Below are 144179 nucleotides of genomic sequence, written 5' to 3' on the forward strand. Positions count from 1 at the left end.
ACACACAGTCTCACAGGCTCCCGCCACCGGGAACCCACCTCCTCCAGCCACCTGGCCTGCCCTCCGCACCCCCAGCCTTGAGCTCCCTGCTCGGGAGCGCTCTGTGGTCCGGCACTCCGAAGTTTAGGAAGGGGGTCTGAAGGGAAGAAAGGCGGCGCTGTGTGCACATACCAGAGAGAAGCCAAACAGTGTAATTTTTGTTTTGTTTTTTTTTTTGAGGCATAATTTAGTCGTCTTACCAAAGTGTCTTTCACTCTGTAGCGAGCCAGGGTTAACAGAAAACTCAGCACCAAAGGATGGCAGGGAACCCCCCCACCCTCCGAGGTCCCCATTTCTGCCCTCCCCCCGCACCTCAGATACCCTCGCAATGATCCCACTCAGCACACCTCATTCTCACATATGTTCTTAACACACACGTACACGCACTCACACAGACTCACACACGGAAAGAGCGAGACCCGAAGCCCACTAAAGCGTGCTGGGGGAAAGATTTGAGTACATCCTCCTCCCCCCTGACGCTGAGACCGCAGTCCCTGCCTTCCCGGCAGGGGCTCCCCCAGCTTCGTCACTGGGTCCCGCCCAGGGTGACGGCGGCGTCCACCAGTCCCCCCCAAGGTCCCCTTCGGGTGGTGACACGTCCCGGGTCAGTCGCTGTGTTTCTGCTTGCTGTCCATGTTGCCGTAGGCAGAGCCCTTGTCAATTTCCGTGACGCCGATCATCCATCGGACCCCCATGGAAGCTGCGGAAACAGGAAGGGCAAGTCAGAGGCCTGTGGGGACTCCGGTGGGCCCTGCCTGACGGAATAAAGGGGGGAGCTCTGAATCTCAGGCATCAGCTGAGAGCTGGGTGATCTGGGGTGCTTTTCACCATCCCTGCCTCACAGTTACCCTTGAGCATGGGGCCGGGGTTCTAACTGGACTGAGAGACGTTAGAACAGAGCCAGGCTGTTGTGTGTGGTGAGTTTTGATCCTTGGACAGTGGAGGTGAGCAGGCTGTGGAGAGCTGCATCTTCCGGTGCCCATCCCCAGGACAAACGGTTCTTCGGTGGATGCAATGCAGCAACTTAAGTCACCCCTAAGCAAAGCGCAGGGAAGCGCATTCTTGGACAATGCAGGGGCTCAAACAGCTATTTCAACACCGCTTCTGGTGCGAGTTTCAGAGCAGCGGGCAAGCCGCGTCCCTGCCTGCCTTTTCTCCGACAGCAGGATTTGGGCCCAAAGAGATAAGAAGTGTAGGATGCACGCAAGAGCCCGGTTTAACCACCAAGAGGCTAGAAAACAGGATACGGAGGCAGGAGCTGCGGTTTACGCGCTCCCTCCAGAGAGGACAGACGTGGTGAGCTCCTTGGGTGCGGGGACCACGTCTACCTCAATCCCCTTAATGAGCCCGGCACCCATCACAGCCTGACCGCACAGCCCGTTGCAGTATGCGTGAAAAAGTGAATAGAGGGGGAGTGGCTGAAACCTCCCAAGTCGTGATGCATGGGTTTCCAGGGCCTCAGCATCCTGTGAACTTTCAGACCAGAGACCCGACGGGGACAGGGGTCCACCCGGCCCATGAGGCTCACGGAGCCTGTGGGTCCATTATAATGGGCTGCCTTCAGCCTGGGGCCAGCTCTGAACATCAGCCCCCCGCCCCAGTATTAGAACTTTGTGCTGCAGAGTTGATGGCGTTGTGGAGCGAACCTGACTCCAGCGGTGAAAAGGCTTTGTGAGAGGACCAAGACGCAGTGATTCAGGGAAGGGGGAGGAAAGGCACGGGCTCAGAGGTGATGAGGTCCTGGGGAGAGTAGTCAGTTCCTCCAAAGCTGGAGGCGCTCTGTGTCTCCAGCCGTCACCTGCGGGGAGCCCCAGCCTCCTCCAGAGGGCGCTGCCTTCCTGCTACTGCTGCGCAAGGCGGGATCCATACCCTCCGGCGGGGCCTGGAGACCACAGCGCCCCCTGGGCATATGGCCAGCCAGGCCAGACCCGGCCTGTGTAGCGGGAACTGGCCGCCCCCGGCATAAAAAAGCAGCAATATCCAGGGAAGCATGGGCCGTGGAGAAACGGCGGTCCTTTGAAACGACGCCCGGGTCCAAGCCCGTAGCAATGAGCCACAGGGCTGAGCTGACCACCATCTCCACGCGGTAGCCAGCCAAGGAGAAGCACCCAGGCTGACCTCCCCCAAAAAGGTCCAGACCTGCTCTGAATGGCAAAGAGCCTCTGTCGCTTCCTGCTGGGACCCAGGAAATGGTTTTCTTGCAGGTGAGGAGGAAGCGATTGTGACAAGAGCCCTCTGCAGAGGCCGGGAGCTCATCCCTGGAGGGGCTGGCTCCCTGTGTGCACAGGGCCCCCTGCACACACTGGGAGGGGGCGAGGCGGTCCCCCAGCCCCGGGATTCAGGACTCCGATCGGGGTGCTCCCCTCTTCCAGGGCCTCGTCCTCCCCCGCGCCCAGAGGCTCCCACCCGGCCCTGGCCCCAGCCCCCAGCAGCCCGGACTCACCCACGAAGAAGACGAGAACAAAGCTGGCGAGCGTCAGGGAGGAGCCGCTGCTGACCATGTTGACAACGAAGCGAAAGAAGGGGTAGAGGAGCATCGAGGCCCAGAAGAGCCAGTTGACAAGCGTCCAGGGCCGCCGCGGGGGCACCATGGGCGTCTCGGGGAAGGTGCCCGTGCGGGAGTACTCCTCCTGGAAGGCGTCCTGCGGGCACAGGGCCGCTGACCACCTGCCACCCGGCCACCCCAACCCAGGCCCACTGGGTCCCACCCTCCCCAGCCCAGGCAAGGGCACGGGAGTCTCCCCAGCTCGACCCAAATACCCTAACAGCATCCCGGGGCCGACAGGGCACTCGCCTAGCAAAGTGCATCAGTGGTCCAGATGGCCAGCTCACCCATCATGGCCCAGTTCCCCCGGCAGTCGAGTTTTCTGGAGAAACGAGCTTCTGTGCACCTGAACCCTCTACCTTAAGTGCTGAATTTTGATGCTAAACCAAAATTAAATGCTAAACTTTTATCCACTTGAGAAAGAGATGTCTAGTCGACCATACTTATCTTCTTCCCCAACCAAGATGTACTGGACGATGCCATGTTCCGACCTCCCAAAGTCGTGATTAGAATGAATCCTCAGATGGGCCGCTTTGGAAGGAGAACCTCTGGCCCTTCTTGGGCAGTTCAGGGGCTCTGCATGGCAGCTCCCGCCCACCCACCCCCAAACTCCTGCCCCTCCTCAACTTCCCTCCTGGGTCTCCTGGAGGTTGGGGGGAAGTCAGGAGGGTCTCAAGAAAAGCACATGATCAAGCAATTGTAAACAGACTGGACCGTGTGTGGAGTGTTCCACCCTCCAGAGGTAAAGAAGGGCTTCCCCGGTGGCACAGCGGATAGGGGCCTCCCTGCCAACGCAGGGGACATGGATTTGACCCCCGGCCTGGGAAGATGCCACAGGCCACGGAGCAACCAAGCCCGTGTGCAGCTACTCCTGAAGCCTGTGCTCCCTAAGGCCGCTGCCTCACAGGAGAAGCCACCACGGTGAGAAGCCCACGCATCACAACGAAGAGCAGCTTTCCGGCTTGCGGCAGCAAGAGAGGCGTGTGCAGCAGCGCAGCAACAAACCGAAAACAAAAGGAGGTGAGGGAGCCACAGGCAGCCGCTGGGCGGAGGACTTCCTCGGAAGTGACAGTGACATGCGGATGCCCTGCAGGATGGTGCCTAACTTGCCAGGGCCTCCGGTTCCACTTCCTGCCAGAACTTGGGTGATTTTTCTCATCCCAGCGAAGCCTGGTAACAAGGGTGCGGTGGACTGGAAGTCTGCGCCTGCCTCCCTGACTTCCTGCGCTGAAGTCTTAACCCCAAAGATGAAGGTATGAGAAGGAGGGGCCTTGCAGGGTGTTACAGGTCATGAGACTGGAGTCCCCATGAATGCGATTAGTGCCCTTATGAAAGAGACCCCCAGAGAGCCGTCTCGCCCCTCGACCGGAAGGACATAGCAACGTGGGCTGGGACCAGAATCCGCTCACACTGGCACCCTCATCCTGAACTCCTCAACATCCAACCTCCAGAACTGTGGGGAAGACGTTTCCACTGTTTATAAGCCACCCAGCCTGTGGCACTTTGTTTTAGAAGCCTGACTGGACTAAGACAGGAGATGATACTTCTGTGCCTTAAAAAAAAAAAAGCAAAAGCTTTATTGGGGTGTATTTACAGATCATAAAATTCACCCTTTTAAAAAATGGGCGAGTTTTCTTTTCTTGAACTTTTTCCTTCAATAGCCTTGATAGTGCTTTTCTATTGTAATAATGTTGGGCTTCCCTGGTGGCACTAATGGTAAAGAACTCACCTGTCCATGCAGGGGATTTAAGAGTGTTGGGTAAGATCCCTGGGTCAGGAAGATCCCCTGGAGAAGGGCATGGCAACCCACTCTTGCTTGGAGAATCTCATGGACACATGAGCCTGGCAAGCCACAGTCCCTTGGGTGGCCAAGAGTCGGACACGACTGAGCAACTTAGCATGCACCGTAACGTTACAGTGGGGAACTGGGGATGCTTTTTCTTTCTCATTTCCGGTAAGACATCTGCTAAGCCAAGATTTTTTTCCTGTGTACCTCTAACAGGAGGAGAAGGCACTCCCTTTTCTAGGAGTCAGCAGGATTCAGAATTCATATTCAGAGTTTTTTCCTCTGGTTCGATTAGAAAACCAAACCTCACCCAAGACCCCCACTGTTCCCCAGTGTCCCTGTGACTCCCGCCAGCCTCCCAGGCTGTGTCCCTGTGACCGTGTCCTGTAGGATGTGGATGCCTGGCTTGGGGCCAGACGTCAGCTCCGCTGCCCTCTCTGGGCTGCGTTATTTCTTTGCTAAAAGTCCACCCAGCAGGGAGGAGACCGTTAACGGTGCCTCCATTTTTGGTCTCCGCGTCTTATCCTGTGGCACGTTATACACCAGAAGTGGGAACTGATTCCTAGAAAGAAACGTCAACCCCAAAGTCTGTAGGAGCAGCAGAGCCTGCTGGCGGAGGACAAGTGCCCCGAGGCTACACTGAGAGCAGCTGCCACCAACGCCCCGGCCAGGAGGGCATGGAGGCTGGGCGCCCACGTACGGCTGGACGAAGCGGGCCTTGCCAGCGTTCAGTCGGCAAAAGAAATTTTCTCTTATGACCTTGGGGTAGAAAGGGAAGAAAAGGAGAGGAAAAAGAGTGGGACACAGAGAGCCGGGGGTAGGCAGGGGGAGGCTTCTGGGAACAGCTCCCCCAGGCGCCAGCCAGGGCTCAGGCCGGGGAAAGTGGCGTTTGCAGAGGATGGTGCTGTGGGGCCAGGCCTGCCACCCTTCCAAGGAGTGATGCCCTCTGTGAAAGTGGAAGACCCAGCGGCAGCTTGAAAACCACGTAGTTCCAATGCCCAAAAGCTGGTGCTCCAAATACAGCCCCTCCCGCCAGCTCCCTGCCCTGTGCCCCCAGCTCTGCACCGACTCAGACCACCCTTGGCCTCGGGGACCCAGGGAACACCCACAGAGCCCCTCACAACGCTGCTTCCTTCACCAGTGCCTTAATTGGCACCCCACGACTGTTAGTCGCTAGGCGCTCAGTCATGTCCGACCCTTTGCATCCCCAGAGACTCTAGCCCACCGGGCTCCTCTGTCCATGGGGTCTCCCAGGCAAGAATACTGGAGTGGGTTCCCTTCTTTAGGGGATCTTCCTGACCCAGGGATCGAACCCATGGCTCCTGCGTTGCAGGCAAATTCTTTACCACTGAGCCACCTGGGAAATACCATAATGGCAAATTGCTAATCCTTTCCACAAATGTCAAACTTCCCAGAGAAGCACTTTCAATTAGAGATGAAAAGTTACAAACCACACAATTGAGAAACCATGAAGGCTCGGGGAGCGAAGGGTCTAGGGTCATGGGTAAATGGCGGAGTTCACTTGGGAGCCAGCCGTGGGTCGCCAAGGAGAGTACACGAGGGTGGTTAATGCTTCTCAAAGCTGGTACCACCCCCAACCCCCCAGCCGGGGTGGGGTGTCCCAAATGCTGACATGTAAGGCATGTTGTACGTTTTCTAACTGTGAGATTTGTCCCACTTAAAGGATGGCCCTGTTTTCAGAGCTGAGACCCTTCCTGTTTTAGAGAGTGTTGAAATGGCAGAAGCAGCTTCCTTTTTATTGACGTCCCTGCTGGAACAAAGTGTTGGCCGAGAGTCCGTGGCTGCCCACCCCCTTCATTTTTTGTTAAGTCTGAGAGCTGCACCCCTAAAACCCCAAGCCTGGAGTCAACAGAATCGTCTTTCGACACCGTCCGCTGGAAACGTGATGGTAAAAAGAAGCCCCCCACCCCTTGGCCCCACGTGGTGGGCCACCGGGATTTAAGCATGTCAAGCCCCAGACCCACGCAGGCTCCTGAGAAAACGGGGCTGACGCGGAAACCACAGAAGTTCGATCACGTTTCCTCCTGGAGGCACCACTGACCACCTCTCACTGGTCAGTGGTCAGCCCTCAAGGGAAAAGGGCAGCCTCAAAGGTCTGCTCAGCGCCCCGCAGATGGGCTGTGCTCCCAGCCCTTTGTGGGAGCAGGCCCCGGCCCCTCAGCCTCCAGCTCTGATGAATGAGCTGGAAGATGCCTGCTGTTCCCTTCTATCTGGACCTTAGTTTCCTCATCACAAGCTCGAGAGCTCTGACCTAGATGCTCCTTTCGAGAACTTCCAAACTGAGCACCGTCCCTTCATGCTGAAACAGTTTAGAGGGAAATCCAAGACCATGAGAAGAAAAGGGGGCCTCCAAGGAAAGCCCAGTGGACTTGCTTTGCACAAAGACAGGCTCGCGCCTGAATGTCTGTTGCCGGTGGAGAAACACCTGCTTTGCTTTGATGGGGTTTGGGGGCCATGTTTGTAGGTTTGTGTGTGTGGCTCTTTATGAAAGGATTCAGCTCTGAGGCCTTTTCTTAGCACATTTTTCAGGTTTTTTCTACTGCTAAATGACACCACCCTTATGGCAGAAAGTGAAGAACAACTTAAGAGCCTCTTGATGAAAGTGAAAGAGGAGAGTGAAAAAGTTGGCTTAAAGCTCAACATTCAGAAAACTAAGATCATGGCATCCAGTCCCATCACTTCACGGCAAATAGATGGGGAAACAGTGGCTGACTTTATTTTGGAGGGCTCCAAAATCACTGCAGATGGTGATTGCAGCCATGAAATTAACAGACGCTTACTCCTTGGAAGGACAGTTATGACCAACCTAGAAGGAATATTCAAAAGCAGAGATATTACTTTGCCAACGAAGGTCCATCTAGTCAAAGCTATGGTTTTTCCAGTGGTCATGTATGGATATGAGAGTTGGACTATAAAGAAAGCTGAGCGTCGAAGAATTGATGCTTTTGAACTGTGGTGTTGGAGAACTCTTGAGAGTCCCTTGGACTGCAAGGAGATCCAACCAGTCCATCCTAAAGGAGATCAGTCCTGAATATTCATTGGAAGGACTGATGCTGACGCTGAAACTCCAATACTTTGGCCACCTGATGCAAAGAGCTGACTCATTGGAAAAGACCCTGATGCTGGGAAAGATTGAGGGCAGGAGGAGAAGGGGATGACAGAGGATGAGATGGTTGGATGGCATCACTGACTCAATGGACATGAGTCTGAGTGAACTCCGGGAGTTGGTGACGGACGGGAGGCCTGGCATGCTGTGGTTCATGGGGTCGCAAAGAGTCGGACACAACTGAGCGACTAAACTGAACTGAACTGAACTGAACTGACTAAAGCAGAAAACTGCACCAGGAAAATGCTGCCTCATGCAGGAGACCCGAGGGACGGAGCTTCTGCTGTCCTGTCTTTCTCAGTCTGAGCGCAGGCCTGGCGCCAGCACATCGGGAATGCAGCATCTCGCTGCTGACAAGCATCAGGCAGTGCGTTTCCACCCTCGGGCCCTCAGCCCATCGACATCGACAGCAGTGTCCCAGAAACACACATTTCTGGTTCCCCCTCAAACCCCCTAAGACCCCGAGGCTGAGGCCCAGGAGCCTGCAATTCTGTGCTCTGGGGGCAGGCCAACCAGTCTCTCCTGAGCATTCTTGAGAGGAGAACAGACAGGTCTGCTGTAAATGCCCCCGAAGGGAGGCTAAAGGCAGCTCAGAGAGAGGGCTCTACAGTCATTGCTGGAAAAGCTCGTCCTTAGGAACACAGACGCGACTTCCTGCCATGAGAATATAGCGCCAGGATCTGGATTCCAAAAACCAAGCACATTTCTAAGAGCATCTCTTTCATCTGATGGTGGAGATTTGGGAGTCTTTTAGACAGAAATCCTAACACAGTCTCAAAGGTAGGATTAAAATTCTTGTTCAGTGAAGTGCAGGTCCCCTTAAAGTTCTGTGTGACCATCTTCTCTTAAGCCGTGGGGTGGAAAAAACGGGAACGTTAGCCAGCCCGTATTCATGGACTTCGGTGAAAGGAAATCAGAGGCCTATAGAATGTATCTGATTCTAGATAATGAACTGGTTTGGGTTCCAAATGGATTACAGATTCAAAAAGATGTTTTCCTGTGCCTGAAAGTGCTTGCCTCACCAGGTGGAGGCTAACCTTCTCCTGCATAAGAGCGAGCAGTCAGTGCAGTAATGATTAAGCTTCCCTCTGCCCTGTGCGTGTCTGTGGTGGGGGGAACCACTGAAAGATAAGGCCTTGCTAAGAGGACAGAAAGAGCATGGGGGGGATCGGAGATGCTGTGGGGGGGCGGGGGGACAGGTGTCCGGGGGCTAGGCAGGGGTGCTGGGGTGGGCATGGCACAGATCAAACCTGGCCCGGCTGAACCTTGTGGGCCTTCGTCCTGCTTATGCTGGTGATGTTTTGGGACCAGACATGCTACCTAACTGCGGACTCAGCCATCGCTGCCGTAGAGAACCCCCGTACCCTCAAGAATATTCTGCCTTGGGACCAGTGGCGGGAAAATGGACAAGGGTTCCTGGGACCCTTTTTTTTTTGTCCACTACACCCATAACATAGTTCCATTCTTCCTGTGAAGCCCCCTTTAAAAGTATTTTGCAAGTTCTTTTCCCTGTTGCCTGAGCTTCCCTGGTAGCTCAGATGGTAAAATTGCATACTTGCAACGCTGGAGACCCGGGTTCGATCCCTGGGTTGGGAAGATCCCCTGGAGAAGGAAATGGCCACCCACTCCAGTAGTCTTGCCTGGAGAATCCCACGGATGGAGGAACCTCATAGTCTACAGTCCATGGGGTCCCAAAGAGTCCGACACGACTGAGCAGCTTCACTTTCGCTTTTTCGCTTTCCCTTGTTGCCAAGTAGAGCGTTATAGCCCCTATTGACTATTATTATCTGGGGTGGTTGTTTTCCGGGGCATGAGGTCTCCCCCATGAGAAAGGTTCAGCCGCCTCTATAAACTCCCAAAGGCGCCAGCACCCACAGCTGCCGCTTGGAAGGGAGCTTTGGACGGCGCGGAGCCGGCCCCCAGCACTGACCTTCTCTTGGTAGAGTCTGTGCAGCCAGGCCGCACACTTGTCCTCCTCCTCTGGGACTTCTTCTAGAGGAATCCGCCTGCAAGGCAGAGAGTGGCTAGCAAGGGGGAGGCCCACGCCAAGTGCCCCGAACACCGGTTCAAACTAACAATATTCAAACTAACATAACTAAAGGTGTTAGTTCAAACTAACACCTTTCAGCTTCTATTTCGGCAGCCTGGATAGCGTGGAAGTGAGGGGGTAATGCAATTGATCAAAGGAGGGGAAACCCAAACCCTCCTCGGACTGGAGAAATTTAGGCCCGATGCAGTCACGGCCCACCAGGGAATGGGCCAGGGCCCATTCAACAACTCAGAGCCGTCCAGGTGGACGCCTGCCTCTCCACGCTCCCTAGCCTGGACTATAACACATAAGTGAGATGCCGCTAAAGTGGTCTCCATTTGCTTCTAAGCCTCTTTGTAAGTTCTAGAATGCTTGTATCTGTGCCCATTTCTATGGAGCAGATACACCCTCCAAGAAAAGGGTTCAATAAAATAAACTCTCGCACTCAGTTTCAACAAATGGACTGTAAAATACTATCTCTCATTTGTTCAAACCCAAGCTCTTTGATGAGAGAGAGAGAGTCAGAGAGTGGCTGGGGAGAAGAGAGGTTTAACCTAATTATTTACAACAGAGCATGAGTCTCTCGACATAAACAGGACTGTGAACACATTCGGTTCAATGCCAACTGCAGGCATGAAATTATTAGCACACTCTCCTGGGAGAGGGTCTGCGGGTCGTTTGTGACTTATTTGCTTTGGGATGGGCATTCCATTTTCTGGAAAGGAGATGGAGCCAACTTACCTAACGTATAAATCTGCGTGATATTTCTTGCCATTGAGGACTCCCAGCAGTGTTGGATTTTCATTGTTTCTGAAATTGAGTGTACAGTCATATACAGCTGAAACTATAAAAAATAAAACAAATACAAAGCAGTATATAGCGTGTGAACCCAATTCCGTTTTGTAATATACATACTGGAAAACAAGAATCAAATTGCTGGCTGATTATCTGGGAATGAAGGGACTATGGTTTCTTCTTCACACTTTTCTATATTGTCCAAACACTCTACATTGAACACACATCACATGCCACCATCAGAAAAGCACACTATAACTTACTAATAGAAAACACTTATTATTGAGGTCATATCAATTTAAAGCAATGCTACAATGACCCATCTAGCTGTGCTACAACAGGTATGTAAACAAATATTAATAGTTAAAGCAATCCAAAGAATACTATCTAAGGAAGTCTCTGAGTCGTGGCAATGTAACCATTCTATGGGCATCCTTCCCCTAGAAAAATATGAAAATGAGAATAAGATACTGGAGACTTCCTAAGGAACTGAAATATGGTGTAGTCAGTTGACACACAGCTGGGAAACAAACAAGACTGTGATTTTAATGTCTACCCAATAGTGAGCAGACGTACTGTCAACATACTGAAAGGGGACAACAGAGATGGTTGGATGGCATCAGGGACTCAGTGCACGTGAGTGTGAGCCAACTCCAGGCGATGGTGAAGGACAGGGAAGCCTGGCCTGCTGCCGTCCATGGGGTAGTAAAGAGACGGACACACGTTAAGGGACTGAAAGCGGAACAACAAATATGGAAGTTATGTCGACACCCACCGCTGCAGCCCCAGGGCCTGGCCCAGGCTTCATGAATGCTTCTTGGACGGGAGGATGCCCGAAGGAACAGTGAGGGGGAGAGGACGGCGGAAACACGGGGTGCAAACAGATGGCCCTTCCTACACAGCCGGTAAGACAGGACTGGACAGTGAAGAGAGCAGGAGTTTTGCAGTCAGCCTGGGTGTGAGCCCCAGGACCACCTGTTCCCAGCTGTGGGATCTCCTTCTGGACAGTCCACTAGGCCTTCTGAGCCTCGTTCTCCTGGAGAATGGAGGTGACTCAGGACGATGAAAGTCAGCGCCTCCCAAAGGGCCCAGCGCCCTGTGCTCGGTAGACTAGCGAGAGCCCTGCACACACCACTACCACCAACAGAACCAGCGGCTGATGGGCGGGTACAAAGTCACGTGGTCTGTCTGTTTGCTCAATTGGCTGCCCGACCACCACGTGGGGCCACAGCGGGGCGCTCCGGCAGCTGGACCACTTCCTCGCCAAGGGCCCTCCTGCTGACCTGAAGGGGTGCAGGCAGGCAGCTCCCCACCCCCCACCCCCAACCCAAGCAACAAGACCACTCCCCTGTCCTCCCTGGCGGGGAGAGGCGGTCCCCACCACCCCCAACCCAGGAAGAGAAAGGCTGGTGGAGAGTAACCTCAGCTGAGTACATCGCCCAGCCATTGTAAGCACAGAATGAATGACACAGAACAAAAACCCTTCAGGCTGCAGAGCCCCAGGGTGTGAGGGTTCATGCTGGGTCAAGGGTTTCAAAACACACCTCCTTTCTTCAGGCCGCTCTGACATAGGAGCCTGACGCTTGCCACAGAGGTGGGGTCCCTTCGATTAATCAAGGATGGGGGACAGCCCGCAGGGAGTTCCCCAGAGAACAGCCTAAATCTGCAGGGTTCCCTCCTTTTCCAGAAAAGAAACCCTAGGTCTTAAAGTGACAGAACCGGGCCAGGCACTAGACGCACGTGACTGCAGAGCCCAGGAGAAGGAGGCTCAGGCCCCACCCGCCAGGCCGCCCCAGTAAGACCCTGGCTCACCGTGTAAGGGTGGAGCCGCTTGGGATAAGTTCCCTCATCCTTCAGCCCCAACTTCCCCATCTGCGAATTGGAAGTCAAAATATATTTCCTCTGCTGCATCCGGCAGGCACACACTCTGGCCACGCTGTGTGTGTGAGATGCTTGTGCTGCTGGGGTGTCAGAAGTGCCCTGCTATCACCCATCGTCACTATTACTATCCAGGGAATTGGGGCAGCCTCTGGGCAGCCTGGCCCCTTCCACCTGTAGGCAAAGCTCAGGGAGTCTCACAAGTCATCCCAGACGGGGAAAATCAGAACTGGAAGCTCAACACCCCCACCTGGAAGAGACAGCGAGGGGTGAAGTGGGCAGCAGAGGGCTCCGAGTCAGAGCTAACGTTCAATGAGATGTTTACGACATGCCAGCCCTGATGCTGAGTCACCCATGTGTATTCTCTCGTTTAAGACTGCTCGTAACCCTAAGAAGTTTTACAGAAGAGCAAACGGAGGATCCGAGGGGTGGGGTGACCTGCCCCCCGGGTCCACGGCTGGTGAGGGGAGGAGCCAGCCCCATCCCCAGGCCTCCTGACCCTGCTGGAGGGAGCAGGTGCCAGGAGGTGTGTCTGCGAGATGGAGCAGCCCTGGGCATTCCTGTGCTGGTTGCTGGACTTCACCAGGGAGCGGCAGGGAGCTAGCTGACAGGGAGTGATACCAGAGCAAACCAAGTGTGCAGGCAGACAGCTGGGGCCCCTGAGGCCCGGCTCCCAGAGGGAAGGGGAGATGGGCCACCCCCAGCAGGTCCTCGGTGCTGGGAGCTACTGAGTCCCGGACCAGCGGTCCCTTCCTCTCCCCAGAGTGATGGCAGGCTGCCTGGGTGATGTGAGGATTAGAGGCGGTGATGCAGGTAGCACGGGGCCAGTGAGGAGCAATGTGGGGACCTCGGGTAGGAGGGAACCGAGGGAAGGATCAGCGGAGGGGCGCTGGGTCGCCGGAGAGTCAGAGATCTTTAGGAGCCGCACGTGTTGCAGTCAGCGCTGCCATTGTTCCCTCCGCGGGACAGGTCAGCGTGGTCACCGAGCTCCCGGGGCCCCCCTGCCCCCAGGCATGGGGACGGCAGAGAAGTACCGCACACCGTCCACACCTACACCCCCGACCCCCATCCCCGATGCAGGCCTGGGAGGAGGTGCGGGCTTCGGCCTCACCAGGTGATGTGGCTGGGATTCAGGGGGTGCAGAGACGGTGCAGTGGGGCACCGGGGTGGGGTGGGGTGGGGGTTGGGGGCCTGGGGTGAAGCGGGGGAAGGAGATCCCCCAGCTCCTGCCTCCCGAGAGATGAGGGACAAGGCAGTGGGGCCTCCGGAGCAGCCGCAGGGCAGGAAAGGGTAAAGACTCACGTCTCCAAACCCCAGGGGAGGAGGGTTCAACGGGAGACCAGAGACTGCAGCAAGTTGGCTCTGTGGCTGCTCGTGCCTCGTCCTCACCTACAGCCATCCAGGGCTCGGGCGACAAGGCCACAGGGATCATTGTTGGCGGGCGGGGGGCAGGCAGCTGGTGCCACAGACGGGCCAGAAATGCCACACAAAGCAGAACCACCCCAGAAACCTGGGCTGACCTGGCACGGGACCCCCGGGGAACCCAGCGCCGCCCGCAGCCTGCAGCACCGGTGCCGAGCAGTAGAGAGCAGGGTTGGCCTGGCGTGCACGCGTGTGCACGTGGTGCGTGGTGTCTCGGCACATGGTGGGTGTTCACAGCGGTGTGTGTGCAGTCGTGAAGGGCTGTGGCCGTTCATCTGACGCTGGGAGCCTGGACCCAGGCTAACCGGGGGTGACCTGCCAGCCTCCGTCCCTGGCTCCCCTCTGGGTGCTGGGGGTCCCTTTCCCTGGCTGCAGGGGGCCCCGCGGGGTCGTCCTTACCTACATTTCTCAAACTCCTCACGGTCACCGCGAAGCCTTTGGTGCGAGGCAGCAGGTGGTGCTTGAGGCTGGGCAGCCCCTTGGCCTGGGCCACCTGCATGCTGATCTGGCGTTTCTTCTCCGTGAACCGTGTGCCCTCACAGTGAATCAGGAACTGAAGGGGACAGGATGGCGGTCACACACGTACCTGCGGCCGCTCAGATAGCTGTGAGGTCACATGCTCAGCCCCGCGGTCACACGCTCAGCTCCAATGTCACACACTCAGCCCCGAGGTCACAGACTCAGCCCCGAGGTCACAGACTCAGCCCCTAGGTCACACGCTCAGCCCCAAGGTCATACACACGTCTGTATGGCCGCTCAGATAGCTGTGAGGTCACATGCTCAGCTCCAGTGTCACGAGCTTAGCCCCGAGGTCACACGCTCAGCCCCGAGGTCACATACTCAGCCCCAGGGTCACATGCTCAGCCCCAGGGTCACACGCTCAGCCCCGAGGTCACATACACATCTGTACAGCTGCTCAGATAGCTATGAGGTCACACGCTCAGCTCCAGGATCACACACTCAGCCCTGAGGTCACAGGCTCAGCCCCGAGGTCACACGCTCAGCCCTGAGGTCACACGCTCAGCCCTGAGGTCACATCCTCAGCCCTGAGGTCACATGCTCAGCCCCAAGGTCACACACACAGCCACAGCCACTCAGATAGCTGTGAGGTCACACGCACAGCCCCAAGGTCACACGCACAGCCCTGAGGTCACAGGCTCAGCCCCGAGGTCACATGTTCAGCCCCAAGGTCACACACACAGCCACAGCCACTCAGATAGCTGTGAGGTCACACGCACAGCCCTGAGGTCACACGCACAGCCCCGAGGTCACACGTTCAGCCCCGAGGTCACATGCACCATCCCCCAGCACACGCCACAATCACACGCAGCCCCACAGGAACCTGAGGAAGTGACAGCTGAGCCTGCCTCCTCTCACGGCATGACCTTTGGCCCCCACATCTACGGTGTTCAAGAGTCTGTGAGGTTCGGAGAGCAAGGGTTTGTGCTTGAGGAGGCTCGGGAAGCAGAGGGGTAAGTGTGTGTGAGTGTGACCAGGGCCCCCGAGTGTGTGTGAGTGTGACTGGGGTACCCTGAGTGTGTGTTTGTGACTGAAGCACCTTGAGTGTGTGTGAGACCGGGGCCCCCTCAAGTGTGTATGTGAGACCAAGGCCCCCGAGTATGTGTGAGTGTGATTGGGGCACCCTAAGTGTGTGTGACCAAGGCCTCTGAGGGTGTGTGAGTGTGACTGGGGCACCCCGAGTGTGTGTGTGACCAGGGCACCCCAAGTGTGTGTGTGACCAAGGCCCCGAGTGTGTGTGTGACCAAGGTCCCCGAGGGTGTGTGAGTGTGACTGGGGCACCCCAAGTGTGTGTGTGAGACCAAGGCCCCCGAGGGTGTGTGTGACTGGGGCACCCCGAGTGTGTGTGACCAAGGCCCCTGAGTGTGTGTAAGTGTGACCAGGGCACCTCAAGTGTGTGTGTGACCACGGTCCCCGAGGGTGTGAGAGTGTGACCAGGGCACCCCAAGTGTGTGTGTGACCAAGGCCCCGAGTGTGTGTGTGACCAAGACCCCCAAGGGTGTGTGAGTGTGACCAGGGCACCCCAAGTGTGTGTGTGACCAAGGCCCTGAGTGTGTGTGTGACCAAGGCCCCCGAGGGTGTGTGTGACCAGGGCACCCCAAGTGTGTGTGTGACCAAGGCCCCCAAGGGTGTGTGAGTGTGACTGGGGCACCCTGAGTGTGTGTGACCAAGGCCCCTGAGTGTGTGTAAGTGTGACCAGGGCACCCCAAGTGTGTGTGTGACCAAGGCCCCCGAGGGTGTGTATGTGACCGGGGCACCTCGAGTGTGTGTGAGTGTGACCAATCACCCCGAGAGTGTGTGAGTGTGGTCAGGCACCCTGAGAGTGTGAGTGTGACCAGGGCCCCTGAGCATGTGTGAGTGTGACCTGGGTGCCCAGAGAGTGTGTGACCAATTGCCCTGTGTGTGACCAAGGCCTCCCAAGTGTGTGTGAACATGACTAATCTCCCCGAGAGTGTGACAGTGTGATCAGGCACCCCAAGAGTGTGAGTGTGACCAGGGCCCCCGAGTGTGTGTGAACATGACCTGGGCACCCTGAGTGTGTTTGAGTGTGACCTAGGCACCCTGAGTGTGTGTGACTGTGACCTGGACACCCTGAGCCTGTGTTTGATGATCGCCCCGAGTGTGTGTGAGTGTGACTGGATGCCAAGAGCATGTGTGATGTGATCAGGCATCGTGAGTGTGAGTGAGTGTGACTGCTCCAAGAGTGCGTGAGTGTATTCAGGACACCCCGAGTGTGTGTTAGTGTGACCAGGGCCTCTAAGTGTGTGTGAGGGTGACCTAGACACCCCGAGTATGTGTGAGTGTGACCTGGGCACCTGAGTGTGTGTGTAATGATCAGCCCAAGTGGGTGTGAGTGTGACTGGATGCCCCGAGTGTGTGTGAGTGTGATCAGGCACCCTGAATGTGAGTGAGTGTGACTGATTGCCTCAAGAGCACGAGTGTATTCGGGGCACCCCAAGTGTGTGTGTGACCTGGGTGCCCCGAGTATGTGAGAATGTGACCTGGGCACCCCAGGCATGTGTGTGACAATCACCTGAGTGTGTGTGAGTGTGACCGGGGCTCCCCGGGCTTGTGTGAGTGTGATGAGGGCTCCCCAGGCGTGTGTGTGACAATCGCCCTGAGTGTGTGTGAATGTGACCTAGGCGCCCTGAGTGTGTGTGTGCCAGGGCACCCTGGGCATGTGTGTGACGATCGCGCGAGTCTGTGTGAGTGTAACCGGGGCTCCTGGACGTGTGTGTGACGATCGCCCCGAGTGTGTATGAGTGTGACCTAGGTGCCCTGAGTGTGTATGTGACGATCACCCTGAGTGTGTGTGTGAGTGCTGGGGCACCCCGGGTGTGTGTGTGACGATCGCCTGCGCGTGTGTGAGTGGGACTAGGCACCCTGAGTGTGTATGTGACGATCACTCTGAGTGTGTGTGTGTGCCAGGGCACCCCGGGTGTGTGTCTCACGATTGCCTGAGCGTGTGCGAGTGTGACCGGATGCCCCACGGGCCGCGCACGTACAAAGTACTTCTCGGGGTAGTCCCGCAGGTGCAGGAGGCTCTCGGAGACGGTCTTGCGGTCCTGCTCCCACTTGCGTGTGCAGAAGACCATCTCGGTGAAGTGCCACATCCAGCCGATGATGGGGACGTAGGCCAGCTCCTTCTTGGCCAGGACCTTGGAGCCCTGAAACAGAGGTGGGCAGGCCGGGGCGTCCGTGAAAGGGGGCATGAGGCCCTCCCCTGGGACCGCCAGGGAGCTCCCTAGAACTAAGAGTGACTGTGCATTCCGGGCCCACAGAGACAGCTCCCCAGGACACGGAGGCCGGGGGGCCACTGACCTGGAGCCGCCCGCCCGCCTGCCAGTCAGCCGGAGGTCGAGGCCATGCCAGCCTTGTCCCGCGAGTGAGGGGTAAAGGGCCAGGCTCTGGGGGTGCGGACAGGCTCTCTGTGGGGAGGACAGGCTCTCTGGTGGGGAGGACAGGCTCTCTGGTGGGTGGAGAGGCTCTCCATGGGGAGGGGAGGCTCTCTATGGGGAGGACAGTTTCTGTATGGGGAGGGGAGGCTCTCTATGGGAGGGGAGGCTCTCTATGGGGAGGACAGTTTCTGTATGGGGAGGGGGAGGCTCTCCATGGGGAGGGGGAGGCTCTCCTGGGAGGACAGGCTCTCTATGGGGAGGGGAGGCTCTCCAGAGGACGGACTGGCTCTCCGGGGGAGGACAGGCTTTCTATGGGGAGGGGAGGCTCTCTATGGGGAGGGGAGGCTCTCTATGGGGAGGACAGTTTCTGTATGGGGAGGGGAGGCTCTCTATGGGGAGGACAGGCTCTCTATGGGGAGGACAGTTTCTGTATGGGGAGGGGGAGGCTCTCTATGGGGAGGGGAGGCTCTCCTGGGAGGACAGGCTCTCTATGGGGAGGGGAGGCTCTCCAGAGGGCAGACTGGCTCTCCGGGGGAGGACAGGCTCTCTGGGGGCGGCCAGGCTCTCCATGTGGAGGACAGGCTCTCGGGGGCAGGGGGAGGCACCCGGAGTGGGCGGGAACCCCTGGGGCCGCGGGGTGCTCTGTCATCTTTCACCAGCTCACGCAGGTGCCCACCCCTAGGCGTGCTCCGCCTCGCACTCCTCCCCACTCCTCAGCGCCCTTGCTGGCTCTGAGGGTGGGGGGACACCACTCTCCTTACAGACCAGGGACAACGGCCCAGCGGGGTTTCTGGGTCGGACGCTAGGAAACCAGGAGGGGAACTCAGATCCGTAGGGGCACTGGGCACGCTCCACCTGTGCCCTGGCCAGAGCCTCGCCAAGGCTGCCGGTGTGCAGGGATCCGGTGGGGTGGAAGAGGCAGGGGAGACGCAAGACCAGCTTTGGATCTGATAGACTGCATTCTACGTTTTTTGCCTCTAAGGTTGGAATTAACCAAGATGCTCCTAGAAACAGCAGCTATCCACCAACGGCAGAGATGACAGAGGGAGAGATATGGACCGGTGGTGGCCTTAGCTGTGACAGGTGTCTGGCTCTGCCCCTCCTATGAGACCCGGAATAAAGAACGATACTCCACCACAATACTCCAAAATGATGCCCCACTCTCTTTTCCTCAACACTCCCATGACAGCTGCAAAGCTCAGCAGAGAGGCAATCCCCCGACCCACCCACAAGGGCCAGAAGAGAGATGTAAACAGCCACCTCTCCTTGACCTTAGAAAAACAGCAAATATTCTAAAGGACATCAGTCCTGAATAATCATTGGAAGGACTGCTGCTGAAAGTTGAAGCTGCAATACTTTGGTCACCTGATGCAAAGAACTGAGTCATTGGAAAAGACCCTGATGCTGGGAAAGATTGAGGGCGGAGATTGGGAGGAAGAGGGGACGACAGAGGATGCCATGGTTGGATGGCATCACCGACTCAATGGACATGAGTTTGAATAAGCTCCAGGAGCTGGTGATAGACAGGGAGGCCTGGCGTGCTGCAGTCCATGGGGTCGCAGAATCAGACACGACTGAATGACTGAACGGAACTGAATTTCCCCTTTGGGAGAAGAAAAAGCAAAGCTATCTTTCAGGTGGAGCCTTGCTACATTTTAACTTTGTTTTTGGTTTTCCCACACATAAATTTCCACACCTGCAAATCCCCTCGAAAAGAACCAAGCCTGAGGAATTCTCTGGCGGTCCAGGGGTTAGGACCCCAAGCTCCAAATGCAAGGGGCAAGGGTTCGACCCCTGGCTGGGTTACCAAGATCCTGCATGCCAATCAGAGCAGCCAAAACAAGCAAAAAATGGAAGAAAGGAAAGAACCACGCCATAGAATCTGAGGGCTTGCCCCAGAGGACCAGAGGCAGGTCCCCGTAGGTGGGAGCACTCGCTGACAGAGGGCTGAGGGCTCACGGGGTGCCGGTACACAGGTCACACTCTCTCCAGGTCACCACGCCCCTCAGGGAAACCAGCTAAAGCCCAGCCCTTGTGTCCACGGGTGGGTCTCAGGCCATGGGAGGCCCCCTCCCATCAGCACAAGTGTTCTCACGGCCCCTGCGCACAGCCTACAGGATGAAAACAAAACATCCTCACAATGAACTGAACGTACCTTCTTGGCAGGTCAGGATTATTTAGAAAATTACATATTCCTGAACTCTTTCCAAAAATAACCTGTGGCGACTTGAAGGACTTAACAAACTAATCTATTCTAGAACCAAGAGTGTGTGTGCGGGCTTAGTTGCTTCAGTCGTGTCTGACTCTTTGCCCCCCCACGGACTGGAGCCGCCATGGTTCTCTGTCCATGGGATTCTCCAGGTAAGAATACTGGAGTGGGGTGCCATGGCCTCCTCCAGGGCATCTTCCCGACCCAGGGGCTGAACCTGTGGCTCCTACATTGCAGGCGGATTCTTTACCACTGAGCCATGGGGGAAGCCCGCAGCCAAGAGAGGGATTATATACTCCAGCCATGAGGTCTGGAGAAAGATCCTGTGTAGTCGATCACAGCTGTCTGCTGGGGACGGGTACCCTCGGGGGAATTTCCTTTTAGTAGAAATTAACCATACCTCAATCTTTAAAAATTAAAGACTTCTATGAATCATGTTGTATATGATATATCATATCAAACAAAGGTAGCCAGTGGGCCAAATCTACTCTGCCACCTGGTTTTATAAATAAAGTTTTATTGGGACACGGCTGCTCTCACATACACGTTGCCTACTGCTAGGAACGTGGCTGCTTCCATGCTCCAGCAGAGCTGCAAAGTCATGACGGAGGCTGCATGGCCATGAAGCCTAAAATAGTCAGCTTGAATAATTACACACTCAGTTCAACAACACTCTTGATTTATAGCTGATAAAAAAAATTTGTTTTCTATGAATATTTAATGGCTGGGAAAATGAAGACTAACTTTTTTTTTTAAAAATGTAGACTCAAACCTGAGTTAATAGTCTATTTGGAAAATGGTAAAAGCAGAGAAAAATAATAGTAACTATTGCTGGATAGTGAGACTAGAAGTGATTTTTAAATTTTGTTAGATTTTGCTGCTTCTCAATCAGAAAACTACTTTGCAGGGTCCCCTAACAACGCCCTCTTTAGGAAATGGTTGACATCAGCACATCTTTAGCCATTTGCTTCTGGAGCATGAGGCTCCGGATCAAAAACAGTCTGGTTATTTTTCATGAGAAATGGAACAGAGGAGCCATTTCCAGTTTTATGCTGAATTAGTCCATCTTTGGTGATGGACAGGGAGGCCTGGCGTGCTGCGATTCATGGGGTCACAGAGAGTCGGACACGACTGAGCGACTGAACTGAACTGAGTCCATCTTTCAGCCTTAAAACTCTGGATGCTATCGTTAGGCTTAGGCCTTGATGTGGATCACGTTTACTTGGTGGGCCTCAACTTCCCTGGCTGTATTAAGAGCAAAGTCATGCTTAACTGAAAGCATGGCTGTAAAGATCTAATGTCACATGGAAACACATAGAAAAAGCTCCTCACTGAGAACAGGACACATGGGTGTTCAATAACGTGTAGCTATCATCGTCACCACCAAGCAGGCACTGCGGCTGAATGTCCCTTTTAACTCAACCCATTTCTTAAGCCAGGTTTGGAATGCAGTAATAACAATAATTATACTCAGTAGAGCACTCACCAATAGGCCCTGGGCCAGGAGATTCACAGGAGCCAACTCATTTATGACCAAAAGACTTGAAACATATACTATTTAAATATGCTTACAGTCTTCCAGGACACTTGATAACGCTACCAGTTACATGACTCCCCCAGGCCAAGCAAAGGTTTCTATGCCTTTAAGAAAGAAGGTATGAGAAAATATGTATCCGACTTTGACTTATTAAAGAAAAGCCAGAGGATTTTGTTTAATAAAAAAGAAAATTTGGAGTGTCTAACTCAGGACTATACTTCAAAAATAAAGGGCATGCTACCACTTCCAGGAATACATTTGGTTATGAGCCCAAGAAAAAAAAAAAGAAAAAGGGCTTCCCAGGTGGCTCAGGTGGTAAAGAGTCCACCTGCAATGCAGGAGACGTGGGTTCGATTCCTGGGTCAGGAAGATCCCCTGGAGAAGGGAATGGCAACCCACTCCAGTATTCTTGCCTGGAGAATCCCATGGACAGAGGAGCCTGGAGGGCTACAGTCCATGGGGTTGCACACAGTCAGACAGGACTGAGCGACTACACTATTTTTTTATGAGCTCAAGATGCATTGGCACTGCCCAGGGACTCCTTCCCGTGGCAACGATTCTCTCAGTGCACGGGATTGGAAGGGATTTCGCCTCGCCCCAATTCTCTCGGGGTCCTTATCTGTGTCATCCGGACCCTAGCCAGCCTGGCCCAGCTGGAGAACAGGCAGAGGCAGAAGGTGGCCCCCTGCATCCTTCCAGAGCTGCTGCTGCCCAGAAGCAACGCAGACAAAGCTTCGGATTAACCAATTAACCAGGTGGGAGCAGGAGGGGAGGAGCCTCCCACAGACCCACCTGCGGGCACCCAAACCCACGCTAACAGGGCTGACACAGCCACGGCGGCGAGGGGAGCCCCTCGAGAGGGAAACAACACTTCTCCACATCGAGAAACTTCTAACCCTCTCTGGAGCCAAGCAGAGCCGGACCAGTGTCCATGAAGAAGCCGGGATGAAGGCAAATGCAAAGTGACCTGTGGTTCGTAACAGTGATGGGAGACTGCAGCTGCACAGGGCCAGGGCCAGGAGAGCTGGTTACATCCCGCTCAGAGGACACTCCGTCCCTCCCGCGTCCTCCACACCTTACCCTACTTCCATAAGGAAACTTTCAATGAAGGGAAACGGATCCGGGTCAAAGACATGAGTAATGACGGTGTGCCTACTTGGTGCTACATGCTTGATGAGGGATTTGGCACACAAGAGTGTGGTAGTGAGTGTGCTCAGTCTGAGTCTTTGCAACCCTGAGGACTGGAGCCCGCCAGGCTCCTCTGTCCATGGGATTCTCTAGGCAAGAACACTGGAGCGGGTTGCCATTTCCTCCTCCAGGGGATCGTCCCAACCCAGGGATCAAACCCGCATCTCTGTGTCTCCTGCACTGGCAGGCAGATTCTTAACCACTGAGCCACCTGGGAAGCCATTTAAAAATATATATATATATATTACATATATTCATGAAACTCTTAAATAGCATGAAATGAGAAGGGTTCACCGAGGTTCAGAAAAGTCAGATAACCTCCAAGGTCCTGGAGCTAGTAAATGTAGGAACCAGAGTGCCAGTGACGTGGGCAGGTTTTGCTTACACGTCTGCCTCTGCCCTGCCACCCTTATCAGAGAACTGGAGCACGCAGACGGAAACGGAAGTGTCTGTTCTGGACACCTGGGCCCACATTCATTTCTTAGGGTGTCTCCTTTCTTGCTTAGTTTTACACGTTTGAAAAATAAAACACAGGAAACCTACAATTTGGGGGAATGTGATCATTGATGGGAGGTTTATAGGAAGTAACATTCATGTAGCCTTTCTGAACAAATTGGCATCGACATTCTTCTTTCAGAAATCCATGGTTAAAAAAGTGGTCCTTTTGGAATCAAACCCCAAGAAATGTAGGTTTTCAGATGCATGTGATCTGGTACAGGAAAAACCACGTTTCCCATCAGTGATCAGAAGCATCCTGGCAAATTAAACCAGAATACTGGTTTAATTCAGTCTGGGTTCAGTTCTTGATTTTCTTGGATTTTATGGTATCTCTTTTCTGACTTGGATTAATAGGTTATGAGAGGTGGACTATAAAGAAAGCTGAGCGCCAAAGAATTGATGCTGTTGAACTGTGGTGTTGGAGAAGACTCTTGAGAGTCCCTTGGACTGCAAGGAGATCCAACCAGTCCATCCTAAAGCAGATCAGTCCTGGGTGTCCATTGGAAGGACTGATGCTGAAGCTGAAACTCCAATACTTTGGCCACCTGATGTGAAGAGCTGACTCATTAGAAAAGACCCTGATGCTGGGAAAGATTGAGGTCAGGAGGAGAAGGGGGCAACAGAGGATGAGATGGTTGGATGGCATCACCAACTCAATGGACATGAGTTTGCATAAACTCCGAGAGTTGGTGATGGACAGGGAGGCCTGGCGTGCTGCAGTCCATGGGGTCACAAAGAGTTGGACATGACTGAGCGACTGAACTGAACTGAATAGGTTCAAAATCACCCCTCAGTGACCTTGAGCAGGCAGAAGGAATGCTGATCTGGACCCTTGGCCACAGCGGGAAGAGTCGGTCAGCAGAGCCTGGGACCACGGCAGCTGGCCACACCCTCCCCAGGGTCTCCCTCCAGCTACCTCCACCCCCTGCCTCTTGTTTCTCCCTTTACCTCCATCTCTCATCTCCTTCTAAAACCAGCTGCCTCCTTCAAGGCCTGGGCCCGGGGTCATCACCTTCTGGGACGTTTCTCCATCCCTGGGCACAGCAGTCCGTGTGCTGGTACTGCCGAAATGTTATTTTCCAGTTGTTAAAACACTGAAGTCCTTCCCCACGGGTTGGTAAACAGAGCTGCCCCCCAACTAGCCCCTCATATTCCACCTTTACCACCGTGACCCAGCTCCTCCTCAGGACCTCTGTTTCCAAGCAAACAAAGGGATGACACTCAGAATGACCCCCTGAAGCCACTGGATGGCTGAGTGGTCAGATATCACACACGCACAGGGCACCCCACGTGGACATGATCCCCCTCATTACGGTTCAATGGCTGTGTCGCATGGTCTTATATGACACCTCATTGCCTCTCTGTAGGATCTGAAGTCACTGAGAGCTTTCCACGCATCCTTGACCCGCCATCCTACCCAGCACAGTGACTTCCGCAGAAAACCTACACAATCCGCTTGTTGGGTAAACGTTTGGAAGACGCATCAGTTGCCCTCATTGTCATCTGCATCCTTGTGTCTGGAAGGCGCTGGGGAGCTTCGAGAGGGCCCGCTGCTTAGGAATCAGAGTTCCCTTCTCCTTCTGCTCCTCCTGCACGTAGACACGCGGCAGGAATTCCATCTGTTTTCAGGTGGAGCTGTAATAGACCATGTTAGAGGAGCCTGGCGGGCTGCAGTCCATGGGGTCACAAAAGAGGCGGACGAGACTCAGAGACTGAACGATAGCAACGGAAACGTGAGGCTGGAGGCTGCAAGGGGTGGCAGGTGGCCTCTACGAAGGCCCCTCTGATCCTTGTCTCCGGGTACTCCTGGGTACCTCCTCGCAGCCCCGCCTGCTTCCTGGAGGGAGCAGGGCTCGTGAGCTCCCCTATCGGGCAGAAGTTTGTGTTACAAGAAGGCTGTGGCTTCTCCCTCACCTGGGTGTTTTCTCCCACCCAGCTCGCATTGCTCCCCTGGGGATCAGGGGTGCCTGAGCAGAGACCCAGGCGGGAGGGTCACCCTGGCCACAAACGGGGCGAACTTGGACGCGGGTCCCTGCACAGCAAGCCTTCAGATGCAACCACCACCCAGCCCTGGAGGGACTCTGCCACGACCCCCACGGAGCTGAGCCAGGGTTTCGGGCCACTCAAATCGTGCCACTACATTCGGGGCTTGTCACCTGCTGTAGATAACTAACACGCAAGGCTTCTTTAAAGACCCGAACACAACATCCCAGTTGGCCTCTAGGGTAACCGCCAAGCCACGGTGACCCCAGCAGATAAAAATGGACACGAACGGCTGCCTTTACGGAGAGCTTCCCAGGCCCTGGAGCTGCTCAAAGACCCGACAAACACCATCTTAGGCAACCTTCAGGGCCACTGTGAAGGAGCCGGTGCGTATTTTTACTGCAGCAGAAAGATAAGTAAACAGACCCGAAGCTTCAGAAATCATGACTCTTGCGTCGCACACTCTGGCCTGTCCACACACCACACTCACTCAGGGGGGAACAAGTCAGAGAATCCCTTAAAGACCATGACCAGGGTCCATGCCAGCCCTCCAGCTCTAAGGGAACCAGAGTCGCAGGGACAGGACCCCAGAATGACCAAATGGGGGAAAAGGTCATAAAAGACTGGAAGGCCTCTCCTGTTTTCTCTTGTTTTGAAAGAATCCCAGTGCTTTCTCCCCAAATCCAATTTCACATTTACTAACCCTCCTCTCAAGAATTTCAGGACTCCTCAGGTGGCGCTATTGGTGAAGAACCCGCCTGCCAGTGCAGAAGATGCAAGAAACGTGGGTTTGATCCCTGGGTTGGGAAGATCCCCTGGAGGAGGAAATGGCAACCCACTCCAGTATTCTTGCCTGAAGAATCCCGTGGACAGAGAAGCCCGGTGGGCTACAGTCCAAAGGGTCACAGAGTCAGACACGACCGAAACGACTGAGGCTGCATGCAAGAATTTCTTTGAATTTCACTCGCTTCAATTTCAACTCACTTCCTCTTGGGCTGTTACATGTGAAGATGAAAAATGCCTCATCAGGAACCTTCCTTATTAGGTCCCTTCTCTTGCAAAATGCAAACTTCTTGGACTCCAGAAGGATCTCAACACCATGTGATACTTAAAAAAAAGGAGATGACTCAGGTGAGTGTTTCCGAAGGTCAATTAAGACAGAAGCACTGCTGCACGATCCATATGACAAGATGCTGCCTGGTTCCTGTCAAGGGGAGAAGGAGTGAACGGGCCTCTTTGGAAAGGAGCCAGGCAGCTCCTCCTCCAGCCTCGCGCCCTCCAGGCAGACCTCAGCTGCTCTGGGAGACACAAATGGATGGTAACTGTTCCCTGCTTGGGAGAGAGAACGTCCCCCATCCCCGCCCTCGCCCTTGGGGGAGAACAGTCTGCCAACTTCCACGTGAGCTGGCCCAGCCCCACAAGGTCATGGGCATCCTGTCTCATCCCCTCGCAGCACCTCTGCCAGCATGTGGCTTCATCAGCATTTGTACAGACGGCCGTGATGGCCACAGCACCTGCTATTTCCCCAGTGCTGGGTGGCCGGGAGACGTGGTCACTTGCTGCTTCCCTCCTCAACCCTCCACTTCTGGTGCCAACTCCAGGTCCCCAGAGAACATCTCAGCAAGAACCCAGACAACCTGCCGGCCCCCAGAGCAGGGTTACCTGGGCTCCCGTGAGGACAGAAACTGCATCGTCCCAGCTAAGGTCCTGAGACCTGCCTACCCCACTCTGGGTGGGACTCCTAAAACTCCTGAACAGTCTCCAGACCAAGGGAAGAGGCTCGTGCCCTTGCACACAATGCTAGGTTTCTAAGAGAGAAACGCAATCCGATTGCAGCGGTATTCGTTCAGGAAGTCAGGGCTGGAGATGAGTGGTCCCCGTGTCGTGGGCTGGATGGTCACTCTGCTGGGTAAACTTTCTGTAGCCTCTGCACCCTAGGGTGCTGAGCTGTGCTGATCAGGATTTCAGAGTCTCTGCTAGAAAAATGCTCAAGGGCGCTGATAGTCACCACTCCACGAAAGCCTCCCCTTCTCAATCCTGGGCCTCCTGTAGTCCCCGGTCCGCTCTCCATGGGTAACTTCCCCTCCAAGCACCCCATGGGGCCCACCCTCTTCTCTGTGTGGCACCCCTCCCCGTGGCTGCTGATCTTGTTTCCCTGAGCATCTCAGTGTTCCTGCTTCCTTAGTCCTGCCCCATCCCCGACCCCGTGAAGGTACTGAGGGTTTTCTCTCCTCAGAAGGAGCCCTGAACTGACCAGGAGTTGGAGGTGGGGGAGGAGACAAGACTGGAAACGTTCCCTCCCCGGGCTGCCCTGGTCGTTTTCCGACACAGAGGGGACCGCCCACCACCACCAGCCACCCCTCACCGCCCACCAGCTTTTCCTCTCAATACCATCCAAGAGGAAAGAGAAGCAACTGAGAAGTCAAGAGTCACTAATTCCATCCTGGGGCAAATTCTTTATCCAAACTGAGGCCCTGGCTGTCTATGTATAAAAAGTAAATGAAAAACAGGAATGATACCATGTGGACTGGAAACAGCACAAATCCAGCGAAAGACACATAGGAGAAGCCCAAGGTCCTAAAGCCACCAGGGGGACCACAGGTACGGGAAAGCGCCTCTAAATCCAACAGCTTGCTGTTGCCTTAAATTACACATCTCACATCCTAAGCATGGGCACACCCAGGCCACCTGCGAAGCCCAGAAAATCAGCAGCTGCCCCCAAACTTCACTTGAAGAACCGGTGTCCCGGGAAGCCTAGCTTGAAGGCTTGCACCACCAGTTCCAGTCAGGATGCGAAGACACCCCGGACCCTCTCCTGTAAGGGAGGAGGGTCTGTGTCCATAATGGGGCTCGGATTAGGGTGGCTTTCCTCTCCTCTCAGAGAGAATAAAGCCACAGAACTGTCGCTAAGAGCTCTGCCTGAGGCCCCCACAGCAGAAAAACGTGGATACTCGAATCTCTGGTTTTGTTCCTGAAAACAAAATGCACACACACGCACACACACACACACACACACAGGTCTGCACAGACATCATGTCAGAACAAACAGGAAAACAGGAGAAAGCTGCTGGCAAGCAGGCCTGTCCATCCCTAGAAATCCCTTCAGCACACTCACCCCCAGGCAATCCAGTTCTCTAGAAGTCTTCAGGTAGCAGCAGAGACTCAACACTGTTTCCATCTCTTGAAAAACTGCTAACGGCTTTAGTTTAACGGCATGACAACCATTATTTGTCCCAAAGAAATTATTGGAACCTGTTTCCAAGTATATTTCTTTCTCTCTCCTTTTGCCCAATGTTTTGTCTTTTTTTAAGAAAATGAATATGTCCCTAAAAAATAAAATAAATATTAAAAAATATTTTATTTAAAAAATAAATAAGGTTACTGAGTCCCTGTTAGCCAAGGGTCTTCCCAACAGGCAGAGACCAACAAGACCCAAGGTTCCAAAGTGACTCTGGACCCACAGGCCGCCGGGGACTGGACACACCGAGGCTGTCCCTGGGGGATCCGATTCTTGGTCTGCTCCACTCTGCGTGGGCTTCAGACTCCTACATTCTCTGCACTGCGGTTTTGTCTACACGGGTCACCAAAAACAAGTGCGCTGTGCACAGCCCCCCTGAGTCTGTGGGGGCTGCTCCGGGTGCCACACGGGCCCCCAAGTTCTGCTGTGAGCCTCTCCCAGCCCCAGGCAGTACCTGCCGCCCTTCCTGTAGGGACACCTGAGCCCGAGGGCCTGGTACCTGCTCGGAGCTCAACCATCACTCCTCACTGCATTCACCATGATAGGGGTCAATGGAGAGGCCCAGTCTCAAAGGCAGGCAAGAGGTCAAACGAGTTGGAGAAAAGCAGGCTTTCGTATTCATTCAGAATGCTGAAGGTCACATGCCCTGGCCCTGGCATTTAGCTTTCTCAGGCCCATGAAGGTGGGCATTTCAGAGGCAAATGCTGCCCGTGACTCAGGGAGTCGGCAGAGCACAGAGATTAAGAAAACGAAGCTGTCGCAGGGCTCAGGGCCCCCTGCGGTCTCCCGCAAATTCCCACTGGCGATTTCGGGTACGGTATGTCTATGCTTCAATGCTACTCTCTCGATTTGTCCCCCCCTCCTTCTCACACTGTGCCTACAGTCTGTTCTCTGTGTCTCTATTCCTGCCCGCAAATAGGTTCGTCCGTACCATCTTTCTAGATTCCATATATATGCGTTAATATACCATATTCATTTTTCTCTTTCTGACTTACTTCACTCTGTATCCTAGGCTGGGGAGCGAGGTTCAAGAGGGAGGAGATGTGTGTATACCCGTGGCTGATTCATGTTGATGTGCGGCAGAAACCAACATAATATTGTAATTATCCCCTAATTAAAAATAAATAAATTGAAATAAATAAAAGGGGGAAAAAAAGAATATGAAGTGGACGAGATCAAATTCAAATCGACTTAACAGTTGTGTGATCTGGAGCAGGGTATTGAAGTGTAGATTTTACACAAGGGCAGGTTCCTGACTCCCAAATGTTTCCGCAAAGATTAAATGCACACCGTCACTGATGAATAAATATGATCCTTGCTCACAGCAGACGATCATCTTGATTCTGAGCAAGAAGGAAGATCAGTCAGTTAAGAACATTTCAACAAGCCGATTAATGCTGCTGCAAGCGCTGAATGACCGAGAGCCAAAGGGCCAGTTATGGTGTTGGACAAAAGAGGTGTGCGGGTCTGACTTACCCCTAAGACCCCAAAGCGCTCAGCCAGGCTCCAGCCGCAGAGGAAGTCGATTTCAAACTTGTGGTTCAGTATGACAATGGCGTTTTCCTTCCCGTACTTGGGGTAGGCTCGGGGGTCCGTGTAGATGACGCACTCTGTACCCGACCACCACTCCAGCAGCATCACCAGCTCTAAAACAGAGAGACAGACAGGCCTTTATTTCATGCATCTCTGCGACCAGGGCTCTGGGCCCCTGAGACAGGTTGGCACAGCAAGGCTCTGCCTTCTTAGCTGGCAGGGAAAGCAACTTCGAGGGGTCAAGTGCAAGATTGTTTCAGCCAAGATCCCAATCCTTGAAAGGGTTTAGAAAGAGAAGGCAAATAAATAAATAAACAGAAGAGAAAACTCCACAAGTCTCCAGGGGAGGAGAGGAAGCTTTGAGAAGGCAAATGACTTGCATTCCTTGATTAAGTACCTTGGGGAAAAGTAAATCTGAAAGCCTGAATCTATGCCCTGGTGTTTACAGAGCTCTGAAAGGCAGCAGGAGGCGAGACACAGAATTATTAACATCCTGTGAAATGACTAATTGGGGCACTTATAAACTCCATCAAAGGACACTAAATACCCAAATTTCTCTCCCATAAACGATGCTGGAGTGTACCACGCATGATGAAGCCCTGCGGGGAAATACCAGCACCTGAAGGGCTAGGATGAATTAGGGTCATTCCCTTGTGGGCCTCAGTGAAACTATGAAAACATTTATAAATGGAAAAGTCCTTTTTCGGGCAATAATGACCAACTTGCCATTTTTTTCTTCAGTGATACCTCTAAATCAGGTGACCAGCTCCCAACCTGGTGCCCTGAGGACAAGCCTTTAGAGTAGAAATTGTTGAGAAGAACAGCGGAACCTTGGCAATTCAAACTGCAGCTATAGAGCAGCTTTGCACTGGAATGTTACAGTGCAGTGTGTTCAGCAGGTGAGTAGGTGGATGGATGAGGGAGCCCTCTGGGAAGGGTGGGTTTAGTCGCTCAGCTGACTGCTGAGTTCGTATCATAGTGATACGAACACTGTTATAATAAAGGGTTCTGTGTGCATGCTTAGTCTCCAAGTCATGTCACATTCTTTGTGATCCCATGGACTGTAGCCTGCCAGGCTCCTCTCAGTTCAGTTCAGTTCAGTCGCTCAGTGTCCGACTTTTTGCGACCCCATGAACTGCAGCACGCCAGGCCTCCCTCTCCATCACCAACGCCCAGAGTTCACTCAAACTCATGTCCATTGAGTCAGTGATGCCCTCCAGCCATCTCATCCTCTGTTGTCCCCTTCTCCTCCCGCCTGCAATCTTTCTCAGCATCAGGGTCTTTTCAAATGAGTCAGTTCTTTGCATCAGGTGGCCAAAGTATTAGAGCATCAGCTTCAGCATCAATCCTTCCAGTGAACTCCCAGGACTGATCTCCTTTAGGATGGACTGGTTGGATCTCCTTGGAGAAGGGAACGGGAAACCACTTCAGTATTCTTGCCTTGAGAACCCCATGAACAGATTCCACTCTCCATGGGATTTTTCATCAAGAATAGCAGAATGGGTTGCGATTTCCTCCTCCAGGGGACCTTCCCAGTCCAGGGACTGAACCCGCATCTCTTGTGTCTGCTGTGTTGCAGCTGGATTCTTGTACCTGCTGAGCCACGGGGGAAGCTCTGTGAAGGACATGCCCCTTTTTACCACCACTTAGAGAGGCACACATCAGGCACTCACTCATTCATCACCTGCCCCAACACACGCACACATGCATGCCCACAGACAAAGCCCAGCCAAGCGTCGCGTATGAAAGGCTGGACTTGCTGCCCTTGGAAGTCTCTCTCTCCTTGAGGCTGGAGACTGGCGATGTGGTACTGGAGCCAGAACTCTCTGGAAGGCGCTACAGTTTAGTTTCTAAGCCCGAGCCCTCTGGGGCTTTGGACAGGTGAACCCCGAAGCACCCCAGCCTCCTAATCTTGGAAGGGGTGGCCTCAGGGGCTTTTGCGAGAAGCGATGGGCATCACATACAACAGGCGTTCTGTGCAGAGCATGGGCCGAGCCCCCAGCAGACCCAGGCTTCACTGCCCACCCCCGTCTGGAACAAACCAGAACACACCCCCAGTGGACACCATAGAGTCTGCCTGTTCCTGGAGCTGAGAAAATGCCGAGCCCCCAGGCGGCTGTCCTCCGGGGGCAGCAAGCCCGGGGGAGCCATCGGGGGAGGGGGGGCAGGTCCAACCCCTCCCGGTACTGGTCATAGGGCCTGGACAAGCCCAAGGCAGAGCCACATCCAAGATGCAGCCAGGTCAAGTGGGACGGCTCCCGGGACGCATCCAGCCGTCACCTCCTGAAGGCCTCTCTGGGCCCTGCTGCTCCCAGTCCAGGGTAGGCCGGGCCTGCTTCCACTTGCCCCAGCCCCTTTCAGGGCACTCACCGCAGCCTGCGACACGGTACAATGACCCCCTCCCTCACTTACAGGCCACAGGCCCCGTGAGGCACAGACCCTAACCTCAGCGTTTCGCCCCAGGACCCAGCACGGTGCCGTCTCATGTGTGCTTCCAGCAAACACCGTCTGGTGGCCGGACATGTGTAGGCAGGATGTGCCGGGGAACTGGAGGTGTGACCGCACGCCTCGGTGGTTCCCAGGGTCCCACCTTCAAAACTTGCGGCTTGGACAGCAGACAGCCTCACACCAAGAGGCAGCGAGACTGGGAAGGCAGAGGCGCTGCATGGGACGGATGCTGTGCGTGGATCTGGGGGCCAGGATCCCATGCCGGGGGTGCCACTCGACGGCTGTAAGACTTCCCAGTCTGTTTCACAACGTCCCCGAAGCCTCAGCATCTTCGTGAATCCAGACGGGAAAAGCTGCTGGAGGTGTGATGGTTCTGACAGCAGCTTCTGTGGTCAAGGTGCCCAGTGTGATTCTGCACACACAGGGGACGGTGAGCAGCCAGCTCCCGTGACTTACACACACGGCCCCTGGACAGCAGGCATGGTCCCGTGACCACCGAGGGGGAGCGGGAAGGAGTGGAGAGGGGGACAGAGCCACAGCGGCTTCTGCACCAGGGTGGGCGGTCGTGATTGATGGTTGCGCCACAGAGGCCCCGAGGCGTCACCGGAGCATTTCTTTATGGAGGTCGCAGCAGCACCGAATCTGCTTTCTGAAAAGAGCACTCGGGCTCGAGTGGGAGCAGAGGAGAAGCAGGGGGGCCCGTGAGGGGTGGCTGCAGAGACCCAGGGAGAGGCGATGACAGCCGGGCCAGGTGGGGACCAGGGGAGGCCGGGTTCCCCCCTCGCCTCGACAGGCTGGAGTTACTCAACTCAACACTGAAATCTCACCGGGTAAAAGAGTCTTCCTTTTTCCTCCTAAGGGGTTTCATTTTTTTTTTTTTTAATTAACAAGAAATGTATTTATAGTCATAATGAAAAATAATTCAATTAATCCAGAAGAATTTAGAGGAAACTGTGCCATTCCCCTTGAGGGCCCTAAGGCATGTCTATCCAAATCCCCTTTCTGGTTTGTTTCCAGTTGTAGCTCAGCTGGTAAAGAATCTGCCTGCAGTGTGGGAGACCTGGGTTCGATCCCTGGGTTGGGAAGATCCCCTGGAGAAGGGAAAGGCTCCCCACTCCAGTACTCTGGCCTGGAGGATTCCGTGGACTGTGTAGTCGCTGGGGTCGCAAAGAGTCGGACACGACTGAGCGGCTTTCACTCTCACTTCAAAGGCCCACTTGGGAAGGTCTCAGGAGGCAGGGTGGGCTCCGCAGGCCATGCGCGTGGTGGCTGACTGCTGATTCACCTCCCGGGGAGAAGCAGCAGCCGCACAGCAACAGCTCCCTCCTCTCCATCCCCTCGGCTCCTGACTCCCTGGCCCGGGTGGGTCTGCTCCTGCTGGGGGGCTCGGCTTCTGCCCCCACACCGCCCACGTCATCTGCCCCTGCCCCACGCCAGGTGAAGTAACCCACTGCAGTCTCGGCTTCTGCCCCCACGCCACCCACGTCACCTGCCCCTGCCCCACGCCAGGTGAAGTAAGAACCCACTGCGGTCTCACTCTGGCCTCGGAGGGGGAGCCTGACCTCTGAGTCCCCTCCGTCCACATCCATCGCCCCTTCCCGAGGGCCAGCCCTGGGCCTTCTAGCTCCAGCGTGAGCTGCACAGACCACAACCCTCCAGGGCCGGTCGGCCCCCACATGTGACTAAGGACCACTCCCTTCTGGGCATGGGTATCTGCCAGCAGCTCTGCCTCTCTGGTTGAACGCTGGGCAATTCCTCACCAACAACCACAGTCCTGCTCCCTTCCTCAGAGTTAAACACAAGGAATAGCTTGGGAGGTGGCCCGTCCTTAGGGGGTTACACGCGCATGTGTGCGCACACACACAGTTTTTCCCCCTTGAATGGGTTCAAACTTTATTGACCTTTGTAAACACACACATGCAATTATTTTCTCCAAACAGTGTATTTGGGGTTATTTCCATGTTAATACAGATAGATACACAGAGGTATCAGCAATTACGGACTGGGCTCTGGATGTGGGCTGGGCCATGTTCCAAGGCCATGTGCAACTGCATTAAATCCTCACGTTTAGTGGTAAAGAACCTGCCTGCCAATGTAAGAGATGCAGGTTCAACCCCTGGGTCAGGAGGAGGGCCTGGCCACCAACTCCCGTGTTCTGGCCTGGAGAATCCCATGGACAGAGGAGCCTGGTGGGGCTACAGTCCGTGGGCTCGCAAAGAGTCGGACTGTCCCCATTTTAAAGATGAAGAACAGGGGCACAGGAATAACTCATCCTTTGTTCAATTCAGGAAATTGCCATTTTCCAGGTCAAAACTAGTCAGAATGGCAGTTCCACTTGGGATAACCAGCTGCCTGGCAGCTCCTGCTTCAGACATATTATGATTTATTCAGCCATTCCACCGTCGATTAGCATCCCTCCCCAACCCTGTTTCTTATTGTTACAAATATTGTAGTAAACATCCTTGAAAATGCGTGTTTTTTAGAAAATTGTGTACGGATTTCTCCAACATAGGTACACCAACAAGTAGAATTATGGACTGAAGAGTATATGCGTGCTCAGTTGCTAGGTCTGACTCTTTGCGACCCCATGGACCCCTCCTCTGTCCGTGGGGTTTCCTGGACAAGAACACTGGAGTGGGTTTCCCCTTCCTCCTCTGGGGCGGTGAACAGTGGGGGAATCTTCCCGACCCAGGGATTGAACTTGTGTCTCCTGCAGTGGCAGGAGGGTTCTTTACTACTGAGCCAGACGTAAAAGGAAAGCTATAAACAGAAATGTCAGTATTTGTTTAAAGCAGAAGCCGGAGTGGATGCCGGGAGACAGGAAGGGAGAATCCGCCCCACACAGATGTGAGATCCTTGGTCAAGCGGGTGGCCCGCTGGCCCAGGGCCCCATCACCAGAATCGGCTCCTGCACCCTCTGGCCCTGAAAGGAGCCAACACTTAATATCATCATGGTCCTTCCGCCCACTGCGATCTCAGCCTGCGTATTGATTCCTGGGCCTCGTAGGAGCGAGGGGACACCCCAGTCACCCCATTCTCCCCAGAGGTGTGGACTGGGCCCACAGGGCCCCCCGGGGGGGGTGGTGGTCAACACTGGCAACAGACAAGACGGGCAGCTGAGGTTTCTTCAGTATAACACAGCAATTTTGAAGCTTCCTGTCCCATTTAAAAATGTTCACTTTGCTCAATTTTGCACTTTATTATTATCTTTTTTTTTTTTGGTGGCCACGTCCCAAGGGCAGGGTGGCCAGACACTCTGGAGAAGGCCCACACAGGCGTCTTCCAGGAGCTCGGGCACCTCTGGATCCTGCGACTCAGGGCCACACCCGGCCCTGGCCAGTCATTGCTGCCTGCTTGGCAAACTCCGCATGGAGCCGGGTGGGGCCGGCTCTGAGCTCTTCGAGGTAATGGCCAGGGCGGGGCGGGAGGGAGAGGAAGTGACCATCACTGCAAATCTCAACCTGCCGCCTCGGATTTCAGAGGCGGATCGGGGTGGGGGGGCCAGACTCTGGCCGCAAGGGCACATCAACTGAGGAACACATCTGTGCTGTGTAGCTCGATCACAAATAAGAGAGTGCGGCAGGGGGAGAAGCACCTGGTTCATATTTGCAAAGAAGGAGGAAAACGGTAACAACCAACATCCCCTGAGTCAGCGCACACGTCACTGTTCCCATTTCACAGCTGAGGACATGGAAACACTGAGGCTGAGCAGCTGGGCCAGCTCCCAGCGCCAGGAGGTCAGCGCGCTGGGCCTCGAACCCAGACAGGGAGACCTACGAGAGTCCGTGAGGACACTAAAGCCATGAGTATCAGGTGACGGGAAGAGAAAGCGCGTTTAGGGAGGGAAGAGATCAGAGTTTAGAGGAGAAAACACACCTCTGGCCTTGGGCAGCCCTTCTCTGTGAGATGAAAACGCCCACCTCAAGGCTGCCAGGAAGGGTGCATGTGCTCAAGTGATGACAGCATTTCACACTCGCCTGCCCTGGAAACAGGGTTTTTCTCCTCCTGAAAGCTATGACCACCAAGGATAACCCAGCGATGATGGCAAAAGAAATGATGAATGGACAGAGGGGACAGCCAGGAAAAATAAGCAGCAGGTGACCCCCCTGCCTTCAGCCCTGATGTTGGGCGTCCCAGTCCAGATGCTGGGCAGCTGTAAGACCCGGCTCCTACTGTGCCGGATCCCAGGGGTCCACATGCACCCAGGAACCCCAGCAATCCTCCAAACCCACAGCCGAGCCCTTCTGCAAGCCCAGGCGGTTGTGGGGGACTCCCTCCTTCCCCACCAAACCTCTCCCCGTGTGCCCATTTGCACCTGCCATGAATGACATTTCACTCCTCTCTGCAGCCCTTTCTGGAAGCAGTGTCGAGAACACTAGTAAGACAGGGAGGCAAAGTTCCTGCAGAAAAGACCTCGAAATCCAGACTGTTGATCAGAGTTCACTGTTCAAACACCAGCAGCCAGAACTCCCCATGTCGGGGATGCGGGGAGATGTCATCAAGATTGAGGAAGATGGTATTTTTATAATTAACTTCATCCAATCTTAATAATTATACAATCACATACATAATTTATATGTAATCTATAAACTAAATGTATATAATTATGCACTTATAATGTTTTTTTTAATAATTTGGCTGATAATAATTTAGGTGAAAAATGAAACCTCTCAGCCACAGGATTTTCCAAAATGCAAAATGGAAGAAGTTTCTGGGGTGTGATGTGAGACCGCTGCCTGTCGCAGACTTGCTTATATTTTAGTTTGATCTGTGCTCTGTGCCAAGTCGCTTCAGTCGTGTCTGACTTTGCAACCCCACGGACTGTAACCCACCAGGCTCCTCTGTCCATGGAATTCTCCAGGGAAGAATACTGGAGCGAGTTGCTAAACCCTCCTCCAGGGGAGCTTCCCCACCCAGGGACCGAACCCACATCTCTTGCATCCCCTGCTTTGGCAGGCAGGCCCTTTACCACTAGAGCTACTTGGGATGCCCCTGATTCGAACTATTTCTAGTTAATCCCCCAGCATATACTTTTTTGCCATAACCAGATTTCAGTACTTTCTTTCCGTGACACCGAACTGGGGGCCCAGTTGTATCTGCAACATTTCCATCCACACCCCAGTCACCCGGGCACTGCTTTTTCCACTTAAGTGCCCAGGTCACTAAATGAAGCTGAGGCACAAAGCCCATAAACAGATACACAGTGTATCTGTGCTACTAACATTTCATAGGATGATTAGAAAAACAATGTCTAAAAAAGCTCCTTAGAATGAGGGGAAGGTTGGGAAGCCCTGCAGGACGTCTCTGATAGAGATGGCAACACCAGAAGCCACTTCTCCTGGACCACATGGCATCTCCATTGCGTCCTCCCAGCCCCGGACCACACGGCATCTCCATCACGTCCTCCCAGCCCCAGACCACACCGCATCTCCATCACGTTCTCCCAGCCCCGGACCACACCACATCTCCATCACGTTCTCCCAGCCCCGGACCACACCGCATCTCCATCACGTCCTCCCAGCCCCGGACCACACAGCATCTCCATCGCGTCCTCCCAGCCCTGGACCACACCGCATCTCCATCACGTTCTCCCAGCCCCGGACCACACAGCATCTCCATCACGTCCTCCCAGCCCCGGACCACACAGCATCTGCATTGTGTCCTCCCAGCTCAGACCACACGGCATCTCCATCGCGTCCTCCCAGCCCAGGACCACACCGCATCTCCATCACGACCTCCCAGTCCCAGACTGCACCGCATCTCCATCACATCCTCCCAGCCCTGGACCACACGGCATCTCCATCACATCCTCCCAGCCCTGGACCACACAGCATCTCCATCACATCCTCCCAGCCCTGGACCACACCACATATCCATCACGACCTCCCAGCCCTGGGAACATGGGTGTTTCTGTGCAGGATTTGCTCCTGGCTTCCCTGGTGGCTCAGACGGTAAAGAATCTGTCTGCAATGCAAGAGACCAAGGTTCAATCCCTGGGTCAGGAAGATCCGCTGGAACAGGGTATGGCAACCCACTCCAGGATTCTTGTCTGGGAAAAACCCCATGGATCTCATCTAGCCTGTGCCCAACGCCAGCTTAACACGCTCATTGAGTCCTCACTATCCATAGAGGAAGTGAGACTCCTTCACCAGCCTCTACTGCTTGGTCCACCCTCTTTCTTCTGCATCCCTTGAGCTAAGGCCAAGTTGAACTCCACACTGTTCCTAGAATCACCTAGAACTCACCGTACTTACCATAGGCCTCTTGTCCAAGTTGTTCTCTTGGCCAGAAAAGCCTTTCCCTTCCATAGAATCCCCAAACCTTCTCCAAGTTCCAAGCTTCAGCTCAAACGAATATCTTGTCCATGAACTTGGGACCACCCCCACCTTCTATGAGAAGTAATCTGTCTCTCTTCTAAATTCCCCTTAGGGACACTGTGTCGATGATCCTCTGAAGTCAGGCAGCCCTGATCTGAATCCCTGCTCCGTCATTTACTACCACCACCCCCCGCACCACCGACACGGGCATATTACTGAATCTCTCTAGCTTTTAGGTTTAGATGTGAAAAAGGAATAATAAAACACCAGTTACAAAACTGTTATGAACACTGAATAAGACTAACACTTGGGACTTCCCTGGTGGCCCAGTGATTAAGAATCCACCTTTCAGTGCGGGGGATGTGGGTTTGATCCCTCAGGAGGGAACTAAGACCCCACATGCCGCAGAGCAGCTAAGCCTCTGCGCTGCAAGCACTGAACCGGAGCACCTCAACCAGAGCCCTCGTGCTGCAGCTAAGACCTCCCTAAGGCCTCCCTCCCCTGACACAGCCACAAATAAATAAATAGTTTTAAAAAAGACTAATGTTTGACTTAAGGCTGAGCACCGAAGAACTGATGCTTTCATACAGTGGGGCTGGAGAAGACTCTTGAAGACCCTTGACTACAAGGAGATCAAACCAGTCAATCTTCAAGGAAATCAACCCTGAATATTCACTGGAAGGGCTGATGCTGAAGTTGAAACTCCAATACTTTGGCCAAGAACTGACGCGAAGAACTGACTCATTGGAAAAGACCCTGATGCTGGGAAAGATTGAAGGCAAAAGGAGAAGGAGGTGACAGAGAATGAGATGGTCGAATGGCATCACCGACTCAGTGGACATGAGTTTGAGCAAACTCCGGGAGATGGTGAAGGACCGGGAAGCCTGGCGTACTGCAGTCCAGGGAGTCACATGTGACTGAGCGGCTGAACATAAGCGTTTGAAAAGGAACTCCAGGCGGCAGTGGTAATGAGCGATCACCTTCCTCTCTTGGATCTCATGTTCTTTCTCACGAGTCCGGTTCTGCTGGGTCTGTGGTCCCCTTCCACGTGGACCACACAGTCCCTCAGGGAGGGACTCATCCAGCTTGTTGTCCTGCTGCCCACAGCACACAGAACAGGGCTTGCACAGATAAATATCCACGAATTTCCATCATTTCACAGCTGCCGATGGCATGATTTGTAGCTAAGAGAAAATTCATAAGGATCCAAGTCATGTCAAAAATCTGTTAAGGGTGGCAGAGCCCTTGGGCCCATTTAATCCCACTCCTGGGCATAAATCTAGAGAAAACCATAATTCAAAAAGACACATGAACCCCAGTTCACTGCAGTGCTATTTACAATAGCCAGGACATGGAAGCAGCTAAATGGCCATCAACAGAGGAATGGGACAATGATACACAGAGAAGATGCAATACTTACATGCAATGGAATATTACCCAGCCATAAAAAATAATTTTAAAAAATTTAAGCAATGTTAAGAAGTTATTAATCTCTTTCAGTTCAGTTCAGTTCAATTCAGTCCCTCAGTTGTGTCCGATTCTTTGCGACCTGATGGACTGCAGCACGCCAGGCTTCCCTGTCCATCACCAACTCCTGGAGTTCACTCAAACTTACGTCCATCGAGTCGGTGATGCCATCCGACCATCTCATCCTTCTCCTCCCGCCAATAATCTCTTTAGGAACGCTTAAAGTGTAAAATCTACTGAAGATAAATATCTACTCTAAATTGTCATCCATTTAATGTTTTCTCTCATCTTCCCTCATCAAAATATAGTGAGCCTTACATTTGTAAATGAGATTCATTACTGAGAGAAATACATATACTGTGATTGTTGAAAAGGATTATAAAAAATTGAGATGCTGAAATGTACACAATTCCCAAACTAAATTTTAGGGCCAGAAATGTGAGGCAGAAACTACCCTGCAATTATTTATTAAAAAAATGTTTTCTCCACAAGAAATCGTTTCCTTCTCTCAGCCTAGGAGGCCACAGGTTCTCGGTTTTGTCTTTTCGAATGCAGAAATGATTTCTCTGTCAGAGTAACTTACTTTAAACCGATCATCTGCGTCATTCATTCAGTTTTCGCTGTGCTGGGTCTTCACTGGGTTCTCTCCAGCTGCGACCCACGGGAACCGCTCTCTAGCTGCGACCCACGGGGGCCGCTCTCCAGCTGCGACCCACGGGGGCGCTCTCTAGCTGCGACCCACGGGGGGCCGCTCTCCAGCTGCGACCCACGGGAACCGCTCTCCAGCTGCGACCCACGGGGGCCGCTCTCCAGCTGTGACCCACGGGGGGCGCTCTCTAGCTGTGACCCACGGGGGGCGCTCTCCAGCTGCGACCCACGGGGGCTGCTCTCCAGCTGCGACCCACGGGGGCGCTCTCTACCTGCGACCCACGGGGAGCCGCTCTCCAGCTGCGACCCACGGGGGGCGCTCTCCAGCTGCGACCCACGGGGGCCGCTCTCCAGCTGTGACCCACGGGGGGCGCTCTCTAGCTGTGACCCACGGGGGGCCGCTCTCCAGCTGCGACCCACGGGGGCCGCTCTCTAGCTGCGACCCACGGGGGGCCGCTCTCCAGCTGCGACCCACGGGGGCCGCTCTCTAGCTATGACCCACAGGGGGCCGCTCTCTAGCTGTGACCCACGGGGGCCGCTCTCTAGCTGTGACCCACGGGGGCCGCTCTGTAGCTGTGACCCACGGGGGCGCTCTCTAGCTATGACCCACAGGGGGGCCGCTCTCTAGCTGCGACCCACGGGGGCGCTCTCTACCTGCGACCCACGGGGGGCCTCTCTCTAGCTGCGACCCACGGGGGGCGCTCTCCAGCTGCGACCCACAGGGGGCCGCTCTCCAGCTGCGACCCACGGGGGCCGCTCTCCAGCTGCGACCCACGGGGGCCGCTCTCCAGCTGCGACCCACGGGGGACGCTCTCCAGCTGCGACCCACAGGGGGCCGCTCTCCAGCTGCGACCCACGGGGGCCGCTCTCCAGCTGCGACCCACGGGGGGCCGCTCTCTAGCTGTGACCCACGGGGGGGCGCTCTCTAGCTGTGACCCACGGGGGGGCGCTCTCTAGCTGTGACCCACGGGGGCCGCTCTCTAGCTGTGACCCACGGGGGCCGCTCTCTAGCTGTGACCCTCGGGGGCGCTCTCTAGCTGTGACCCACGGGGGCCGCTCTCTAGCTGTGACCCACGGGGGCCGCTCTCTAGCTGTGACCCTCGGGGGCGCTCTCTAGCTGTAACCCACGGGGGGCACTCTCTAGCTGTGACCCACAGGGGGCGCTCTCTAGCTGCGGCGCCTGGGCTCTAGAGTGCGTGGAGTCAGTAGCCGTGGCGGTTGCACTCAGCTGCTCCTCAGCATGTGGAATCTTCCCAAACCAGGGATCGAAGCTGTGTCTCCTGCATTGCCATGTGGATCCCAAGGGACCACCAGGAAAGCCCTGTCAGAGTCGCTTTTAATTGCGAGAATGACATACAGATTGTTTGCTCTTCTCTGACTGGCGATAAATGAGACCACCAGAGAGTTCTGGACCAATCCTAACATCAGTTATTTCATACAAAACTTCTTGCGCTTTCAGCAAGGTAATATTCTGTCCCTGTTAAGGTTTCCAGACAGAATGCAAAGCGCCCAATGAAATTTGAATATCAGATAAGCTTCAAATGATGCTTTAGCATACGCACGTCTCCTGCAATACCAGATGAAAGATTACTAACATATCCACCGTGCCATGTCTGGGAGATACTCATAATAACAATTATTCGATGTTTATCTGATATTCAAATTTAACGGGGAGTCCTGAATTTTTACTGGCTAAATCTGGCAGTCAGAGTCCTTATCAAGCTAGCAGTAACCATGGCAACAAGCACTGATGTGGCTCTAGGAACGAGCTGGAAACGAACGGTCAGGGTTGACTGGCACCCACGGCCCCATGGGGCTCCTACCAGCATCACCTCAAGCACCCTGAATGGCCATCTGTTGAGACAGACGAGGTGGACATTTATTCCCCATTTCACAGATGACAAAACGGAATGCACATGGCTTCCCCAAGGTCACGCAGATCTGGGGTAGCAGGACCACTGTGCTTGGGGGCTGCCACCTGGAATTCCCCACAGTGGATGGCAGGGTTCTGTCACCCTGCTGGCCTCATGAATATGCAGAACTCGTGTTCTGAGAATCTTTGCAATTTTCAAACAATAAACCTGTACTTCAATTATATCTCAATCTCATTCACAAAGGTCCCTGACAAATCTTTTCCCTGGGGCTTGTCTGAGCTTTATCTAATCAAGTCCTGAAGCCAGTGGGTGGGCACCACAACCAGCTACTAAACCCTAATTGCTTGGCAGCCCTGGGAAGACCAAGGCTAAGAATTATGAGGCTCTGCCATCTGCGAACTGCCCTAGGTAATCCCCATCCAGCCCTCGTTAATTCTGGCTGAGTCCAAGGCTGATGCAAAATCTCCAGCACCCAGAGGGCTTGCAAGGCAGTGAGAATGAAGGTGAGGTGACCCAGGCCAGGCTGACCGCTGCGGGGACAGTGTGCGTGTGTGTGTGTGTGTTAGCTGCTCAGTCGTGTCTGACTCTTTGCAACCCCATGGACTGTAGCCCACCAGGCTCCTCTGTCCGTGGAATTTTCCAGGCAACAATACGGGAGTGGGTTGCCATGCCCTCCTCTGGGGGGGGTCTTCCCCATCCAGGGATCAAACCTGGGTCTCCTGCACTGCAGGCTGATTCTTTACCATGGGGGACAGTGGAAGGACATACATGAGTCAGAGGAGGAAGTAAAGATGGAGAAGCCAAGGATGGAAGGAGGAAGGGCTAGAGTTCCTTACTGAGCGTGCACTGGATGCAGGCAGTGAGCCTGTCCCACGCAAACCACTATTTCGCTGGCCCCAGAGTAACCCAGTTAGCATTACTCCACACAGATGCAGAGACTGAGGCTCAGAAAGGTCTAGTAACCTGGCCAGGGCCACCGAGAGAGTGAAGATTCCTCTCTGGTTTGTGCACCCCCAGGACCCAGGCTGTCCGGGGGAGGGGGGCCCAGACTCACACTTTCCCTCAAGTTCCTGTTGCCTTACTTTCTGCATCACCCCCGACCCACTCCCCCTACAAAGCCCTCACTGACACCCTAAAGAGGCCAAACTGGGATCATGGTGCAGTTCTTTCAAGTATTTATTTTAGTTCCAATAAAGCACTGTATTTGTGCAGGCCCTGCACTCTGGGTAATATCTTATTAATTCTGAGATGCATACTGTTCTCATTTTAGTGTGCCTGAGATCAAGGGCACCCAGGATGTGCCTAGTTTCATGTCTTCTTCTTAAGAAGTATATAAAATAATGAGGTACCTTACAATTAACAATGTCTTAGATTCTATGAAATACAGAACTTTTAAAAACAGGGTGACCTCAGCAAGGTGGCTCTTCAACGGGCTGCATCTTGTCTGTGGCCGTGTGTTTGGAAAGTGCCAGGCGCTGGGGGTTGGAAGGCAGGGTGAGCAGGTGGAACACAAAGGATGTGCAGGGCAGGCGACTATCCCGTCTGACACCGTCAGGTGGATATGTGACACCACCATGCGATCACGGTATCACTATCATATTGCTATGATGTTATCATGAAGAGCTTCTTGAGGGTGACTCCGGGAGAGAGTAAAGGACAGGGAAGCCTGGCGTGCTGCAGTCCATGGCGTTGCAAAGAGTCAGATATGACCTAGGAAATGACCAGCAACATGATTTTATTGAGACCCACAGGCAGTATGACACAGAGATCCCTAAGGTACATTATGGACTTTAGGAATCTCAGTGTATCAACACAGGTTCATCAGGGGTAAAAAAGGAATCACATTAATGAAAAATAATAAGCTAGGGAAAACTGTGTGTGTGAGTGTGTGTATGTATCTCTGTGTTGGATCGAAGGGCAAGCAGTGTATGGAAACTGTACTTTTGCACAATTCTCCTGGAAACCAAAAACTGCTGGTACAAAAAATAAAGTCTATTAGTTTTAAGAAAACACAAGGTGAGTTGATCCTTTTCTATTTTCTCCCCCCCAAAAAATGTTACAGAAAACACACAAAATTTTGCTTTCTGCTTCTGTCTTTGCCAGAGTTTCAGCTAGTTTCAATTACCTATGACAGATCAAAACAGGAGCGACAGGCGTTTCATGCAGAAGAAAACAAAATGAAGTGCTATCAGATTCCTAGGGCATAAGATCGTGAGATCGTGATCAAAGGCGTAGAAAGATCCCACCTCCACCTCAGCCTCTGAACACCAGCTCACTCTCCAGTCACAGGGACGGTAAAGGAAGATGAGCAATGTGCCAGGCCCCAGGAGGCCTGAAGGGAAGAGGAACGAAATACCCACTCTAGAGGAAAGGCAATCAGAAGGAAATCATTAGAAAAGCCAGTGGTTGGCCCTTGGGTCATAATTAAGTCCACCTGGCCAACAGACTATGTGTGCGCTAAGTGCTAAGTCGCTTCAGTCGTGTCCGACTCTGCGACCCCACAGACGTAGACCACTGGGCTCCTCCATCCATGGGATTTCCCAGGCAGTAATACTGGAGTGTGTTGCCATTTCCTTCTCCAGGAAATCGTCCCGACCCAGGGTTCAAACCCGCATCTCTTACGTCTCCTGCATTGGCAGGCGGGTTCTTTAAAGATAACAAACAAAACACAGTTTGTTCTTTGTTCTAGACAAAGAAACCTCGAGAACAGTTCCCCAGAACAGATTTGCCCGAACAGATTCACTGCCACCCTTCTGTGTTCACATCTCTCCAGCATCACTCCACTGGTTTCTGAACCCTTTAAGAATGTAACCCTAAGCAGGCTAACAACCGGATTCCAAATATAGTGACCCACTGACTAAGTGCTTATTACGGGCTCTGCCTAGTGATGACGTTTGCAGACAAGGATGCCAAGCAACAGAAAGAAAATGAACCTAACATTTAGATAAAATCGAAGGGATTTTCCACTTCCAGAAGTTCTGATAGTTGATGAAACTACAGTCAGACAATAGATGTGTATTTTTTTTTTTCTCCACCTGTCATGGTCCTGGAGACATTGACTTGAGTAATTAAGAACACAGTCAAGGCTAAATTGTAGCCATTTGACTTCTGTAGATTGACATTTAAAACATCAGTAACAAAGATTCTATCAGACATAGATTCTATGAGCTGAGAGATGGCATTGCCATCCAACCAGCTGGTAAAGATGAAGTTGCAGAACAGACAGTTAGTGTGGGCATAAATGACAGGGAGGTTACCGTGGCCTCCGCCCGTGGAAGCTCTGGAGTCAAGGCAGTCTGATTAATGACTCTACTTTTTCTAGGCGATGACCTTTGACAAATTGTTTGTTTTTCTTTCTATCTTAAGGCAGAAATGATGCTTTTGACTCTTAACTCACACCTCCCCACCCCCTTTCTGAACAGAACCGTAGTGTGTGACAACAGGAATTGCTGTCCTTCCTGGATGTAGAGTCACTGTCCAATCTCGCGCACTCTAGGCGACCCACACTTTCTCCTTTCTTGCCTTCTTTTGGAATACATCTTTTTCTTTTACTGGCTGTGCTGTGTGGCACACAGGATCTTAAGTTCCCTGACCAGAGATGGAATCCGATGTCCCTGTGGTGGAAGCGTGGTGACCACTTGACCCCCGGAAAGGTCACTGGAATCAGTGTTTTAAGTCATTTTCCATGAGTATTTTAAATCAATTTAGAATGTGTAAAGTCTCACCATCTTCTAAGTGATTACCCCAAAATACCTTCCAGAGATGGTCTGATATACCAAACTTTCAGCTGTGGGCACCTCTCCGTACTTACGGTTTGGTGAACGAGTAGAGATCTTTCTCTAGGGAGACGCCTGCCCTCCCAGCACGCCTTTACTCACCTGCCCCAGGAGGAATAGTTTACAGGACTAGCGAGTTTGGGAAGGTTAAACGGACATTCCTGGCTTGGATCTGCCCCTCCTCCTCAGGTGAGCACTCTACCCTTCCTTCTTGGACCCTAGGAGGCTGCCCTGTGCCAGCCCTCTCTGGGCTAATCTGCCCAATTTGAGGGTTTGGTCTATTTAAGCAACTTCACATGCAGTTATAACTTCCAAGATGGGCTCTATCATCCATCAAGAAAATAGTCTGTCTTCCATCCTTCATGCCTTTGCTTAATTTCTCGAATTGTTCAGACAAATAACTGAGAAGGGTACAGTTCTTTAGGACCCTCTTGGAGGTCTCAACTTTATCCAAGTCCAAACTTATTATCTAAAATTCCATATACTGTTTTCTTTAAAAAAAAAAAATTTATTTAACCACTTCAGAAACATTTTTCAGAATTTGAAGCAAATGTCTCATTGAACTCAAAATCAAATTGAAGGGTAACCCAAGACAAGAAATTGGCTACGATTTTCAGAAGGAGGTTCTCGCTTTCCCTTTCCAATGGCAGTCTTCCCAAATAACAGGGGGAAAGCAATTATTCAGAGATAAGCATGGTAGGATAACAACTGGACTGAAAAACAAATTGGATTATTGTTGCTGTTGTTCAGTCCTAAGTCATATCCGGCTCCTTCCAACCACATGCACTATAGTCCTCCAGGCTCCTCTGTAAATGTCAACACCAACAGAGAAACTGACCTAGAACCTGTACATGGTTTCAATTGAATACAAGGTTACATAGCTTATTAAGGGAAAAATACATGTGTGTTAGTTGCTCACTCATGTCTGACTCTATGAGATCCCATGGACTATAGCCCGCCTCTGTCTGATTATAGACATTTTAAATCTTTTTTTTAATTAGAGAATAATTATTTACAATTTTGTGATGGTTTTTGCCATCAGTTCAGTTCAGTTCAGTCGCTCAGTCATGTCCAACTCTTTGCGACCCCATGAATCGCAGCACGCCAGGCCTCCCTGTCCATCACCATCTCCCGGAGTTCACTCAGACTCAAATCCATCGAGTCGGTGATGCCATCCAGCCATCTCATCCTCGGTCGTCCCCTTCTCCTCCTGCCCCCAATCCCTCCCAGTACATCAACATGAATCAGCATTAGGTATACGTATGTCCCATCCCTCTTGAACACCCCCTCCCACCTTCCTTCCCATCCCACCCCTCAAGGTTGTCCCAGAGCACTGGCTTTGAATTCCCACTGGTTATCTATTTTACATACAGTTACGTATACTGTTTCAAAGCTATCCTCTCATGTCATCCCACCATCCCCTTCCCCCACTGTGTCCGAAATGTCTCTCTTTCGCTGCAAGTAGCATCATCAGTATAGTCTTTCTAGATGCTACATATATGTCTTAGGATTACAGACATATTTTAAGTGAAGGTTCATTGTGCCGTGTGTCCTGCAACGAATAGAGTCACCCAACGAATAATGCCCCCGAGGGGTCTCCTCATCCCTAGAATCAGCAGCTGGTGCAGCGGCCAGCTATCTTTAAAAGCCCCAAGTAGGTTCCTAGAAGGCATCTAATGTCCCTCAGCATGTCCACGGTGTACACAGTAAAGGCATGCTTGCAGACCTCATCGAGGAGTCAAGACACAGAAGGAGAAACCTTGCAGCGGCTATCTAAGGCATCGAGTCATGCCGGACACCACCCGTCTTCTACTACTCTAAAAGGGGAAGAACTCTAGGAAAGCCATCCCTCACTTCAGATCCAAAACTACACGCGTAGAAACTACACAGGGAAGCTTAACACTCCCTGGGGCTCGTGCGACACGTTCTATTTTTATCCTAAGTATCTCTGGCAGTTGCGGTGGCCAGTGGGCTCCCCAGGCTGAGGCGTTTTAAAGCCAGTCTTGAACGTGGATGTTCTCCAGGTCCGCTTTGATCTTACTTTTTTTCCGAAGCATTCTGACCTCGTTAAAGCTCCCAGATGCTTCTCAGTGACCCAAGCATCTCAGTCTCATGGATTTCATGATTCCTAGGTTGCTGCACATCTGGATATTCTAGAAGTCTTGAAGATGTCAGAAGTTTAGGACAAATGAGACTTGATGGACCTTATGGATACCACAAAAGAGAAATATAAGGCTGACCTCTTCCCCGAGTCACGGGGCTCAATCAACACAGCAGTTGGGAACATGGGAAGTTACATATCAAACCCTGAGTGTTCAACTTTTACCAACATTTAAAGGAATGGTGAGAATAACTCAGGAACTGGAGAGTCTGGGAGGCTGGAGAAAATTAAGAGAAAGGGTCTTGAACTAGGAGAAAATGTTTTAGGAAGAAAGAAGGAGGCAGTCAGCGCCCATTGCAACAGAGAAATCACATGGGTGACGTGTGATTGGGTGACTCAGCGAGGAGCGGGGCTGGGTGAGGGCCACCTCACCCCTCAAACAGGTCTGAAGCCATAGGGTCAGGGAGAAGGCTGGACGGAGGGGTCACAGTTCAGTGTAACGCATTTAACCCTAGAAGCAAAGAGAAGAAAATGTTGAAGACTGAGCAGCAACGGGATGCCTGGGACAGATCCTCGGGGGCACTCGCTGGCGGCCAGCACGGTCCCAGGCACTGGGAACTCAGTGATCAAGAGAAACAAATTTCTGTTCTCATAGAACTTGTAGACGATCGGAGGAGACAGGACAGAGAAGCAGGCAGTGGTGTGCACTGGTGGGAACTGGAAAATCGTAGAGGAGGCTGTGTGACTCTAAATGGGAGTGAGGAAAGCATCGGAGCTGGGAAGGGCAAGGTTTAAGTCCGAGCTGGTCAAACAGATGCAGACTTTACAACCCCCTAAACCACCTTCCCAAACTCTGTTCCATGGAACCCCAAATCAATAAACTATTGAAGTGATGCTAACAAGTGTTCAGATGGTAAAGAATCAGCCTGCAATGCAGAAGACCTGGCTTCGATCCCTGGTTCAGGAAGATCCCCTAGAGAAGGGCATGGCAACCCACTCGAGTGTCCTTGCCTGGAGAATCCCGTGGACAGAGGAGCCTGGGGGGTACAGTCCGTGGGGTTGCAAAGAGTCGGACACGAATGAGCCACTAACACAACCACACAAGTGTTGTGGGATATTGGTCTTTTGGAAAAAACAAGACCAACCCATCTCTCCACCTCTGGCCTTCTCAGAACATTTAATGTGCTGATGAGATTTTTTTTTTTTTTTAAGAGGGGTCAGAGCACTGACCCCTGCCCTCCACCCTGCTCTCTAGCCCTGCCTTACCACCAGGGGTGTTAAGGATCTAGCCTTCCAGGAGACCCTGGGTGGTTCCTGATGAAGTAAGTGCACCAGCTTCTCTTCATTCCTGACATTCCCCCGCCCCCCCCCCCCCGCCCCACCCATGTAATCTCGGTAAACCTTCTCAAAGTCTAAGCCTAGTCCGCCGCTCTTTGGGAAACCTTCACAGCACTCGCTCCCTTCTCCAGCTCCCAAGGCACCCAAGGTCCGAGCCGGGCAGTCAGCCCCAGGCTGGTGCCCCTCCTGCCTCCGGGGGCTGAGCAGAACCGTCATTGCATGGAAGCTCGTGGAAGGCTGAGCGGGGAGAGTGGAGAGTCTCCACAGGAAGTCTGCAGACCCAGCCCCCTCCTCCCGGCGAGGCAGCAGCAGAGACCACTGGCCAGGAGGGTCAAGTGCCTGCGGGCATTTGAGTTCTGGGAACAAAATTACTTCAGCCCTAGAGGTAATGTCTTAATCAACAGTCACCGCTGATGGACTGAAATATGGTCTTGGCCTCATGGTCCACAGAAACGAAGAACCACGCAGTTTACCCAAACTGCTCAGACCTGGCGACTTGTCCGTTCTAGCTTAATATTAATAGCTGCTCTTTTTGTCGCGTATGTAACTGTCACTTCTGCTTTTACCCACCCTCTTCCTCCACGTCCCAGATTTCGTTCTTCCTTCACTCCTCTTTTACACTTGAACATCTTTCCCTTAGAAAGTGAAAGAAGTCGCTCAGTTGTGTGGGACTCTTTGCGACCCTGTGGAGTGTGGCCCATCAGGTTCCTCCATCCATGGGATTTTCCAGGCAAGAGTACTGCAGTGGGGTGCCATTTCCTTCTCCAGGGGATCTTCCTGACCCAGGGATGGAACCCGGATCTCCTGCATTGCGGGAGGACGCTTTACCATCTGAGCCACCAGGGAATCTGCATACACTTCTATTGTGCTTGCTGACGTGCTTTGGAAGAGTTTAGTGCATCTTTCTTTATTCCTTTTAATTCATTTATTTATTTTACATTTTATTATTATTATCGGCACGCAGGATCTTTGTTCCCTGACCAGGCATCGAACCCATGCCCTCAGCAGTGGAAGTGTGGAGTCCTAACCACCGGAGAGTCAGGGCATTCCCAGGTTTTGTGCTTAGTTTCTAAAGCGGATAAGTAAAATGATTTATATATTCTTTCCAAAATATAATGAAAGCCTCTAACTTACACTGCTTATTTTTATATCTAATTGTAATCTTTAAATCATTTTTCCCTCCAGGACCATGGTGCTCAGCTGAGTGGTTCTGTGTCCCCTCCCCCATCCCTGGGACCTTTATTGCAGGTCTGGAGACATTTTTATGGATACCTCTTGGGGGAGGGGAGAAGGCAATGGCACCCCACTCCAGTACTCTTGCCTGGAAAATCCCATGGATGGAAAATCCCATGGTAGGCTGCAGTCCATGGGGTCCTAAGAGTCGGACACGGCTGAGCGACTTCACTTTCACTTTTCACTCTCATGCATTGGAGAAGGAAATGGCAACCCACTCCAGTGTTCTTGCCTGGAGAACCCCAGGGACGGGGGGAGCCTGGTGGGCTGCCGTCTATGGGGTCGCACAGAGTCGGACACGACTGGAGCGCCTTAGCAGCAGCAGCTTGGGGGAGGGCTGCTCCTGGCATCTGAGAGTAGGGGCCAGGGGTGTGACTAAATATCCTACACAGCACGGAAGAGCCCCACGACAGAGCTTTCCAGCCCGCAGTGTCACTAGTGCTGAGGCTGAGAAACGCTTGATCGCCTCCAGCACTGAGAAAGATAAGCTGGGTTTGCCTGCAGTTTTAGGGCTGGATTTGGGTACAGACTTGCTGAGTCTGGGTTGAATCCTGGCTCCTTTCTTGCTAGTTGTGAGTCTTCGGACCACGTACTCAACCTCACTGTGCCCGTCTTCCGCATTTGCAATGGTCGCTCTGAGCCAGCAGGTGATAGCGCCAGGAACACTATATGCATTATTGCTCTTTTCCCCTTTACTTGAGCTCAGTGTGTAAATGTCAATACCAACAGAGAAACTCACCTCGAACTTGTACGTGTTTTCAGTTGAATACAAGGTCACGTAGCCCGTTAAGGGGAAACTGTGTGTGTGTCAGCTGCTCAGTCGTGTCCGACTCTGCAACCCCATGGATTGTAGCCCGCCAGGCTCCCCTGTCCACGGAATTCACCGGACAAGAATCCCGGAGTAGGCTGCCATTCCCTTCCCCAGGGGATCTTCATCACCCAGGGATCGAACCCGTGTCTTCTGCACTGCAGGTGTCTTCTCACCATCTGAGCCACCAGGGAAGCCCCTGAGGGGAAAATACCTCGTTTATATTATCCAAGATTCTATATTTTAAACCCCAGAAAATCCTCCAACCAATCCATACCAGAATTATTGCTATTACGGATTTAATCTCTGAAGTTGTAGGGCTTGTTTCCGCAATCTGTGAGGCAAGAAGCAATGAGAACAGACTGTCTGTATTCTAACCATCTTCCCCTGGCCGGGTATAGAACATCATACGACATGCCTATCAATGTGCGTTTTAAAGGATTCTAGCTTAGTAATTATAGAGCAATTACAAAGGCCATTCACTGACCTCTTTGCCTCTTCTGCATAAATAATATGCTTCAATACTGCATCAGACTTGCAGAAACCTATAAAAACTTGGCCTCAGGACTGCAGACATCTTGGGCGGGCATTTGGGTACCATTTCCTCCATGGACCTTCTTATCACACTCAGCTTCTTGTCATACTCACCACTTCTAAAGCTCATTCACTGTTTAAAGCTCTAGGTCAAGGAGGCCAAGGTTAAGGGTTCCAAGCAGGGGTCAGTTCCAGCCATGGCTGGGGTAATGGAGTTTTAGGTGTAAGTGGGACAGGAGATAGCAATTGTTTCATCAAACACTAACCTAAGGGTTGCTGGCCGTGAAGGTACTTTGTAGATGTGGTGTGTGTATGAATATATATCCATATCCTATTCCTCTTGGGAACCTGATTAATACAGCTGGCCCACCAGCCCCTTGATGATGGCGACCAGCCAAGGACAGGAGAATGGTGCCCACATTCATCATGTTACTAGTGATGTCACCTGGCACTGTGCCCACTGCACAGTGAATTCTTGCCTAAAGAGTTTACGCCTCTTAGGACTTCCCGGGCAGTCCAGTGGTTAAGAATTTGCCTTCTGATGCATCGGATGTGGGATTGATCCCTGGTTGGGGAACAAAGACCCCACAGGCTGTGGGGCAACTAAGACCATGGCTGCAACTACTGAAGGGAGACACAAGGAAAGAAGGAAAATCTTCAATTCAGTCCTAGTCTAACGACTCCAGCGAGCCAAACGCAAAACTGTGCATCACATCTATGAAAAAAATCACCGTAGCAGAATGCTAACGATCGTTAACACCGGAATATTTACTGTTCACCTACAAGGCATTCAATAAGTGTTATTAATGTTTTAAATTAAAGCCTATGAGCCAAGCATGATAGTAAAGGATTTACAGGCCAGTGAGTAATGGTGTGGGCTTTATGTTAAATTCAGAGCGCTTTTTCTTAAATAACACGCCGTCTCGTCCCTGAACGACAGAAGTAACATGCTTATGACCTGTGGGAAGAGCTGTCCTCTCTGGCCGCCTCTGCCCAGACCCTCCCCTCAGCTGGGCTGGACAAGGAGCAAAAAAGTAAGTGTCCTTGGGCATAAATCACGGTGCAGAGTAAGCTCATTTTCTGAAAGCTCAGGAATGCTTTGGAGGGAACCACCTGGGCCACTTGCCCTTATTTATAATCACATCCTTTACTCTGACCAGGTACGCTGGGAGCCTCTTCTTCACCCTCCGTAAGGAATCAGGGACAAGCAAGTTGCCACTCGGCGTTCAAATGAACGCCTGTCTTGGGCCGCTCGGTGTGTAGGCGTCACTCGGCTCTAGTCGCTAAGACCATTCTACTCTCATTAACTCATTGCTCCGTCGCTCAGTCATGTCCAACTCTTCAGCCCCCTGGACTGTAGCCCACCAGGCTCCTCTGTCCATGGAATTCTCCATCAAGAATACTGGAGCAGGTTGCCACTTCCTACTCCTGGAGATCTTCCCAACCCAGGGGTCAAACCCACGTCTCTTGCATCTCCTGCATTGGCAGGCAGATTCTCTACCACTAGCGCCACCTAGGAAGCCCCTGGGAAGACTCTTCTAGAACCAGCCTGTTCTATACGGCCTCACTTCCTGATCCACCCAAACTCACCAACAGAGAGCTCCTCTGCCACCCGGTTTCAGGATAGTGGGTCCCCGTCGCTGTTTGGGTCACCGCTCTAGCTGCAAGAACCCCAGCCTGGGGTCTGATCCGGGCAAGACTGAGCCGGCCTGCCGCCCCCTCTGGAGACTGCGAGGTGAACTGCAGCCGCCTGCGGAGGCATCCTGCCCTCTAGCCGGCTGCAACATAACCACAGGGCAAGGAAGTCATCATCCACCTAGCAGTGTTACAAAGGAAGTCTTGTCCCATCGATCAGCTCCACTTCCTCGGCCACATTGATCTTCCAGGTCCTTCCCAGGGAAAATGAGCTGGCAGGGAAGTGGAGACTGGAGGCTTTTCAAGGGAGACTTAATTCTGTACCTAATCAGATAAGGCGAAGGTTAAGCAGTCATTCAGGAAAAAGGACAATTTTCCTCGGGACGAGATGACCACGCGCCACGGTCCCGAGGGAGATGTCAAAGCTAAACGAAAAGGAAAGTACAGGAACTAATTTACTTTTTTTGTTTGTTTTTAACATCTTATTTCTTATTCAAAGAGTACTTTGGGTTAAAAATAGAAGACGGGTAAGAAAGTCATTTGTAACGACTAGGGAAGATGGCCTCCTGTCTTGCATCAGTCACTCTGTTTTCAAGGCTGTCATCTCAGGTCCAGGCTTCCCTTGTAGCTCAGTTGGTAGAGAATCTGACTGCCGTGCAGGAGACCCAGGTTCGATCCCTGGGTTGGGAAGATCCCCTGGAGAAGAAAATGGGGACCCTTGCCTGGAAAATCTCAGAGGGGCCTGGGGGCTGCAGTCCATGGGGTCGCAAAGAGTCGGGCACAACTGAGTGACTAACACTTGCCTACTTACTTACTTATCTGAATTCCCCATCACAGGCCCTACCCATCTATGAGGTGTGAGGAATCCCCAGCAGGTGCCCAGCCTCTGGCATCTGGGGCAGAGCTTCCCACACTCCCACAGGCACTGGCCGCACCCAGCCATGCTGTTACTGTGAGGTCTGAGTGGTGTGAACCTGCTGGTTTAACTGCTCCAGGTGATGCTGAGGCTGCCTTGGGGTGCAGGGGTAGGTGAATTAACGCACCCCAACTAACTGGTCCTGCTCTCAGCTCTGTAAGCAAATTAGCTCTGGTAAGTCCCTGGCCAGTCCAAGGGGAAGTCCCCATTTTAAAGAGAATCAGTCAGACTTTGGTCACCATTCACCCATAACTCACGCCCTGCTTCCAGTGTTCTTAAGTGGTGTAAGGGCACATGCCTCAGTCTGCCATTCATCTGAGCCTTTGAAGGCGCATCTCATGTGTCTCCTCCTCCAGGAAGCTTTCCTGGCCTGGGAAGCCTGGACAAGGTGGCTTTCCTGTACATGCCCAATACGCACTGCTAAATATTTGTTCTGGATGCATGGTTATCTAGAACTTTCTAACAAGTGTCCCAAAACGTAATGCCTTGAAAACAACAATATACACTTTATCTCTGGAGTCAAGAATTCAGGAGTGATACGACCAAACAGTTCCAGCCTGGAGACTCTTGGGCGGTATGCCCATCAACAGATAACTGGTTTCAGAAGAAATGATACATATGTATACACACAACACACACAGAGAAAATGGAATATTACTCAGCCATAACAAAAGAATGAAATGCCATTTAGAATGAACGAATGAAACGCCACATAGACAGACCTAGACATTATCATCCTAAGAGAAGTAAGTCAGACAGATAAAGACAGACATCACAGGATACTACTGATATGCGGAATCTAGGAAAAAATGATACAGGTGAACTTGTTTACAAGACAGAACCAGACCCCACACGCAGAAAACAAGCTCATGTTACCGGAAGAGATGGAGGGGGGGATGGAGATAAAGTGGGAGGTTGGGATTAACAGACATACGCTACTAAAAATAAAGCGAGAAAGCAGCAAGGGCCTACAAGGAGCTACACCCAGGGTCTTGCAATAACCTATAATGCCAAAGAATATAAAACCGGTTTGTTGTTGTTCAGTCACTAAGTTGTGTCCGGCTCTGTCCATCACTACCTCCCGGAGTTTGCTCAGATTCATGCCCATTCAGTCAGTGATGCCATCCAACCACGTCATCCTCTGCACCCCCTTCTCCCATCACCTTCAATCTTTCCCAGATTTTATATATATATATATATATATGAGTGAATCGCTTGGCTGTACATTTGAAAGTAACACAGCACTGCAAATCACAATTCAATTAAAAAAGCAAGTGAAAGTGAAGTCGACCGGTCGTGTCCGACTCTTGGTGACCCGTGGACCCTAGCCCACCAAGCTCCTCCGTCCATGGGATTCTCCAGGCAAGAATACTGGAGTGGGTTGCCATTTCCTTCTCCAAAAAAAAGAAAGAAAGAGATATTTTTAGAGTTGAGTGGGGAGGAGGCTCTGGCTCCAAGGTGGCCGCTCACAGGGCTGGTGCTGAGGTGGGTTCCTCCGTTCCTCTTCTCAGGGTCTCTCTTGGGGCACCTTGCAGGTCCTCCCCTGCAGTGGTGGGCTGCCCCAGAAAGGGAGTGGGAGGCAGGGGGGAGTCAGGCTGCACCTTTCACGGTCTCGCCTCAGAAGTCGCAGACTGCTCTCCAAGCTCAGTCTTCTAGAAGAGTCACTAAGTCCCGCCCACACCTAGAGTGAGAGGAATCGGGTCCCGCTCTCTGCAGAGAGGATGGTCAGGCACTTAAACTTCCCGTCCTGCAACAGATGTGCCTTCTAAAGACGGCTGTGCTTCCGCTCCTCTGGAAGGAAGTGGTTGCCCCTCAATTCTGGGAGGGCCACGAACATGCTTATAACCAATAGGACGTGGTGGCAGCAAGGTTCGGCTCCCGAGGCCAGGTCATAAAAAGCAGAGCACGTTGCCCTGTGCTAGGACCCTCGCTTTGGAAGCCAGGCACTGGCAGCTAGGAGATCCTGCTACCTCGAGCCTGCCACACCGTGAGGATGCCCAGGCCACACGGAGAGAGTGTTCAATTAACAACCTCAGCTGACATCCCGGCCAACAGCCCAGACCTGTGAGGAATGGCCCCCAGCTCTGGAATCTTCCCACTGAGAACCGGACCTCCTGGAGCAGAGTCTAACTGTTCCCACGGGCCCCTGTTCAGATTCCTGACCCATGGAGTCCACTGGCATGAAACGGTTGCCTGAAGCCAATGGATTTGGGGGGGTTGACTTGTCACACAGCACGTGATAACTGAACACATTCTACATCACGACTGTCTGATCTCTCTCTCCCCGAAGATTTTGGCCTGCAAGCTCTTCTTGGGCTTGGGTCTTCGTCCTTATAATGCCAGCACTCAGAATAGTGCCTGGCATGTAATATGTGTTAAGCCAATGTTTGCTAGGTGAATAATAAGTAAGAGTTCATACAGGTTTGCTAGGATAGTTGTTTTTGGCTGGAATTCATAAGAACCATGGTGGTGGCTCAGACGGTAAAGAATCTGCCTACAGTGCAGGAGACCTGAGTCTCATCACTGGCTCCAGAAGATCCCCTGGAGAAAGGAATGGCTACCCACTCCAGTATTCTTGCCTGGAGAATTCCATGGACGAGGAGCCTGGTGGGCTACAGTCCATGGAGTTGCAACGAGTCAGACACAACTAATCTATTAACACTTTCACTTTCATGGATGGAAGAGAACTTCGTCTGTCCAGGTAGGATACCCATCTCCCTGCCCACTGGAGAGCTGTTTGTTGTACTTTCATCCCGCCCTTCTTGTGACCTTCCAAATTCACCCTGAAAGCATTTGATCAGGGACTCTCTGCTGCCCTGCAAAGATGTACACCATTAACATAAATAAACAAACCATGATTGAGACCGCAAAGCCAAAAAGATATTTATGTTAGCTTTGATTCTAGGTTGTTAAACGTTTGGAAAGCAATTTCCAACTCTTGAGTTGATTCTACCTTCTTAATTTTAGATATTTAGATATACAGGCTGGAAGTTGTGTTTAAAAATGTCTTTCTTAGTTGCATTCAGGAGTTGAATGCATTTGATCTTCATATTAATAAACATACAAAGGGGATTATGGCACAAACAGGATTAACAGCATGTTGGTTAACATTTTGCATTATCTTTCCGGAAATGGGGAGTTTATTTTAAATAAGTCTTAAATTTAAGAAAATGGCATCTAGTTACTCTGCATGGAAGTTTCCACCACTGCATTTTCAAAATGTTCTTCAGTTGCTCCAGTGCCTTTTTTTATTATTTTGTTGGATTTAATAATGAATACCTCCAATTTAGTATTCATGCAACCAATTTTATAACCAGCTCCAGCCTTGAAGGTAAATACTCCAGTTAATCCCCCAGCAAGTCTCCCTTTCCTGAGATATTTACCCGGAAGCCGCAGACAGCTATCTAGAAACTGCACTCAGGCTTCATGAGCTCATTTTCTCATGATTAAGTTTAACTCTCCCAAATTTTACAAATGCTAATTAAATCTAAAAAAGCAAACAAAATGTCAATCAAAACTGATCTACAGTTGTTTGTCATCAGCAGCTGTTTAAAAAAAAAAAAGTGTTTTCTCAAACTCAAACTCTACTATGTCAAGCATAGTAGATTTATGCTATGATGTGGTTGATGAAAGAGACAGGAATTTTTTTTCCCCCCAGAATTAAATGTGTATTTGCAGTGAAGCAAAGCTTTGAATGATTTTTTCATCGCTTTCCCCCCACTGTATTACCTTGTAACTATGAGAGTCAGCTAAAAGAATAATTTCAGTTACAGTTAGTTCACAACCACCCCCAAATCTGAAAGATAACCAAGCTTAAAAATAAACCTGCTGTGAATGCCTACATAATACTGTTGATTAAAGAGCCCTGGGGAGAAGCCAGAGATGGCTCAGGCCTCAGCCTCACCGCTGGAGACTGGGCAGGGGACCTGATGGTCCATCTACAGGCACTCGACGTTGCAAAGAAATGCCAGCTTGCCCAGGTCGAAATAGACAAATGACTCACTGCCATGACTGACCCCAAACACATCCCTTCCACCCCTTGTCCATCCCGCCTCCCTTCCAGGACGCCCCACCACAGTGGGCATGTCCACCCCACTGGCCGCAGGGTCCCAGACAAGCTGCTCTCCAGGCTCAGCCGGGGAGCAGAGGCCGAGCCAAACAGCCAGCACCAAGCCGAAGTCTCCTCTCACCTCCATCTCCGATGCTGAGGCTTGAGCAGTCTTTTTCTGCATTGACTCTGGGCAATAACTCAGGCAATATGAAGGGTGACCCAGAGGGACACTTTAAGGTTAAAAATCTGAAAGAGCAACACTCTCTGGAGAGAGAGGGCAGAGGCTCTGAAGCGCATTTCAGCTGAAAATGAATTCAGCTACTTCTACAGGATGAGACGGTTGGATGGCATCACTGACTCACATCACAACTCCTGAGCAAACTCCAGGAGATGGTGATGGACAGGGAAGCCTGGCATGCTGCAGTCCATGAGGTCGCACAGAGTTGGACATGACTGAGTGACTGAACAACACCACTGCTCTGATCCCCATTAGCAAAGAAAGGCCCAAGTGGGGGACCATTTTCAGGCTTTAATGAGGCATCTCCCTCAATTCCTCTACCTGCTGGGTGGTGTCAGAGATTACTGGGTGGGGACCTGGAACTTTCACCACCCTCCAATGGGAACCAGTCCCCCTGCCTCGGACATAACAAGGCACCCCTTCAGGGTGGTATCAGTGGAAGCCTGCAGGGAGTCCAGATGCCCACTTTGCCCAGCAATAAGGAGGCACCCTTCACCCATCCAGGGTGTCCATGGAGGAACAGTAGGGAACATGTCCTTCCACCCCTGCCAGGCAGTAAGCAAGGCAATAACCCCTTCGCCCCACTAATTCAGTGTCAGAGAAAGCCTGCTGAAATAGACTGAAATGATATCCAGAATCCCAAACCATAATGTCCCAAATATCCAGGATACAATGGAAACACTGTTCAAGCAAGAGCCAGGGAAGTCTCAACCTTAATGAGAAAACACAGACCAACCCTGAGACTGGTGTGTTCTGAACTGTGGTGTTGGAGAAGACTCTTGAGAGTCCCTTGGACTGCAAGGAGATCCAACCAGTCAATCCTAACAGAAATCAGTTCCAAATATTCATTGCAAGGACTGATGCTAAAGCTGAAATGCCAATACTTTGGCCACCTGATGCTAAGAACTGACTCATTGGAAAAGACCCTGATGCTGGGAAAGATTGAAGGCAGGAGGAGAAGGGGATGACAGAGGATGAGATAGTTGGATGGCATCACCGACTCAATGGGCATGAGATTGAGCAAGCTCCAGAAGTTGGTGATGGACAGGGAGGCCTGGCGTGCTGCAGTCCATGGGGTCGCAAAGAGTCAGAAGTGACTGAGTGACTGAACTGAACTGAACTGGACACTGAGACAACACAGAAGTTGGAATTATCTAACAGGAATTTTAAAGAGGCCATCATAAAAATGCTTCAACAGCAATTAAGAACACACTTGAAGTAAATGAAGAGCAGAAAGTCTTGGCAAATAAACAGAAGATACAAAGTAGAACCAAATGGCAATTCTGGAACTGAAAAAGCAAAAACTAAGGGAAGAAACACAATTGATGGACTCAAAAGAGGAAAGAATCAGTGAACCTGAAGATGGAACAGAAAAAATTAGCCAATCTGAATAACAAAGCAAAGAGGCTGAAAGGATAGAGCAAGATAGTCCTTCTAGTTACTTGATGGGCTATTCCAAGGAATCCCATGGTTCCTAGAAAGTATAACACTATTATCCAGGCACTGTTTCCAATACAGATGTGGATTTAAGAGTATTATATTTTCTCCTGTGAAAAAGAGTGGGCATGCAATCAGCAATTCTACAAACCCTCTGGAAGTAAATTTGCTAAAAACCTCTCTTGCTGCCTTGAAAGTGGCAATGGAATCAGTCACTGCAGAGGTAAGAGCACCTCTGACCTAGTGCACTGGTTTGTACCCTCCTGGCCTCTGGTGAGCACCAGGACCTCTCCCCTCCCCTAACAATGAAGCAAGTCTGAGGGAAACAAACCTCCCAGGTCACGTGATTGGTGTCCAGGCCTTTTTGGGGTACCAGCTGTCATTCAGGGCACCAGGTTATGCTATGAGATACTATAAAGCTGAGTCATGAGATGCTTGCACGGTTGCACGCTCAGTTCAGTTCAGTTCAGTCTCTCAGTTTTGTCCAACTAGGGACAGAAATCCCTGAAATATGCTCAAATTCTGGTGGCATCGGGGCAGGGAGGGATGGAGAGAAATGATGAAGAACAATCGAAATAATGAATGAGTTAGCGCAGTACAAAGTGACATTTCCCTGCTTAAAAAAAAAAAGGTGGTTTAGTGTAAAGGGAATGCAGATGGGAGTCAGGGTTGACGGGGCAAGAGATGGAAAAAATCACAGGGAACGAGAGTGGTGACCCACCGGCAGAGCGGGGAAAGTGTGGGAAGGGCTTCAGGGCGCAGTGGTGAACTCGTGAGCCACACTCCTCCGGGAGCGGGCAAACACAGCCTGCAGCTTGAGTGGGAGCTCACGACTAAGACACATGGATTCAGAGTCCTCCAAGCAGAGCCTTGAGGATCCGTATCTTTTGTGTTCTTAGAAGAGGCAGAACAAGGAGAACTGACGGACAGACCATTGCTGAGGCCTTCTTACCCTCCCCCAGTCGCAACCCTGCTAGCCTTTGCTCAAAGCAAGGCTGGGTTGGGTTCCAATTATAGTAAGAAAGACACTGTCAATTAGCTTAAAAAAAGGTTTTTCTGAAAACCAACCTTACATTTCGGTCTTTTTAAAATATGAAATTAACTACCAAGAAAAACATTGTGGTACTAAAAAGGGAAGCTATGTGATATTCAGATAGGTCTCGCAAGATGTTTCCACAGGGAATTAGCCCCCAACAGATGTTTGTATGTCTGTCATCTCTACAGTGTTGGCCATGTTCCCTTTTTATGCCTACCTTAAAGTCCTTTGTTCTTTTTTTCTTAATTTTTTACTTGAAGTAGAGTTGATTACAATGCTGTGTTAGCCTCTGGTGTATAGCAAAAGTGATTCAGTTATTATTATTATTATTCATATATATTCTTTTTCATATTCTTTTCCACAATTATTATAAGATACTGAATATAGTTGCCTGTGCTGTACAGTAGAATCTCATTGTTTATTTTATATACAATAGTGTGTATCTGCTAACTCCAAACGCCTGATTTATCCCTCCCCCTTCCTTCCCCTCTGATAAACAGAAACCTGTTTTCTATGTGGGTGCATCTGTTTCTGTTTTGTAAATACGTTCATTTATAGTACTTTTCAGATTCCACATACAAGTGATATCATAAGGCATTTGTCTTTCTCTTTCTGACTTACTTTACTTAATGTGATAATCTCTAGGTTTGTCCATGTTGTTAGAAATGGCATTATTTCATTTAAAGTCCTTTGTTCTTAACAGCTCAACGCAACACATACATACACACTCCAGATGATATTAACATCTGCAGATCTGCAGGCTTTTAGCCCCCACAACACTCAAAATTTAAGACAGAATCCAACAAGGAATAAACAACTCCTGTCTCTGGAGATCAAATCTGCATTCACCTCAAAACAACAGGAACAACAACAAAAAATGGGCTTGCAATGGTCAACTTGATTGAAAAAGTAACCATCATTCATCATTCAGATTTTCAAGATTCTTAAGTACAGAAAAAATTTAGAAGAAATAGAAAATTAGACATGTTCTAAAGACTACTGAGCACCGATGGATTTAAATAAAGAATCTTTCCCAAGTATTTACATTAGGCACAAAAATACTTAATCTGAATTCCATCAATTCACAATTGGTAACATTCACACAGAAGCCTGGATGAAATGCTAGCTGCCCAATAGGAAAGAAGCGTGAACAGTAAGATGGAGCCATGTAATCAGAACCACCACTGTGAACGGAAGCAAAGAGGGTGAGTTCACGTTGGAAGAAATCCCTGCAACTGTCACCATGACCTTGGGGGTCAGTTCCTGGAAAAACACATCACATCCAGCAAGGAAGACTGGCTCTGCCAAGGAAGCAGAAATGCAAACCAGAGAGGAAAGGCTGGGTCACCCGTAAATCAGCCTGAAATCTGGTGACAGCATGAGAAAGACTCCTCATCAGAAGAGGAAACCTGACCTGGGAAATGGGTCTCCTCCTCCAGGGGACAGATAGATGCAGCGGGAAATCCCGGAGCCTGGCTCGAAGGTGATACACAGATCCTTCCTCTCCTGCTGGAACAGATCCGTGCGCTCACATCAATTTCTCCAATAGCCTGTGATACAGGGTGTGCCACGGGGCTGCATAAAAGGCTTTTGCGAGCACTCCCTTGTGAGGAAAGTGCTGACCAGCCGCTAGAAAGGGTTTTTGCAAATTTAACTATAAACTATGTTTATGATCGTGACAAAGGCAGGAAGAGGAGGAGGTTTCTGCTGTCTGCTGTTACTCATCTTGACAGCCTGCACCCAGCGTCACACACAGTGAGGCGCTGGGGCCAGAACAGGGGCCTCTGAAGGCACTGGCCAGGTGAGACCAAGGACAAGACTTTGAATTAGACAGGGCACGAGGGCGCTGGGGCATCTGAGCGAGCCTGCGGCGGCAGAAACCAATCCCAGCCTCCGGTCTGCCTGAGCTGAGCTGAATTCTGGGGAAAGTCACTCCTTGGTCTACTCAGCACTTCCCTATCTGTGCGCTGGAAGAAGTCCATCGGCATCATTTCTGGCCTCGCACAAGCTGCCAAGGGCATGTTTAGTCCTCAGGGCCAGCAGTGATGTGCCTGGGGCCTGCACTCTGCTGTGAGCATCCCTCCTGGGGTAGTGCCTGCGAGAAGGACAACGTTTCACAGCGTCCTGTGCTGTGCTTCGGGTCAGAAAAGGATGCCCTTGCCACCTCCCAAGCCCATTCTGCTAGCTTTCCTTAGACAGAGCTGAGGAAAAGGCAACAGGACCTGACTTCCCTGAAGGCCCAGTCTTTCAGAACCTGCCTTCCAATGCAGGGGACACCGGTCTGGTCCCCAGTCAGGAAACTCAGATTCCATGTGCCACGGGGCAGAGAGGCCCTCGGGCCACAACCAGAGAAGCCCTCGTGCCTCAGTGGAGATCCAGCGCAGCCAAAACCCAGGCAGCAGACCCGCCAGGGCAGTTTTGTAAAAGAATCCAGACACAGCTTGATGCCAACAAGTGCTTCCTTAGTAAGATTATAACCATCCTCTTTATATAATATTTTAAGTACTGATTTAAATCTCCCAAAGGGAAGATCTACAGGCTCCTCATTTCTACAGACCTAAGCAACAATTGTAATACTCATTATTAGCTGAGTCCTGTGAAAAAGTTGGGTTAAAGCTCAGCATTCAGAAAACTAAGATCATGGCATCCGGTCCCATCACTTCATGGCAAATAGATGGGGAAACAGTAGAAACAGTGTCAGACTTTATTTTTGGGGGCTCCAAAATCACTGCAGATGGTGACTGCAGCCATGAAATTAAAAGACTCTTGCTCCTTGGAAGGAAAGTTATGGCCAACCTAGACAGCATATTGAAAAGCAGAGACATTACTTTGTCAACAAAGGTCCATCTAGTCAAGGCTATGGTTTTTCCAGTGGTCATGTATGGATATGAGAGTTGGACTATAAAGAAATCTGAGCACCGAAGAATTGATGCTTTTGAACTATGATGTTGGAGAAGACTCTTGAGAGTCCCTTGGACTGCAAGGAGATCCAACCAGTCCATCCTAAAGGAGATCAGTCCTGGGTGTTCATTGGAAGGACTGATGTTGAAGCTGAAACTCCAATACTTTGGCCACCTGATGCGAAGAGCTGACTCATTAGAAAAGACCCTGATGCTGGGAAGGATTGAAGGCAGGAGGAGAAGGGAATGACAGAGGATGAGATGGCTGGATGGCATCACCGACTCAATGACATGAGTTTGGGTGAACTCCGGGAGTTGGAGATGTACAGGGAGGCCTGATGTGCTGTGGTTCATGGGGGTCTCAAAGAGCTGGACTTGACTGAGCGACTGCACTGAGCGGAACTGTCCTGAAACACAACGGCACCCTAGTGGGAGACAGACAGTGTGCGTGGCAATAGGAAGGAGCTGCATGGTGGGAGAATGGGTCACACAGGGCGCGGGCAGTGCTGACTGTCACCTGGCCGCCGGGTCGGGTCCATGTGGGCAGCATGGCCCCTGGCCGAGCGCAGCCGGCATGGGCTGGACCGGAGATTTCTGGCTCCTTGATCCTCTTCCAGGGCTGAGCCATGTCTTGCGAGAGACCTTCATGTCCCGAACTGAGTAGCCTTCCAATCACTTCCTCCAGATAACTAAGATGCTCACAAATATGTGACTATTTGTGTACAATTTTCATCCCAACAGCCAAGTTCTTCGAGCAGAAAGGAACAGATAAATTCCCGTTTCTCCCACTGGAGGCAGGATGAGCAGGAGAAATCAGGGAGGAAACCCAGCGCTAGCATCCGCCTAGCTGGACCCTCTCATCCTGGCTGGACCCTCTCATCGAGGCAGGAAGAGGCTCCACCCTGGGCATGGATGCTGTCTGGAGGGTGGCAGGAAGCTTTCATCACAGGTCTCCACCTCAGCCCTCCCCCAGTGCACCCTCCATCTGACACCCGAGACAGTTCTGCAAGCGCACGCAAGCAGCAGAATGCCCCTGAATTCAATTCCGTCAGCAATTATCGGGCACCTTCTGTTGAGCACGGCCCAGGTGTTGCGCTCGCGGGGCTGGGTGCACGGGGATGAGGGGCCCCAGCTTCTGACCTCAAGTACCGGTGCCCCCACATCTCTCCTTAGCTGCACTTCCCACCCCCAGCTCCACGCCTCCCGACTTCCAGGTGCCAGGACCACGTGCTCCTCGGGGACCTGACTCCTGTGTGTTCACATCACCGTCCCTGTGTCTACTCATTCTCTCTGCTCGCCATCTTCCCCACCTCCCTTCCCCCCTCCCTCCTCCCTTCCCTCCTCCCCTCTTCCCTGCCCTCTCTCCCTCCTCCCTCCCCTCCTCCTTCTCTCTTTTCCTCCTTCCTCCCTTTCTTCATCCTACATATACTCTGCCATCTTTCACGACTGAAATGCCATGAATCAGGCCAGAGCCGTGAGAGGCCCAAAAGGAAACTGACAAGGAACTGATGACGGGAAAGCCTGAAGTCACGGGAAGCACGCCGTGAGAACAGCACCTTCAGCAGGTGGAGGGGAGGATCCAACTCAGCTGGCGCTAGGGAGTCAGGGAAGAGGTGAAGACTCAGGTGGAATGCCCGAGGAACAGCATCTTAACAAAGAGAGCTGAGGGCATCTCTGGAGTTTTCACGAGTGCAGCCCAGCACAAGGGAGGGTAGGGTGGTATGAAGGCTACTTCACTGGCAGATGAAACAGCTGGAGGATACAGGGAGGCGTCTGAGAGCTGTCTGCCCCAGGGCAGGGGAGACTGGGGCCCTGGTGCCCCTCCTCCGCTCAGCTTTCCTCCCAGGCCCTGACAGCATCGCCCTGGCTCCCGAGATCTGCTCATTTACTCCCAGCCCAGCCCACACCCCCACCATGGAATCAGGGGTCTCTCTCCAACAGAGGCAGCGTCAACACTGTCTCTGGTCCAGATGCATCCCAGTCTCCTTTGTCAGACTATGAAGGAGCCTTGTCAGATCTGCAGTGATGCGAGAACTCCGCAGCCTCGCGAGTTCGGCTTTAGTTCAATGTTATCTTTTGTTACTCTTCTGTAACCCCCACCCCCACCGCCCCCCACCGTCGACAGGCCACGGAGCAAGAGGGAAGGAAGTGGGTCTGAACCAGAACACAGAACAGCTTCCATTTCTGGGGGCAGAGGAAGGTTGACACCCTTCCTAGAAGGATGCACGTAGAAAAGTTTTACCCGTGGACATAGATTTAACTTGTTTTTCTTTACTCCATCCAAGCTGAAGTGCATATGGAGTGGTTCAGTTCAGTTCAGCCGCACAGTTGTGTCCGACTCTTTGTGACCCCATGGACTGCAGCATGCCAGGCTTCCCTGTCCATCATCAACTCCCAGAGTTTACTCAAACCCATGTCCATTGAGTCGGTGATGCCATCCAACCATCTCATCCTCTGTTGTCCCCTTCTCCTCCTGCCTTCAATCTTTCCCAGCATCAGGAAGAGTCAGCTTTTCACATCAGGTGGCCAAAGTATTGGAGTTTCAGCTTCAACATCAGTCCTTCCAATGAACACCCAGGACTGATCTCCTTTAGGATGGACAGGTTGGATCTCCTTGCAGTCCAACGGACTCTCAAGAGTCTTCTCCAACACCACAGTTCAAAAGCATCAATTCTTCTGTGCTCAACTTTCTTTATAGTCCAACTCTCACATCCATACATGACCACTGGAAAAACCATAGCTTTGACTAGACGGACCTTTGTTGACAAAGTAATGTCTCTGCTTTTCAATATGCTGTCTAGGTTGGCCATAACTTTCCTTCCAAGGAGCAAGCGTCTTTTAATTTCATGGCTGCAATCACCATCTGCAATGATTTTGGAGCCCCAAAAAATAAAGTCAACCACTGTTTCCTCTGTCTCCAGTGTGCTGACACCCAAACCTACAGGCTAAGGCAGTGATCGTCAAATAATTTAGATTGTTTAAGTTGAAAAATTAAATAGGCACCATTAGCATACACAGATTTTATACACATAAAATTTTGCTTTGTATAATTTATAAAATATATGCAATTTTAAAATCTTATCCATATATGCTATTGTTGTTGCTGTTGTTTAGTTGATAAGTTGTGTCCAACTCTTTTGTGACCCCATGGACTGTAGCCCGCTAGGCTTCTCTGTCCACAGGATTCTCCAGGCAAGAATACTGGAGTGGGTTGCCATTTCTTCTTCCAGGGAATCTCCTCGACCCAGGGATGGAGCCCGCTCATCTCCTGCACTGCAGGCAGATTCCTTACCACTGAGCCACATGGGAAGCCATCTATGTATGATAAATGGAATATAAATTAGAAGCTCTAAGGTTTTCTTTCTATAATCTATGGCTCGTCTTGTTTCCCCCGCTGGGGAATACCCAGCCCACTTGGAAGAACACACCCAACTGTCTTATCAAGTTACAAGACACAAAAGTCAAACTTATAACCTAATTTGAAAGCCGTAACCCAAGTCACAAGTGAAATTTAATGCTTGCAAAAACAACCAGGCACCTTGGCTGAGAATTAATTTATTTATAAACCACTTCAACAGCTAAGACACCTTGCTCCAAGGCAAGCATCTGCTCATACAACCCAGTATCACAGTTGTATTCCTAAATCTGCTGTTTCTTTAACACGTCTTAACATGTCTATTTGAAGTTGTGAGTGATTAAGCTTTCTATTTAAAATACCAGGTCATTTTTTTGTAGGAACAATCACACATACATCCTGCACTATGAGTAAAACATATATTTACATGTGTATACACACATATGGGGCTTCCCAGGTGGTGCAGTGGCAAAGAATCCACCTGCCAAGGCAGGAGATGCAAGAGACTCTGGTCCCAACCCTGGGTTGAGAAGATCCCCTGGAGAAGGAAACGGCAACCTAGTCCAGTATTCTTGCCTTGGGAAATTCCATGTACAGAGTGTGGCAGGCTACAGTCCATGGGGTTACAAAAGAGTTGGACATGCCTGAGTGAGCACACACGTGCACACACACATATTTAAGATGCAGAAATGGATTGTTACTCATAATAAATGCTATAGCACAGTTACATTACTCTATTTGAAAACTTTTTTAAAAATCCAGGGCCCTTATCTATCACATCTCCTTTCAGTGGATCAGTTGCATGAGACTGGCTGTATATTTACTATGCTTCCAATTGCCAGGTGTATCAACTACTTAGCTGCGATATTTATCGATGAATTAGTCTGATAACACGCTGATGTAATCATCAGTTCTCAAGGCCAGTATTTTTTCCCCTATGCAAACAAAGAAGTGTTGGCACAAAAGGCTAATTTTATAACAAGCTTTGTGCAGGAAAGGGGAGCAGAGTAAATGTCCCATTCTAGATAAAAATCATTCCACTAGGAATCAGGCTGGAGTGGAACACTGATTAGGAAGAAAAGACATTGGATCTGAACAAAGCTAGGAAGACAGCTTTCTGGATGCTTCCGAATGAGACATAGGCGTGTGCAAGCCACCGGAACAGACTTCCTGGGTCAGATGACTTCATTCCTGTTACTTCTTTGCGCAAAATAGGGAGAGGAAGAAAAGATTTGTTGTTCTTTTAATAGCCAGAGAGGCTGTTACTAGGACAGACCTGAGCATTGCTTTACAGACAGGCTTCCACACTTGATTCATTCACCTTGGAGAACTCCCTCCAAGTTCGAAGGAAGGTTTCATTCTGGTTCTCCCAGGCAGACTGCTTTGGGGATTGGCCAAAGCAGTTCTGGACTTCAGAGTACTCAGAGAGATAAATGTAAACACCAGTTAAAAATACAAGGAAAACAGGGGGAAACAAACCTAGCAAGACTTCGTCTCCATCATCAAAGCTCCTCCGCATGGGCCAGCCCAGCTGCACAGTCGCCAGCTCCACCTCACTCACTGACTTTAAGCAGGAAGGAGGGCTTCTGTGGCTTGGCCCTTAAACACAGATAAGGCCTTCAGTCTGTGTAAGCTCTCATTCCCTGTATTGCCAGTGAAACAACTGGGAGTGGGAGGAGAGAGAAATAAACAGCACCCCTGCCAGTGCCAAAGAATGGCCTTCACTTAGCACTTCACACGCACAGTGGGTGGGAAAAAGACCCGGATCACAGAGTGACGGTTTTCTGGGACTGCTGTAAAGCACCCCAAAAGTGTTAGTCGCTCAGCCGTGTCCGACTCTGTGCGACCCCATGGACTGTAACCCACCAGCCTCCTCTGTCCATGGGATTCTGCAGGCAAGAATACTGGAGTGGGTTGCCATTCCCTTCTCCAGGGGATCTTCCCTACCCAGGGATCAAACCCAGGTCTCCCACATTGCAGGCAGATTCTTTACCAACTGAGCCATCAGGGAAGCTCTAAAGTTCCCCAAACTGGGGGCTTACAACCAGAAATACATCGGTTTTCACACACCAGTACTTCTGTTCTTAAATACACGGTGTGGCCAGGGCTGCCTCTCCCGAGGCTTGGGGCACCCGTGCTCCTGGCTTCCGGTTTTCACACCGCCTCCTCTGGGCCTGCTGCCTCGGCAGCTACTTGCGGTCGTTGTTCAGTCATTCAGTCGTGTCCGACTCTTTGTGACCCCCTCGACTGCAGCACGCCAGGCCTCCCTGTCCTTCACCATGTCCCAGAGTTTGCTCAAACTCATGTCCATTGAGTCGGTGATGCCATCCAACCATCTTATCCTCTGTCATCCTCTTCTCCTCCTGCCTTCAACCTTTCCCAGCATCAGGGTCTTTTCCAGTGAGTTGGCTCATCACATCATGCCAGCGTGAGGAACTCCGCTCATGGCAAAGGTCATGAGGAAGGAGGCTTTGGCATACGCAAAGGTGGGATCAAGCCTCAGGAAACCCCCTGTTCCCGAACATCTACCCCCAAAACCAGAATGCCTGCTTTACTGTTTTATGCTCTCACCTATACCTCTGACTTTACGGGGGGCTGACCCCCCCCCCCTCACCATTTCTCTTGGAGAAGGAGTTAACTTGCATCTCCAGTTAATAAAAATTACTGGGCATCACAAGAGTGTTTCAACATACAAACTCCTCTGAAGGTTCTCTAGCCTGCCTGAGCGGGTTTGTCCAGCCACATGTGATTGTTTACAGCCTCCCAACCGTGAGAGACACGAGATGCTTTAAAACTTTCTAAATACAGACCCTTTTGAGAAGTTAGAAAATTATTAGTATAGTATAGTGTGTTGATTAGAAATTATATTGGTGAAGGGTTTCATTTGTTGAGCCAATATTTGTTGCTAAATCTCCATATTCCCTACCCTTATAATGAATATAGGAGAAATAAGTATTAACCTTTAAGATCAATCATGTTAAACCTTAGGCTAAGTAAATTCCTTTCTTGATTGTAACCCACTACACCCTCACCCTATAGGAATGCAACTTTATTTGGAGGATAGCGCTTGGTTTAAGAAAAAATCATCCCTGGAAAAAATAAGTTTTCTGGTTGACTAACCTTTATCAGAAAGGGCCATAAAATGTCAGCAAGCCTCATGGCCAGAAGATGATGCAAAACCCATAAGACCTTTGTATAATTTTATATGAAGCACCTGATTTTGACAAGGGTCAGGTCTGCTGACGCCTGTGTGACTCTGTATTCATCCCTATGTATAACAAAAAGTATATAAGCAAACCTGAAAAATAAAGAAATTGGATCAGTTTCTGGAAAGACTGATTCCCCCGTGTCATTTCTTTCTTGCTCCCCGTTTTTCTGGCTGAATCCCCATCTGGAATGTGGGTACTCACCAAGCCTGCTAATTCTGCCTGGGCTTCTAAGATCGGACCGGGGAGGCCTCAGTGGCTCCTCTCCTTCGGGAGAATGGAAAGACGCCTGTGGCCTACGTAGGTGGTGATTGGTATTCCACGTAAACCAAGTTATTCAGCCTCTTTTCCTCCACTAATATTTCCTACTACACTATCTGTTTCTAATCTCTCTCTATATCTGTAATTAATAAGTTTTTTCCTAGGACGCCGATTCTGTCTCCCCTTCGAATTACCCTGGATCCACCGGGGCTGGACCCTGGCAACATCAGGTGGCCCAAGTATTGGAGCTTCAGCTTCAACATCAGTCCTTCCAGTGAATATTCAGGGTCGATTCCCTTTAGGATGGACTGGTTTGATCTGCTTTCATGGTCTCCCCTTTTAAAAAGATACAGCCATTAGCCACAGAGGACTGAGGCCCACCCACAGGACTGCATCTCAATTTGATGATGAGCAAAGACTCTGCTTCTGAATAAAACCCTGTTGACAGGTGGAGGGTAAGAACGTGTATGTCTTCTGGGGCAGGGGGGACCCTGGGGACCCAGGGATGCAGTTCTAGGCACTTTCTCTCGCCTCCACTGTCCTCGGTCACTGCGGTGATGAGTCGAATACACTCTATGCAGGTCCTGGAGGCGAGGCCTGAACATCACATCACTCCTGGGCCCAGGAATGGGGAGCCCCCGCCAGCACGCAGGAGGCTTTCCCACAAATACACAAACAGTCACACATACACTGCACGAAGGGCCCATCTTATATTCCTCTTTTCTAACCCCTTTCCTAGCTAATTCTTTTTGTTGTCTGGGCTTTTATTTTGTTTGGGGTTCCCCCCCCACAGTTAATAAAATACATGCTATAAAGGCAATTTTAAAAACTCATCTTTAATTCTAATGCCTTAAAGCAGCACTCCAATCAACTTATAGTCTGTATTTATAAAATTGATATTACATGGCACCGTTTTGCCTCATGCTATTTTTACATAATATTATACTTAGGGTGCAACATGGTTCAAGGAAATAATGACCCAGCTGGGTATCTTCCTATAAAAGATTATGTGTGAACAGATCTTTAAAAAAAAAAAATTAACAGCTTCTCAAGGCACATTTCAAACAGAGCTGCTCAGGGCAAGACAAAAATAAACCTTGAAGGAAATGGATGGTTTACAAGGCTTGGAATTTCTGGAGATGGCTATGTGGGTGCATCCGTGGACCAAGCCCGAGGTGCACCAGCCATGCTGGGCACCACTGGACACCAGTGTCCTCCAGGCCCTGGGTGGAGGGCACCCAGCTCCCGCCTCCTGACTCAGCAAGGTCGTGATGACACGTGGTAGGTCCCACAGATGAACAAACCGGCTCCCTGAACAAACCGGTGCAGATAAACCAGTGCTGCCCCTAGGCGATGCTGGAATATGCTTTTTCCTCAGCCCAAACCACCTTTCCCCTTCTTGCCAACATATCACACCTCCCACTCATTCAGTAACTCCTGGTAGGATGCTGCTTTGGTGGACCAGCCTCCATCCCTCCCCAGGATGGACTTGCTCCACGTTCCCTGCGTGCCTCTAGCCTGGCCTCAGTCTGGCTGCTCTGTGGTGGCTGGCTCACATGCTTTCCCCAACAGCCTGGACCCCTCTGAAGGCAGCGGCTACATCCCCTTCACCTCTGAGCTCCAGGTGCTGGCCCAGGATCAGGCCCCCAGGATGAACCCAAATACACGCTTGTTAAGGAAGCGACAGACACCCTGCACAGCCCCCTGGGGCTGAGACAGGGCGTGGACATGCACAGGGCTGATCCAAACAGACATCTGCTTCACAGCAACCGTGGGTGATAAAATAAAAACTCTTACGCACAGTTTTCTTTGTTTTTCAAAATGTAGGAGAAAACTGGGACTTCCCTGGTGGGCCGGTGGTTAAGAATCGACCTGCCAAGGCAGGGAACTTGGGTTCAATCTTTGGTCTGGGAAGATTCCACATGCTGTGGAGCAGCTAAACCCAGGCACCACCACTGCTGAAGCCCACGGGCTCCAGAGCCCTTGCTCAGCAGCCAGAGAAGCTGGAGCGCCGCGGCTGGGGAGCAGCCCCGCCCGCCGCAACTAGAGAAACAAAGAGCCAGTGCAGCCAAAGATGCATTTCTAAAAAGGTAGTGGGAGAATGGATTTGGGAATCTCAGCTCTCTGACTTCCTGTGTGACCTCAGACAAGTCACCTGACCTCTGAGCCTCAGACCACTGATCCATGAAATGGCCTCTCTCTGGCTCAGTCGTTCAGTCGTGTCCGACTCTTTGCAGCCCCAGGGACTGTAGCCCGCCAGGCTCTTCTGTCCATGGGATTCTCCAGGCAAGATTTCCCGAGTGGGTTGGCATGACAGGGCGTCCCTGATAGCTCAGTTGGTAAAGAATCCGCCTGCAATGCAGGAGACCCGGGCTCAGTCCCTGGGTTGGGAAGATCTCCTGGAGAAGGGATAGGCTACCCACTCCAGTATTCTTGAGCTTCCCTTGTGGCTCAGCTGGTAAAGAATCTGCCTGCAATGCGGGAGACCTGGGTTCAACCCCTGGGTTGGGAAGATCCCCTGGAGAAGGGAAAGGCTACCTTCTTCAGTATTTTGGCCTGGAGAATTCCATGGACTGTATAGTCCATGGGGTTGCAAAGAGTCGGACACAACTGAGTGACTTTCACTTGGCGTGTAATGGGAGACTGCCTATTCAGGGTGGTTATGTGTTTAAACAAGGTAAGGACATGAAAGGTCTAGCGTGAGGCCTAACACATACTGCACACCACAGACTGCAGTGATTACACGGATCAGCAACGGAAATAGCTGTGTGTCATGACTTCACAATCTCCATCGCCCTGTGGAACGTCACCTACTACAATCACCAGTGGACACGAGGCCTCTGCCCTGGAGCCTGGCTCCTCCACCACCAGGCCATGCTGACCGGTGCTGCAGAGAGGTTTGCGCTCAGATGGCCCCAGTTTCAGCTCCTCCACTTCCTGTGTGACCCTGGGCACGTTGCTTAACCTCTCTGTGCCTAGAACTCAAAACAGGAGTTAGAACGGCTGCTGCTGCTGCTGCTAAGTCGCTTCAGTCGTGTCCAACTCTGTGCAACCCCATAGACGGCAGCCCACCAGGCTCCACCATCTCTGGGATTCTCCAGGCAAGAACACTGGAGTGGGTTGCCATTTCCTTCTCCAATGCATGGAAGTGAAAAGTGAAAGTGAAGTTGCTCAGTTGTGTCTGACTCTTCACAACCTCATGGACTGCAGCCTTCCAGGCTCCTCTGCCCATGGGATTTTCCAGGCAAGAGTACTGGAGTGGGGTGCCATTGCCTTCTCCGGTTAAAACAGCAAGTGCCCGCTAAGTGTTAGCTGGCTGGAAGTCTACGGAATAAAACAGCAGAGCTGAGACGCCTGACCCCGCTTAGCTTATACACACTGATGCTCTTCTTTTTCCCCTACCTGTTATTCTGGCGCCATTTAAGTGCAGACACGGGAGCTCTTTGACTCTATAACACACTGTAAATAAGATCTACCTTACGTCCATTTCTGGATTGCGTCTGCTACTTCCATTCAGAATGCTGAGTTGCTAACCAGGTATGGTTTTTCCTTCATTTGGTTGGCTGGTTGGTTGCTGTGCTACTCGAAAAGGCTCAAAGTGAGGACAGAAGGAATCAAGGTCCGTTTTGCCCAAACATGGAGCAAACAGGATGGTTTGGGTCTGTTCCTCACAACAACTTAGCCAAGGTGCCCTTGCAGAGATGATTATGAGACTTTCAGACAAGCAGACCGCAAGCTCCCTGGGGGCAGGCTCGTAGCTGTCTTTCTCACCACCAGGTGCCTAGTACCCAGCACAGCGCCCGGCACACAGCAAGCGCTCAATGCTTGCTGAATGAATCACCAGGAAACCACTTAGAGCAAGATCTCTGCCGCTTGACGCCGTGGCCTCTTATTTCAGTTACGGAGACCGCTGCTGAGGCCTGGGGTCTCCAGGGAGATACACACACTCCTGGCTCTTCATCAGCCCCTGAGGGCACGGACTAGCCGGCGCCTGTAGAACCTGCCGAACCTCCCAGGCCTGGCCATCAGAGCTGTAACCCCAGACAAAGCAGAGCTTGCTTGTGAGAGCCGTGAGGGCGTGGAGACCGACACAGACAGGAGAGGGAAATGGTACGAGCACAGGAGAGAGAGTGAAACGAGCAAAGGACTGTCCCGGGAGAGGAATCCGGGTGCCCTCTGCTCAGCCCAGGGAGATCCCTTCACCTCTGGGTCAGAACCACAGAGGCAGCAGGAGTCCACGATTTGGCAGAATCAGCGACGGGAAGGGTCAGGACCAGGGCTCTGGGGCCAACATAGCAAAGACCTTTCCCGACATCTTGCGGGTGATAAACTATTGCCCCAAGTGAAAGAGCCAAACCTGCTCCGGACGGGAAAGAGTGAAGAATCTGCTTGGACGAAAATAAGCGAGGCAGTCCTGCCATTCATCAGGCTGGGAAGAGACACGGAGCAAGCCAGCTGCCAAGTGAATAGCACGTGTTATTTCTCCCAAGGTCACTGTGGAAAATGCCACAGCACCCTCTCTTTGATGGATCACCTTTTATCAAAGACACTCCGGTCTGGCCCTGTTCTCTCATGTAAGATGGGGGGGCACCCAATTGTGGCCCCCGCCTCATGACACACACAGGAATGTGTCCAAGCCCTGCTTCTCCTGGCCCTACTCAGAAATAGAAACCTCAGGGGGCTGACCCTCCTTCCCTTAGACAGCCCCCCACTCCGCCCCAAGATCTCCGGCTATGCTCCTATCCCACCCTGCCCCCAGGATCCACCGTGATGCTATAAATACCCACTGGGTCAAAGGGGAGGACCACTTCCCCAGGGCCTGCTCCTAGGGATCCACGTGCCTCCGAGAAATCTCCTACCAAAAGGATCAGTAACAACTCCCATCTAGAGGAAATTCAGGAACAGATTGTGGGGGGCTCCTGGGCGTGTTCGCTCATCTGGAGCACCTCCTTCCTCTCCTGCCCCTCCCCCTCTCCCCCTCCCATCCCTGGCCCTGGTCTCTCTGCCCCCTAACAGCTGCTGCTCCCGGCTACACCCCCACCAACTCATCTCAAAGCAAGGAAACTAAGACGTGCCCAAGAATCTGGAACTCAAAACCAACACATTTTAAAAAAACAATTCTTATCCTGATTCAGGAGGGACTGTGGTAGGAGGCAGGTTCTTCAATTCCAGGGAGAGACAAAAGAAAGGAAAACAGCCAAGTTCACAGTATGGGTGATGGCACTGTGTTAAAACGAACCTGGCCAGGTACTTGCCTGGTGGTCCAGTGGTTAAGACGCCACGCTCACAATCCGGAGGGCACAGGTCCGATCCCTGGTTTGGGGAGCTAATCCCATAGGCCGAACGGTGTGGCCTAAAAGCAGCAAACTTTTTTTAAAAAGGAAAAAATTAAGGCTTCCTTGGTGGCTCGGTAGTAAAGAATCTGCCTGCCAATGCAGGAGACACGGGTTCGGTCCCTGGTCCTGGAAGATCCCACATGCTGCAGATCGACTAAGCCCGCGTGCCACAGGTTTTGATCCAGGGCTCGAAAGCCTGTGAGTTGCAGCTAAGAACTCGTGCTCTGCAACAAGAGAGGCCACCTTGATGAGAAGCCCTCCACCACAACTAGATAGCAGCCCCCGCTCAGCGCAGCCAGAGAAGAGACCACGCAGCAACGAAGACCCAGAACAGCCAAAAACAAATAAATTAAATTATTTTAACAAGAAAAAATAAAGCACACCAGACCGGCTCCAGGGACCAGCCTGGCACCCAGGAGAATCAGACTGATCGTATGGCCAAAGTTGTTGCAGTGGGGGAACGGGCCCAAGAACCCGAGGTTCATCACCCCACAAGAGGGACACCACCCTAAAAGTGGGACGAGGAAGCATCTTCAGTGAAGCCTGGTTCCCCCCGGGGTTCTGGGCAGGGCGCCTATTCATCTGAGATACTGAGCCCCGCCCTCGGGTCACAGCTGGGAAGGGACTGCTACATACTGGGGTCCACTATTGTTAACAAGGAAGGAACTGTGAGCGGTGTTATAGTTGGAGAAACAGAGCTTGCATCTTTCCTCATGCTCAGCCACCGTCTGCTGCAAATCAACCAGCCAATACCCTTCAAGGAGAGGGGGTGGGAACGCAGAAGGGAGATGCTAAGAAGAGAGGTAACCATCTTCCCACGTGCAAAAAGAAAAAGAAAACACCCAAACTCTTTATTAGAAAAATATTGGAATTTGGTCAATTCCACTCCCTCCCCTTAATTCAAATGTAGTTCATTTTTTGAAAGTACCCAACCAAGTAAACTGCCATTATGAGAAGAAAGAAGATAGCCTTACCTGTCCCCCCCCACCACCCTCCCCTCTGCAATTCTCCTTCCGTCTGCTGACACAAATTTCAGTTTTCATCCTAAACTGATGTGCGTTAAACAGCTCACGAAGCACTTTCATATGTAGCATGTCATTCTGTTTCTTTGACCAGCCGCTGTGATCCATCCTGCTGCTGAACTCAGAGGGTTTGTGGGGCTAACCCAAGGTGACAGCCTACAAGCAGGAGGGCAGGATGTTCTTGCTTCATCTCTGCACCCCAGATCCTGACCCCTCCTCAGCGTCATCAGCCCTTGGCCGTCAGAGGTACCTAGTGGAGTCGTGCATCGAACGGCCGTGAAATCCAGGAGCATCACGCTCCAGAAAAAGTAAGAGACAGGCTCAAGGCACAGAGGAGGGGAGCTACAGCATGGAATTTGAAGCCAGGCACCGGGGCTGGTGTATGGGTGGGGTGTCTCGATGGCAATTCTGTGTCTGCAGCCCTTCATGGAACATTAAGATCAGCTGTCATCCTCCACTCTCCCCGTCCCCCCCCACCCACTTTTAAAACCTCTGCCATTAATAGGTTCTCCTAATTCTTCTCTCCTTTTTTTTAAAACACACAGAGTCAAGGGGGGAAGGAAAGCAAGCCAGCTGGTCTTGGCCACCTTTCCCTAGAGACTAAAGGGCACATCCTGTACAAGGGAAGGTAACATACAATTCTGTGTGGCAGCCCGCTTCTTGTAACTTCCTTCCTTCTCCTCACCTTGCAGAGGTCGGCTCCATACCCCACCCCCAACCCCCACCATTCAGTATGCTAAGCCAGTCTGTCTCAGCCTCTCAGGCTTAGGGGCCTACAAAGGTAGGGGAAAAGGAACTGAAACAGCCCTCCCACAGCAGCCATCCAAGTCAAACAGACTCTTAAACTGTTGCTCCTCACGGCAGCCCCGGCCACTAGACTGATTCTCTGCCCGTGTGGCATGCTGGAAACCGACTCTATTTGTCACTTACGTCAGTGGCCTTTCGCATGCCACGACTGGTGACTACTTTGGACTCACCTAGTGCACCACCAAACTCTTGACAAACATTAAAAAAAAAAAAAATAAGGACGCATACAGATGCAGCTGCATTAGTAAAAAGCGAGCAGGTAACGGAGGGGTCTTCAATGTCTAGGAAACAATTTATCTGCTGTTTTTCTTTAAGAAGTCAGCTGCGAGAACGGTGAATGCGGCTGATTTTCTAAGCTTTAGAGTGATTCGCTAATCACCTGGAGAGGAGGATTCGTCCTAACCTGAGAGGAGAGTTGACAGCAAACATAGAGGGCCTGATCACCTCTATTCTGAGCTGTTCAATAGCCCACGAACTATAGCCTCTGATGAGGCTTCCCAAACAGGCTTTGGTTGTTGCTGCAAAACACTCCAAGGATCTATCAACTACAGAGGACAAGTTCAGAGAGAGAGAGAACAGCTTTATATCTAAGACATGCTGGGGTACCAGGAATGGAGATGCTGGAGAAGACGGGGGTGGGGGGTGGGATTCCTCACCACAGTCCAGGAGGCATCACCCTCTCCAACCGCCACCACACTTTCCCTTCCCAAAAGCTAGACCTGCTCCTCCAGAGAGAGGCCCCCCTTCCCTTTTCAGGTGACTTCTGTATCTGCTCGATGTAAACCCGTGGGAGCTCTCCTCTGGGACAGCAGGCAAACAGCATGGGGGGACATCCTGGAATGGGAGGGACCTGGCCATGTACTTCTGACCCTGTTGTGAAATTAGACTGTTGGCCATTCATGGCACCCTGGGTGAGGAAACACCAGTGGTCTTGGATGGTTACGTTTCATTTGGAATCATGCTAAATAATTATTTGTCATGTTGAGAAATCCACCTTGCCTTCTGAATGTGCTCCCCATCTTAATCTCCATCAGAAGATCTCACGTGCTGCATCTAAGACCCGCCCAGCACAGCCAAACGCATAAATTAAATAAATAATAAATATTTTATAAAGAATATTGACTTGGCATGTCTCCGCTACCTCCCAAAAGCAAAGCAGAGACTCTTAGGAACTCTCGTTCCAAAGCCTATCTCTTATTTCTCAACTCCAAATGAAAATTCAATCCTTAAGCATCCACCTGAGATTTCAACAGAGGTCACAACAGTGCAAATACACGTGATTCCCAATCGCACACTGATGGATTTTGGAATCTCTGTAGGTGTGTGCAAATCATATAAATGCAGGCTTCGATGACAAGTGCAATTAACATTGTTTGTTAAACAAGTTTTGTTAAATAGACACTTAAATGGAAAAAGACATTTAAAATTATAAAGCAAATCTGGAGCAATTATCTCCTTCTCTTGATTATGCAAACTCTTTTCTTCAAACAGTTACAAATCAGTTTCTGACCACTCCTGCTGCCTCTATCCAGCCTTGAAACGTTGTTCCCTTTAGTATCGGAGTAAAATGTATGACTAACAGATTTGCATGACTGCACTGAGTGGGTGGCTGCAACAAATGGGCCATAGACAGGAGGATTAAAGATACATTTTTTGCAACTGTGACTTTATGGATCTTAAGAGCATGCTCAAGACGTTTATATAAAATATTCCAACCCAAGACACAGTAGCTCTAGTTCACATGCCACATTAGAAATAGTGGCAGACATGCCTGCAAGTTCTGAGTCAGCGCAACGTTACAAATGAGGATGCAGCTATTATTCTTTTCCTCATAAGATAGTATCTTGAAGTTTCAAAAATAGCTCATTGAATCAGTAGTAATCCATCTGGATAACTGTATGCAGCTTGTATTATTTTGATTCAAATTACAATCTGATTGCTTCGTTGAAACAGATCCAAAGCGATATCCATAATTTTGAAATTTTTGGCATAATCGAAGGCAGCTGAGATTTTTTAAATTGCTTCATTTGAAAAAGTTCATTTAAAAAAATATATTCATAATCATATATGTAATTGGAAATGATACACACAGCATTCTGTGCTATTGAGAACAGGTATAGATTTCTGGTCAATCAACACCAAACTCATCTTTAGACATCCCCAGATTCACCTTGTATTATTTTCATTGTTGAAATTCTGGCGAGTTGAATTAGTCATGTTTAAAATAGTCTGTGTAATCACACAAACACACACACACACACACACACACACACACAGAGACATGAATGTACATAAAACTGGGGAAATCCAAATAAGGTTGGCACACTGTGTCAACGTCAGCTTTCTTATCGGCATGGTACACTGTAGACGTGCAAGACGGCAACATTGGGGGAAACTGGCTGAAGGGTGAATGGGATCTATCTGTATTGTTTCTTACGATCATATGAGCACCAATTATCTCAAAAAGTTAAAGAAAAGAACCAAGAAGGACGAACAATATATTATACCAGCATTTAGTTTTAAAAAGTATGTGTTCAGTTCAGTTCAGTTCAGTCACTCAGTCGTGTCCGACTCTCTGCGACCTCATGGACTGCAGCATGCCAGGCTTCCCTGTCCATCACCAACTCCAGGAGTTTACTCAAACTCATGTCCATTGAGTCGGTGATGCCATCCAACCATTTCATCCTCTGTCGTCCCCTTCTCCTCCTGCCCTCAATCTTTCCCAGCATCAGGGTCTTTTCTAATGAGTCAGCTCTTCGCATCAGGTGGCCAAAGTATTAGAGGTTCAGCTTCAATATCAGTCCTTCCAATGAATATTCAGGACTGATCTGCTTTAGGATGGACTGGTTGGATCTCCTTGCAGTCCAAGGGACTGTCAAGAGTCTTTTCCAACACCACAGTTCAAAAGCATCAATTCTTCTGTGCTCAGCTTTCTTTATGGTCCAACTCTCACATCCATACATGACCACTGGAAAAACCATAGCCTTGACTAGACGGACCTTAGTTGGCAAAGTAATGTCTTTGCTTTTTAATATGCTGTCTAGGTTGGTCATAACTTTCCTTCCAAGGAGCAAGCATCTTTTAATTTCATGGCTGCAATCACCATCTGCAGTATTTTGGAGCCCCCAAAAATAAAGTCAGCCACTGTTTCTACAGTTTCCCCATCTATTTCCCATGAAGTGATGGGACCAGATGCCATGATCTTAGTTTTCTGAATGTTGAGCTGTAAGCCAACATTTTTACTCTCCTCTTTCACTTTCATCAAGAGGCTCTTTAGTTCTTCTTCACTTTCTGCCATACGGGTAGTGTCATATGCATATCTGAGGTTATTGATATTTCTCCCAGCATCTTGATTCCAGCTTGTGCTTCTTCCAGCCCAGCGTTTCTCATGATGTACTCTGCACAGAAGTTAAATAAGCTGGGTGACAATATACAGCCTTGAGGTACTCCTTTCCCTATTTGGAACCAGTCTGTTGTTCCATGTCCAAGTGTTGCTTCCTGACTTGCATACAGATTTCTCAAGAGGCCGGTCAGGTGGTCTAGGATTCCCATCTCTTGAAGAATTTTCCACAGTTTATTGTGATCCACACAGTCAAAGGCTTTGGCATAGTCAATAAAGCAGAAATAGATGTTTTTCTGGAACTCTCTTGCTTTTTCCATGATCCAGCGGATGTTGGCAATTTGATCTCTGGCTCCTCTGCCTTTTCTAAAATCAGCTTGAACATCTAGAAGTTCATGGTTCACGTATTGCTGAAGCCTGGCTTGGAGAATTTTGAGCATTACTTTGCTAGCGTGTGAAATGAATGCAACTGTGTGGTAGTTTGAGCATTCTTTGGCATTGCCTTTCTTTGGGATTGGAATGAAAACTGATCTTTTCCAGTCCTGTGGCCACTGCTGAGTTTTCCAAATGTGTTGGCATACTGAGTGCAGCACTTTCACAGCATCATCTTCCAGGATTTGAAAGAGCTCAATCGGAATTCCATCACCTCCACTAGCTTTGCTCGTTGTGATGCTTCCTAAGGCCCACTTGACTTCACATTCCAGGATGTCTGGCTCTAGGAGAGTGATCACACCATTGTGATTATCTGGGTCATGAAGCTCTTTTTTGTACATTTCTTCTGTGTATTCTTGCCACCTCTTCTTAATATCTTCTGCTTCTGTGGGGGTCCATACTATTTCTGTCCTTTATTATGCCCATCTTTGCATGAAATGTTCCCTTGGTATCTCTAATTTTCTTGAAGAGATCTCTAGTCTTTCCCATTCTATTGTTTTCCTCTGTTTCTTCACACTGATCACTGAGGAAGGCTTTCTTGTCTCTCCTTGCTACTCTTTGGAACTCTGCATTCAGATGCTTATATCTTTCCTTTCCTTCTTTGCTTTTCGCTTCCCTTCTTTTCACAGCTATTTGCAAGGTCTCCTCAGACAGCCATTTTGCTTTTTTGCATTTCTTTTTCTTGGGGATGGTCTTGCTCCCTGTCTCGTGTACAATGTCACAAACCTCCATCCATAGTTCATCAGGCACTCTGTCTATCAGATCTAGTCCCTTAAATCTATTTCTCACTTCCACTGTATAATCGTAAGGGATTGGATTTAGGTCATACCTGAATGGTCTATTGGTTTTTCCCTACTTTCTTCAATTTAAGTCTGAATTTGGCAATAAGGAGTTCATGATCTGAGCTATGCGTATGTCTTATGTATCTATACATACACAGACCCACCTGCTTACATGTACAAACATAAGAGCCATACATGCATGTCTTTCCTTATAGAAATAACCTATATATGCACACATATATGCTATTTCTGTAATGATAACTAAGAAATCACTGACACTAACTCATTGGAAAAGATCCTGATGCTGGGAAAGATTGAGGGCAGGAGAAGGGGATGACAGAGGATGAGATGGTTGGTCAGTATCATCGACTCAATTGACATGAATCTGAGCAAACTCCGGGAAATGGTGACGGACAGGGAAGCCTGGCGTGCTGCAGTCCATGGGGTTGCAAAGAGTGGGACACAACTGAGTGACTGAACAACGAACAATGATTGTTTCCGAGGAGGAAACCTAAAGAAACAGAGACAGAATGCTTATTTGCTTTTCATAGCAGAGCCCTCCTTGTCTGTTGAATTTTGGCATTTGGCGGTGCTCTTGGCATTGCTGATTTAAAAAATAGCTTGAGAATGAGGACAAAAATAGACATTTTGCATTTTGTCAAAAACTCAAACAAACAGAAACCAACAAACAATATAACATATCTAAGCATACACTGCAAGCCTAGTAACCTACATAGAAAGTCCTAACAGTAACGCCCATGCAAACAGAGAGCAGAAGGGAAGCCTCTTACGGCTGGAGACGCAGTAGGACAGCCGGCAGTTGATCTTCCGGAAGAGCTGCTTGTTCACCGGCCAGAGAAGGAGCGTGCAGAGCTGAATGGTATTGATGATGAGCCCCGAGGCAATGAAGACGTAGCAGAAGATGAGGTGGCAGAGGAAGTGAGACTTCAGCAAGGCGACGAGGTCCATGCTGGGGGCGTGCTCCTCGCCCAGACAGCGAACACCCACCGCAGAACACGGCCAGCGGGGCAGGAGGCTGGGACTCAGGAAAGCACCTGAAACACACACCGAGGCCAAACGTTAGAAAAAATATTACTGCGCTCTTAGAGGCAGGGGGGGAAAACACTCAGAAGACAAACACACTCTCAAGATTACGCTGTACAGGTGTGGATTTCTTTTTTATTTTGCAAACATTTATATAGTGCTTCCTTTACCTCAGGCCCAGTTTCAACCCTTTAAAAGAATATTGTTTTTGTTGTTGAGTTGCTCAGTCGTGTCCGACTCTTTGCGATCCCATGGACTGCAGCCCGCCAGGCTTCCCTGTCCATCACCAACTCCTGGAGTTTGCTCAAATTCAGGTCCATTGAGTCGGTGATGCTATCTAACCATCTCATCCTCTGTCATCCCTTCCTCCTCCTGCCTTCAATCTTTCCCAGCATCAGTCTTAAAAAGAATAGTTCCTCTGATTATCCTAACACCTGTTAGGCAGGTCCTATTGTTACAGAGAAGGAAATGAGGTCCAGAGAGGTTGAGCAGCAGCGCCCATCACCAAGGAGAACTTGAGGACCAGAATCTGCATCTCCAGGACTTCCTGCCCGCCTGAACACTGCCCCCCAGAGACTCCCCTTCCCTCCACTCCTCATCTCCAGATCTCAGCCCAAACATCCCTTCTTCTGGTGAGACCTCCCTGCATGGACGCCTGCCCTGGGGAAAGTGGGCGCCACTCCTGGGGTGGTGCTAGGGGTGGGGGTGGGGCGGGTGGCACCCCCTGCAGTTACGGTGTTACTAGTTCAACTGCTGGCCTTCTGACCCTGGACTGTCCCTTCCCCAGGGGACACAACTGTCCTGAAGATCGTCACTGTCTTTCCGGCCCTTGGAGCAGTCACTGGCACAGAACTGGAGCTTAATTTTAAAAATACATAAAGGGACGTCTCTGGTGGTCCATGGGGCTTCCCTGATAGCTCAGTTGGTAAAGAATCTGCCTGCAATGCAGGAGATCCCAGTTTGATTCCTGGGTCGGGAAGATCCGCTGGAGAAGGAATAGGCTACCCACTCCAGTATTCTTGGGCTTCCCTGGTGGCTCAGGTGGTAAAGAATATGCCTGCAATGCAGGAGAGCTGGATTCAATCCCTGGTGGGGAAGATCCCCTGGAGAAGGGAAAGGCTACCCACTCCGGTATTCTGGCTTGGAGAATTCCATGGACTGTATAGTCTATGGGGTCGCAAAGAGTTGGACACGACTGAGCAACTTTCACTTTCACTGGTGGTTCATTGTTTAAGACCCTGAGCTTCCACTGCAAGGGGAGCAGGTTAGATCCCTGGTCAGGGAATTAAGATCCCTTATGCCAAACAGCCAAAAAAAAAAAAAAAGGAAAAAGAAAAATAATTTCTTGAATTGAATAAAAAAGAAATACAACATATCAACTTAAAAATTATGAGATATACATGTATCTGTGGAATGACTTAATGAAGATTAAACAGAGATCACCTTTGGGATGTCGATAAATACAAATAACCAAATAGGAAGGCAAGAGAACCACCCTACCGAACTCCTGATGTGCACACACACATACACACACCCACGCTTAAGAGTTCTAAAACTGAACAGAAACTCAAAACATGCACAACAGCCAGACTCACAGTCCTGTGATCAGTCTCCAACCCCTGAAGAGAAAAATGAAATAACTGTTCAGGTAAAGTTATGAGCCACCTAGACACCGTACTAAAAAGCAGAGACATTACTTTACATAATGTTCCGTCTAGTCAAGGCTATGGTTTTTCCAGTGGTCATGTATGGATGTGAGAGTTGGACTATAAAGAAAGCTGAGCACCGAAGAATTGATGCTTTTGAACTGTGGTGTTGGAGAAGACTCTTGAGAGTCCTTTGAACTGCAAGGAGATCCAACAAGTCCATCCTAAAGCAGATCAGTCCTGGGTGTTCATTGGAAGGACTGATGTTGAAGCTGAAGCTCCAGTACTTTGGCCACCTCATGCGAAGAGCTGACTCATTGGAAAAGACCCTGATGCTGGGAGGGATTGAGGGCAGGAGGAGAAGGGAACGACAGAGGATGAGATGGTTGGATGGCATCACCGACTCGATGGACATGAGTTTGGGGGACTCTGGGAGTTGGTGATGGACAGGGAAGCCTGGTGTGCTGCGGTTCATGGGGTCGCTAAGAGTCAGACACAACTCAGCAACTGAACTGAACTGAACTGAAGCGAATAAAGCCTTTGAGGAACACCCAAAGACAGGAGATTGAAATACTCTGACAGCGAAAAAATAAGTTGAGGACAGCTGAGACCATCACCCACATCAGACTCGCTCCTCCTGGAACCAGGACATGACTGCAAACCACCCAAGAAGCGCCGAGATTACAGATTACTTTCTAAAAGTAAGAGTTGGAAGAGCCTAGACTTCATTACAATCTTTACCAATAATACTCCTCCCCAAAATCCATTTGACAGTATCACATATATGATCTCATTTTAAGCCTCAGATGAATCCCATGAATAGTGTTATCATCCCATTTTCTGAAGTAAGAAACTGAGACGCCCCATAGCTTGGGCGATCTGCCTGAAGTTGCCAGTCAGTAACAAATCTTCAGATTCAGGTGGACCTCCGAGCTCTTTGGCTTCCAGCACTCCAGGCAGTTTTGTTCCTGGGGGAGTGAAGCAGAGGCTTCTCTTGGGTTCAGAACTCCCCTATGCAGAACAGCCCAGAAATGAGCCCAGGGCAAAACCAGTGCTACCTTCAGAAAGGTTCTCAATTCCAAACTACGCACAGAGTGGGGGCGTGGGGCTCACCTCCGGGTCTCTTAGGCTGTTTTTTTTTTTTTAATTTTTGGCTGCACTGGGTCTTCACTGCTTTGCCTTGGCGTTCTCTAACTGCATCGCGCAGAGGCTGCTCTCGTTGCAGTCCACCGGCTTCTCACTGTGCTGGCTTCCTGTTGCACAGCATGGGTTCTAGCGTGCAGGCTCAGTAATTGTGGTGCATGGGCTTGCGTAGCCCCAAGACATGTGGGATCCTCTTGGACCGGGGACTGACCCCCGTCCCCTGCATTGGCAGGCAGATTCTACACCACTGGAAGACCAAGGAAGCCCCCCTGTGCTGGTTCTGAGGACAGTCTTGGGCAGAAGGACAGTCACAAGGTGCCTTCCTATAAAACATTACCCTTGCTTAGACTATTTGGAAGGCAGGCTCTGATTCCTGTATGTTTCTGAGAGGAGGGAAATCGAAAGCACTGTTGGCCTGACTTCCCTGAAGTCAGCTCAGCTCAGCTCAGCTGAGGCCTCCATTTCCCCAGAAGCCCTGCTCTCTGGCACAAAGCCAGGACCCTGCAGGGGCTGGAAAAGCCCACCTTTGACCTTTTTCAGACAGCTTGGCCCAGAGACACCTCCAAGCTGTCAACTCTTCACCTGGTTACGACACACCCAGTGTCTCTCGAAGGAGCAGACATTAGCTGCCAGCTCCCTCTCAATGCACTTGACTTTCAGGAGCTCATGAACAGGAGTGGTGGACGTTGGTTACAGTTTGGAAGCAGTTACTGTTCGAGGTTGAATTTCCTCCTGCTTTATTCATTGCCCTTGGATTAGCCACTAAAAGCTCCCAGACAGCCTGGGCCAGAAGAAGTCTGATTCTTCACCGAGTTCCTGGGACCTAGTGTTTGGAAAGTATTTGACAAATCCTTCGCTTTGTTGATTTAATGCTTATAAAGGGAAGTCAGTTGACACTGGAAATGCAAGGGATTAAATGCTGCCTTCCTCAGTTTCCAGGCAGAGTAGGGCATTACGAAGAAAAAGTAAGATTGTTTTTCTTTATAAAAGTCCAAGGACCAGGATGCCCTTTAGTAAAATCCTTGCTAGCACTGCAGGAACCAGGGGGTCTAACACAATGTCGGTGATGCTTAGGAATCGCGAACAAGGCATGAGGGGGCCACAGACAGACAGACCTTGGATGGCGTGGTTCTGCCCCGATTCCTTTCCTAGGCTGTTGTGGGCTTCGGGTTTGAAGCTCCGTTATACTTCTTACTGGTCATGTATCCTCAGGTGAATTAACTTTTCTGAATCTCAACTTTACACGCTACAAAAAAAAAAACAACAGTAAATTGCACCCAAAATTCCAAGGAGGCTATTGATTTTTGTAAACTTCAGTTGATTCTCAGATTTATATTCAGGAGCAAAACCCACAAAAGTATTGAAGGAATTTTATGATGAAGAGTAAGGTAAGTCGTGCTACGAGAACTTTCCTGGTGGTCCAGTGGTTAAGAATCCACCTGGAGACAGGTGGACACAGGTTCGACCCTTAGTCTGGGAAGATCCCACATTCCATGGAGCGACTAAGCTGGCATGACGCCCCTACTGAGCCCAAGTGCCCCGAGCCTGTGCTCCACGACAAGCGGAGCCGCCACACTGCAAAGCCCACACACGAGAGTGAACCCACGCTCACCCCAAGCAGAAAAGAGCCTGTGCAGCAATAAAGACCCAGCACAGCCGAAAATAAAAAATAAATAAACAAAATTATTGTTAAAACAAACAGAAAAAGAAGTGCTGTGAGTTTGTAAAACAATTTAATTGACTTTAGCCTTAGGGCTCATTAATAAAAGAGAGACAAGGCTAAATTACTTGGGCGGGGGGCGGGGGGTGTGTAGTGGGTGAATATGTGTTGTATGTCTTAAGCTTATTCCAGTTTGGAGCTGGAGGGAGGGGACCCTCCTACCCTTCTTCACTGAAGGCAAGCTTTCTCTCTACTCTAATTTGCCAATTTAGTGGCATGCGGAGGATGGTAAAGAATCTGCCCACAATGCAGGAGACCCGGGTTCCACCCCTGGGTCAGGAAGATCCCCTGGAGAAAGGAATGGCAACCCACTCCAGGATTCTTGCCTGTAAAATTTCATGGACAGAGGAGCCTGGCGGACTACATTCCCAGGGTTGCAAAGAGTCAGACACGACAAGGCAACTAACAGCTGAGAATGGATGGTATAAAGATCTGACCCGTGATGAAAACAGGTGAAGAGAAAGCATTTTAAAGTTCTTTGCCATTTCCCCTGATTTTCAGTGATAAGGGTGATGGGTGGTTTCTCTTTTCTTCCTGGTGTTTATTGTTCTTTTCTACCATGAGATCCTCCCCCTTCCAGGGCACAGAGCCCGATGGGTGCATTTCCCAGCATCCCTGCTGATGGTTAGATGCAGCCAGTGGATAGAGCTCCCAGGGTGATGGAGCTGGTACCTGCCGGCAAGAGGAAGGGCTACAGGTGGGCTCACCCATCAGGTGAGTGGAAAGGTGGAAATCCCACCCATCAACCAGAGAAGCTCTGGAATGTGCAGGCAATCTGAGACCGCCTGGACTCCTGGTGAGGGTGGTACAGGCCAGCAGCTAGAGGGGAAGGATCTGTGCAGAACATCTGAATCCAGCAGCTCTGGCCAAAAACCCGGGCTCAGCCACCTTCTAGCTCCATCTGCTACTGAACTTCCACAGCCCCCGGCTTCCTCCCCTGTGAAATCAGACCAATATCGCCAACACGAGGCTGCTGTAAAGCTCAAGTAGAAGAAAGCCTGGGAGCCTGGGAGCCGTGACTGCTGAAGCCCACACAGCCTAGAGCCTGTGCTCCTCAACAAGAGAAGACATCGCGATGAGAAGCCTGAGCACCGTAAGGAAGAGAACCCCCCACTCGCCGCGACTAGAGAAAGCCTGCACAATGCAACGAAGGCCCAGTGCAGCCAGAAATACAATAAATAAACGAATAGTCCTCTTCAAAGAGAAGAGAAAAGAGGCAAAGAGGGAGCAGCTAAGATGCGCTGCTTTGGAATCCTTGGGAAAGCCAAGGAGATATAAATCAGTCTTCCTTCTCACCCCATACCTAGATCCTGAAGTTTTCTTTCGTTTCCCGTGAAGTATGTCAGAACATTCCCTCCCCCGTTTGTTTTCACTCTACCCTGTCCTTTATTGCTAGTGACTCTGAAATGGGGAGTAATACGTTCACCAAAACTCACGTGGACGGTACCCTCTTAACTAGGCAGTCTTGGCACAGCATGGGGATGATGAAGTGGATCTCAGAATAAGGAGAAGTGCCAGCCAGCAGGATGCTTTCATTAGCCTCGTGTTTCCCACGCAGATTTCCACCCTGAAACTGTACAGCGCAGAGAAACAGGCATGCAAACACAGCAGAGCTTTGCTTCCTGGGACTCCTGTGGGGCGAGGGGTGGGACTACAGACAGCATCACATGCTGGCTGCCTGCCATCCATGGAAGAATCTACAAAAGCAGCTCAGAATCTCGCCACCAGAGAACTGAAGCTGCAGCCTTCTCTAAAGATGCACGTCGAGCTTCAGCATGAAGCATCGAGTTTGACAACGAATAGGAGGACCTGAGTTAAGCTCGAGTTAAGATTTAAGTCTCTGCCCTGGTCAATACTCTGCAACTATTAAATACGCATGAACTTCAGACACACTCAGGAAGAGACTAAACTGGAAACGGGATGAGCTCTCTCACTAGCTTGTTTTTAAAGACGTTGTTTGGCTTTTTCGTACCTGTACATGACAGAACTAAACCAGGTCAGGGTTTCTGAAGAAGCCAGAGCTTCCTTCCAAAAAAACCACTCCAAGTGGAATTGCTGTGATGCCTGGGATCAATCTAGTGTCTTCACTGAAATCTTAACCCGTTATTCAGGCTCTTTTAATCCCAAACACCAGAACGCTGTTCACAAAACAGAAAAGAAACCAAAGAAACGCTAATTGAAACAATGCTATTTTTTATATTCCAAACTAAAATGGATAATACACCACTTTAAATGAGACGAGGTAAATCGGGACCCATTCTCGGTGTGAGGACAACCACTGTGGCTTTCAGAGAGCAATGCGACACACACAGAACGAGCTCAGCGTCTTCACCACCTGAGGTCGTAAACCCACCTTTGACCACCTCTCTCAAGGATAAAATTAGCTTTCAGAAAATTCTCTCTGCACCAAGACATTCCACCAGTATTATTTAGAGGCATCCAAAAATAGAAACCACTTACATTTCTGACAGGAGGAAACAATCAAGTGAGTTATGGGAAACCCACAGAGTCAAAAGAAGAACGTTGCAGTATAATAGGTTTGTAGTAGTAAGACGCAGAAGAGGGCGGCAGAGGATGAGATGGCCGGATGGCATCACCGATGCAATGGACATGAACTTGGGCAAACTTCAGGAGATAGGGAGGGACAGGGAGGCCTGGAGTGCTGCAGTCCATGAGGTCGCAAAGAACCGGACGCGACATGGATACATTTTTATTATGATATTAAGAGATAAAGGTCACCAAATTATATATAGAAAGAATAATTACAACTCAAAAAACACTCTGTGTGTGTTAGTCACTCAGTTGTGTCCGACGCTTTGTGACCCCATGGACTGTAGCCCAGCAGGCTCCCCTGTCCATGGGATTCTCCAGGCAAGAGTACTGGAGTGGGTAGCCATTCCCTTCTTCAGAGGATCTTCCCACCTCAGGGATCGAACCCGCGTCTCCTGCACTGCAGGCAGATTCTTTACCGCCTGAGCCATCAGGGGAGGCCCTCTAAAAACAGCACCAGCAGTTATCTTTGTGGGTGTGTTCTTGGACCAGTACTTGCGGTCTGGAAGGCAGAAAATGTCCAAGGACAGGGTGCCCTGCGGGAAAGGGACACAGGTTCCGACCCAGGTGAAGTGAGGGGTAGGGTGTTCCCGTCATCCAGTTTTCAGATCTCAAGTTCTACTTTAGGTTAAATACATTTAGCAAAAATCTCCAAGAGGGCAGGAACTGACTTGTGGCAGCCTGAGGCAGTCACTCAGCACTTCCTCCTGAGAAGCAAGGATAAATTTAGTTTTTGGATTCCTGGGAGTTACACTGGCCCACGGCCCAAAACAAAACCGAAGAGAAAGTGTTCTACCCTGAATCCAGCTGTCTTGAGGACCATCTCTAACTAAAATATTCCTCAATTAAAAAATGATCACTGTCTAATGGGCTGGCAGAAGCCTCTATAAAATTAGCTTATTTAAAATTTGATGGATCAGTCCTTTGTCTAATATTCCTGTACTCTCCATGAAGTCCATTAAAACAAACCAAACTCTGGAGATGTTATAAATCATACTCAACTTTTTCATTACATCCAATAATAAATAACCCTCAGTCTCTTTCCAGAATCTAATTTTAGGATAATAAAAACATAAGTCTGCAGAAAACTGAAGTTTCTAAGTTTAATAGTTGTTTCTGAACAGCTTATAAGAGAAAAACAAATTCTAAAGAGTTGTAACTCTAATCTAAGGAAACCAGGGCTCAGCTAAACCCAAATGGATAACCTAGGCAACTTTTTTGTCATGAGAAAAAGCAAAGATAAAAGGAATTAAATGAAGCATTCTCTAAGGCCTTTTGTAGCTCTGGCATCTACAAGACTGAAATATCTGCAGTGAAATTTCAGGCCTTCTGAACAGTAACCAGGGCAGCAGGGTAAGTCTACTGAAAGTTTTACACACACATTATCTTAATAACTGTCACCAAAACCTACTCTGGAAGGCATTGTTATCCCCATTTTACAGATAAAGAAGCTGAGGTTTAGTGAGACTAGTGAAAGACAATGTTAGTCACTCAGGCGTGTCCTACTCTTTGTGACCCTGTGGGCTATAGCCGAACAGGCTCCTCTGTCCATGGAATTCTCCAGGCAAGAATACTGGAGTGGGTAGCCTTTCCCTTCTCTAGGGGATCTTCCTGACCCAGGGATCGAACCCGGGTCTCCTACTTTGTAAGCAGATTCCTTACCATCTGAGCCCCCAGGGAAGCCCTTAGTGAGACTAGGTTACGTGCAAAGGTCAAATAGGGGGTAAAGGTCTGAAGCCCCAGTTCGGGTTAGGCTGCTTTTAACACAGGAAGCCCAAGGCAGCTGCACTCCTCATGCACTTGGCCTTATTTCACGGACTTGGTTCCATATTTCAGCTCCTGGTCCCCTCTAACAGTTGGGCTGATCGTGAGTTTCTGAGCCACTGCCCCACCAGTCAGTCCTGCAGAGCCCCCGTTCGCACCTTCCTTCCAGGTGGAATGCCTGCCATCTCCAAACTCCATCTGGCTCTCCCAATGTTCCTGGGAGCCAAGAGCTCTGACATCACGGCATCGGGGCAGCTGGAGGGGGCTGGCGCCTAACTGCGTCTCCAACAACCAAGAGCGCGTGAACTACTTTATAAGACATTCAGTCTAAAACACATTTCTAAATTATGCTCAATCCCTGGAAGTTTCCAAAAAATTTTATGAAGTCTTGATACAACTCTCATATCATGAAACCCAAAACTGAAATGAGAAGAGGAAAATTAATCTTCCAAGCAGGGAAACAACCACCTTTCTGCCTTGAGTCTATGCCAATCAATCACAAAAGCTTTTCAGAAATGGAGGATGGGTGGAGGCTGAACGCAGACTCTTGTGATCTTCACACCCATATTGCTGCCACATGGATGGCTGTCCGCTCAGTCACACACCTGTGAAGGCTGAAAATGTATGGAAACCGAAGGAGAGAAAGGGTGGGGAGATGGCCGGCGACCAGCTCTGGGCCCCCGGGAGCGAGTGTGACGGATGTGCATCACCAGTTGGCACCAGACACACAAAATAGAGAGCTTTGTTCAGTTTAGAAACCACCTCCTTCTGAGTCCTACCGTCACCACGGCAACCTGGTCAGGACAGCGGTCTCACCACCCTGCCCACCACTTTCCCTCCCACTCCGGCTGTGACAGAGCCGCTGGGCCAAGGAACCCAGCCCAAGGGGACCCTTGGCAGGCGGCTGCTGGTGTCGACTCCATCCGCCCACTGTGCGACCTTGGGAAACGAACTTGTCACCTCTGAGCCTCAATTTCTGCATCTGTTTAATGGAGGCGATAATCCCGCCTCCAGGATCGCTGCTGCCGCAGGAGGTGCAGCAGCCGGCTCAGGCCGCGGAGGGCACTTCTGTGTGCCCAGGCTGCTGGTCACACGCCCCCTCCTTCAGCCGCTTCCCGCCCCCCAGCCCCAAACCAGCTACCATCTTTTCTTACTAAACTTTCTGCTTCTGGCTCTCACGACTCATTCCTTTTGCTTGTTTTCATGAGATTTTCCTCATTTGAACTTCTTTTTCAGACATCCACACAATCCAGAATGACTCTGAGCCAAAAGTAGGCATGTAAGACCCCACCGAAGTCCATTCACCAGTTTTAATGAAGTTATTGTGTCTCTGTTCCTGACCGAAGGAAGGTAGTTTCAGAGCCGTCAGTTCTGAGGCTCTCTTCACGATGATGGATGCGTGCTAACTTGCTTCAGTCATGTCCTTCTCTTTGGGACCCTCTGGTCTGTTGCCCACCCGGCTCCTCTGTCCATGGGATTCTCCAGGAAAGAATACCGGGGTGGGTTGCCATGCCCTCCTCTGGGGGACCTTCCCGACCCAGAGAGCGAACCCGCGTCTCTCATGTCGCCTGCACTGGCAAGCAGTTTTTGCAGCAACGCACCCCCTGGGAAGCCCATAGTGATGCGAGATACCTGTCAGTTCCCACAGAGATTCAGTTAAAGAAATGAGTCGAGGAAAACGGCATGGAGGAGCCTCATAAAAACTGAAGGTAGAGTTGCTATCTGAGCCAGCAACCCCACCCCTGGGCATATGGCAGAGAAAACTACAATCTGCAGAGATGTGTGCACCCCTATGCTCACAGCGGCACTGTTCACAAAAGCACTGTTCACCTCATGTCTGTCAACAGATGATGGCTAGAGATGTGTACATACATACAATGGGAAAACAAGGCCGGGAGCTGACTGTGGCTCAGACCCTGAGCTCCTTATTGCCAAACTCAGACTTAAATTGAAGAAAGTAGGGGAAACCGCTAGACCATTCAGATATGACCTACATCAAATCCCTTACGATTTGATCCCTTCCACACAGTGGAAGCGCCAGAGAGAGTCAAGGGATTAGATCTGATAGACAGAGTGCCTGAAGACTGTGGTCAGAGGTTTGTAACACTATATAGGAGGTGGTGATCAAAACCATCCCCAAGGAAAAGGAAGGCAAAATGGCTGTCTGAGGAGGCCTTACAAATAGCTGAGAAAAGAACAGAAGGGAAAGGCAAAGGAGAAAAGGAAAGATATATCCATCTGAATGCAGTTTCATAGAATAGCAAGGAGAGATAAGAAAGCCTTCCTCAGCGATCAATGCAAAGAAACAGTGGAAAACAGAATGGGAAAGACTAGAGATCTCTTCAAGGAAATTGAAGATACCAAGGGTATATTTCATGCAAAGATGGGCACAATAAAGGACAGAAACCATATGGACCTAACAGAAGCAGAAGATATCAAGAAGAAGTGGCAAGAATACACAGAAGAACTGTACATAAAGATCTTGATTACCCAGATAACCACAATGGTGTGATCACTTACCTAGAGCCAGACATCCTGAAGTGTGAAGTCAAGTGGCCCTTAGGAAGCATCACTACGAACAAAACTAGTGGAGGTGATGGAATTCCAGCTGAGCTACTTCAAATCCCGAAAGATGATGCTGTGAAAGTGCCGCACTCAGTATGCCAGCAAATTTGGAAAATTCAGCAGTGGCCACAGGACTGGAAAAGGTCAGTTTTCATTCCAATCCCAAAGAAAGGCAATGCCAAAGAATGTTCAAACTACCGCACAGCACAATTGCACTCGTCTCACACACTAGCAAAGTAATGCTCAAAATTCTTCAAGCCAGCCTTCAACAATACGTGAACCGAGAACTTCCAGATGTTCAAGCTGAATTTAGGAAAGGGAGAGGAATCAGAGATTAAATTGCCAACATCCACTGGATCATCGAAAAAGCAAGAGAGTTCCAGAAAAAAAACATCTACTTCTGCTTTATTGACTATGCTAAAGCCTTTGACTGTGTGTGAGTGTGAGTGTGAAGTTGCTCAGTCGTGTCTGACTCTGCGACCCCACGGACTGTAGCCTACCAGGCTCCTCCCTCCATGGGATTCTCCAGGCAAGAGTACTGGAGTGGGTTGCCATTTCCTTCTTCAGGGGATCTTCCCAACCCAGGGATCGAATCCGGCTGTGTGGATCACAACAAACTGTGGAAAATTCTTAAAGAAATGGGAATACCAGATCACCTTACCTGCCTCCTAAGAAATCTGTATGCAGGTCAAGAAGCAACAGTTAGAATCGGACATCGAACAACGGACTGATTCTAAATTGGGAAGGAGTACGTCAAGGCTGTATACTGTCACCCTGTTTATTTAATTTATATGCGGAGTACATCATCCAAAATGCTGGGCTGGATAAAGCACAGCTGGAATCATGATTGCTGGGAGAAATGTCAATAACCTCAGATATGCAGATGACAGCATACTTAAGCCAGAAAGTGAAGAGGAACTAAGAGCCTCTTGATGAAAGTGAAAGAGAAGAGTGAAAAAGCTGGCTTAAAACTCAGTATTCAAAAAACTAAGATCATGGCAACCGGTCCCATCACTTCATGGCAAATAGATGGGGAAACAATGGAAACAGTGACAGACTTTATTTCCTTGGGCTCCAGAATCAGTATAGATGGTGACTGCAGCCATGAAATCAAAAGATCCTTGCTCCTTGGAAGAAAAGCTATGACAAACCTAGAGAGCATACTGAAAAGCAGAGACGTTACTTTGCTGACAAAGGTCCATCTAGTCAAAGCTATGGTTTTTCCAGTGGTCATATATGGATGTGAGAGTTGGACCATGAAGAAAGCTGAGGACCAAAGAATTGATGCTTCTGAACTGTGGTGTTGGAGAAGACTTTTCAGAGTCCCTTGGAGTGCAAGGAGATCCAACCAGTCCATCCTAAAGGAAATCAGTCCTGAATATTCATTGAAACAACTGATGCTGGAGCTTGAATGTTTGGCCACCTGATGTGAAGAACTGACTCATTAGACAAGACCCTGATGCTGGGAAAGTTTGAAGGCAGGAGAAGGGGATGACAGAGAATGAGATGGTTGGATGGCATCACCAACTCAATGGACATGAGTTTGTGCAAGCCTTGGGAGCTGGTGATGGACAGGGAAGCCTGGTGTGCTGCAGTACATGGGGTCACAAAGAGTCAGACGTGACTGAGCAACTCAAATGAACTGACATCATGGAATACTACTCAGCCACAAAAAGCAATGAAATAATGCCATTTGCAACAACATGGATGTACCTAGAGATTATCACACCAAGGGAAGTCAGAAAGAGAAAGACATATACCAGATGCTATCACTTGTGTGTGGAAGCTAAAATATGGCACAGATGAACTGATCTGGGAAACAGAAACAGACTCAGACACAGAGAACAGACTTGTGATTGCCAAGGGGGCCGGGAGGCGGGGGTGGGGAAGGGATGGGTTGGGAGTTTGGGGTTGGCAGATGCAAACTGTCTTGTATAGGATGGATAAACAACGAGGTCCTCCTGAACAGCACAGGGAACTAGATTCAACATCCTGTGATAAACCAAAATGGAAAAGAACTTAAAAAAGCACGTATGTGTGTGTATAACTGAATCACTTCACAGTGCGGTAGAAACGAACACAGCGTTGTGAATCAACTCTACTGCCATAAAATAAATTGAAAAGAAATGAGCTGAACATACAGTAAAGATGAACCTTTTTCTAACCTCGTGGAGGAGAAATAAAAACAGGCATTGACAAGACCCAGACCCTCATCACTTTGGTGCCCTGTGAATAAACCAGTTATTTCTCTGACCTCGGACAGCCTTACAGTAAAGAGCTGGGGACACGGCTCTGGCCAGACCAGATGGACTATGTAAAGGATAAGCAGATACAAGCTGCGTCTGCATCAGCAAGGGAGCAGATTGGGGTGGGCAATGTGAACCCAGAGCTCGTTACTACCGCAGACAGACACGGGCTTGGGTCCCCAGCAAATCATAGCACCCACATTTTTTTTTCATAAAAGCTGTTCTTCAATATTTCAGAATAAACTGAAAACCAATAAAAATAAAAGCCTTTAAAATTAAAGACTTCAATCACAAAAGAATAAATAAATTAAATTAAATTAAAGACTTGTGAGACTTCCCTGGTGGTCCATTGGCTAAGACTTCAAGCTCCCAAAGCTGGGGGCCCAGGTTTGATTCCTGGTCTGGGAACCAGATCCCCCACGCCAGAACTAAAAGATCCTGCAACTAAGACCCAGTGCAGCCAAATAAATTAGTCAGTAAAAATATTTATAGAAATAAAAATTAAACGAAATAAAGGCTTACAGCAAGTTCCAAACTTTGTTGGAAATTTCCTTACACTTATAGTTTTCATGTTCAATATGTATTGCAGGAAGCGTTACAACTTTAACCTTAGTACTGAGAAGCTCTAACCTTTAAGTAGGCCCCCATATGGACACACAACCTCACGTGGTCTGTGGGTGGCCAGGTCAAGACACCATGGGGATGCCACCAAACAGAGACAACCAACACAGACTCTGGCATCGTTTTCCAGGAAAGATGAGAAGATGACCCAAATTCCTCCACTCCATCTGGCCTAGCCCACCTGGTCTGTCTGGGTCACCAGCTCCACCAGGAGGAGTAACTCTTCATCATCACGCACAAGTTCAAGTACTGCCCATGGCCCCATGAGCAGGGCTTGCTACCAGCAGAGGCCCCCAGCCTCAGATACACGGGCAAACTGCCAGCTCTAGGGAAGCTCCAAGCACCAGAGACAGGCCATCTCAGAAAGCCAAGCAGATGTGACATGACAGTAGCTGAAGCTTGAAGACCAGGTCACGACACCACGAGGGCATGGGAAGCTACGGTGCAGTCACTAAGTCGTGTCCGACTCGTGGGACCCCATGGACCGTAACCCACCAGGCTCCTCTATCCATGGGATTCTCCAGGCAAGAATACTGGAGTGAGTTGCCATTTCCTTCTCCATGGGAATCTTCCTGACCTAGGGATCGAACCCATGTCTCCTGCATTGCAGGTGGCCTCTTGTCTGTTGAACCACCAGGGAAGCCCATGGGAAGCTATGCATGGCAGTTAAAGGCGCAAATGCAAGTCAAGGGGCATTAAATGTCCGGGAAGGTACTCTGCACTGGGACCTGACAACTAGACCAGGGCTCTTCTTTGGAACCCAGAAACGATGACTCTACTAGTGCTCAAAGAAATAAACGCAGCAGTGGAGGCAGCAGGATTGAGTCCGGGGGCTGAGTCTGACACCTGAGTATCTATCTTTGTGTCCATATCACCTCAGTGACCTGGCCTCTAGAAATCTCACCTCCCTCCTGTTAACAGGAGAATCTGGCGGACACACTGAGCCCACACGGGTGGTGGGAGACTTCAAAGACATAAGGACATGCAGGGGTTCTCCTGGGGGGTGCTTAGGTACCTGCAGCCACTCTTGATTCTGTGGCTCAGAAAATGGGAAATGGGGCCACTCAGCCAGGCGCCCTCAACTGGAACGCTTCTGATTTATGGAAGTCCACACGGCCTTCATACCCTGGGTCCTTACCAGGGAGTAGGGTTGGGAAGAAGCACCCTGCTGACTCTGTCGTGATCAGCAGAGCTCTCTGTAGGTGGGGCCTCAGAAGAGCTAACTTGAAGGAGGGGAAGTCAACAAAAAGAAAGAAAAGAAATCTTGGCCTTCTTTTTCTTCTGCATCTCAGACACTAGCAAACGGGCTCTTTCTCTCTGCGGGCCCCTTTCCATTGTTAAGCACACTTGACCCTCGAATTCTCGGAGACCGTGTTGCTACCCACATTCATGCTCTGGTAGGGAGCATTAGACTTCTGAAAGCAAGCACATGGGGTGGTGGGTGATTGAAAAGCCTGGATTTTAAATCTTTCATTTCTCTGATTTTCATAGAGGGATGTCAATGAGCCCAGGCAATTCCTCTGACTTGATTCATGCATAATGGACCCGAAGTGAGACTTACTAGAAAACAAATGCACTTAGATGCTTTCCTGACATGAATCATTTATTGAAGTCAGAATTGCTGGCTGTGAGCGCCCAAAATAAGTTGACTTACTGTATCCTTGTTTCTCGATAGATCTGAATATGACCACAGAATATTGAAGTACTCAGCAGTGAATGATGCTTTTGGGGTCATTATGGTCTGGCTATTCCTCGAAAAGTTTCATTAATAACAGCAGTGATAGAACACAGAGCAAGGCCCTGTCTCTCTTCTCCTCTTTTTCTGTTCCTGAGTCACAAAGCTCAGGAGCAGAGGATGAGCAGGGAAAGCAGTGACTTTCCTTCCAACGTCTGTTAAGCAGCATCTGGACAGGTTTCCTGGGATTCAGGCAAGCATTCATTCATCCACTAACAACTTCATTCATTCATTAGCTCATCTGTCCACCAAGCTATCCATTCACCCACACATCAAGAAGGCACTGCTTTCTATTTATTGTTATGGCTTTGTTTACATCACTGCATTAGACTTCTGAAAGCAAGCACAGCAGATTCTTACAGAGCCCTGCTCCATGTTTTATGAGGGTCAGTATCATGGTGACAGCAGCCATGAAATTAAAAGACGCTTGCTCCTTGGAAGAAAAGCTATGACCAACCTAGACAGCATATTAAAAAGCAGAGACATTACTTTGCCAACAAAGGTCCGTCTAGTCAAAGCTATGGTTTTTCCAGTAGTCATGTATGGATGTGAGTTGGACTATAAAGAAAGCTGAGCGCCGAAGAATTGACGCTATTGAACTGGGGGGTTGGAGGAGACTCTTGAAAGTCCCTCGGACTGCAAGGAGATCCAACCTGTCCATCCTAAAGGAGACCAGTCCTGGGTGTTCTTAAGAAGGACTGATGCTGAAGCTGAAACTCTAATACTTTGGCCACCTGACGTGAAGAACTGACTCATTGGAAATGAGACTGGAAAGACTGAAGGCAGAAGAAGGGGATGGGAGAGGATGAGATGGTTGGATGGCATCACTGACTCGATGGACATGAGTTTGAGTAGGCTCCAGGAGCTGTTGATGGACAGGGAGGCCTGGCGTGCTGCAGTCCATGGGGTCACAAAGAGTCGGACACGACTGAGCAACTGAACTGACTGACTGATCAGGTTAAATAAACTAAAGCACTTACTGAGTAATTATTTCTAGGCCTGGGATGAATCCCCACTCTTGCACTTCTTACAAAATAAATAGATGCTTAGTAGATGTTGGTTCAACCAAAATCTCTAGACAATCTAATATGATTTAGTCTCCATACCAATAACACTGAATTGTCAAAAACAATGTACCAAAGGATAGCAGGAGCTGAGAAAGTCCTGTGTTTCTTTCCCATTACCTTAAGAATAGAGCAGATGACCCAACAATTTATTCTCCCTACAGAAGCCATGCAGATAAACCCACAGAATTTCTTTCTAAACCATTATATCCTGTAACCAAGCATAGAATCCTCTTCTTCTAAAACACTGAAATTGCATGAAGCAATGTACCAAATTGACATGAAAATAACTAAAATGAAAGCAAATTACCTACTTAAACCCAAGTAGGGAAGTTCAGATGCTGGTTGAGGAAGAGTTGACTCTTTTTAAGCCAAGAATCTTCCATTAAAATAAAATCTGGTAAAAGTAAAGGAAATTACTTTCACTGAGTAAGCCACTTAAGTCAAGAAATTTTTTAAAGGCAATTTCTCCCATTATAACAGCAATTCCCATTCATTATAAAACAAATCTGTAGTTCTAAAATGTAAAAACTGTACCACCTATAACAGCTATTGACATTTTGGGTTTACTTTCTTTCAGTCCTTGGTGAATGCACTGGCTTTTTTTTTCTCTGCTAGATAAAACCGTTGCAGAGGCTTTTAGTTTTTAAATATAGCTGAGGTCTTAACATTAAATCAATTTTATATGCCCTTTTATTAACCTTCAATGAGATCATTTTCAATGTCCTTATCACAATACCAATAATCTAGTAGCTACACTGGACATATCATAATTGTTAATTTATCACCTCATTGTTGTTTTATTTACTGTTCTTTTGTCTTTTTATTAGGAAGTAACAAAGAAAGCTGGGCATCAAAGAATTGACGCTTTTGAATGGTATTGGAGAAGACTCTTGAGAGTCCCTTGGACTGCAAGGAGATCAAACCAGTAAATTCTATTTTTAGGGTTGATTTCTTAAAATCAGTCCTGAGTATTCATTGGAAGGACCGATGCTGAAGCTGAAACTCCAATACTTTGGCCACCTGATGCAAAGAACAGACTCATTGGAAAAGATCCTGTAGCTGGGAAAGATTGAAGGCGAGAGGAGAAGGGGACAACAGAGGATGAGATGGTTGGATGGCATCACGGGTTCAATGGACATGAGTCTGAGTAAACTCCGGGAGTTGGTGATGGACAGGGAAGCTTGCCCTGCTGCAGTCCATGGGGTCGCAAAGAGTCGGACACAGTTGAGTGACAGAACTGAATTGAATGAACATACCAATTATTTAATAGCAAATCCAGTTATAAAGTTTTTTTCCCCCTGAATTTTGGATAATTTCTTTAGAATAAATTCCTAGACACAGGATTTATGGGCTCGAGGAATAAACATCTATGGCATCTGGTGAATTTTGCCAAATTGATTTCCAAAAAGTTTATAGTTATTTATGTTCTTACCAACAATTTACAAAAGTACCCATTCCACCACATGTTTGTCAACAATAAGAATTCTCATTTAAAAGCAACAAAAACCAGACTAACATTTCATGCTTTAAAAGTTGTGTCTCATTGTTTTAATATGTATTTGGGGGGCCACAAGTAGAGTGGATTTTTTGTTCATCTATCTCTTGCATGTTGACTTGCACGAGCTCGCCATATATTAAACAGAACATACATTTTACCCCTTTCATTTAGAGTGACCGGTTTTCCAGTCCAAAAGGCCAAAGGTCAAAGCAATCCATTGACTCTTTGAGATCCCAGGCTCTGCAGCCCACCAGACTCCTCTGTCCATGGAGTTCTCCAGGCAAGAATACTGGAGAGGTTGCCATTCCCTTCTCCAGGGATCTTCTCAACCCAGGGACTGAACCTGAGTCTCCCACACTGCAGACAGATTCTTTACCGTCTGAGCCAGCAGGGAAGCCTGGTATTTTGGTTTATTAGGCCCTTGAATTATTATGGAGTAAGAACTGTGATTTCTTTCAGAAAGTTTAAGCTTACCTGCAGAGAACTGATACACATTTGCTTGTTTCACCTCATTTTTCCACGATTAATTTTATATATTTTAACTCTTAGATCTGACGTTAATTTTGGCACTGATGCTCTGTGAGAATCTAAATGGGCTTATTTTCAAATCCTTAGTGAGCTGTATCCGAGGCATTTACTGAAAGATCCTTCCCTTCTTCATTAATTCACACTACAATTTCACACATTAAATACCATAAACAGAAGAAATGAACCATAGGGATCAATACACTAACTGTTCGTTGAACAGATGAAACACTGGCAGTGACCCGCCCCGCCCCTCGGGCAGGAGGGACGGAGCTCTGAGCGTTCTTCCCCAGCTTGCGGCTTGCGTTCCTGCCCACCTAACACTTCCTCCCTTTGCTGCTATCACTTAGCCGCTCCGTCGTGTCCAACTCTTTGTGGCCCCATCAACTGTAGCCCGCCAGGCTCCTCTGTCCAAGGGATTTCCCAGGTAAGAATACTGGAGTGGGTTGCCATTCCCATCACTTCATCTCTTAGAGACAGTAAAATATTGTTGCAAGACAGATCAGAGTTCCCCGAGCACTGGTTAAATATCTGCAGGAAACCAGGAAGCCGGACCTTAGAACTCCATTCACGCCAGCGTAATCTCAGATGGGAATGAGGGAAACCGAGCTGGACACGGAAGCCACGTCCTGGCCTGTACTCTTCCCATTCGAAGACCAGAATGATTCTCGATGCTTCCAAGGGGACGACTAGCTCTGATGCTGTACCAGTCTCCCCATGGGAAGGTTTGTGCAGGAGAAAAACGAAAAGCAGACAGGAAAAGTACTTCAGAGTTTTAAAAGGGGTTCCTCACCAACAAGTGATTGGGGAACAGACGTCAGGGCAGGGCAGGAAGCTTAGGCTGTCCTCACTGTGCATCTTGGGGCTTCCCTGGTGGCTCAGACAGTGAAAAACCTGCCTGCAATGCTGGAGACTCAGGTTCAATCCTTGGTCAGGAAGATCCCCTGGAGGAGGGCATGGCAACTCAAATCCAGTATCCTTGCCTGGAGAATCCCACGGACAGAGGAGCCTGGCGGGCTACAGTCCATGGGGTTGCAAAGAGTCAGACACTTTCATGGTGCATCTCAGGAACTCAGAGCAAGAATTCCACAAGAAAACAGAAACGGATTCACAGACTTAGAGAAGGAGCTTGTGGCTGCCCAAGGGAAGGATGGACAGTGAGGGAGCTTGGGACGTTCGTGTACACACTGCTATATGTAAAATGGATCAACAACAAGGACCTACTGTGTAGCAGAGAGAGCTCTGCTCAATGTTAAGTGGTGGGGAGGGGAGTTTGGGGGAGAACGGATGCATGTACATGTATGACTGAGTCCCTTCGCTCTTCGCCTGAAACTGTCACAATGTTTGCTAATCGGCTCTACCCCAATACAAAATAAAAAGCATAAAAAATAAAAAGAGAACTCCACAGGAATAGAGATGACGGCAAAGCCTCATGAGGCCCCTGAACCACTTTCTGCTAAGGGACCAACAGCCTAGAACACAGGGATACTGCAGGGGACGCAGGACACAGTGGGGACTGAGGTCTGGAAACAGGGATGAGAGAATCCTTTCCAACCCAGAGGTATGTTTGGTATTTTTGGCAATAGTATATAAAAGCTCCAGTTGCAAATTCCCTAACTTCTCAATGGACTGTTTGTGTGCTAGCTAGACCAGACTTGAACTTCTCCTCTGCTTTTAGGTTCTGAGTGCCTCCAGTATCACAGACCAGATGTATCATAAGTGAACTAGAAATAATTGCGACCCCATGCACTATGCAGTCCATGGAATTCTCCAGGCCAGAACACTGGAGTGGGCAGCCTTTCTCTTCTCGAGGGGATCTTCCCAACCCAGGGATCGAACCCGGGTCTCCCACACTGCAGGCGGATTCTTCAACAGCTGAGCCACAAGGGAAGCCCAGAAATAATTATGAACAATTACAAATGAATAATAGAAAATAATTATAAGACTGGAGAAGGAAATGGCAACCCACTCCAGTATTCTTGCCTGGAGAATCCCAGGGACGGAGGAGCCTAGTGGGCTGCCGTCTATGGGGTCGCACAGAGTCGGACACGACTGAAGCAACTTAGCAGCAGTAGCAGCAATTATAAGATATTAACAGGAAGCCCCAGCAGTTACTACTTCTAAAAATTATTTCTGAAAAAATTAATTGGAACAGGAAGTCTTGGGAGGATCAGGACAAACAATGAGGGAAGTATATTTAATGATGAAAAGGTTTTTACAATATACAAAGTCAGTTAAAACATGCACCCTATGACACAAATTGTAAAGCCAAAACCCCCAGTGCATCTCTGTGCTTCAGAAGTATAGTAATTGGTTGATAAGTCAAACATTTTTTTAATACCGGAAACATTTCAAATACACAAAACATTTTACCACTATTTAGCCACATTTACTTCACTTTTTTAGGAAATAAGACATAGATATTGAAGCCACCTCTGCCATTTCAGCTTGAAATGAGTGTTTCCATCAGTGTTCTTATTCTTTTACTGTATATGAATTACAACATATAAATTTTGTGTTGTAAAGATGTATGAGATTTCCTTTCTACACTCAACACTTCAGTTTTTAAAATGTTATGCATCCAGTTTGGTCATTTTAATTGTGCAAGAATATTCTTTTGTACACCCACATGGAAAATTAATCTATTACCATATAGATGGACATTCAGGGTCTTTCCAGTTTTTTTCTCTGATACAGACAGTGCATGAAAGAGCACTGGAACTGGAACTGCTGGGTGATTCTGATGTGGCTGACGTCTTTTAGCTTCACGGTATCTGTGTGTTAGTCACTCATTCGTGTCTGACTCTTTGTGACCCTGTGGACTGTGGCCCACCAGGCTCCTCTGTTCATGGAATTCTCCAGGCAAGAATACTGTAGTGGGTTGCCATTCCCTTCTCCAGGGGTCCTCCAGACCCAGGGGTCAAACCCAGGTTTTCTGCATTGTAGGCAGATTCTTTACCATCTGAGCCATCAGGGAAGCCCCTCGGCTTCATTGCTGCTGCTGCTGCTGCTGCTGCTAAGTCGCTTCAGTAGTGTCCGACTCTGTGCGACCCCAGAGACGGCAGCCCACCAGGCTCCGCCATTCCTGGGATTCTTTAGGTATTCACAAATATTAACAAATTTCTTTTCAAAATGGTTGGACAAATAACACTCTGGGAAGATGTTTGGGGTTAGAGAAAATGGGAAATAAGGCTTCTGCTTTATGCTTTCCTGTATACTCCAACTATTCAACCAACAGTAGTAACCGCTTTGGTAATATATTAACGTTAAAAAAAAAAGCTCAAATTTTTACACTACATTGTCAGATTACTTATGCATGTTAACACAAACTGCTTGATACAGCCCTCTGATATTGCTCTCTGATTTATTAGTGCACTCATTTTACACATAAGGAAATGGAGGCTCAGGAGAGTTGTACAGTTTGTTTTGTTTGGTCAGTAAACTGCCCCATACCTTCTCTGAGCCTCAGTTTCCTCTTTACCTTTTCCACCGGCCTACCCCACAAATCTACTGAGAGTGGAAAATAAGACCACTGACTTAAAATACCAAAAAACTTTCAAGTGATTTATAAATATATATAATCCACTGGCTATTTTTTCACAATTATGTTCTTTACATCTCTGTCCCTCTTCTGTACATAGTAAGAAATAACTAAGTACCGAGGAATATGGGGGAAAGCACTTTCTTACAAAACCTCGGGTACCATTCCAACTGGCAATTCCCAAGGAAAGAAGTACGCATGAGCCAGTGGTTTACGGCTAGGAGACTAACCAACTCCCTGATCCTTGGTCTGAGCTTTATTCTGATCGGAACTTAACTCTGAAAGATGAGGAAATAGTGGCTCAAATGACAGAACAGAAAATGGCTTCAGAACTAAAAGCAAGTGCTTTCTGGTCTTGGACAACCCTCTGTAGATAGCTTCCTAGCTTCTAAGAAAGCAAACCCTGGCAGAGCAGAGAGCTCGGAAAACACAGCAGCGGGACTCAAAGAGCTATTGCCCGAGGACTGTTGAGGAAACGGCAAAACCTGCTGCACGCACACAGCGACCACGTGCACTGTCTGAGGGCAGTACGGGGCCAGCTGCCCTGCACAGCAATCACATTTTCCAAAATACCCCATGCAAGTGCCAGGACGTGAGTGGAGCCCTTTGGACAGTCACTTCTTCATTCCTTTCCTGTGCTATCTCACAGATCAAGTTTCCTGCAGTAATTCCATGGTAACAATTTGATGTGGATCTGAATACCAAAGGGACTGGGATTCAAAAATCTGAGACATCTATGCAAAGTAGTATGCCTCCTTAGCTTCAGAGAAAACTTGAGGAAGTGAAGGAAAAACACCCAGCTCTAGTTCCTCAGATATTAAACATACCTGCCATATGACCCAGAAATTTCACTCATAGGTAAAAGCAAGCAATCGAACTGGGGTCTCCTGCATTGCAGGCAGATTCTTTACCAGCTGAGCCATCAGGGAAGCCCAATGAACACGTTAAGTCCCCGCAAAACCCTGTACACGAATGTTCATAGCAACATTACTTATAATAGCTAAAGGATGGAAAAAACCTCCAGTGACCATAAGCTGACACACAGATAAACAAGAGATTGACCTGTGGCTATCTCCACAATGGAATACTGTTATTCAAGCTGAGTCCCACTCTTCTGTGACCCCACAGACTGTAGCCGCCAGGCTCCTCTATCCATGGGATTCTCCAGGCAAGAACCCTGGAGTGGGTTGCCATTTCCTCCTCCAGGGGATCTTCCCAACCCAGGGATCGAACCTGTGTCTCCTGCATTGGTATGAGGATTCTTTACCACTGAGCCACCTGGGAAATCCACAATATTATTCAGTTACAGAAAAAAGGAGTAACTATTGATACATGCTACAGCACGGATGAACTTCAAAACCGTTACACTAAATGAAAGAGAAGGGCTTACACATTGTGTGAGTTTGTTTATATGAAATATCCAGAAAAGGCAAATTTACAGAGACAAAAAGTAGCCAAATGATTGTCCAGTGCTGGAGGGCACAGGGGCATAGGGAACACCCATGGCAAAGAGTTTCTTTCTGAGATGACGAAAATGTTGTAAAAAGTACATAGTGGTGAGGGTTGCACAACTCTCAGTATCTTACAGTATATTACAAGCCACTGAATCATACACTTAAAATGGATAACTTTTATGGCATGTGAATTACCACCTTCAGTTCAGTTCAGTTCAGTTCAGTCGCTCAGTCATGTCCGACTCTTTGCGACCCCATGAATCGCAGCACACCAGGCCTCCCTGGCCATCCCAATTCCCGGAGTTCACTCAAACTCACGTCCATCAAGTCGTTGATGCCATCCAGCCATCCCATCCTCTGTCGTCCCCTTTTCCTCCTGCCCCCAATCCCTCCCAGCATCACAGTCTTTTCCAATGAGTCAACTCTTCGCATGAGGTGGCCGAAGTACTGGAGTTTCAGCTTTAGCTTCATTCTTTCCAAGGAAATCCCAGGGCTGATCTCCTTTAGAATGGACTGGCTGGATCTCCTTGCAGTCCAAGGGACTCTCAAGAGTCTTCTCCAACACCACAGTTCAAAAGCATCAATTCTTCGGTGCTCAGCTTTCTTCACAGTCCAATTCTCACATCCATACATGACCACTGGAAAAACCATAGCCTTGACTAGACGGACCTTAGTTGGCAAAGTAATGTCTCTGCTTTTGAATATGCTATCTAGGTTGGTCATAACTTTTCTTCCAAGGAGTAAGTGTCTTTTAATTTCATAGCTGCAATCACCATCTGCAGTGATTTTGGAGCCCCAAAATATAAAGTCTGACACTCTTTCCACTGTTTCTCCATCTATTTCCCATGGAGTGATGGGACCGGATGCCATGATCTTAGTTTTCTGAATGTTGAGCTTTAAGCCAACTTTTTCACTCTCCTCTTTCACTTTCATCAAGAGGCTTTTTAGTTCCTCTTCACTTTCTGCCATAAGGGTGGCGTCAACTGCATATCTGAGGTTATTGATAATTTCTCCTGGCAATCTTGATTCCAGCTTATGCTTGCTCCAGCCCAGCGTTTCTCATGATGTACTCTGCATATTGCCACCTTACCACTGTTTAAAAACACAAGACAAACTCCTGGCCCTACAGAAGACAACATCTAAGCACAGTCAGCTTTCAGTGCACATGCGATGTACCCACACATGTCCCAGCACTGTTTGAATGAAGGACCAAATGGGGCCGGGGGAAGGCCTAGCCTGCAGGAAAAAGACACTCTCCCCTCAGTAGGGAAAGATGGCCAGATTTGGGGGCCCAGGTTGGCTGATGCCACAGGGCCAGTCCGAGTGCTGCTGACGTGTAAAGGGGGTCCTCCTACACTGGAGTGACCTTTGTGAGCTTGGGCCACCAATGAGGGAGGTGGGACCTCACCTCAGATCCTGTGTGTAGTCTGTGGGAAAGACTGGAAGCTGTTCATCACCCCAGCATTGTCCAGGACCCTCAAAGAGCAGAAGGAATGCACTCCCAGACACACACAGTCAACTACTGCCACGATCGAGGCTTTGGCTTAAGAGCCAGAGGAAATCTGCAGTAGGGCAAAGGTGTTTTCCCCTTCAGGCAGGGCTGCCCTGAATTCCTGAGGTTGAAGACTGCCTCTACTCATTACTACCGATGCCTCTATTCATCACTACTTGAGTGGGGCTCAAGTCGGGCTCAACCAAGACTCGAGCTCATGCTCAGTCCTGTCCGACTCTTTGTGACCCCATGGACTGTAGCCCCCCAGGCTTCTCTGTCCATGGAATTCTCCAGGCAAGAATACTGGAGGGGGTTGCCATTTCCTTCTCCAGGAGGTCGTCCCAACCCAGGAATCCAACCTGCTGTCTCCTGCATTGCCAGACAGATTCTTTACCATTGAGCCCACCAGGGAAGCCTGCACTCAAGTCGAGAGTAGACAGTATATACTCTAGCACACTCACTGCGATGAAATTCAGATGAAATTTCAGTTTCCGATACGCAGAAGAAATGCCACTAGAGCCACAGATCAGCTGCCCTGCAATGCCAACCAGAGGCCTCCCTGGGGGCTCAGACGGGAAAGAATCCGCCAACCAGAGGCCTCCCTGGGGGCTCAGAGGGTAAAGAATCGGCCAACCAGAGGCCTCCCTGGGGGCTCAGACGGTAAAGAATCCGCCAACCAGAGGCCTCCCTGGTGGCTTAGATGGTAAAGAATCTGCCCTCAATGTGGGAGATCTGGTTTGACCCCTGGGTCAGGAAGATCCCCTGGAGAAGGGAATGGCAACCCACTCCAGGAGTCTTGCCTGGAAAATTTCATGGACAGAGGAGACTGACGGCTACAGTCCATGGGATCGTAAAGAATCGGACAAGACGGAGCAACTAACACTTTCTCCACTTTCTCCACTTTTAGGTTGTGACTGTTTTTTAAGTCAACACTTCTAAGCCCTTGCTAAGGAAATTTGTGTGTTCCACCCCCCACCCCCATCCCCCAATGGAAAATGAACTTATTTCTAACTCCTGCTTTGGATCCAGAATAAAAATAGTAAACTTAAATTTAGATGAAAGCTGAAAACCATCCAAATGCCCATTACCAGGTGGTCAAGTGAACAAATCCAGGTGAGCAAATGAACAAGACACGGTCTATCCGTACAAGAGAACAGCGATCAGCAGAGCAGAAGAGTGTGCCACTGACCGGCACAACATGGGGACAGACCTCAAAGCACTAAGCCTCGGGGATGGCAGCCACTCCCAACAAAGTGTCCACGTCTCTTAGCCCCTTTCTCAGAGGGTGCCTCTCACTCCAGGAACAAATGTTTACTGAGGTACCATCCTCCAGGAGTGGAGACACAAAGTAGCCTCAGGAACTTTCTACGCCATGGGAAAAAACAAGAAAATTTAAACTGTAAGGTGGAAGGGCAGCAGCTACTCTCCTGGAAGCCACCGTGTGTCTTCAGGATAAAAAGCCAGATGAGGGTACCTGGTGCCTGAGGCAGGGGCGGGGAGGGGAGGCTGGGTCAGGACAGCCTTTGCACAGAAGGGCCCGCTTCAGTGAGTGTCTGCCATACCCAGCTCCTGGAACTTTCTGGAAGGTTCCCACTCATGCTTCTGAGTCCCTGTGTCTTCCATCCCATCTGCTTGATGCCCTCCCCCCGCCTCCCCTCCCACTGCTGACCGGACAGGTGTGTGTGCATCCTTCAAAATCGGCCCTAGCCCGTACCATCCTGCTTCTCTCACACAGGTGGTTAGATGCATCCGACCGTCCCTTCTACACTCGCTGCTAGGTTCACCATTAGAGAACTTAAACCCATGGTGTGCTAGTAAGTACTCAATGGCCTGAGTTAACGAAGTGAAAGGCTCAGCACAGTACTGAGGCCACTATGCAACATCAGTAAACAACACTTCCCTCCTGGTGTGTCTGCCTTCCCACAAGCCTGAATTCCTTAGGCACTAAAGCGACTCTCATTTGGTACCCACAGAGTCTGGCAGGGACCCGGCCATGACAGGTGTGTAATAAAATATTCCTAATATGAACGACTGGCACCCAGCATGCTGCTGAATAAAAATGCCTGGCTTAAGGCGTATTTGTGACCTGACTACAGTGTCAGGGGGCTACAGGTGCTGTCCTGCACTCAGACCATCATCAGCAAAGCAAGCAGGCAGGTGGGATAGTTTACTTTCCCTAAATCCAGCTAATAATGCAACAGGACCAAGCTATATTTGATGTGGGAAAACTCAGTAATTTAACTCCACCTCTTCTAGAAATATATGTTGGTCAGAGATAACAGAAACTTCTAGACTCTTTCTACCATAACTTTCCACCACACCATTAAAGTAAAATCCAAGAATGTCAGGAAAAACAAAGCAAAATCAGGGATAAGGGGGTTCTCTGCCATCGGCTCTATCTTCCTGACGCCCTTTGTCTATAATTGTGAAGGAGGCTGGCAGCTTCACACTGGCCTGTTACAACAGGTGGCCTTGAACCCACTGAGCATCTGAAGGGCTCCATAGTCTAAAGGCAGCAATCTGCACACCTGAGCAGCGGTTCACGAGCCAAGAGCTGGTGTGCCTTCACAGGCCATTCAACCCTGGGCAACTTACTTAACCTCAGTGTCTTCACTTGTGAAATGGAGACAGTAATATGTCCTACCTCAGGGGGTTGTGGTGAGGATTAGCTGTTTCTAGAACCCTGACTGGCACATGGTAATCTTAAAGGTAGCTACTGTTGCCATCACCACCATCATCACCATCACCATCATTGCCTTCATCACCATCATCAGTCACCATCATCAACATCACCACCATCATCACCATCATCATCACCATCATCACCATCATCATCACCATCATCAACATCATCATCATCCATCATCACCATCATCATCACCATCATTGCCTTCATCACCATCATCACCACTAGCATCATCATCATCACCATCGGCATCCTCACCACCATCATCATCGTCACCATCATCATCACCATCACCGTCATCATCAACATCACCATCACCACCATCAGCATCACCACAATCATCATTGTCACCATCATCATCACCATGATCAACATCACCATCACTGTCATCATCACCATCTTTGCCTTTATCACCATCATCACCACTATCATCATCAACATCACCATCACCACCATCGGCATCCTCACCACCATCATCGCCACTATCATCATCATCATCACCATCATCACCATCATTGCCTTCATCACCATCATCACTGTCACCATCATCATCACTGTCATCACCACCATCACCATCATCACCACCATCATCATCATCACCGTCATCATCATTACGATCATCATCATCCTCACCACCACCATCGCCACTATCATCACCATCACCATCACCATCACCACCATCGGTATCCTCATCACCACCATCACCACCATCGGCATCCTCACTACCATCATCACCACTATCATCAGCATCACCATCATCATCGCCGTCATCATCGACACATCATTATGAGCATCATCACCATCATCACCCTCATTGGCATCATCACCGTCATCGTCACCATCACCACCACCACTGCCACCATCACGATTACTGTCATCGTCACCGTACCCACTGCCTGTGTCCAGGCTCTGGCTTCCTTTCTGCCCCATCACTTTCCTGCTGGTCACGCTTCTCTCATCAGTGGCCCAGGCATTTCTAGAAACATCTTGAAAACTTAAGAACAAAAGCAAGGAACCAGAAGGTTGATTATCTGATCCACGTGGGCCGAGGTGGAGCCCACAGCTGAGACTCTGCCATGAGACCTGAGTTTGCAGCCCCTTCACCAAGGCAGCCATGTTCTCCTTTCACAGGATCCACAGCTGGTCCTCTGAGTCTGCAGCGGAGCCCCAGTGTCTGCGCAGGTCGCCAAGGCCTCCGCCCACAGCTCCACTTCAGCTCACTCCCCCTGCCTTTGATTAACCCCCCTCCTCCTCCTGTCTTAATGTCATCTTGGAAGACCTGCTCAGAGTGCCATTTCAGGAAGGAGGGCCAGGCCAGGAGCAGGCCACTGGGAGCCCCCATCCCTACCCCACACAGCAACCCCCTCTCACCCGGATCAGCCAGAGACCTGTTCCCAGTGAAAAAACTTTCTGGAAAGCTAAGATGTACAACTAAAATTGCCCAAAGATAAAACTGTCAGAGTTTGATCCCTGCATCAGGAAGGTCCCCTGGAGGAGGGCATGGGTACCCACTCCAGTATTCTTGCCTGGCGAATCCAATGGACAGAGGAGCCTGGCGGGCTATGGCTATGGTCCAGGGGTCGCAAAGAGTCAGACACGACTGAAGCAACTTAGTGTGCACCCGTGACAGAGCTTTTGTTTTGGTGACGGTCTTTCCAGTGTCACCAGGACTCTCCAGCCTTCATAAGTGAAATACATGGGGGACAGCACAGACCACAGGCTGCTGCTCATCAGCGAGTCTCAACCAGTAATCTTTTTAGTTCATTCTTCGTTTCTTTCCCTACCCTGCCGATTATTGCTGTTCCATCATTTACCCAGGAAAACAGATAACTAAGTTTGTTAAGCCAGTCATTTCAGCATTTGCGTGTTAAGTAGGTTCCGGGTAAAATCAGATTAAGCCTAATGAAGGGCACAGGCTTTTGACAACAACGTTTCTCACTCTGTACTTCAGATCTGGAGTTGCTTTCCTCATGGTTGAGTCTGTCTCCAACTGGATATGTACCCATCTCTTCAATGGAATGTAATTCAGCAGACTTGTTGGTTTAATTTGAATTAGATAAACTCCCTGTGCTCAGAAAGTTGCTTTTCTCCACATTCCCCCCAGAATGCCAATCCCGTCATCTGTGTCACACAAACATTCCAGCAGATGATAGTACTTCTAAGCCAAAGACCCCGGGTGTGTGTGTGTGTGTGTGTGTGTGTGTGTGTTAGTCAATCAGTCCTGTCTCTTTGCGACCCCATGGACTGGAGCCCCCCAGGCTCCTCTGTCCAGGGAATTCTCCAGGCTAGAATACTGGAGTGGGTTGCCATGCCCTTCTCCAGGGACCTTCCCGACCCAGAGATTGAACCCAGGTCTCCCACATTGCAGGCAGTTTTTTACTGTCTGAGCCACTCGGGAAGCCCAAAGCACCTCGATAATTTGACAGAATTATTTCTATTTTCAAATGATTACTATGAAATGTTGGGTTAAGTGTTAATAACCTGTGCTTAATAACCTGGTTTTAAAGAGGGCATCGTGGGACTTCCCTGGTGGTCCAGCGGCTAAGACTCCCACGCTCAGTGCAGGGGGCCCAGGTTCCAACCCGGGTCAGAGAACTAGATTCCAAATGCCACAACCAAGAGTTCACATACCTCAACTATTTGGGACAGCAAAATAAAAAAATATTGTAAGAAATCAAAAAGTAAAAAGGGTACACACACACACACACACACACACACACACATGCATATAAAAGAAGTCCATCCTTCTTCCTTATTATTCTCTAATACATTAAAAAAACCACTTTATGCCTGGGCAAAAAGTCCATCCACAGCTGCTTTAGACTTTTCTCCTGCAATGTCTTATTGTAAAGGGGAAAAATAAAAAAAGTCTCTACTGGGGGTGGTGAGTACTGGGTTCTCTCCATGTCTTACAATGGCCTACTCAGGGTTCTCATTTCACACAGCAGGTTGGGTGAGGTTGTTCTCCAATCTCCCTGGAGAATATGAGACCATCTGAGTGGCAGGTACCCTTATGACAGCTTAAGAGTCGGACACGACTGAGCGACTGAACTGAACTGTTAGTACCTGAATCGGCAAATTTCACCTGCCTGACTGTTGAGATTTTTAAAGATAATCCTGTGAAAAACAGCTTGATGAGAATAGGAGGATAATTTATTATGTGTGTGTGTGTGTTCCATCGTGTCTGACTCTTGGTGGCGCTATGAACAGTAGCCCACCAGGCTCCTCTCTCCATGGCATTTCCCAGACAAGAATATGAGACAAGAATATGCCATTTCCTTCTCCAGGAGATCTTCCCGATCCAGGATGGAACCCATGTCTCCTGCATCTCCCGCAACAGCAGGCGGATTCTTTACCGCTGCATCACCTGGGAAGCCCCATAACTTACTATAATACCACAAAATGGTGATAAGATAACAGATACTAGCCAGCAGTAAGAGCTGATTCCTTATCCAAGAGATAGCCGAGGTATTGGGAGAAGAGAGATCCGAAAGAAAAAAGTAGGGCCGGGCTCCTCCAGAGAAGAGATTTCCGGTAACAAGGGAGGGAGGAGCCACAGGGTGATCAGAAACAAAGGGAAAGACCCAAGCACCCTTCCATCAGCCCGCCTGTCCGCAGCAGACACAGAGGAGAAAACAGTCAAGAGGGCAACTTCTCGGGCAGGACTCAGGCCGGCCACATCCCACCCCATCCCCAAGACTCAGCACTGGGGGCAGGAGGGAGGGGAAGAAACTCATCCAGCTCAGCTTTCTTCTCAAAAATGTCCACAAGGCTTCCCTGGTGGTGCAGCAGATGAGTCCGCCTGCCAATCCAGGGGACATAGGTTCAATCCCTGGTCCGGGCAGATCCCACGTGCCACAAGGCAACTAAGCCTGTGCTCCACGACTACTGATGCCCATGCGCCTACAGCCGGTGCTCTCAACAACAGAAGCCAGTGCAGTGAGAAGCCCAAGCACCACAACCAAGAGTAGCCCCTGCTCACTGCAGCTAGAGGATCAACGGAGACCCAGAGCGGCCACCAGCACTCAGTCCAGTCGCTCAGTCCTGTCCAGCTCTCTGCGACCCCATGAACCGCAGCACGCCAGGCCTCCCTGTCCATCACCAGCTCCCGGAGCTTACTCAAACTCATGTCCATCGAGTCGGTGATGCCATCCAAACATCTCATCCTCTGTCGTCCCCTTCTCCTCCTGACTTCAATCTTTCCCAGCATCACAGTCCTTTCCAATGAGCCAGCATCAGGTGGCCAAAGTATTGGAGTTTCAGCTTCAGCATCAGTCCTTCCAACGAATATTCAGGACCGATTTCCTTTAGTGTGGACTGGTTGGAAATACATAAATAACCACCAAAAAAATACCCCATCTCTATCTTCCTTACAAAAAACAAACATATGTCCACAGAAATACACAGAAATACTCCCTTCAGCAAAGGAAACTAACTCTGAAGGGTCTGGAGCAATGGCCTAACCCAATCCAAACAACCTGGCCTGAAAAGTCTTCATTTTGTCTTTAAAAAGTTCATGTAAATTTTGTGTTAGATCATGGCACGTCCATGTTTGTTTCCTTTCTTAAAGCTCCGTTCCCTGGGACCTTCTGGCAACGTGGATGCTTGAATGAGCTGGGCCGCATTTGCCCAACAGCTGGACAGGACACAGATGGCCAGGATGTGGCGGCTGAAGAATCTGCATCTACCCTGGACTCCTCCAGGATGAGACCAAGAAATGGGAGCCCAGGGTGTGCCAGCCCACTTCCCAGTGCCAGGGCACAGCACAGACCCAGACAGCCCCTGGTTTCACAGACCCAGACAGCCTCTGGTTTCAAGGAGCCCAAGGTTCCACAGAGAGTAAGCAGGGGGCTGCAGCTGGGGCCAGACCTCAGCTCTGTGACCCAGCCCTGCCCCCCACTTATTGCATGCTACTTCCTGTGACCCTAAAGAGCCCCCAGGACCCAGCAGAGAGCACCTAGAGAAGGGCGCAGACAGTTACCAGACTCTCCCTAATATCCTGGGGCCTTTGACAAGGGCAGGACACCTTGACTGCCAGAATAATCCTCTCCCTGCCCAGAGGGGCAGGCAGGGTTAGGTCACGTGGTTATTAGGGGGGAAAATTAGGCTATTAGGAAAAATTAGGACGGCTCAAGACCTGCCCAGCATCCACAGGACAGAGCGAACTCCTCGCTTTGCAAAGCACACACTTGAGAAGGTCCATCTCCTTTGCGGAGTCAGCCAGAGGGAAGCTTTTGAAGCCAGACTGTCCTAAAAGACAAATCACAGTTTCAGCCTTTTCAGAACACAGAAGGAGTGGGAGAAAGGGGGCAGGAAGTGCCAACCTGGCTAAAATTGGAACCAATATAAATAATTAAAATAATCAGGCACAATTGAAATCTCTCTGTGCTCCTGGCTCTGTTTCCCCTAAACATTAGCCCTCTTATGCCTCTAGAAACATTTCCCTTAAATGTTAGCTCTCTTTTCCTCTAGAAATGGAGGTCAGATAAGGATCTCAGTGACCTGAGATTATATTGTCTTCATTATATTGTCCAGTCTTCAGTAACTTCTTAAATTTCCTCATGATTTGGGAGGTGAAGAGGAATTTCTGTACATCATGATGCTATGAAAACCCTTTCCCCACAAAAAAGATCCAGGAAACTTGGGGGGAAAGAATCCATTACTCAGGTAAACGTGATGCTTTTATAATTATTTGTAGATCAAAAGTCACAGTGTTTGCTCTACCAACAGGGATTCCTGGCTCTGTGACTCAGGAATGCGAGTTAACCAATCTGTGCCTCAGTTTCAAGTTGGACCAGAGATGAGTTCACAACCCACGAGACTGGATTAAGGATGAAATGGGATCAGGCGAGCGGCGTACACAGCACTCAACCAAGGACGTCGGTCTGATTAAGGCACATAAATGACATTAGAAGGCAAAATAGAAGAGGCCTTCGAGAAGAGCATTCCAGGAAAGGTTTCCTACTGCGTCTGCTATCTCAGAGTGTCAAAGGCCCTTGAGGAGCCCTATACCCACAGGGGTGGAGCCCTACACAGAGATCAGAGGACAAAACTCTCTGGAACTGACCAAGCCCCATAGCAACAGCTCTCTGCACAACCCTCTGCAAAATCCTGGGGCTCCGTGTCCCACCATTCGGAGCCCAGCTCCTTCTGTATCCCCCACCCAGGCCTGGCCTCCACCTCGGGCCTGAGTGGGCCCTCCCTGCCTCCTCCCACCCAGATCAGTTCACAGGGTCCACGGGATGTGGCAACCAACCCCACCTCGCAGTCTGCACGCTACCCCACATGGAACGCTCCTCTCATGACAGGTCACTTCTGATTCACAACATGTCTCCTGCAAGTGGGGCACCCAAGCACTAGCACCCCACGCCCCAGACCTCATGGAGCGGCTCTAGACTTCTCCAGGAAGCATTCCTGAGGCAGCAGGCTGGGGTGGGGCAGGTGGTCAGGGGCTCCCCTTTCTGCTTTCCCACCCTCCCGTCAGTGTGTTGACAATGACCCACTTGGCTTTCTGTCTTGTCCTCCAGGCAGTGACCCTGTCTGGCGCCTCTGTGCACCCGCAGCGCCCCACCCACAGCAGGCTGGACACGTGGATTCAGAGGGACGATTCTGGAATTGCCTGGGGTGCAGGAGTAAGACATCACCCCCCACTCTTGTCCATCTTTCTGGTCCCGGAAGGGAGGAGGGAGAAGGGCAGACACAAGGGACAGGAGAGGGGCTGGACACCCCGTGAGCCCCAGGCGTGGGGCTGGGGAGCGGGCCTTACCTGAAGCAGGGCAGGTCTGGGAAGGGCAGGGATGGTGGTCTCCAATCCAGGGAGAGGCCGGAGACCAAGGACTAGAAGGGAGGAAGGGGTTTGAAACACCCACGGCCACTGAGGGTGTTCAGAGAGCAGGGATCCCTAGAGACCAGGGCGTGGAGCAACGGAAGGCCCAGGAAACGAGGCAAAAGGGCAGATCCCAGCAGAGGTGAGCTCACTTACGCTGAGCAGCTCAAAATTCTTTCTACAGATATGTTAATCCATCCCACCCAGAGTTCAGGCCACCTGGCCCAGGGGTGTGTTTTAGTCACTCAGGTCACTATTTGCAAGCCCATGGACTGTCGCCCACCAGGTTCCACTGTCTGTGGGATTTCCCATTACTGGCCTAGGTTGCCATTTCCTTCTCTAGGGGATCTTCCTGAAACAAGGATTGAACCCCGATCTCCTGTATTGCAGGCAGATTCTTTATCTTCTGAACCACCAGGGAAGCCCTAGGGTCTCCCTACACAGAGTTCTGAGAAGTGCTATCAGCCCATCCAGCCCCGCCCAGCTGCCTCCCGGCAGCGTGGGGTTACAAGGTGACTCTGTTGCCGGTGTGTCAGAGAAAAGAAACTAAACCTGGGATACTTCCAGCTACACGGCTGCCTTTTCCTTGGCGTACACGTGTGCTCAGCCATGTCCGACTCTTGCGACCCCAGGGACTGTAGCCCACCAGGCTCCTCTGCCCATGGGATTCTCCAGGCAAGAACACTGGAGTGGGTTGCCATTTCCTCCTCCAGGGATCTTCCCAACCCAGGGATGAAACCCATGTCTTCTGCATTGGCAGGCGAATTCTTTACCACTGAGCCACCAGGGAAGCCTTTCACTTATTCTGTTATGATTTTCCAATTCATATCTGTTAATTTCAGTGAATGAATTGCACCTTTGTTTGGACTCATCTTGGTAAACCTGGGAAGCACAGGTTAGCCCAGAGGGACAAGAATGCTTGGATTGGGAAGTCAACCATGTGGGTCAGATGTGGGAATTTCCTAAAGCAGTGGTTCTTAACTGCAGGTGCCTTCACCCCTGCAAGGGACATCTGGCAAAGTCTGGGGCATTTCCAGCTGTCACAACTAGGGAAGGGGCAGCAGCTAGAGGGCGGAGGCCAGGAACGCTGCCACAGGTTGGCCCAAAACATCAACAGTGCTGAGATGAAGTGTGTGTGTTCAGTTATTAAGTCATGTCCAACTCTTTGTGACCCCATGGACTGCAGCAGGCCAAGCCTCCCAGTCTTTCATTGTCTCCCAGAGTTTGCTCAAACTCATGTCCATTGAGTTGGTGACTTTTGCCTCTTTTTGCTGCGATGAAGAACTCAACCTAGGAGGGCCTGGCTGGAAGGCATCAGATTAGGCAAGTCTGATCCCGGGTCTCTTGTGCCCACCTCTTTCTCTAGGCTACAGCATCCACTCAGTCGGTGCTAGAAACTTTGATGAGAAGCCCCCAGTGCAATCACAAGGCTAGAACTGCTACCGCAGGCAGGGAGCTAGGTGTGAGCAGAGAAATAGGGGCAGGGGCCAGGTGGCAGGAAATCACGCATCTTCTAAACAGCAGCGGTCCATAAGCAGACAGAGGAAAGCAGAAACCTTCAGACTGATGAGAAACCACACACTTCCGGTGATAAGGGTCCCAGTAGCAGGCAAAGAAAGGTGGGGAGAGGCCAGAATATCTTGAGTCCAAAAACTTTTTGCTCAGTGTGGTGTCGAACACCAACGCCACAAAAATTCTGATCACACAGGAACAAAATCCCTCCTCCCTTCTGGAAAATAGAGCTGGGGTGAAAAAGCAGGGAAACTGGCCCCTAAACTCTTTCCCCAGTGATTTCCACCCCTTCATGTGAACACCCCTCATAACCCACTTCCCAAAGAGGCCTGGTGTGGCAACTCCTCACCGGTCAGCTCTCAGAGGGAAAGTGGATCCACATTAAAATAAACTCTCCCTTTCCTCTCTTAACCTCCCTGCTTTGTCTCTGAATTCTTTCACAACAAAGAGCGAGCCTCAAATTCACCAGCAAGGGAACTGCAGTGAATTGCCTATAACATAACAGCATCTGAAAAGAGGTAAGAGAAACCCAAGTATTGCGAGAGGGCATCAGAGGGCAGACACACTGAAAACATAATCACAGAAAACTAGTCAATCTAATCACACTAGGACCACAGCCTTGTCTAACTCAGTGAAACTAAGCCATGCCTTGTGGGGCCACCCAAGACGGGCAGGTCATGGTGGAGACGTCTGACAGAATGTGGCCCACTGGAGAAGGGAATGGCAAACCACTTCAGTATTCTTGCCTTGAGAACCCCATGAACAGTATGAAAAGGCAAAATGATAGGATACTGAAAGAGGAACTCCCCAGGTCGGTAGGTGCCCAAGATGCTACTGGAGATCGGTGGAGAAATAACTCCAGAAAAAATAAAGGGATGGCGCCAAAGCAAAAACAATACCCAGCTGTGGATGTGACTGGTGATAGAAGCAAGGTCCAATGCTGTAAAGAGCAGTATTGCATAGGAACCTGGAACGTCAGGTCCGATGCTGTAAAGAGCAATATTGCATAGGAACCTGGAACCATGAATCAAGGCAAATTGGAAGTGGTCAAACAAGAGATGGCAAGAGTGAACACTGACATTCTAGGAATCAGCAAACTGAAATGGACTGGAATGGGTGAATTTAACTCAGATGACCATTATATCTACTACTGTGGGCAGGAATCCATTAGAAGAAATGGAGTAGCCATCATGGTCAACAAAAGAGTCTGAAATGCAGTATTTGGATGCAATCTCAAAAAAAGACAGAATGATCTCTGTTCATTTCCAAGGCAAACCATTCAATATCACCATAATCCAAGCCTATGCCCCAACCAGTAACGCTGAAGAAGCTGAAGTTGAACAGTTCTATGAAGACCTACAAGACCTTTTAGAAATAACACCCAAAAAAGATATCCTTTTCATTATAAGGGACTGGAATGCAAAAGTAGGAAGTCAAGAAACACCTGGAGTAACAGGTAAATTTGGCCTTGGAATACGGAATGAAGCAGGGCAAAGACTAATAGAGTTCTGCCAAGAGAACGCACTGGTCATAGCAAACACCCTATTCCAACAACACAAGAGAAGACTCTACATATGGACATCACCAGATGGTCAAAACCGAAATCAGATTAATTATATTCTTTGCAGCCAAAGATGGAGAAGCTCTATACAGTCAAAAACAAGAACAGGAGCTGACTGTGGCTCAGATCATGAACTCCTTATTGCCAAATTCAGACTTAAACTGAAGAAAGTAGGGAAAATCACCAGACCATTCAGGTATGACCTAAATCAAATCCCTTATGATTATACAGTGTAAGTGAGAAATAGATTTAAGGGACTAGATCTGATAGACAGAGTGCCTGATGAACTATGGATGGAGGTTTGTGACATTGTACAGAGACAGGGATCAAGATCATCCCCATGGAAAAGAAATGCAAAAAAGCAAAATGGCTGTCTGAGGAGGCCTTACAAATAGCTTTGGAAAGAAGAGAAGTGAAAAGCAAAGGAGAAAAGGAAAGATATACCCATCTGAATGCAGAGCTCTAAAGAATAGCAAGGAGAGACAAGAAAGCCTTCCTCAGTGATCAGTGCACAGAAATAGAGGAAAACAACAGAATGGGAAAGACTAGAGATCTCTTCAAGAAAATTAGAGATACCAAGGGAACATTTCATGCAAAGATGGGTACAATGAAGGACAGAAATGGTATGGACCTAACAGATGCAGAAGATATTAAGAAGAGATGGCAAGAATACACAGAACTGTACAAAAAAGATCTTCAAGACCAAGATAATCATGATGGTGTGATCACTCACCTAGAGCCAGACATCCTGGAATGTGAAGTCAAGTGGGGCTTAGAAAGCATCACTACGAATAAAGCTAGTGGAGGTGATGGAATTCCAGTGGAGCTGTTTCAAATCCTGAAAGATGATGCTGTGAAAGTGCTGCACTCAATATGCCAACACATTTGGAAAACTCGGCAGTGGCCACAGGACTGGAAAAGGTCCGTTTTCATTCCAATCCCAAAGAAAGGCAATGCCAAAGAATGCTCAAACTACCGCACAATTGCACTCATCTCACACGCTAGTAAAGTAATGCTCAAAATTCTCCAAGCCAGGCTTCAGCAATACATGAACCATGAACTTCCAGATGTTCAAGCTGGTTTTAGAAAAGGCAGAGGAACCAGAGATCAAATTGCCAACATCTGCTGGATCATGGAAAAAGCAAGAGAGTTCCATAAAAACATCTATTTCTGCTTTATTGACTATGCCAAAGCCTTTGACTGTGTGGATCACAATAAACTGTGGAAAATTCTGAAAGAGATGGGAATACCAGACCACCTTACCTGCCTCTTGAGAAACCTGTATGCAGGTCAGGAAGCAACACTTAGAACTGGACAAGAAACAACAGCCTGGTCCCAAATAGGAAAAGGAGTCCGTTAAGGCTATATATTGTCAGCCTGCTTATTTAACTTATATGCAGAGCACATCATGAGAAACACTGGGCTGGAAGAAGCACAGCTGGAATCAAGATTGCCGGGAGAAATATCAGTAACCTCAGATATGCAGATGACACCACCCTTATGGCAGAAAGTGAAGAGGAATTAAAAAGCCTCTTGATGAAAGTAAAAGAGGAGAGTGAAAAAGTTGGCTTAAAGCTCAACATTCAGAAAACTAAGATCAGGGCATCTGGTCCCATCACTTCATGGCAAATAAATAGATAGGGAAACAGTAGAAACAGTGTCAGACTTTATTTTGGGGGGCTCCAAAATCACTGCAGATGGTGATTGCAGCTATGAAATTAAAAGACACTTACTCCTTGGAAGGAAAGTTATGACCAACCTAGATAGCATATTGAAAAGCAGAGACATTACTTTGCCAACTAAAGTCCGTCTAGTAAAGGCTATGGTTTTTCCAGTGGTCATGTATGGATGTGAGAGTTGGACTGTGAAGAAAGCTGAGCGTTGAAGAATTGATGCTTTTCAAATGTGGTGTTGGAGAAGACTCTTGAGAGTCCCTTGGACTGCAAGGAAGTCCAACCAGTCCATCCTAAAGGAGATCAATCCTGGGTGTTCATTGGAAGGACTGATGCTGAAGCTGAAACTCCAATACTTTGGCCACCTGGTGCGAAGAGTTGACTCATTGGAAAAGACCCCTGATGCTGAGATGGCTGGATGGCATCACCGACTCAATGGACATGAGTTTGAGTGAACTCCGGGAGTTGGTGATGGACAGGGAGGCCTGGTGTGCTGCGATTCATGGGGTCGCAAAGGGTCGGACACGACTGAGCGACTGAACTGAACTGAACTGAAAAGAGCGACTGCTATGAAGCAGTAACGGGATTAAGGAAGAAGGTCTGGATAACAGAGCAAGCGATTCTGGAGATGGGCCTCAAAGAGTGATAACATTTGGGAAGGCAGCTGCTCACCACACCTCCTTTCACCTTACTCTTCTCCACAGCAGAAGAGAGACATTGTTTTCGTTTTCAGCCTCAACCATGAGGAGATGCTCTGTCATTCACCATCGAGAATAATGACAGGGAGCTCAAACCAGGGCTCTATGACAATCTCGTTGCTCAATCATGTCCGACTCTTTGCGACCCCGTGGACTGCAGCACGCCAGGCCTCCCTGTCCATCACCATCTCCTGAAGTTTGCTCAAACTCATGTCCATTGAGTCGGTGATCCCATTCAACCATCTCATCCTCTGTCGTCCCCTTCTCCTCCTGCCTCAGTCTTTCCCAGCATCAGTCTTTCCCATCAGTCTTTCCAGTAAGAGAGAGGGGAGGGGAAGAACAAGCAGGTGCCCAGTAGGAGGTTTCAGATGTTGCTTTTGCTGGTGTGTGGACGGCTGCTACATCCTGGGAGGAAGCGCTAGAGAAGGACAGACTCTTTAAAATTTCATCAGCCTGGGTTAACCTCTGCCCACAGAGAGGGGACAGCTCAGGAAGGAGATGGGAAAAAGACCAACCTTCACTCAATTCATTTCTCTCATTCTCTTGTCAAAGTTTGTCCAAGATAAGCACTGGTGGTATCTTTGCTGATAATTCTGTGCCTTTAGACTCTCTAATAGATTTGTTGACAATCAAAAACAGATAAGAAAAGCTGACTCCATCTACCCACAGCCTTGGGAATCATGGAAGGCAGGCATAGCAGGTATTTTATGAGCAACTTCGTGGCAAAGTTCAATCCTTGATTAAAAATTGATTCTGATGGTATCTTTAGGGTTTTCTGTGTATAGTGTCCTGTCACCTGCAAAGAGAGATCTAGTTCTTTTCCCACCTGGATTCCTTTCTTTTTCTTCTCTGATTGCCGTCCCTGTGGCTTCCAGAATTATGTTGAATGATAGTGGCAAGAGTGGGCACCCTTGTCTTTGTTCCTCATCTTAGAGGAGATGCTCTCAGTTATTCACCATTGAGAATAATGCCAGGAGCTCAAACCAGGGCTCTGTGACAATCTAGAGGGGTGGAATGGGGTGGGAGGTGGGAGGGAGGTTCAAGAGGGAGGAGACATATGGATACCTATGGCTGATTCATGTTGATGTATGGCAGAAAGCAACAGTATATCGTAAAGCAATTATCCTTCCATTAAAAATGAATAAATTAAAAAATAATAATATTTAGACTTCCTTGGTGGTCCACTGGTTCAGACTCACCTCTCCCAATGCAGGGACCCAGGTTCAATCCCTGGTCAGGAAGTTAGATCCCATATGACACAATTAAAAGATCCTGCTAGCCACAACTAAATAAATAGACACATTTATAATAATAATAATGCTTAAGCTGATTATATGTCGAGTTCAGTTCAGTCATGTATTAAAAAAAATTTAAACTGGCTCTGAGCACAGTTCATATTCAATTTAAAGTATGACTGCACTGTCACTCAGATATTCTAACCATAGGGCCTGTTCCCTTCCTCCACTGCACCACCTCCTCGGCTAAACCACAACAAAACAACAAAGCTCCCTCAGTCAGTCGGTTCAGTCACTCACTCATGTCTGACTCTTTGCGACCCCGTGGACTGCAGCACACCAGGCCTCCCTGTCCATCACCAACTCCCAGAGCTTGCTCAAACTCATGTCCATTGAGTCGGTGATGTCATCCCGCCGTCTCATCCTCTGTCATCCCCTCTCCTCCTGCCTTCACTCTTTCCCAACATCAGGGTCTTTTCCAATGAGTCAGCTCTTCACATCAGGTGGCCAAAGGATTGGAGTTTCAGTTTCAGCATCAGTCCTTCCAATGAATAATCAGGACTGATTTCCTTCAGGATGGACTGGTTTGATCTCCTTGCACCCCAAGGGACTGTCAGGAGTCTTCTCCCACACCACAGTTCAGAAGCATCAATTCTTTGGTCCAACCCTCACATCCATACATGACTACTGGAAAAACCACAGCTTTGATTAAACAGACCTTTGTTGGCAAAGTAAAAAAAGTCTCTGCTTCTTAATATGCTCTCTAGGTTGGTCATAACTTTTCTTCCAAGGAGCAAGCATCTTTTAATCTCATGGCTGCAGTCACCATCTGCAGTGATTTTGGAGCTCAAGAAAATAGTCTGTCTCTGTTTCCATTGTTTCTCCATCTATTTGCCATGAAGTGATGGGACCAGATGCCATGATCTTAATTTTTTTAATGCTGAGTTTTAAGCCAGTTTTTCACTCTCCTCTTTCACTTTCATCAAGAGGCTCTTAGTTCCTCTTGGCTTTCTGCTGTAAGGGTGGTGTCATCTGCATATGTGAGATTATTGATATTTCTCCAGGCAGTCTTGATTCCAGCTTGTGCTTCTTCCAGCCCAGCGTTTCTCATGATGTACTCTGCATATAAGTTAAATAAGCAGGGTGACAATATACAGCCTTGACGGACTCCTTTTCCTATTTGGAACCAGTCTGTGGTTTCTTGTCCAGGTCTAACTGTTGCTTCCCGACCTGCATACAGATTTCTCAAGAGGCAGGTAAGGTGGTCTGGTATTCTTGTCTCTTTCAGAATTTTCCACAGTTTGTTGTGATCCATACAGTCGAAGGCTTTAGCATAGTCAATAAAGCAGAAGTAGATGTTTTTCCGGAACTCTCTTGCCCTTTCAATGATCCAACTGATGTTGGCAACTTGTTCTCTGGTTCCTCTGCCTTTTCTAAAACCAGCTTGAACATCTGGAAGTTCTCGGTTCACATACTATAGAAACCTCGCTTGGAGAATTTTGAGCTATTGTGAGCTACTATAAAGCAATTATCCTTCAATTAAAAATGAATAAATTTTTTTGCTATTGGGTGAGATGAGTGCAATTGTGCAACAGTTTGAACATTCTTTGGCATTGCCTTTCTTTGGGATTGGAATGGAAACTGACATTTTCCAGTCCTGTGGCCACTGCTGAGTTTTCCAAATGTGCTGGCATATTGAGTGCAGCACTTTCACAGCATTGTCTTTTAGGATTTGAAAGAGCTCAACTGGATTCCATCACCTTCACTAGTTTTGTTCATAGTGATGCTTCCTAAGCCCCACTTGACTTCACATTCCAGGATGTCTGGCTCTAGGTGAGTGAGCACACCATCATGGTTATATGGGCCATGAAGATCTTTTTTGTACAGTTCTTCTGTGTATTCTTGCCACCTCTTCTTAATATCTTCTGCATCTGTTAGGTCCATACCATTTCTGTCCTTCATTGTACCCATCTTTGCATGAAATGTTCCCTTGGTATCTCTAATTTTCTTGAAGAGATCTCTCGTCTTTCCCATTCTGTTGTTTTCCTCTATTTCTGTGCACTGATCGCTGAGGAAGGCTTTCTTATCTCTCCTTACTATTCTTTGGAACTCTGCGTTCAGATGGGTATATCTTTCCTTTTCTTCTTTAACCACCTCTATGGCTAAACCACAACAAAACAACAAAGCTCCCTGAAGACTATTAAAGTAGCTTGTCTTAGAAGTACTGCTATAAGTTCCCTCCCGCCTCAAGTTCTAAATTACTATTCTCTCTTCCAGAATTTCTGAAGCTCCTAAAACCTAGGATGAAAGGCATGCAAGGGAAGGCATGGTAGAGAGCTGTTGAGGACTGCAGAAGCACTGCGTGTCTAAATCCCAGGCTGGCCCTGCACACAGATGCAAGATGATGCCACTGAAATGGGGATTGGCAGTGGGGAGCGGTACCATAGTCTTGAGTCCAATCTTAGTTCTGTTTCGGTTACTTATTATGACGTTAGGTGAGTAACATACTCTCATCTTTACTTTCTCTCTCTATAAAATGGAGAGAGAGAACAGTTTTGACCTGCTCTGTTTGTTACAAGGATAAAGGGAATGAAGAAGTGTGAGGGCTGTGTAACTGACTAGCCCATGAGGTGCCCTCAGCCAGCTGGGCTGCTATGATTCTCACATATACCCTACGGGTTGGTGGGTCACCTCAGCATCTCTGATCGCTTCTGTAGGTTACCCTTCATCCCCCAGACTAAGGAATACTCTCCTGCAGGAAATTCAGTGTCAGGAAGTGTCCTTCCAACTGCGAAGGTCACAATGTGTCTCTTCTGGGATCCTACGTAGACATGACCATGGAACAGCCATTCGGTATGACCCAAGATCAGAGGGGAGAGACCTCTGCCAACCAGTTATCTGGAACAACTTCCTGCCAAAGGGAGAGGCTGACCTCATCTGCAATCAGAATAACAAAGAAGGGGAATCTGCTAAGGGTTTGCTCTGAAGGTCAGGCGGGCACCGGAGGGGGTGTTGCGGATGAACTTTGTTAGGTTGCCCATATAATTTCCTGCTGAAGGTAGAAATTACAAGGGGCCAAACGATCCTGCTGAGAGGAGCTCCATGACAGCAGGAAATACAAACAGGAAGCTCTGTAACAAGTTTAAATACTTATTTAACATAATTTATTGGGGATATTTGGATTTAAGGTGTTGAAACCCGCTTGCTTTTGTAGAATGAGACACAGGCTTGCAATGCCTTATGGGAAATCTAATGACCGGGGATTATGTAGTAAAGCAACGGGCGTATGATTTCGATGCAGTTGGGAGCTTGTCCCTTAAAAATGTCCTATTTTTAGTCCATCTGGAGGGAGCTGTAGTCCCACGGAAGTCTACAAGGTACTCACTCTGAGGGAACTTTGAGAGATGATCTCACTCAGATTGTGCTTTTCAGACAGAGAATTTATAAGCCTGCTGCACATTGTGTCTCTGTGTCTGCAGGGTCAAAACCTCATTTCTTCCATTCAGTTAGCCAACAAATGTTTACTGGCATCAGACATATGCCCAACCAGTGAGGAAGACACAAGAAAATCATAAGATGAACAGTCAACCGCTAAGCACTCTACCTCTCTGCCCAGAACAATCTATGTATACAACTGTTTAATGAAAGAAGCATCTGGTGCCGTTAGCCAATAAATGCTTAAATCAAAAACAATACCCTCTGTATGTATCAGTTCAGTCGCTCAGTCCTGTCCGATTCTTTGCAACCCCATGGACTGCAGCACGCCAGGCTTCCCTGTCCATCACCAACTCCCAGAGCCTGCTCAAACTCACGTCCGTCAAGTCGGTGATGCCATCCAACCATCTCATCCTCTGTTGTCCCCTTCTCCTCCTGCCTTCAATCTATCCCAGTCCCTGTCCCTGTATGTATATGTGTGTGTGTGTGTGTGTGTGTGTGTGTGTGTATGCGAACTGAAAGTTGCTCAGTCATGTCCAGCTGTTTGCGACCCCATGGTCTATACAGTCAATGGAATACTCCAGGCCAGGATACTGGAGTGGGTAGCCTTTCCCTTCTCCAGGGGATCTTCCCAACCCAGGGATTGAACTGAGGTCTGCCACATTGCAGGTGGATTCTTTACCAGCTGAGCCATAAGAGAACCCCAAGAATACTGGAGTGGGTAGCCTATCCCTTCTCCAGCAGATCTTCCTGACCCAGGAAATGAACCGGGGTCTCCTGCATTGCAGATGGATTCTTTACCAACTGAGATATCAGGGAAGAAAACCGGAATATTACTGAGCCATTCAAGAGAATGAAATGTGGCCATTTGCAGCAACACGACAGACCTGGAGATCATCATACTGAGTGAAGTAAATCAGGTAGAGAAAGACAAATATTATATCACATCACTTATATCTGGAATCTAAAAAATAAGTAATACAAATCAATTTATTTACGAAACAGTAACAAGACTCGCGGGCATAGAAAACAAACTTGTAGCTACCGAAAGGGAAAGGGGAAGAGGAGGGATAAACTAGGAACATGAGATTCATAGATATACGCTGCTGCTGCTGCTGCTAAGTCGCTTCACTACTCTCCATTAAACAGACAAAGAGTAAGGATTTGCTGTATAGCCTGTGGAACTGTTTTCAGTAATAATAAGTTTAATTTACAATAATCCGTAATGGAAAAGAATCTGAAGTTGTACACTTGAAACTAACACAATATTGCAAATCAACTACAGTTTAATAATAATAATAAAGCCAGTACTCGCTGGTTTAAGGGACTGTTTCTCCATCTTTCCCCCTGCTAGTTTCTGAGCTTCTTCAAGGAGGAATTAGTTGCCTATTTATTGCCACATCCGTAATATATAGTGTCTGACACATACTAAAATCATTTGTGAGTGAATGCATAAATGGATGGATGATACAGGAATGAATGAGTGACGACTGAAAGGAAGAACCAAAGGTTAAAGGAAGAAGCCAAGCAAATCAGGCTGCAGGAACAAACACAAGTAGGAAATCTTTGTGGAGAAAGTCTTAAACAATAAAGGACAACAGGTTAGAGAGACTGTTCCATCATAGCTTTCACCAAAATTTGCTCTTATTTTAAGATATTCAGGCACTCAAAGAAAACGGAGATCAGCCAGTCACCATCTTGGGCTCCAAAGTCACTGTGGACGGTGACTGCAACCACTAAATTAAAAGACGTTTACTGCTTGGAAGGAAGGTGATGACCAACCTAGATGGCATATTCAAAAGCAGAGACATGACTTTGTCGACAAAGGTCTGTTTAGTCAAGGCTATGGTTTTTCCAGCGGTCATGTATGGATGTGAGACTTGAACTAGAAAGAAAGCTGAGCGCCAAAGAATTGATGCTTTTGAACTGTGGTGTTGGAGAAAACTCTTGAGAGTCCCTTGGACTGCAAGGAGCTCCAACCAGTCCATCCTAAAGGAAATTAGTCCTGAATATTCATTGGAAGGACTGATGCTGATGCTGAAGCTCCAATACTTTGGCCACCTGATGCGAAGAGTCGACTCATTAGAAAAGACCCTGATGCTGGGAAAGATTGAAGGCAGGAGGAGAAGGGGACAACAGAGGATGAGATGGTTGGATGGCATCACGGACTCGATGGTCTTGAGTTTGAGCAAGCTCTGGGAGATAGTGAAAGACAGGCAAGCCTGGCGTGCTGCAGTCCGTGGAGTTGCAAAGAGTCTGATACAGTGTCTGAACAATAAGCTATTTACGCGTAATAAATGCACATAAATACTGTGAAAAGAGCAAGTTCATGATTTAAGCTTCCTCTTTCCCACCAGCTTAGCAGTGATCCTCCTTGGTTCCTACATGAAGCCAAATGTCCAAGATACAAAGTTCACAAACGGATTTTGCCCTGGGATGAAGCTTCTTGAATTAGCATTGCACAAACTCTATGGGACGTAGATGGTTTTTAAGCCAGGCTTGACTACATTTGAACACTGAGGTGTCCAAAACCATTCAGAACTATGAATACAGTGTATTGCCATGCCCATGAGACCTCTTTTTCGGAATACAGCAGATCGAACAAAATATAGTAAGTGTGCCCAGTGCTCACTTGAGCACCCCACAATTGAAAGCAACAGCAATGGTTAGTATTATTAGAATGCCGTTGTGGGTGTGGGGGCTTCCTTTCCCAAATTTCTCACTTCTTTTAAGTCTGATTTAAGTCTAGCCTTCACTTCTTGGGAGTTTCAACTCAACAATAACTGGGTTAGGAAGGATTCTGCATTCTATTTACAGGGACTCAGATGGTAAAGAATCTGCCTGCAATGCTGAAGACCCAGGTTCAGTCTCTTGGCCAGGAAGATCATCCGTAGAAGGGAATGACTACCCTCTCCAGTATTCTTGCCTGGAGAATTCCACGGACAGAGGAGCCTGGCAGGTTATAGTCTATAGTGTCGCAAAGAGTTGGACACAACTGAGTGACTAACGCTTTTTCACTTTTTCTACCAGTCTTGCTCTGAGTTAAACAAAATCCTGTCCCTGAATCACAACCAGTTCTCTCCACACCAGTTCTCTCCACCTGGCCCATTCCAGACTAAAGACGGACTTCTCCCTGCTTCAGACAAGAACCTTGACCCAGGACCCATCGCCCACCACCATCCTTGTTACCTGGGACACCTTTGCCTCCTCCCCTAGAATCATCTGTCTCTTCTCCTTCAAACCTTCAACGTCAACATCCTCGTAATACGCTTCCCAGACTTATTGCATCTCACTTCTCTCTTGCCCCGCCTCCTTCTTTCCAACTGTGTGCCCACCTACTCACGTTGTCATCGGTTTGACAAATTTTAAACTTGAGACCACAGACCACCACTTCTATTTTCTTCACAAACTTGACAGCGTCCAGTTTAGAGCCATGCAATCCCAGCAGTGGTGAATGACTAACTCCAACCTCACCAGGTATTTCCTCAGCACCGCCTCCATCCACCCTTTCAAGGGACTCAGAATTGGCTTTGCATCCATAGCTCCATTGACCTTCCCCAGGTCAAGGGTGTTTGCTCCATGGATGCACGCCACTGATCCTTCATCTACCCTACCCAGATCAAGAGTGTTAAGTTTTTAAGTTCTACTCAGTCCAATTACAGGACAGTGATTCTTTCTCTTTTTTTGGCTGAAATGACAAACAATTCTTGCTACTTTTCCTTTGAACCCCATCCTACAAGGCTTTTTGCTGTGAAACTCCTAGATTTGGGAGCTCAGAAGTGCCCCATCACACTTGACTTGCACACTGTCCATCCATCCCGCAGGGTCATGGGGTCCATCTGACGTGGCTGAACTATATCCGAGATCCGTGAGGACACCTTCAGGCTGGTAAACAGTAACTGAGCCTGACTGCTTCCCACACGGTGTGCAAACCTACACTCCAACTATTTATATATATTAGCCTGGGCTTTTCAAAACAATCATCTTATTTTTTAATGACACTTTTGTGTGCTTTATGTCTTTAAACTAGCTCTCTTTATTAAGTCCCGCTAGTTTTGTGCCATGCTATTTTTCAGATAACTTTAGTATCTGTAATACTTAAGACCTCTTGTCCTATAAGTTTTATAAGTCACAGAAAAGACCATGCTGAGATAAGGATCTTGGCAAGCAGAACCTCATTAAACCACCCCTTCTTCCTGCTTCCCTGGGGAGTGGGGGGAGGGGAGGGGGAGTACTGGGAGGGTTCCAAGTGATGCTTTCCTCTGTCTAGAGGGAAGGCATTGTGAGGGCTAAGCCACCTTCACAAATCTTTATCCGAAACTACAGATAATTTTAAGACTCAAGGGTGATATGACTGTTGATCCAGTCTATAAATCCTAATTTGGTAATTCAGGACACCCCTTAAAAGAATGGTGTCCGTTATCAAACATCTCAGATGCACTGAATGAAAACTGTCAGCCTGACTCCTACCTGTTAATAAGCCGATTTGGACTACGTTTGAACAGACTACGTCTGTTCAACAGATGGGTCACTTGATTTTACTTATATTTAACTTTGCCTGTTACTAGGTAGATGATACTTTTTTCTCTCTGCTTTATATGTTCCTTGAAAACCAACTCTTTTTCCCTCCATAGAGGATATTAAGAAGATTCAGTAGTTTTAACTTAGGGCTTGACTTGCCCCTGATGTCCCTGCCCTACTAGCCTCCGCCCCACACAATCACACACATCACATACACACCAGACACTTTCTCCCTTAACTCATGATAGGTACTTTTTTTTTTTCCTACTGAGAATGCTTAACTAACAGTCACAGATGAGTTCATTCTTTCCCAGTTTTGAAAAAGAAGACCCTCACCTTAAGGGGAGGGGACAGGCCCTGATCCCTATTAGAAAGATACCCAAAAAAATGAGAACCCTGCTGGTAGTTACCGATTGTTACTTATACTTGTTGAACTTAAATTGTGTGCTAAGTAAGTTCAGACTAGAACAAAGACCCCTCTTTTAAATATTTAGACTCTTAAGCAAACCTGGGCAGAAAATAACAGATCTGTCAGCGGATTCTCAAACACCCTCTCAAACTTTTCTCCAGGATCTCATCTCCTCTGAAGAAGTAAGTGCTACCCACCCACCCCCAACCTCTTTAGTTAGATCACGGATTTAACATCGCGTCTTGAGAACAGTTTAGGTTTTCCAGAAAGACCAGACACGGAAGACTTACATAAACATCAAATCACTGTTTTTCTAATTCCCAGATATGATGAAAAAATTTCATAGGCTGAAAATTAAGTAAATAAAGACGTAAGTATAAAAGCCTGTTTCCTTGACAACTCCCCTCCCCCAGCCCGCCTGTAATAGGGAAAAACCAAAACGGGGGGTGAGGATGGGTAGCCACGAAGCCAGGCTGCCTCTGAGCAGCCCCGGGCGAGAACCCGCGCGCGGAGAGCCGCCGACGCGGAGCAAACACAAATAAAGCGATGGGTAGAGGGGATGCATTTGGTGTAGTCTTTTTGTGGTTGCCATAGAAACGCCAGAGACGGAAGAACATGTTGCCTGACACAAAAAGAGACCGATCCGTAACAGGAACCTTCGCCCCAGCTTCATCTATTGCAGAGAAAATTCTTTCACCCGAGGCGGGGAGGTGGAGGGAGGCGGGGTGGGGGATGGCTGGACAGGGGTGGGGAAATGAACCCCAGCGCAGCAGCTCGGCATCCCAAGGCGCACAGACACGCTCCCCCCGGCTGAGCACAAAGAGAGGGTCCTTGTGCGGCGGCAAAGCCCCTCCACGTTCCCGCGGTCGCCTCACTTCCTTCTCCGCCTTCCTCGCCTCCTCTCGCTTACCTACCCCTTCCAGAGGTTTTAGGGAAATCCAGCCAAGGAGAGAAATAACGAGGGAGAGACAGAGGGGCGCACACATCCGCCACGCCCAGAGGTGAAGCCGCCTGCAAACAGCACGAACCGCAGATACCTCCTTTCTGGCAGCCCTGGACACGTGGACTTAGAGATCGGAAACTGAAGGGAGCAGGCTGGGGTGCAGAAATTGCCACTAGTTTATAGGCGCTGTAAGACAGCCAACGCTGGAAAGAAAAAAGCAAGACTCCACCCATGGGGTGGACCCTTCGGGAAAGAAAAAAAAAAAAAAAAGTGGTCCTCAGCTGACGTCTCTCCCCACCCCATGTCACTTCCTTTTAAAGCTACAATTTAGCAGTTACGGGGAGGGAGAGACGAGCTGCTGTAACATGAGTCCTTCCCCCTCCCCTTGCAATTAATGTAAGGAAGTGCTTCGGTAGGCTTCACGTTTGCAGTCTCTGGCCGGAGAACCTGCCAGAATCGGAAACAAAGCCCGCTAGGTGGCCTTTTCCTTTCTCGCCCGCGCCTAGCAAATCCTGTTGCATCCTTGCGCCGACATGGCTCCTCCAACCTCAGCTCGGACCGAGCCGGCCCAGGCTGGGCTGAGACTTGGAAACTGCCTCCTCTCGTGTTTGGTAAAAGACCTGCACTCTGTAATGCCCCTCTCCCGTCTCACTGGTACGCGGTGCGGGAAGGACATGGCATTCCACTCGGAGGAGCCCCAAAGCACCTTCGGCCAAATTATACTGAAAACTCCAGCGATCTGAGGTGTTAAGAACTGGGGAAAAGAGGCTTGGAGGTCGATGAATTTTCTCCCCGCAAAGCAGCCGCCAGGGTTGATTGCCTGCGCGCGCGCACACCGGACACAGGCACGTGGCGTTTGCACCCAGTGTTAGGGTCTGGGCAGACCTTAACAATAAAATAGTGCCCTCATAACTCTGAAAGAGGGCGGGGCTGTCGGATCCCCGGAAATGCCAGGTCTCCAACACGCCTAAAAAACTCTCCGCCTCCAAAGAGTTAAGGTGCGTGCCCTTCAAATGCTCTCTATTAGAACCATCGGCACAAATAATATTTGGGAATTAAAGTATGATTCCTATGTTCACCCCCATTCTTTCGATGTTTACAGTCCACAGGGGAATAAAATAAAATGTTCACGAATAACTAGACCATATTGCAGAATTACTAAGAGCTACCAAAGTGCTAAAAACAGCGTGCCATGAGAAAACAGAAAGGGAAAGAGCTCTTTTGGGTTATGCTGAGGGAAAAAAAAAAAAAAAAAGAAAGCATTCATAATTCAGCAAACCGTGGTTTGGACTGGATCCTATAGGGTGTGCGGTGTTTTGATAGTCTGTGATTGTAAGAGGGAAGTAAATGAATGGGGATGGAGAAGAAGGTGAGAGGGATGAAGGCCATCTGAGGCATAAACAAGGACCAGAACAGGAAACCCATTTGTGTCAATGGTTTATTTTAAAATTTATGTGTAAATAAATTTGACCACGTAGACATGTTTATAAAAGATGTTTGCAAGAAGTTTTTGCAGCCAATGCAATTTAGAGAGTTCTCATGAGTTTTCAAATTATGTTTTAAAATCCATTAGTTTCCAGTTTTTCAAAGCCCTTCTCAAGTAGAATTAGACTGATGGTCTTCCATATTCGAATTCTGAATGGGGATATATTTCAAAATCTGTGCTATATTAAGTGGCTCAGCTCGTAAAGAACCCATGTGGGGAAGATCCCTTGAAATAGGAAATGGCAACCCACTCCAGTATTCGTGCCTGGAGAATCCATGGACCTCTGTGAGACTGGTGAAGTACAGTCCATGGGGTCGCAAAGAATCAGAGGCAACCGAGTGTGCTTGGATGTGTGTACACACACACACACTCAGACACACACACACAACTACCAGTACAGCCAGTGATTTCAATAGAAACCATTTGAAATTAAAGTTTTTGACAGTTGCAAGTCTTATTCTGATCATAATACTTGTATGTCTTTATTCCATTAGATTATCATTATTATTATGATTATTTTTGCTACTTTCACACTGCCTATTTAGATGATGTTACTCACAATAGTCTCAGTAGATATAAATATGGGAGGAAAAAGACTACGTCTAAAAATTTAAAGTGGAAATACAACCTTCTAGAATTAAATCCTATAAGCTTTGCTCACGGTCCCATTTAGAGACGCTCCTTATTTTAGACATCCTGATTTAGCTATTTCTATCTGAACAAAGCATTGTGAAAATTTCCAGATCACAATCTAACAATTCAGTTCAACAAATACTTTTTGGGTATCTGTGCTAGTTGCTGAAAATACAAAAACACAGACAAGACATGGGCATTGCCCCAAGGGGCTCAGTCTTAGGAAAGAAAGGACTGTAAACAGTTAAGATACAATGCGATAAGGACTTCCCTCTTGGCTTAGCCGGTAAAGCGTCTGCCTACAATGCGGGAGACCTGGGTTCGATCCCTGTGTCCGGAAGATCCGCTGGAGAATTCCAAGGACAGAGGAGCCTGGCGGGTTATAGAGTCAGACGTGACTGAGCGACTAAAACAACAAGCAAATACATTCTTCTAGGTGTGTGGTGAGTTGAATAGCATTCCCCCTCCTCCCTAAATTTACATCCACACAAGACCTCAGAATGTGACCTTATTCGGTAATGTAATTAGCTAAGCTGTGTTGTGCTGGACGAGGATGAGACCTAAATCCAATGACTGGTGTCCTAGGAAACACACATTGTGCAAAAAGGTCACTGAACTGCTAATGATTTTTTTTTTCTGAACTGTGAGATTGAGGGTCATTTTTATTTGCTTTTTGTATTTTATAGTATTTTGAAATTTTTCTACAATGAGTATTTACAACTTTTTTGTTAAAAATGATCATGATTAAAAAACAGAAGACTCAAGGTTTCTAAAGTCTTAGTGTTCTAGCAATTTAGGACAGAAGCAAAGAAGGATAGATGATGATTATAACATGTTTAATCCCCAAAAAGAATTATCCTCAGAACCCTCTGTTAAAGGTTGAATGTCACGTGTTTTAGAAAAGTTTCTTTTAGCCTAAATTCTGGTACTTCGAATGATGAATATCATGGATATAAAGTGTTAACTTACCTGCTATATATTTAGCTGTCATGCTAGGTGGTTATCAATGACATTATTTCAAACAGCCTTTTCTCTTAACACACTGACAATATTTTTCTTTCTTTTCATTTGGCTTATGCTATAAACATGAATATAGTAGCTATATCCATATAAATCTGTATACACAGTTTGAAAATTTCCACAGTTGTAAAATACAAACATATTACAGACTTGTGATTATAATTACCTTATTGTATGCTGTATTAGGAATTGCTACTGTTTTGACGCAACAAAGATGTAAATAATAAATTCAACTTGATATTGGGGTCTTTAATACATTTACATTAAATGTAATGTAATACATTTAATACATTTACATTTATAGTTGCATATTTCAAGCATTTCTAATTGAGTCTTACAAATATGTCACAGACATCACAACCAACCAGCAATCTCTTACGGTTATGTTGCTATTATTACAATCATTTTAAGTACATTCAAATAACTAACTTTACCTATCACTGGTGGTGTTAGTGGTAAATAAAGAACCTGCCTGCTGATGCAGGAGACATAAGAGACATGGGTTCAATCGCTGGGGCGGGAAGGTCCTCTGGAGGAGAGGATGGCAACCCACTCCAGTATTCTTGCTTGGAGAATCCCCTTGGACAGAGAGAGGAGCCTGGCGGGCTATAGTCCTCGGGGTTGCAAAGAGTCCGACACGACTGAGTGAGCACGCATGCATGAGGAAAGCACGGAGAATTAGGCAGGATTCCTTCCTGATCAATAATGATGACAACCTAAGGCATTCCTCAAATACTGAGGTCCATTGACCAGCTCTCACTGTATCTTAACTCATAATGTTTCTTGAAATCTCTTACAAATTGGTCTCAGCTCCTTTCTCTTTGGACCGCTCAGGGTCTGTTCAGCCTGGCAGAGATGATCCTGGGAAGTCATTCATTCCCTCCTCCTGTATCCAGGCGCTGAGCGACTGGACATCAAATGAGGCAGGGGCAAATCTACCACAACAGGAGGAGCTGGATTCAAATCAGTTAATGCTCAGCTCACGGGCAGCAAATGGAAAAAGATCCCAGCTTCACTATCTGATGTTAAAGGAAGGAAGTGTTAGTCACTCAGGGGACTCTTTGCAATCCCGTGGACAATAGCCCACCAGGCTCCTCGGCCCATGGGATTCTCCAGGCTAGACTACTGGAGTAGGTTGCCATTTCCTTCTCAGAGGATCTTCCCAAAAAGGGATTGAACCCAGTTTTCCTGCATTGCAGGCAGATGTTTTACTGTCTAAGCCACCAGGGAAGCCCAGTTTTAAAGGATGTCATACAAAAGAATACTGAGACTTAGCCCTCCCATTCTTTGCAGCTGGGTAGAAAGAAAGCACACCACTTCAAGCGGTGTTTCACTCTGGGTGATTTTCAGCCCTTGTACTGTACATGTTGTGTGATTTTTCAAATAATTCATTAATTTTTTGTCTGCTTCCTGATAGTCATTGCGTCACGCTGAATTTTTCCTTGTGGCCTGTGAACTGTACAGTTCCCACACGCGGGCTTAGTTGCTCTGAGGAATGTGGGATCTTAGTTCCCTGGCCAGGAATTGAGCCCATGTGTGCTGCATAGCCCAGAGGATTCTTAAATCACTGAACCACCAGGGAGGTCCCCATACTGTGTGATTTTTTAAAAATTTTGAAAAGTATGGGTTACCTTTATAAACAGAGAACTGAAGCATTTATTAAAAATAAATATTGTTCTCAAGTGATGATATAATGCTTTTCTTTTTTTAATATTTATTTTTATTTATTTATTTGGGTTGGATTTTTTAGCTGTAGCATTTAAACTCAGTTGCCGCATGTGGGATCTAGTTCCCCAGCCAGGGACTGAACCTGGGCCCTTGCATTGGAAGTGCAGAGTCTTAGCCACTGGACCACTAGGGAAGTCCCTGGATAATGCTTTTCTTTATTTGGCAAGTTATAGCCTAGCAGCACCTTGGTGTGTGTCAGTTGCTGAGTCGTGCCCGACTCCTTGTGACCCCATGGACTGTAGACCACCAGGCTCCTCTGTCCATGGGATTCTCCAGGCAAGAATACCACAGTGGGTCGCCATACCCTTCTCCAGGGCATATTCCCAACCCAGGGATCGAGCCTGGGTCTCCTGCACGGCAGGCAGATTCTTCACCCTCTGGGCCACCAGGGGAGCCCAGGGGCACCTTGGAGGGTGATCTAATTAAAGTAGGGCCTGATCCTGGACCATGAGGATGGGAGCTTGTTGGAAATGCAGAGTCCAGGGCCCCACCCCAGACCTAGTAAATCAGAAACTGCGTTTTCACAGCATCCCCGGGAAACGGACGTGCACAGGAGAGCTTGAGAAGTACTCGTCTGAGTCCCAATCTCTCATTTTACAGAAGACGCTTCAGAGTCCAGGAAGGCTGAGGCTGTTTGCCCTGGGTTCCCCAGCAAACAGGAAACAGGACTGAAACAAAACTGCAGTTTTTAATGATTCCCCACCTCGGGATGCTTTCCGCCGTATTCCTCCGGCTTTCAGATGAAAAGCAGGTCTGAAATAAAACCTGTTGGCATCAAAATGTTAAAAAGAGAATTCTACTTGAACTCATGTTCATTATTCTAAGTGTGGTTATTAAAAGTCCATCTGTACGCCATACATTTGAGTTTGTGCTTAGTTTTACCCAAAGAAAATTAATCTTGGAATTTGGCAGCTATTAGAGGAAAGCTGGCAAAAGAGCAGGTGACATCTTTTCCCCATGATCACTCATTTTATCTTGGGTTCAGGCCAAGGCCAAGTCTAGTTGAATAAAACCTAGCTCCACGACTGATTTGTAAGAGGCGACAGAAAGGAAAATGGGCTCCGCAGGTCCCCTCGTTTCTGCTTCGCCCCTTTCTAATCTGCTTGTTCCTCATCCAGCTACTTTTGCCAAAGGGAGCTTTGCAAATAAAAATAAGAGAATGTGGTTCTCCCCTCTCTCATCTCTGTCCTTGGGTGCATAAGCATCCCCTATATGTTTATAACTTTTCCTTTGAGTTACTTAACAGCAGACTCCTAATTCTTCATTTAACTTTTTGGAGCCTCACATTCCTCTTACCTCAAATTCATGGAGTGATTGCGATGTTTAAATGAGACAGTGTATGTGAAGCTCCTAAAATAGCATAGAACCTCCAAAACTACTGTCGTGCTTTTCTCTGTCCTACCCAATTCATTGGACTTCCCAGGTGGCGCTAATGGTAAAGAACCTGCCTGCCCATGCAAGAGACATAAGAGACAGGAGTTGGATCCCTGGGTTGGGAAGATCCCCTGGAGGATCCCCTGGGTTGCATGGCAACCCACTCCAGTATTCTGGCCTGGAGAATCCCACGAACAGAGGAGCCTGGTGGGCTTCAGTCCGTAGAGTCACAAAGAGTCGGGCATGACTGAAACAACTTAGCAGGCATGCACACATCTCATTTATTAAAATACAGACTTTCAGATTCATATATTTGGTTGGCCTCTGTCTTCTAAACCTCAGACCCATTTACCTAATTAGCTGATGAATAGCTCCAGGAAGACATACTAAAATGCCAAGTGCTCAGTCGGTCAGTCGTGTCCGACTCTTTTCCACCCCATGGACTGCAGCCCACCAGGTTCCATGGGATTCTCCAGGCAAAAAATACTAGAGTGAGTTGCCATTTCTTTTCCAGGGGCATCTTTCTGACCCAGGGATTGAACACACGTCTCTGATGTCTCCTGCATTGGCAGGCAGATTCTTTCACACTGAGACACCTCAGGGAAGCTAGCCATCCTAACGGCTTCTGCAATCGAACACTTCCAAAAACTTTTGACCCCAACCTAGCCAGCGTCCTGCAGTCCTTTCAGCAAGTTTCTGGTTTCCTGTTGTGGTGAAAGGTGACGCAAGAGTTACCTGATTCTTTCCAATTCCTCTTGCAGTCTTTCTCCCCACACCATCCTGTTAATTCTCTTCTCAAAGACGTTTACCAAGAGCCCTCTCCACTGGTGCTGCTCAGGACTTCTCTCCTGGTTGTCTGCAAAAAACAAACAAACAAACAAACAAAAACCTGCTTCAGAATTTTTTTGGTACACCAAGTCCCCACATACGAAGCTTCAAGTTGCAAAGTTTCAAAGATGCAAACATGCCTTTGCACATCCAGTCACATGTTACTTCACACATCTGGTGCACACTGTCACAGGCACGCATCCTCTGCAGTGGCTGTGCTTTCGTGCACTTCACTGTACTCACAGTGGGAAAGAATCTACCTCCCAAGGCGGCAGTTGCCGGAGACTTGGGCTCAATCCCCGGTCAGGAAGATCCCTTGGAGGAGGAGATGGCAACCCGCTCCTGAATTCTGGCCTGGAGAATTCCATGGACAGAGAAACCTGGCGGGCTACAGTTCTCAGGGTTGCAAAGAGTTGGACACTACTGAATGACTGAGCGTGTACACACACACACACACTGTATAGAGTACATTAGTACAGTATCTATACTTCAAGCCCAGGGTGTTTGGAAGCAAGAATAAAAGCAGCAGCAATGTAGCTGGTACCACTGTACTTTTCAAGGTCTGTACTGTAAGATTACAAATGTTTTCTCTATTTTTTTTTTTACATATTGTTTGTGTGAAAAGTATTATAAATCTATTATAGTGCAGTACTATACAGCCAGTTGTGTTGGCTGAGTAACTTGGCTAACTTTGTGGGACTTATGAACACAGTCTTGAAATGAAACTAGTTCGTAAGTAGGGGACTTACCGTATAAAACTTAAACTCCTCTGGGTTACATACAATGCCCTTTATGATCCGGCCCTACTCTCCCTCCAACCTCAAGTCTCCCTTCAATCTCATCTCTTTCCGTACCTCTCCAAGGATCACCTTTCTTTCACCGTTCACCAGCTGACTTCACTCTCTCAACCTTCCAAGACTTACTGACCACCTCTTCCAGGAAGCCCTCAACTCTTTAAAAGGAAAACCATTCCGAGTGTTTCTGTATTAATGCACTTTACGCAATGACATGCAATTGGTTGTTGTTTCTGTAGGTTTATTCTTGCTAGCTTGTGAGGTTAGCATCTTTGTTTTCAAAGATCTGACAAGTCGAAGGCCTTTGTAAATATTAACTGCATTGGTGACATCATCACTAGGCCTCCTACTTCCAAGGGGCAGCTGGGACTCTGTTTCCACTTCTGTAACTCAAAGTAGTTTCTTTTGAGCAATCCTTTTTATCCTTATCTTCATATGCTAAATATACATTCAAGAAAAAGCTTTAACTCTCCAAAGTCACCTCCTCGTTTCCATATATTGTGCTCTTTCTCAGCCTTTGTTCATATGCAGGCATAGTTTGAAAGTGAAAAGTCGCTCAGTCATGTCCAACTCTTTGGGACCCTGTGGACTATTCACTCCATGGAATTCTCCAGGCCAGAATACTGGAGTGGGTAGCCTTTCCCTTCTCCAGGGGAATCTTCCCAACCCAGGGATCGAACCCAGGTCTCCTGCACTGCAGGCGGATTCTTTATCAACTGAGCTATCAGGGTAGGCATAGTTTATTTCCCTGTGATCGTACTAGTGTAGAAAATTCCATCATATTTTTGTTTCGCACATCCTAAACAGATTTCTTTTTTAAGAAAATTCTGTATTTATTTGTATTGATTTGTGGCCGTGCTGGGTCTGCCTCGCTGGGCAGGCTTCTCTCTAGCAGCAAGCGGGGGCTGTCACTGCAGCGCAACGGCTTCTCACCGCAGTCGTTTCTCTCGTTGCAGAGCATGGGCTCTCAGACCCACAGGCTTCAGGAGGTGTAACCCAGGAGCTCAGCAGTTGCAATTCCCGGGCTCTAGAGGACAGGCTCGGGAGTTGGGGTACAAGGGCTTAGCTGTTCCAAGGCACGTGGGATCTTCCTGGGTCAGGGATCAAACCTGCGTCTCCTGCATTGGCAGTTGGATTCTTTACCACTGAGCCACCTGGGAAGCCCGGCCTCTTTCTCCTACCAT

At 49.1% G+C, this 144179-nt stretch overlaps 1 protein-coding gene and 1 non-coding gene across 2 annotated transcripts; both read right to left on the reverse strand.

The window, feature by feature from the left end:
* Positions 1-636: 636 nt before the first annotated feature.
* Positions 637-83991, reverse strand: AGPAT4 (1-acylglycerol-3-phosphate O-acyltransferase 4). Its single transcript, XM_068985350.1, has 8 exons — positions 83814-83991; positions 29668-29837; positions 17146-17307; positions 14021-14174; positions 10268-10370; positions 9428-9503; positions 2483-2681; positions 637-739 (listed from the first exon to the last, which is right to left on the reverse strand). Exons 1-8 carry the CDS (start codon positions 83989-83991, stop codon positions 645-647), a joined length of 1137 nt encoding a protein of 378 aa, XP_068841451.1. The 3' UTR covers positions 637-644.
* A 56069-nt stretch (positions 83992-140060) lies between these two features.
* TRNAG-UCC (transfer RNA glycine (anticodon UCC)) lies at positions 140061-140132 on the reverse strand. Its single transcript has one exon. It is a non-coding gene; the product is annotated as a tRNA-Gly (tRNA).
* Positions 140133-144179: the final 4047 nt, after the last annotated feature.

Source organism: Capricornis sumatraensis, chromosome 13, assembly GCF_032405125.1.
Source record: "Capricornis sumatraensis isolate serow.1 chromosome 13, serow.2, whole genome shotgun sequence".
NCBI classification, from domain to species: Eukaryota; Metazoa; Chordata; class Mammalia; order Artiodactyla; family Bovidae; genus Capricornis; species Capricornis sumatraensis.

Coding starts and splice junctions, on each gene's coding strand:
- AGPAT4 (XM_068985350.1), bottom strand. CDS start 83,991: ATGGACCTCGTCGCCTTGCTGAAGTCTCACTTCCTCTGCCACCTCATC. Junction 10,371..14,020: donor GAGGAGTTTGAGAAATGTAG/GTAAGGACGACC, acceptor TATTTTTTATAG/TTTCAGCTGTATATGACTGT. Junction 2,682..9,427: donor ACAGACTCTACCAAGAGAAG/GTCAGTGCTGGG, acceptor CTGTGCCCGCAG/GACGCCTTCCAGGAGGAGTA.